This window comes from Oncorhynchus clarkii, chromosome 20 (assembly GCF_045791955.1).
Source record: "Oncorhynchus clarkii lewisi isolate Uvic-CL-2024 chromosome 20, UVic_Ocla_1.0, whole genome shotgun sequence".
NCBI lineage: Eukaryota > Metazoa > Chordata > Actinopteri > Salmoniformes > Salmonidae > Oncorhynchus > Oncorhynchus clarkii.
In genome coordinates, this window is record NC_092166.1 from 63,040,512 (window position 1) to 63,184,690 (window position 144,179).

Consider the following 144,179-nt stretch of genomic DNA (forward strand, 5'->3'; position numbering starts at 1 on the left):
TCACAGGGAAGTGGAGACTGATCCCTCGTCTGTGTGAAAAGACATCCATCAGAACAAATTTTACATTCTCCCAGACTGAGAAGAGGTCAAAGAGTGGACACAGAGCCAGCTGAATTTTTCTCTCTCTCTCTCTTTCTTAATCTTTCACCTCTTCTCGCTTCTCCAAATCCCTCCACCCCTCTCTCTCTCTCTCCCTCCCTCCCTCCATCTTACCCCTCATTCATAGTGTGCCTGGAGCTCAGCCAGTAAAAACAGCTTGAGCAAACCTGCTTTCCCCTGGGCTCTCTATGTGTGTGTGTGTGTGTTCACTCAGATGACCATATCCAGGACACTGTGCCATAGGGTCAGCACGTACATCCTTTCTGTCTACTCAAACAAGGTCTGCCAGTCATGCACAATACCCTAATGTCTGGCTGTTCTTTCCGTTTGGGTCCTGCAGCAAGGACTATTCTTTGGAAGACTACACTGAGTGTACAAAACATTAGAAACACCTGCTCTTTCCATGACATAGACTGACCAGGTGAATCCAGGTGAAAGCTATGATCCCTTATTGATGTCACCTGTAAAATCCACTTCAATGAGTGTAGATGAAGGGGAGGAGACAGGTTAAAGAAGGATTTTGAAGCCTTGAGACGTAAATTGTGTATGTCTGCCATTCAGAGGGTAGTACGTGCCAGGTACCGGTTTGAGTGTGTCAAGAACTGCAACGCTGCTGGGATTTTCACACTCAACAGTTTCCTGTGTATATCAAGAATGGTCCACCAGCCAAAGCACATCAATCCAACTTAACACAACTGTGGGAAGCATTGGAGTCAACATGGGCCAGCATCCCTGTGGAATGGTTTCATTCCATTCCCCTGCGAATTTAGGCTATTCTCCAGAGATGTTAGATTGGGTTCAAGTTCGGGCTTTGGCTGGGCCACTCAAGGACATTCAGAGACTTGTCCCGAAGCCACTCCTGCGTTGTCTTGGCTGTGTGCTTAGGGTCGTTGTCCTGTTGGATGGTGAACCTTCGCTCCAGTCGGAGGTCCTGAGCGTTCTGGAGCAGGTTTTCATCAAGGATCTCTCTGTACTTTGCTCCGTTCATCTTTCCCTCGATCCTGAATTGTCTCCCAGTCCCTGCAGCTGACAAACATCCCCAATCCCTTGACCTCAACCCAATTGAGATGGTTTGGGATCAGTTGGACCGCAGAGGGAAGGAAAAGCAGCCAACAAGTGCTCAGCATTTGTGGGATCTCCTTCAAGACTATTGGAAAAGCATTGCTCATGAAGCTGGTTGAGAGAAGAAGAAAAAATACTTCACCTTTATTTAACCAGGCAGGCTAGTTGAGAACAAGTTCTAATTTACAACTACGACCTGGCCAAGATAAAGCAAAGCAGTTCGACACATACAACAACACAGAGTTACACATGGAATAAACAAACATACAATCAAAAATACAGTAGAAAAATCTATATACAGCATGTGCAAATGAGGTAGGATAAGAGAGGTAAGGCTATAAATAGGCCATGGTGGCAAAGTAATTACAATATAGCAATTAAACACTTGAATGGTAGGATGTACAGAAGATGAATGTGCAAGTAGAGATACTGGTGTGCAAAGGAGCAAGATAAATAAATAAATACAGTATGGGGATGAAGTTGATTGGATGGGTTAATTACAGATGAGCTACCTGTTTTGTTATACCCCAAATCATCTATTTTTGTAGGCTTTCCTGTACAATAGGAAGTAACGAAATGCACCCAAATTTAAAAAATGTCCTGTGTGTGTGTGCATACACGTGTGTGTGTGTGAGAGAGATAGAGAGAATTCATATTTTATTTGCCCCTGAGAAAGGAGGAAAAAACAAACAGGAGAAAGTGTTCCATGGGACAGGCCAAGACTCCGGTCAGGAACGATTCCCCTTTTAAAACAGAAGAATTTAGCTTCAAAGAACTGAACTGTCTGTGAAGCTCACTACAAATGTGTTGCATCAATATGCTGCCACCTGATAAATGACACTGCTTGGTTTAAATGGCAGCGCAAAATGAATGTGCTTTTCCCACATTCATAAATACAACTATTAGATCATTGTCTGGTAGTGTTCATACTGAAGATAAATCCAAGTAACTCCACCATTTGGTGAGATTAGATTAGATCACCCCAACACCAAATGCTCAACCCCTTCAAACGTGTCACTGCTAAAATATCTGTTAGTCAACATACAGTATATATGTTGAATTAAAGGTGGCATTATGAAATGAATATGGCTTTGATATTATTGTCTCGTGGCATTAAAATAGAGGAAGATCTATGCACACACTCCTGTGTTCTGATCGCTATAAAACTCTCTGATGTATACTAACTCATCAAGGGGGTCAGACCTGCATCTGCGGCACCGACTGAGACAGATTGCTGCCATTAATGTGAAGAACAGATACTAATGCACCAACGTCACTGTCAAGCTGTTTAAAAAACACCTCCGACAGACATGAGTCACTGCCTCCGCTGAAAGATGGAAATGTGTCTCAACTAGATCTGACATGGCTAGATCTGACAAGGCATCCTATTCCCTATACTGTGCACTGCTTTAGACTGGAGCAATCTATTATTACAGGGTGTTATACTATGAAAGACAGACAACGTCATCATTGTCTTCCAGTCGGAGTATTTCTTCAGTGAACTGGGAGATGATGTTTTATTATGCAAGTGGGTCTCCAGCTTCCAGCAGCCTGTGATTATAAACTGCTTATTCACAATTCAACCGTGTGTTTGTATAGCTGCATCAGTGAGCGTGAACCCAGATGTTTAATTGGGTTCAGTCACTGGAGCTGTTGTTGATTTCAACGGACCTGCCTTCCACAAGACCAGTTGTCTCGGAAAAGAGACACAATTGTTATTTTCTATAGAAATATGTTTTCAAATGTGCGTGTGTTTGTGTGCGAATGCTAATGCATGTGTATATGTGTGTGTGTATGCAAGTGTGTGTGTGCATAGGTGCATACTGTCTGAGTGTACCATAGGATAGTGTGCCTGCTGGGTCCTTCTCCAGTTTCCAGTCTCTGCTCAGTTTCTGCCTATTTCAAAGCTGCCTAATTAATCATGCATTATTAAGACAGAGCTGAGCTGGGGAGCGTAATAGCCTTCACTGCAGTCCCAGCACAACACAGGCACACACAGGTCCTAATGACTGCTCTGTGTGTGTGTCGGTGTGTCGGTGTGTCGGTGTGTGTGTGTCGGTGTATGTGTGTTGGTGTGTGTGCGTGCGTGCGTGCGTGCGCATGACTTGAAGGGCATCAGCGGTCAGAGAGATAACTTGTAGCAGTACTTGTTACTGCTCTCAGGGGTGATGTGCTTGAAACCTGCGGTACTTCTCAATGAGCCTCAAATCCATTTTAAATTGCACCATCTGTTATTGGATACACCAGGACACGACCTTAGCTCATCTTTACATTGGTCTCATCATTAGGATTATATATCTCTGTCAACTGAAAAGCAAGGGACATTTGCATATTGAGTGTTCAATTAGGTTTCTCTACACTCTTCTATTCTATTCCAAACCTAACAACAGTGGTTCTAAAGCAGAATATAATAAAGAGAGGTAAAAATAAGGTAATATTTGTGGTTGTATGGCCTGTCGGTGTGTGTCCATCTCTGACCTGGCTTCTCTCCCCTGACCCAGATGCCAGGGTTAGGGTTGAACCAGGATGTGGACATGAAGCTAGGGTTAGGTTTAGGTTTAAGAGGGTTTCTGTTTGTATCAAACCTTGGGTTGCACGGGCCTATTGCAACTTCCTGCTATGTTTGCGTATGTATATGACCGGTCAGTCTGGTCTGGAGAGGGTGGGGGAACATGGGCTGGTTGTTTGCCTGAGGCGTCAATGGAGGCCGAGAGCTCAGAGGGGTCACCTGCGATGGTTCAATGAGAGAAAGACAAGGGTTGATTAAGTGTTGAGGGTAAACAAGTAGAACAAATTATAATAATAATGCATGCAAGCTGGAACAGTAAATTCATAGATAAATAATTGAATAAGTAAATAATATAGTAAAACTATATTAAAATAAAGGGATTAAGGGATTAAGTGCTGCAAAAATAAGTGCTTAATATAATAAATAAATAAATATAAAAGACAAAATGTGGAAAACCACTGTTTGGAGCGTTATTCACGCCCCACAACCAGCATTGTAGGCTGCAGCAAGCTAGGCTGCAGGACTCCACCCCCAGATGCCACATGGCCTTGTTAGGCTGCAACGCACCTGAGGAAATCTAAGGGGCTGCTTTAGTTCAGTACAGGGGAGCTCCTGGCTGGATGCCAGAGGCTGACTGCTACAGACATTTGTTTAAAGCCCTGGACATTGTGTTCTTCTGGAAAGAAGGGACTGGACCTCAACGTAAGCTTGGTAGCTGTCCAGCAAATGTTCTTTAAAGTTAAGGCTAACTCTAGGTTAGGTTAAGTAGAGTTGGAGAGTGTTTTGTTTTCAGTTAATGTTTGAGAACCAGCTTTGTGAACTTTTTATTTTGAATAATTATGCCAGCCTAGCCTGGTTTAAGCTGTGCCCCTGTGTGTTGGACTTCTGTTATTGTTCCTCCTCGATGCCTTCCTACCAGCCATACCTAGCGTGTCGTTGCAAAAACTAGAGACAAAACAAGGCAGGGCAAATAAATACATCATTTTTTCCTGAACTTACTCCTGGTGTTGGTGACCCCTCCTCTGACCGACCCCTACAGGTCAAGGTTAGATATTCATATTTATTTCCCATTCAGGCCAAGTGGAGCTAAGGTCTTGAGTTTGGCTTTCCACCTGGATTCGGAAATTCTTCTCTGGGCTATGGTCCGGGAGGCGCTCATCGCCAGACAGGTGATGCTGACAGAGGATGTGGAGTGGATTTGAAAGTTAGGGTTAGGATTTAGGCTCTCTGGCTCTCTCTTCTTCTATTAGCCTACCTACTCATCAGGCAATGTCCGGCCATCTCCTGCCATGTCCCTCTCCTGTTCCTTGTAGAGGCCTTCACGGGTCCAAAAAGTTAGACCCGTTCTGAAATGGATCTAGGGCGTTCCCACCCAGACCTAATAAAGAATTGTTTTAAATATAGCGACCAGTTCCGAATGGACCCGAGGAAAACTAGACTTGTTACGTATAGAGCTGGTCAGAGCTCTATATCAGATCAGAACTAACCGCAATTTTTAAAGCGTGAGGGAGAGGAGGTAGAGAGAGGTCTCTCTAGCAGGGTCCGTGCTGTGTGTGTAGGCTGTGTGTGAGTGTGAACGAGTGACATGGGGAGCAGGGAGGAGGGAGAGGCTTGAGACAGCAACCAACCAAGCAGTGTCTCGACACAATCCTGTCTCGGGGCTCAACGGACAATTCCTTCGACCTCATGGCTTGGTTTTTGCTCTGACATGCACTGTGAATTGTGGGACCTTATATAGACAGGTGTGTACCTTTCCAAATGATGTCCAATCAATTGAATTTAACACAGGTGGACTCCAATCAAGTTGTAGAAACATCTCAAGGATGATCAATGGAAACAGGATGCACCTGAGCTCAATTTCGAGTCTCACAGCAAAGAGTCTGAATACTTATATACATAAGGTATTTCTATTTGCAAATAAATCTAAAAACCTGTTTTCACTTCATCATTACGGGGTATAGTGTGTAGTGTGTAGATTGATGGGTTCTGAATACTTTCCGAATGCACTGTAGGTGTGGTGTTAGTTGGTGCAATGTTTTCCTTCCCCCCTTCCTTTTGATTTTTATATTACAAAATGTAACATGATCGACCACACACATTAGGTGGAAGCATGCACAAACAAAATGTGCCAACATCATGATACCAAAGAAGAAAAAGAAGAAGACGTGGTCCATCAATCCATGTAGCCTATCATGTCTGCCAGTAGCTCTCGAACTCTCTAAGTCGGCATTCTGCCTTCTCCCTACATCTTTCAGCCATTAGCTTAGCCCACGACTACCTCGTGTGAACTACAATCCTGGCGCTGTGTTTTAACGTTTAGAAACCTCAATAACCATCACTTGTGATACAGCTTATCTTTCATCAGCGAGAAAGTCCTTAAATCCTTCAAATAAAAAACATACACTTACTGTAGCAGTTTTGAACAGATCCATACAGTTAAGGTATGGGTGCCTCCATCTGACAAAACTACATTTACGCTACACTTGCCGAGTTACGCTTACACACAGGTGTTTGGACCATGCTAGATAGCTAATTAGCATAGGTAGCCTTTTGTCCTCCGTAAACAAGCCCTGTAACATGGAGATATGGCCGTGTGGGAACATTAACCCTATCAATGTGTGTATCAATTTAACTTTTTGTGTTTTGAAAATGATTTCATGCTGATATAAAAAATAAGCTCCTTATGTTTCCAAAACAGTACCGCAAGAGATGCGTGTTAATGATCAGACCGAACTTCATAAAGCCCCCCCTAAAAAATATACTATCGTCAATAGGCGCTAAAGCAGTTAGCATCTATGAATGGGGTAGTCTGACAAAAACAATGTTGAAAGGAGGATAATGTTAGCTACAGTAACTTCGCTAGGTAGGCCTACGTTGGTTGGAGAGAAAAAAGTACATTAGGTCTTCTTACCCCTATGTTTAGCCAACTGTACAAAGTTTCTATCGGCAAATGCGCCCTTCTGTTTCTTGACTGGCAGAGCCCACAAAGGAGGGGAAATTAACCTAGACCACTATAGTTATTTATTTATTTTAGTCAGGTATAGTTAACTTTTATTTTATTTCAAATGGCCCGAGTTGCTCGCCTCCTAAAAAAACACTCAACCCCTCTGACGTCAGAAATTACATACCAGTATCCCTTTTTTCTTTTCTTTCCAAAACACTTGAGCAACTATCTCGCTCTCTCTCGACCCTAACCAGTCCGGCTTCACAGCGGGTCACCCAACCGAGACTGCTCTTCTCTGTCACAGAGTCTCTACGCACAGCAAAAGCTGACTCTCTCTCCTCTGCTCTCATTCTCTGAGATCTATCCGCTGCCTTCCACATCGTGAACTCATGCTCTGCACATTCTTGGATTGCATCCTACGTGGCAGGCCGCTCTTACCAGGTAACGTGGAGAGGATCTGTGTCTGCATCACGTACTCTCACTACCGGTGTCCCCCAGGGCACAGTTCTAAGTATTCTCCTCTTCTCCATATACACCAAATAACTCGGCTCCATCATATCCTCACATGGTTTCTCCTATCATTACTATGCGGATGACACTCAACTACTTTCTCCTTCCCCTCTTCTGACACCCAGGTGACAACATGCATCTCTGAGTGCCTGGCAGATATCCCAGCTTGGATCTCTACCCTCAAGCTCAACATCAACAAGATGGAGCTGTTCTTCCTCCCGGGGAGGGCCTTCCCGCTTCAAGCTCTTTTCTGTCCTGGCACCCCAATGGTGGAACCAGCTTCCCCCTGAAACTAGAACAGCATAGTCCTTGCCCATCTTCCAAAAACATCTGAAAGCCTACCCTTTCAAAGAGAATCTTAAATAATCCCACAGCACCCCCCACCCCCCAAAAAATGTGCCTTTTGTGAACTAACACCTGTACGTTACTTTTTCTTATCCCCTTACTAGCTCTGACTTTACTGATAGCTACTTTATTGAGGAAAAATGTACTTACTATGACTGTGATATGTGGTTGTCTTAAGATTAATGCACTCAGTGTAAATTGCTCTGGATAAGAGCATCTTCTAAATGACTAAATGTCAATATTACTCAAATATGCAATTAATGGTGGTTAATATTGACCAATATCGAGAGGCTACCCTCACGCATCTGAAATTATATGCTTAATTGATGTTTACCGATCATGAAAAGTTACTTGCTGCATAACTCTGATGGTAGAGCTAAATGTGCACAATTGTTTTTCATGGAATAATTGGACATTTGTAGTTCTGACTATGTGTAATGGGGCCGCATGTAGCCTAGTGGTTAGAGCGTTGGGCCAGTAACCGAAAGGATGCTAGATCGAGTCCCTGAGCTGACAAGGTAAAAATCAGTCGTTCTGAACCTGAACAAGGAAGTTAACCCACTAGGCTGTCATTGTAAATAAGAATTTGTTCTTAACCGACTTGCCTAGTTAATAAAATAAAATAATGTATACACTGAGAGTCAGTAAGCAGGTGCAGAATGTGAGTTTAAGAATAAGGCAGATTAACTAAACAGTAGAACGTTTAGTGTACTGAACGCGACCAAAACCAATACTGCTTGATGGCTGAGGCTACTGAGGGCTAAATAAAGGGAGAGTAATAAAGATGATGAGGTGTACATAACGATGGGGAGCAGGTGTGTGAAATGATGGTTGTCTGGACTGGTGGTTAGTAGACCGGTGATGTTCAACGCTGGAGCGAGTGAGTGACTGGGAGTAGGCATGACACTATGCTCTTCAAGAACAGATGATATCACAACCAAATATATATTTATTTAACAATCCCTTGAAAACGGTACGCAGTTGTCAATGGTTTTAGCGGAGCTAGGGGTCTCCTTGCCCCCCTCCAGCAGGCAAATCAAACTCTTTGCACCTTATTGTGACGTTTTATTGATAACAATCTATTGCCATTTGATGACATTTCTTATTTTATTTATTTAACCTTTATTTAACTGGGCAAGTCAGTTAAGAAGAAATTCTCATTTACAATGATGACATATGATTGGCCAACAACAAGCTACACGCTCCACTCTCGTGAAAAGCAAGAGCAGAAGTATCATACTGTCATGGTTCCTCTGGCACCAGAGGGCGGCAGTGACCGCCCTAGAGACTTTTATTGGACTGTGTATATCTTATTATTTCATGGTTGTGTCCCTGTTAATTAAAAAAGGTGTGTTTTCTGTGGTCCTTTGCAGAAACTTGAATTGTTTACCGTGTGCTTCATTTTTGTGTACTGTGGTGCTGCTGCTACCGTATCTTAGTAAACTATTATGTTTATTCTTAACCACTGATTCCTCATCTGGTCTCTTCTCTGCACCTGGGTCCAACCTTACCACATCACAGCAAGCTTCTGCCACAACATGGACCCAGCAGAGATCACCCAGATCTGGAATGTGGTAGCCCACCAAGGAGCACTGTTAGGATGGCAGCAAGAGCAGCTCTCCCAAATCTCCGGGACCCTTTGGGCACTTACCGAGTCCCTCCAACCACGACACGCCCCAGGAAGAGCCAATGCGCAGGTCTCATCGCCCAGTGCTACAGATGTCACCGTGGTTCCTCCAGGGAAACTGTACCGGGAACCCAAGATCCCAGCCCCTGAGCGGTATGACAGCCACCCGGGAGGATGCAAGGGGTTCCTCACTCAGTGTTCTCTGGTGTTTGAGCTACAGTCCTCCTCGTTCCACACCGATCAGCCATGATCGCCTACATCATCTCTCTACTCTCGGGCAAGGCCCCGGCGTGGGCAACGGCGGTGTGGGAACAGCAGCCACCATCTTGCAGATCCATAGTAGCCTTCACTGACGAGTCTTCGACCACCCAGTTGGCGGACGAGAAGTGGCTAGCCGACTGTTCAACCTCCGCCAAGGGGCCAGACCAGTGCCTGACTTAACCGTTGATTTCCGCACCCTCGCCGCCAAGAGTGGGTGGAATACGGAGGCACTGGTTACTTCTTTCCACCAGGGTCTGTCTAACTCCATCAAAGATGAACTGGCCGCACGGGAACTGAGAGAGGACCTCGAGTCCCTGATAATGCTGGCAATCAGGTTGGACAACCGCATCCAGGAAGGGATGAGACAGCGCTCTTTTGACACCACTCCAGCATTCTGGTTTCCTGGGCACCCCAAGCCCCCGAGCCCAGCATGGAGGATCCCATACAGCTGCGTTGCACATGTCTGAGCACAGAGGAGTGTGCCAGGCAAATGAACGAAGGCTGCTGCCTCTATGGCGGCGGTCTCGGCCTTCTGCTTGCTACCTGCCCAGAGCTGACGGGAAACCCCAGGACTCGCCAGGACAGAAGGACTGACTCTGATGAGCTGTGCAGTTACCTCCCGGCTACCCAGTCACCATCTCTTACTACCCGCAACCCTCCACTGGGACAACCGTCAGCACGAGATTGAAGCCAATGTGGACTCCGGGGCTGCAGATATTTTTATTGATCAATACTTCGCAGGAGAGTTACAGATCCCCTTGCTTGAAATGTCCCATCCCTCTACAGCTTCAAGCTCTCAATTGATGCCCCATTGACTCCGGTCAGGTGGAATATCCGACCAAGCCAATTCTACTGCAGGTTGGGCTGAACCACTCAGAGACTCTTAGTTTTCAGTTGATAGTTTTCTTATCTAGGGTACCCCTGGCTAGCTCTACATAACCCACTAGTTTCCTGGTCCATGGGACACCTACTAGACTGGGGAATGGACTGCCATGTCTAAGACCCCCACCAAGAGCCTCGCCATGTCCTCCTGCATCCCTTGAAGTCCAAGACTTTTCTGCTCTCCCTCCCGAAGACTTCGACCTCCGGGAGGCCTTCAGTAAGAGGCTGGAGGCAGGTTCATTCACCCCTCTACATCCCCTGCTGGTGCAGGCTTCTTATGTTGTGGGTAAGAAGGATGGAGGCCCTGCATCAACTACAGAGGGCTGAACCAGATTACGATTAAGAATCATTACCCCCTACCCCTGAGGTCCAAACTTCGCAACGCTCACGATCTGGTGAGAATCGGGGAGGGAGATGAGTGCCTTTGACATCCCCAGTGGCCACTATGAGTATTTAGTCATGCCCTTCAGATGATCGAACTCACCGGCAGTCTTTCAAGCATTGGTAAATGACACCCTGAGGGATATATTGAATCGTTTCATCTTTGTTTACCTCAACAACATTTTGATCTTCTCCAAGACCCTTCTGGAACACATACTGCACATCCGTCAAGTCCTGAGATGCCTCCTGCAGAGTCAACTATATGTCAAGATAGAGAAGTGTGAGTTCCACGTATCCCAGGTTTCCTTCCTGGGTCACATTACCTCTACCACAGGCATCCAAATGGACCCCGTAAAGATGCGGTTGCTGACTGACCCCGTCCCACCTAACGCAAGCAGGCCCAGCATTTCCTCGGGTTTGCCCATTTTTACAAGCGTTTAATAAGCAACTTTTGTGCGGTGTCAGCGCCTCTCAGGGTCCTAACCTGCAAGTCCCAAACCCGTTTTTGATGGACCCCCGAGGCTGACAGGGCATTCATGGATCTCAAGGGATGTTTCACTTCTGGACCCATCCTTGTTCATCCTGATTCGACTCATGTGATGGATGTGGATGCCTCGTGGATGCCTCGGACACCGGAGCAGGGGAGTTCATTTCACAGCAGAACGAGGAGGACAAGAAACTGAACCCGTGCGCCTTTCTCTCCAAGCGGTTCTCGCCAGCGGAACGCAACTGCGATGTAGGCAACCTGGAGCTCTTGTCAGTTAAGTGGGTTGTTGAGGGGTGGAGACACTGGTTGGAGGGGTCGCCTCATCTTTTCATGATCTGGACGGACCATGAGAACTTGGTCTCCATTCAAGAAGCCAAGAGCTTGAATGCTCGCCAGGCTAGGTAGGCTCTGTTTATTAACAGGTTTGATTTCATACTAGTCTATCACCTGGGATCCAAGATTCAGAAGGCAGATGCCCTGTCCCGCCAACACAATGTCTCTAATGAGGAGAGGGACCCCGAGCCCATCATCCTCAGCTCACACATTGTGGCCCCTGTGATATGGAGTATTGAGACCATGGCCCGACAATCACAGACCCGAGAACCTGATCCCAAGTACTACAATGAGGACACTCCTCTAAATTAACTGGCCGTCCAGGTGGAAATTCTGGTGGACCAACATGATGGAGGATATGAGATCCTTTGTTGCGGCCTTTTCTATCTGTCTTCAAGCAAGTCTTCACGTCAGCGAATGACTGGGTTGCTCCAACCTCTGCCCATCCCAGCCGGCCCTGGTCTCATCTGTCTGTAGACTTTATCACAGGGTTAACTCCATCTCAAGGGCTATCTTGGTGGTTCTCCAAGGCAGCCCCTTTCATCGCCTTACCCAAGTTGTCTTCAGCGAAGGAGACCGCTGATCTAATGATTATCCATGTCTTTCGACTACACAAACTTCCCCAGGAAATTGTCTCAGATTGTGGGCCCCAGTGTGTCGCATGGTATTGGAAGGCATTCTGTTCCCTGTTGGGGGCATCGATGAGTCTCGGGGTTCCACCCTCAGTCGAATGGGCAAACTGAGCAGGCCAACTAGAAGCTGGAGAAGTTCCTCTGCTGCTTCTTTTCCACAGGTCACCAACTGAAGAGGATTCCTCGTCTGGGCGGAGTATGTTCATAACACACTGCCGAACTCGTTCACTGGACTATCACCGTTTGAGTGTCAGTTCGGGTGCCATCAGCCGATGGGGGTGCCATCAGCCGATGCGTTCATTCGACGATGTCGCCACACCTGGATCAGAGCGCTATCCTCCTTCTCTGCTCCTCTGCCCGACACCAACATTAGGCAAACCAGCACCGAAGACCTCTTCGACTCCTCCAACCAGGCCAATGGGTGTGTCTGTCCACCTGTGATATTCCCTTAAAGGTGGACTCATGGAAGCTCACTCCTTGCTACATAGGACCATTCAAGATCCTGAGTCGCATCAACCCGGTCACCTATCATCTTCAGATTCCCAGGTCCATGAGGGTCTGTTCGTCCTTTCATGTCTCCTGTCTCAAGCTGGTAAGGACCAGTCCATTCTTTCCCCCCACACCTGCTCCTCCGCCCCCTCGACTTGTGCCTGACCTACACAGTCCGGCGTCTGTTGGAGGCTTGTCGGGTCCGAGGAACCCAGCCGTACCAGGTGGACTGTGAGGGCTACAGTCCCGAGGAGCGGGTGTGGGTGCCTGCCCGGGACATCCTGGATCCGGGTCTTGTTAGAGACTTCAAACAACAACGTGGTGGTTGGCTGGAGCCACTCCAAACGGGGGGCTGTCATGGTTCCTCCTGGCCCCAGAGGGCGATAGAGACTGCCCTAGAGACTTTTTATTATTTAATGATTGTGTCCCTGTTAAAAGAGGTGTGTTATCTGTGGTCCTTTGCAGAAGCGTGAATTGTTGACAATGTTTACGGTGAATTGTTAGTGTTTGTTGTTTTTTCAAGTGTACTGTGATCCTGGGCTTTCGTATCTTAGTATTATTATGTTTATCCTTACCCACTGATTCCTCGTCTGGTCTCTTCTCTGCACCTGGGTCCAACCTTACCACATCACACATACAATTTCTATCTCTCTCTCTACTGCAGCAGTCACATTCAGATCTGTACAGCTGCTTCCGGACTAGTCAGTTAAAATTACACATACCCGAGACAATCATATCAGATCCAACCCAGTCCCATGACATTATTAATTCTGGATCTGGACCCGCTTGGGTCCCTCGGTATTCGAGTATAGATGGATCTGTGAAGAGCTTAAGTTCATTGCTCCTTCCTCGTAAATGTAAAATGTAAAAAAAAAAGGTCAAATAGGGGGTGCTTATATTTGTATGTAACCTGTACAGTGTAGTGATTTTGAATATCCCACTCCCCCTGAGACACCCTCAGAGAGTGGAGTTACTGCAAACGTACTGAATTTAATGGTGCTATTTCTCCTAATTTTTCACTACCTTATTAGTTTACCCTCCCCCCTTGCCCCACCCAGACCAGAAAAAAGTACCTGTCAGATGTCTTGCTTTCTCTACTGTCTCTGGTATTACTCCCTAAGCTGTATAATAAACATTAATAATGACAAAATTATTATTTTAGATGAGAACTGTTGACCATTCTTATTTTGCAAAAGGATCTTCTATTGCAGGGGTGTTTTTCAGACCTCCGCATATACAGTCTTTTTATAGGCAGGTGGTCTGGAAAATCCTGGCCTCAGCAGGGGTCTACTTGCTGTCCCTGGTCTCTTTAACTGGCAATAGACGTCTAGTGACATGATAAAAAGCTGTTGAACATCAACAAACTCAACCAAGCCTGCAGGAGGCAGGAGCCCATTTTTAGCAAGGCCTCTACACAGAATCATACAAACTTAAATGATAACAATCATCACCAATTTTTGATTTTTCCGACAATTTTCCAGAGAACATTCCTTCCCTCCAGAACCATTTATTGAATGCCCAGGAACACCTTGCTGTATCTCTTCAACATTTCTGTCTGAGTCAATATTTCCTCACTATTTCATCACAATTGATTGCCTGTGACATTTGAGTGAGACAAAGAACAAAGTATGCCTTTTGTGTTTCTTATTTACACAACAACTGAGTATGAACCCTGAGTGAGAGGTTCCTTGCTGAAGAAACAGTCTGTACAGTAAAGTATAGTGATGAATGCTCCAGACCATAATGAGAATATGATTGATCACAGGAAAGGTAATTGAAATGGATTAATAATTTGTGTTTGGAACTTAATCCTCTCAGTCCCTTCGAGTTATTGTGTGTGTGTGTGTGTGTGTGTGTGTGTGTGTGTGTGTGTGTGTGTGTGTGTGTGTGTGTGTGTGTGTGTGTGTGTGTGTGTGTGTGTGTGTGTGTGTGTACGTGTGTGTACATGTGTGTCCGTGTGAGTTATAGAAGTGATAGGGGGCCCAATTGTGAGAGAGAGGTAATAAGATTCTGAATATCAGCCATGCCCCAGGCCCTCTGATCTTGCTGTGATCAATACCACTACAAAGCTCTCCACATCCAATGATTTGATGGGGAAACGTGTTGCTGTCCTACCAATCCACCAACAGATATCTTCAACACATCCCAACACTAAGGAAACATCTGAATTCACACGTTGGTTGTTTTAAATTGTTGTTTGAGTGTCACTTATTTGTGTGTTTTTCCCATCATAGAAACCTGACACATTGCAGAGCATCATGCAGCAGAGTACAGGCCTACCATACCAGAGCTCTAAGGCTTACAGTCCTTCTGTTGCTCCACTTAGCTGTTCTGATATTAGGCAGGCACACGATGCTTTTACCATAAAGATAAATACTTCCCAATTTGGCGGCAGCTGGAGAATCTCTTTAACCTTCAGCTGGTATCATATTTGCTTCAAGAGATGTACAATTTAAGGAGATAGTGGGAGAGTATATGTGTATGCACATGTGTGGGTCCATGCACAAGTGTTAGAGAGTTAAGGTCAGAAATGTATAATAATATATAGATATAATTTCCTCGGTCAGGTCAGTGAGACACAGTGCTTTGTCATCATACATAGACCCCTACAGCATGTTTATCTTACATGTGTCCCCCTGCCCTTTCAAACTCTGTTAACACCAGTGATGTTTTTGAGATGAATATAATGTAACATGACTCACAGAGCATTGAAGCCGCTGTATTATGTGGTTTAAAATATAGTAAACATTATACCGTTTACAGCCTTCTGACCCTTGCCTGTTATTTTATACCCAAAATGTATTGTACTGGTAAGCTCAGTATGGCGTGGAATGTAGAGTATCTAGGATGTTGTCAGAACTAACTGTTGGTAAACAACAGTGCTGTTTCCAAGGCAGTTACAGACCAGTGGAGGCTGCTGAGGGGAGGATGGCTCATGATAATGGCTGGAACGGAGCGAATGGAATGGCATAAAACACATAGAAATCATGTGTTTGATGTATTTGATATCATTCCACTTATTCCACTCCCACCATTACCACAAGCCCGTCCTCCCCAATTAAGGAGCCAACAACCTGCTGTGTTACAGACAGACCACTCTGCTCCGTCAAATATTGATCAACGAGTGGAGTCAGAAATGTGACAACACCATGTTAGGACTTTCGGAATGAGAAATTAAATGCCAACCTGTCTCGATTTCACTTGCTTTTATTCCAACTTGTCCTTCAGATGCTGCTATGATAGAAAGAACGAATGCTGTTCCAGAGATTATTTCACAAAAGACACATTGAGGATTAGATCACAGAGATGTCGGACATATGATCCAACCTACAGATCAGTCTGTAGATGGCGTAGTCGGCAGTGTGATGTGACTCAGTGGCCAGTACCCCACTGACCCAGATGTCCCCAACCTTGCTGACACTGCTTGGCTTTAGAAGTAGGTCATTTTGAGGCCAACAGATGATCCACCTTCAGACCCTGAACCTCCTGAATGACCCCTGACCTTGTGACATGACAGTCACCTAGTGAGAAACCACTATATTTCTGACCTACATATTTAAAAATGGTAAAATGGTCAGCCTGTGCATACATGGGTGTGTGAATGAGTGAGTTTGTTTGTTTACAAAACAACTCTGTGCTGTTAATTGAGCTGTCAGTAGCTGTTTCCCAACAAGCTCTTTCGGACAAGCAAAAATCATTTGCAATTAAGAGGCACCTTACAGCAGGGGTAGGCAACGAGATTCAGCCGCGGGCTGATTTTTGTCACGAGGTCCGGAACATAATTATAATAATTTGTACACTGCAAATGAATCACAACTAAGCCCAAAAATATTTCAGACCTTGAATCACACGATCACATATGTTTCTAGCGAATGGATGTCCTAAATTAAACACATTATTAGCTGAATTCGTGGTGATTTTACAGTCTTTTTTTTACCACCACAAAAAAACATATACAGTGCCTTGTGAAAGTATTCGGCCCCCTTGAACTTTGCGACCTTTTGCCACATTTCAGGCTTCAAACATAAAGATATAAAACTGTATTTTTTTGTGAAGAATCAACAACAAGTGGGACACAATCATGAAGTGGAACGACATTTATTGGATATTTCAAACTTTTTTAACAAATCAAAAACTGAAAAATTGGGCGTGCAAAATTATTCAGCCCCTTTACTTTCAGTGCAGCAAACTCTCTCCAGAAGTTCAGTGAGGATCTCTGAATGATCCAATGTTGACCTAAATGACTAATGATGATAAATACAATCCACCTGTGTGTAATCAAGTCTCCGTATAAATGCACCTGCACTGTGATAGTCTCAGAGGTCCGTTAAAAGCGCAGAGAGCATCATGAAGAACAAGGAAAACACCAGGCAGGTCCGATATACTGTTGTGAAGAAGTTTAAAGCCGGATTTGGATACAAAAAGATTTCCCAAGCTTTAAACATCCCAAGGAGCACTGTGCAAGCGATAATATTGAAATGGAAGGAGTATCAGACCACTGCAAATCTACCAAGACCTGGCCGTCCCTCTAAACTTTCAGCTCATACAAGGAGAAGACTGATCAGAGATGCAGCCAAGAGGCCCATGATCACTCTGGATGAACTGCAGAGATCTACAGCTGAGGTGGGAGACTCTGTCCATAGAACAACAATCAGTCGTATATTGCACGAATCTGGCCTTTATGGAAGAGTGGCAAGAAGAAAGCCATTTCTTAAAGATATCCATAAAAAGTGTAGTTTAAAGTTTGTCACAAGCCACCTGGGAGACACACCAAACATGTGGAAGAAGGTGCTCTGGTCAGATGAAACCAAAATTGAACTTTTTGGCAACAAGTGTCGTTTAAAGTTTGCCACAAGCCACCTGGGAGACACACCAAACATGTGGAAGAAGGTGCTCTGGTCAGATGAAACCAAAATTGAACTTTTTGGCAACAATGCAAAACGTTATGTTTGGGGTAAAAGCAACACAGCTCATCACCCTGAACACACCATCCCCACTGTCAAACATGGTGGTGGCAGCATCATGGTTTGGGCCTGCTTTTCTTCAGCAGGGACAGGGAAGATGGTTAAAATTGATGGGAAGATGGATGGAGCCAAATACAGGACCATTCTGGAAGAAAACATGATGGAGTCTGCAAAAGACCTGAGACTGGGACGGAGATTTGTCTTCCAACAAGACAATGATCCAAAACATAAAGCAAAATCTACAATGGAATGGTTCAAAAATAAACAAATCCAGGTGTTAGAATGGCCAAGTCAAAGTCCAGACCTGAATCCAATCGAGAATCTGTGGAAAGAACTGAAAACTGCTGTTCACAAATGCTCTCCATCCAACCTCACTGAGCTCGAGCTGTTTTGCAAGGAGGAATGGGAAAATATTTCAGTCTCTCGATGTGAAAAACTGATAGTGACATACCCCAAGCGACTTACAGCTGTAATCGCAGCAAAAGGTGGCGCTGCAAAGTATTAACTTAAGGGGGCTGAATAATTTTGCACGTCCAATTTTTCAGTTTTTGATTTGTTAAAAAAGATTTGAAATATCCAATAAATGTCGTTCCACTTCATGATTGTGTCCCACTTGTTGTTGATTCTTCACAAAAAAATAGAGTTTTATATCTTTATGTTTGAAGCCTGAAATGTGGCAAAAGGTCGCAAAGTTCAAGGGGGCCGAATACTTTCGCAAGGCACTGTATATTGATTTTTTGTGGGGTGGGGTGGGGTCAAAACAAATCACTTGTGGTCCTGTGACCGACCCCGGCTGCCACCCTGCCTTACAGGCACAAACATACCCACACCTGTTTTCGTAAACACCCACATCATCAAGGAGGCATTATATGAACTATAAAATACTTACATTATCATATGAATTGAAACCATAAGAGATTAATGAATGCACCATTGTGCTTTCAACCATTTTCCTCTTTTCTTTTCTCTTACATCCGTGAGCTGAAGGACCTCTCAATATCTCCATCTCTTTTTCTCTCTGTGTGTGAGATAAAAGGATGAAAGGATGTGGATGAAGAAAGGGAGCGACTGCTATTTCTGGCCCACTAGAGAAGTCTACGTCTCAATTAAAGACCAGAGACGTGCATCACAGGTGTGTGTCAGTTTAGAGTGTGTGTGTGTGTGTGTGTGTGTGTGTGTGTGTGTGCGTGCGTGCGTGCGTGCGTGCGTGCGTGCGTGCGTGCGTGTGCATGTTTGTAAATGTGAGAGATTTGACTAGTTTTTCTTTTTTTTCTCATCATTAGTATAAGAAGTGCACTGTAATTGAACTAACCTTCCTCTAAGGAAGAAGAGAGAGAGAGAGGGAGAGAGAAGAGAGAGCAGGAGAGAAAGAGGGTGGAGAGAGAGGGATGGAGAGAAAGAGATGGTGAGAGAAAAGAGAGAAGAGAGAGAGCTACAGTAGAGAAAGAGAGTGAGGAAGAGAGAAAAGAGAGAGGCAGGGGAGCGAGGTAAATGCGAACATTAATCATCTGTGAGATATACGGCCTGTAAACAGAATTATCCTCTGAATCTCACCATCAGCAACTTAGCATGGCCAGTGGTCATAGCAATACGATTATGGTGGCTGAGATACTGTACTGTATTAACATCTATCTCTGCTACTGATGACTCCTTAGATTGCCTGATGGAAGACAGAGAGAGGGAGAGGGAGGGAGGAAGAGAGAGAGAGAGAGGGCATTAGTATTGACCTCCAAGTCTGCAGTATTCTAAAAGAGAGAAAGAGGGAAGGAAGAGAGACAAGTCTGAGAGTAGGACAAGTCTGTACAGTATGTACACTGAACAAAAATATAAACGCATCATGCAACAATTTCAAAGATTTGACTGAGTTACAGTTCATATCAGGAAATCTGTCAATTTAAATAGATTCAATAGGCCCCAATCTATAGATTTCATGAGTGGGAATACAGTGTCACAGACACCTTAAAAAAAAGTAGAGGCATGGATCAGAAAACCAGTCAGTATCTGGGTCGGATGACCACCAATTTTGCTTCATGCAGTGCGACACATCTCCTTCACATAGATTTTATCAGGATGTGGAATGTTGTCCTACTCTTCAATGGCTGTACGAAGTTGCTGGATATTGGAGGAAACTGGAACACGCTATTATACATATCGATCCAGAGCATCCAAAACATGCTCAATGGTCAACATGTCTGGTGAGAATGCAGGTCATGGAAGAACTGGGACATTTTCAGCTTCCAGGAATTGTGTACAGATCCTTGCGACATGGGGCCGTGCATTATCATGCTGAAACATGAGGTGATGGCGACGGATGAATGGCACGACAATGGGCAGTTATGCCTGCCCATACCATAACCCCACCTCCACCATGGGGCACTGTTCACAACAGTGACATCAGCAAATCTGCCCGGTACAGTTGACACCAGGATTCATCCATGAAGAAGACACTTCTCCAGCATGCCAGTGGCAAATCAAAGAGGAGCATTCGCCCACTGAAGTCGGTTACAACGCTGATCTGCAGTCAGGTCAGGACCCAAGAGAGGGCAAGAAGCATGCAGATGAGCTTCCCTGAGACGTTTCTGACAGTTTGTGCAGAAATTCTTCCGTTGTGCAAACCCACAGTTTTATCAGCTGTCCGGGTAGCTGGCGTCAGACGATCCCGCAGGTGAAGAAGCCGTATGTGGAGGTCCTGGGCTGGCGTGGTTACACGTGGTCTGCGGTTGTGAGGCCGGTTGGACGTTGGAGGTGGCTTATGGTAGAGAAATTAACATTCAATTATTTGGCAACAGCTCTGGTGGACATTCCTGCAATCATCATGCCAATTGGACACTCCCACAAAACTTGAGACATCTGTGGCATTGTGCTGTGGGACAAAACTAGACACTTTAGAGTGGCCTTTTATTGTCCACAGCACAATGTGCACCTGTGTAATGCTCATGCTGTTTAATCAGCTTTATATGGCACATCTGTCAGGTGGATGGATTATCTTGGCAAAGGAGAAATGCTCACTAATAGGGATATAAACAAATTTGTGCACATTTGAAAATAATATGCTTTTTGTGAGCAAGGAACATTTATTTTATTTCAGCTCTTGTAACATGGGACCAACACTTGACATGTTACGTTTAGATTTTTGTTCAGTGTAAGTATCCTAACTACAGGAATTAAAGTACTGCTGTTAGTGCTTGGAGCAGAGAGAGTAGTGTTATTGTAATCCTCCGGCAAGAAAACATTGCCCAAGGGTTGTGTAAGAGATATAGAAACACACAGACACACACAGTCCGTCATTCAGAGGGACAGCAGGTGGACCAAAGGGCATAGAAAGGTAAGCCAAGGACAGCAGAGCTTGAACCACTGTTAAGGCCAGGATTCAATCAGATCAGCAGTAACCCGCATTAGCCAACATGATGCATAGATTTTCATTGCTTTTGTTAAGGCTGCGAGCGGCTAATGTTGTGGTTATTGTCACAAAATAACACCCCTCTTATATCCCACTGGGGTGAGAAGTTCAGAACACGAAAGTCTTGGCTATATAGAGAAATTATGACCATTTTTTAAAATGTATTATCGTAAACAAAATAATAGTGCTTTATGTCACACTAATCGAGGTGTAAAATACATCACATTCCAGGGTGCGAACTTGTAATGCGGCTGCATGGGATATTTACTGTGACTCGACCAGAAAATGGCCTGCGAATCCTGAGACATTGTAGAGTAGGCTACAAAAAAAAGCAATTGCAATACTTACAGTAGTCACAGTTATAATACTTATGTGTTTTTGTTCTACTTGACTTCAAATATACATGTATATTATAGTACTACTGATATTCATTACTGCATTGTTAGGAAAGAGCAAGAAAAGCATTTCACTGTCGGCCTACTTGTGCAAGTGACAATATCAAATTGAAACATGATACATAGGCCTACTTCAACGTAAGAGATCAGCTGTTAAATTCGACTGTACACTGAGTATACAAAACATTAAGGACACCTGCTCTTTCCATGACATAGACTGACCAGGTGAAAGCTATGATCCCTTGTCGGTGTCACTTGTTAAATCCACCAATCAGTGTAGATGAAGAGGAGGAGACACGTTAAAGAAGGATTTTTAAGCCTTGAGACAATAGAGAGAAGGATTGTGTATGTGAATGGTGAATGGGAAAGATAAATATTTAAGTGCCTTTGAACGGGGTATGATAGTAGGTGCGAGGCGCACCGGTATGAAGAACTGCAACGCTACTGGGTTTTTCACGCTCAACAGGTTCCCGTGTGTATCAAGAATGGTCCACCACCCAAAGGACATCCAGCCAACTTGACATAACAGTGGCAAGTATTGGAGTCAACATGAGCCAGCATCCCTGTGGAACGCTTTTGAACCCTTGTATTTGGTATTTGATTAGGATCCACATTGACTGTTGCTAAAGCAGCAGCTACTCTTCCTGGGGTCCACACAAAACACAGAACATGACATAATACAGAACATTACAAGAACAGCTGAAGGACAGAGCTACATACATTTAAAAACAGAACATATAGTCAACATATCAGTGCATACACACAAAATATCTCGGTCAAATAAGGGAGAGGTGTTGTGCCATGAGACATTGCCTTGTCTCTTTTCTTGAAACCAGGTCTGGTGTTATTTTGAGCATTTGCGATGGAAGTGAGTTCAATGCAATAATGTGTCTATATAATACTGTACGCTTTCTTGAATTTATTCTGGATTTGGGAACTGTGAAAAGACCCCTGGTGGTATGTCTGGTGGGGTAAGTGTGTGTGTCAGAGCTGTGTGTAAGTTGACCTGTAGAGTCCATGCCCCAATTAATTGAGGTTGTTCTGAGGGCAAAATGTTAGGATGCATCTCAATATTAGGAATGTGCTCCTAGTGTTTGGTATTATAATCCACGTTGCCTATGATATTGCAATACTTGAAATACATAGCCTATAGACTATCTATTTAGGCATACTAGACAGGTCTTATTAAATGAGAGATGCGCAATTATAATATTCCTATGTCTAATTGTTTTAGATTTTTTTTTAAATAAAACACAGATTTTCTCTCTTCTCACTAATGGCAAGTCGTTTCTTTCTTGTTAATATGTTTTTAGTTTCTTATGAATCAGCTTTTCATCACATCCCCCATTTGCACAAAATACTTACTTGCCAGCTTGCAATACAATATCTCTACCACTAGCAGATGTGGTCTTAAGTTTGCTGGGAGGTGAGCACATTCTCACTTTAAGTACATTTTTTATAAATGCTAACTTTTGCATGAACTGGCGCATACACATTTGGGGCTATATTTGTAAGTAAGCACAGTTTATTAATGAGGCCACAGGAGCCGCTTGTGGATTTGGCAGCTCTAACACAGTTATACCTCTGACACTGCCTAAACAAAAGCAATGAAAAGCTCTGCGTTTTTATCGACTATCGTGTTAGCACTAATTTGATTGAATCCTGGCCTAACAGTACCTCAGACCAGGGCCAGAGAGGCTCTACCACTATATCACTAGGGTGGTAATGCGCTGAGCCTCTTACACACACACACACACACACACACACACACACACACACACACACACACACACACACACACACACACACACACACACACACACACACACACACACACACACACACACACACACACACACACAGATGAGGTGTCTTCACACTGGGAGCAAAGTCACAGATCTACCCAGAGAACGGTGGAGAGGCACGCACACACACACTCGCACGCAGGAACGCACACACGCACACACACACACACACACACACACACACACACACACACACACACACACACACACACACACACACACTGAGAGGGGAAATGCTTACAGGTTTTCCTGAGGCAGCTGAGATTGGCAGGGTCAGGGGAAAGAAGGTGACGAAAGTGGAGGAGAGAAGAGAAGAGGAGTAGGAGAGGGTGAGGGGTGTCAGGTGGGGGCCTCCATCAAAGGGCAAAGTTGAGAGAGATGTCCCGACTGTGCAACACCCAGCCCAACCCCCACCCTCCGACCACTCCCACCAACAGCTGTGTGTCATAAACAAGCACACAATCTCTCCTGAACCTCTCCACTCCTCTCTCTCCAAGATCAGAGCAAAGGGTGCAGCGCCAAAAACAGGAGGTAATGTACCACATATTTATTTCAAATCTTAATTACAACTGTGCTTTTCCATGAGACTGGACTGTGGGGGTGATTGAACTATGGTAGAACATGATGCGCGTGTGTGTGTTTGTGTGTGTGTGTCAGCTTAGTGCCCTTGTTGTTGTGCAACCATGGTGTCATCCTGGTGTCACAGTGCCCTCCCTGTATGGCCAACATTTCTCAGTGTGCAGAAAGGCACACAACACCGTGGAGGATGCGATGATAGGGGCAGTGACCTCTCAACGTCCTAATGATAGGACCATATGATCATAAAAACTAAGCTCGCATTAACCTTCTGAGATCTGAAGACTGACTTGTGTTAGCTTCTTGAGCTAATGCCTAGGCAGTCTTGAGTTGTGCAACCCAAGTTTGAAAAAGTGACTGGTAACATCTGAGGGTGCAGGTCCTACTTTTAAAATTGGGAAATAATGTGAAGGAGAGATGACAGTATCTGCAGGTAGAAGTCACTAGGTTTGCAACATTCTGGAAACGTTCAATAAATGTCCTGGTTTTTCCAGATATCCCTTTTTTTTGTGCACTTTTCTAAAAAAACAACAACTGAAATATCACATTTACATAAGTATTCAGACCCTTTACTCTGTACTTTGTTGAAGCACCTTTGGCAGCGATTACAGCCTCGAGTCTTCTTGGGTATGACGCTACAAGCTTGGCACACCTGTATTTGGGGGGTTTCTTCCAGTATTTTCTGCAGATCCCCTTAAGCTCTGTCAGGTTGGAAGGGGAGAGTCGCTGCACAGCTATTTTCGGGTCTCTCCAGAGATGTTAGATCGGGTTCATGTCCGGGCTCCGGCTGAGCCACTCAAGGACATTCAGAATCTTGCTGTGTGCTTAGGGTCGTCGTCCTGTTGGAAGGTGAACCATCAAGGGTAACGTAACAAAATGTGGTTAAATGGAAGAGGTGTGAATACTTTCTGAATGCACTGTATAGTATACATTTGTTATATTTGTGTTCGTATTGTCCATTAGTTTCTAGAGATAGTTTAAGAGGAAATAGCCAAATTAATGAAAAAAGCATCTAATGTCACACTCTGATCTGTTTCACCTGTCCTTGTGCTTGTCTCCACTCCCCTCCAGGTGTCGCCCATCTTCCCCACTTATCCCCTGTGTATTTATACCTGTATTTTCTGTCTGTCTGTGCCAGTTAATCTTGTTTGCCAAGTCAACCAGCGGTTTTTCTCTTAGCTCCTGGTTTTTCCAAGTCTCTGTTTTTCTCTTCCTCCTGGTTCTGAACCTTGCCTGTCCTGACTCTGAGCCCACCTGCCTGACCATTCTGACTGCCCTTGACCTCGAGCCTGCCTGCTGCCCTGTACCGTTTTGGACTCTGACCTGGTTATGAACTGAACTCTTGCCTGTCCCTGACTTGCCTTTTTCCTACTCCTTGGATTATAATAAATATCAGAGCTCAAGCCATCTGCCTCCCGTGTCTACATCTGGGTCTCGCCTTGTGTCGTTATATCTAATTTAACAATGACATTCTTTTCAATTAACTCTGCAACTCTTCCAACGAGTGACAGAACATTGACAAAAAATACATATTGGCAGTAAAATAAATAAAAGTATGTAAATACATATATATAAAGGATATTTCATGCTGCTGAAACATTCATATTAAACACTAATGGTTTTCACTAAGTTTCTGGTTTATATTTAAGATGTTTTACAGCTTTGGCATTCTATTTATTGTTAAATAAACACATTTTATTAGTTCATATATTGTACATGTGATTATGCCACACAGAGTGCCAGAGATAAATACAGCCATCTGTGATCATCAGAAGTACCCCAAAGGGCCACTAAAATACATTGTGATGGATTACATCAAATCCTTGAGAATCACCAAAATTCTGGTAGTTTACTGGTAAAATATGAACTTTTCAAGTAATATACCCTCCCTTTTCAACCATAGTTGCTGATGAAGACCGGTCTCTCTCTAAATATCGGCTGGTGAGGCTATAAATCAGTTGTGTTAATGGGTCTGATCAGAGAGAGAGAGAGGAAGACACATAACATACAGTGACATAAGCTTGTTAGTGTAGAGGTTTCCCTTTCTGTATGGGAACATATGGTCCCATTGAGGATCAATGGCATATATAGGCCAGTCTTAGCACAGAGTCTAACAAGGCTAATCGGCTAACTTTCAAAGATGTCCTCGCTGCTACAGGCACGCACACATGCATACACAGAGAATAAATCTGCTACACACACACACACACACACACACACACACACACACACACACACACACACACACACACACACACACACACACACACACACACACACACACACACACACACACACACACACACACACACACACCTATATCAATGGCAGATATAGACCAGTCTTAGCCTAATAGCTAATCTTCTTTCTAAGATGTTCTCTCTGTTACACACACACACACACACACACACACAATATAAACTGACCCCAATCCTCCTGCTCTGGGCCGATGGGTCAGTGAACACTCTAACAGTGTGTAAATTTGTGCATGCGTCTATTTTCACTAATGTCTGGCACATTAGTACAACTATTAATACAGCAGCCAATATTTTCTTCTTGCTGCAAATCCATATGGCCAATATACCACGGCTAAGGGCTGTTTTTATGCACGACGCAAAGCAGAGTGCCTGACTACAGCCCTTAGCCATTGGAGACCTGAGGTGCCTTATTGCATTTCTAAATTGCAACATTGTCTCTTAGGTTGGAAAGGCAGACAGCAAGGTTCATACAAACCTCTTGCTTATTCAGTATTTGTCCAGTATGTTTCCTCAGGAGTGGGTCAAACTCCAGGATCACCTTTCTCTCTCTCTCTCTCTCTCTCTGTCTCTCTCTCTCTCTCACACACACACACACACACACACACACACACACACACACACACACACACACACACACACACACACACACACACACACACACACACACACACACACACACACACACACACACACACACACACCAGGAGACTCCTCTGGATTCTTACCAACACAGGAATGTGGCAGCAGTGACCCTATAGTCAGTCCTAAACTCTTCTTTCAACTACTCTCTTCTCTCTGGCCCCCTGTATTCCTATAGGCCTAATCACTCCCCTCCCTCCCTCAATCCCTCCACAACCTCTCTCCCTCGATTCCTCTACCCCTTCTCTTCTACATTCAACCCTTCACCTTCGTCCCATCTCCTACCTCCCTTTCTCTCTCTGGGCAAGGTGAAGAGAATCTGATCAGGAGAGAGAGTTACTCCTCACTATTCCTTACTCTGCCCACTTGTGGGGGTCAGGACCTCAGGCCTGTTAGAGGGACTAGCAGCCTTTGGCTCGGAAACAGCCATCACTGTCAGCGTTGCTCCTAACCTTGCCTACCTACTCCTATGTGTTTGAATATACAGTCAGTGGTTGATGGTGGTTGGTTGATCACAAGCATCTTATTCACACACACGTATCATTATCAAAAGGTGACCATCTGGCTACTTTTAGGGTTTCAACAGTATTTTTTGGATGGTTTGTATTCTGTTATGAACCATTAACCCCAGCAGTAAACATAGTTTGAAATTCTACTACATATCACCACGAGCGTGCTAAATGCCTCGCTATCTGTGCTCACTGGTTCATTTTAGGAAGTAAACAACTTTCACAACATTGTCTGGGGAAATCCCATGAAGAAAGTTTCAAGGAGTCTTGGTTCACTTCAGGTAAACCTTGGTGTGTTAATAGACTGAATATGTTGTTCTAACTCACTATGGGTTGCATGTTTCCTCACAATACTGTTTTGAACATTCGTTTTAGGACTGAGCATTCTACTCAGTGCATTCTCAATGAGCCCTGATGAAGATTTCATAAAAAGTGCAACACAGTGGCTTGGAAATACAATGACATTTCAAAAGGAGGCAAATAACTGGTAAGAAAACCTTTTGTCATCATTTTGATGTTGCCAGGTTGACTTTAGATGCAGTATAAAGCTCGCTAGCTGGCTAAGATCGAGAGGAGACCACTGGATTTAGCATGGTTAGCTATTTTTGACTAACTTTGCTAGCTAATGACAACATTGCCATTTGTCTAAAGTCAATTTGACCACATGATAAGGATGGCAAAGTTGTTTCTTACTAAATATTTGCCTACTTTAGCAATGTCATGGTTATTCCAGGCCACTATACTGTAAATCAGACGAAACAGTCATTAGCCTGCCTTCACAGAATGACTGGGTTTATCACATAGAGATAGAGGACTCATCTTTATATCTGTGCCGTTATAGCGTCTGTGGCAGCACGGGCATCGCCACTGAGGCTACTACCCATAGGAATCCCCACCCCAGTTGACATCTTTGATTACTTTAAAATGACAGAAGCATAGTGGGAGCCCTCAATGGTGCTGCCCATGCTAAAACTGCCAAGAGGCCTCTATCATTCGAATCAAATCCAACTTTTGTCACATGCGCCGAAAACAACAAGTGTCGACCTTACCATGAAATGCTTACTTTTACAAGCTTTTACTTACAAACAGTGCAGTTCAAGAAAGAGTTAAGAAAATAATGATAAAAAGTGCCAAAATAAAGTAACATTAAAGAGGCTACATACATTCTCTACGGTTATCACGACTTTTGGGCACCACAATGGCAGAGGGCAGCTGGAGAACGTTCATAACAATGGCGTGACGCCACCGAGTGACGGAGGTGCAACCTATGAATATTGACCAATAGAGGATTGCTGATGCTATGTAATGGTCAATGAGAGGCTCTGAAGCCACCGGCTGCCATATTGGTACTCCTCAGAAGAAGCAGTACTCCATAGTAATGAATGGAATATGACATTATTTCAATCAAATGTTTCAATGACAAAATGACATGTTTTTAAGTATGTATTTGTTTTAGTGGGGCAGTAGCGTAGGTACTCTCTACAAAAAAAAATATGTTTTATATATTTTTTGATGTTCAGTTCCCATAATATAATTTAAAAGTATGCATTTAGTGGTAATAGGATATAATTGTCAAAAACGAATGTAGACATTAATAAATTCAACTATATAGCTACCAAAATTGATTGATTTATTGTTTACTATGGAGTAATATCAAAATATACCTATATTGGGTCATTGTGACTCAGCAGCACAAGTGGCAAAACATTCGGAACATTTATCCTCAGCTTTTGAAAGAGCTGTTCTGGAACATTCTCTCCTCAAGCATAATTTTTTTGCTTGGATTAAATTACATGAAATCGAAGCAATTTATCTTCAAGCTTCCTTATCTGATCATTGAATTTATGCAGATTATGTTTTCATGCTAATTTCCCCTAGTCCTATGCTACTGAAAATAGTAGCGGCAAGCACGAAAAACACAAAAACAAACATACCTGAAGTTCTATTATGAATAGTATCTAGCTTATAGTCTCATTCAATGGTCCTTGTGGTACCTAGAGATCTAAACAAATTCTTTCCATGATACTTTTTTTTTTTTTTTGTACAAATCTCTTGGAACATCTTTGAAGTGATTAATCAAAGCCAGCATATTTGACTGTTACAGCTTTCTGCATAGTTACAGGGTCTGAAATTACACCTCCGGTAGCTCCTCCAGCCTCGTGGCTATCTCCTCAGCTACTGTATCAGGGAAAACATCTATTTTTAGAGTTTTAAACTTATTTGCTCAAGGGCAGGGCAGCGTAAAAGACCTTGAAATAAGGACATGACAGCTGAAATTGGACGCTGACTTCAGATGTTAGCATTATCTCAAACCACTGAGTCTGTGCAGCTTTGAGTGGCTTTAGGAGCCTCTTTCACAGATATCTGAGTGTATGGAAGAGCGGGTATTCTATTTCACTAACCCAGCAGAAGCAAATGGCAGGCAAACCAAACCTGAATTTCATCTGTCTATGGCATCCATTTTCAGGTCCAAATTTAGGAGTTGGTCAGCAATTGCTGATTCTCCACTACGGCAGAGGAAGGATGTTTTGGACAATGGATTCCAATCACCTGACCTCTCCTTTCAAAATACCCAGTGTATTCTATTCTGAAATGTCTGTGTGTGGATTCTATTTGATTGTCTACTCTAAAAATCGGTTTTGTTCTCTGCCAGACTATGTCTAAGTCTGAGTGTGTGGTGTGTCTAGGCCGAGGGCGAGCAGCCTGCATTCTGAAGCTCATTCTCCCAGACACCGTCTCTAGTAGACCCTTTGATGTGCTGTGTCAGCGCGCACACACACACACACACACACACACACACACACACACACACACACACACACACACACACACACACACACACACATATCCCCTTTGGTGACAGAGCTGGGGAAGGAACACTCAGACATCACAGGAGGAAGATAAACAGAGAGATGGAGAGAATAAGAAAGAGAGAGACTGCAGCTGTGTGTTTGGGTCCAGTGACACCTATGATCTGAAAGACCCGATGATAACTGTGACACCCAGACACAAACTGCCCTCAGCAGAGGGACAGAGCTAATGATGAATTGATATGGGTCCTACATTATATGTGGAGTATTTTCTGTGAGTATGATAATGACAATGAGTTATACCTTGTGGTAGAAATACACCATTCAACAGATTCAGCACTCACCTCATTGCACCCATCTGTCCCTGCAATGAAACATTTGGGCAGACAACACAGACACGCATGCATGCACTGCAGCCAATGCAGGATTGTTTCAGGCACCTGAGATATTACCCTTTACATAAAATAGAAAGAGTGATCCCCACAGTGTTATTGGTTGGACTGTAGACAGAGAGGCCTGGGCAGCGGGGGATGGTATGTGCCGAAACATTCTAGTCATTTAGCAGACACGCTTATCCAAAGCGACATTTTCATACTGGTCCCCCGTGGGAATCGAACCCAGAACCCTGGCATTGCAAGCGTCATGGGGCCAAGGCCAAGCCAACCTCCCCTAGAGACACCAGCTGGCTCATTACATAACCACTACACCCTGAGAGAGCAGGGAAGCAGGGAGAGGGAGGTGTGTATGATCTGCTGATATGGGTGGTGTAAATGTGTGGGCCAGGGGGCAGCGCAGCAGGCCAGGCACCCCCTCCATGTGTCCTGTCCAATTCACCATCCATCCTCACACCCTAATATGCACTAACAGAAATGTTATGACATCCGTATTGTCTAGCAGGTAAGTGAAACAATTGTGGCTTTTGCGATAGAGGCACCTAATTTCACACATGGCTATAGTGCCATCGCAGATTTTGTACATTATTGGGATGGAATGGAACATTAAATCCATGAAAAGAACAGTTAAAAGCCAATTAGAGCAAAGGGAGAGGTGTTTCAATTGGCTTCAAGTAATGCCCCCTTCCAGATGCCACAAGACTGTGGGGCAACACTGACACCTGGTGGCAAGGAAGAAAAGTGAATGTGTTTTCTTCAGTGAAGGATGATCTCTTTTCAGGAGTTCAAATAGAGCCTGTCCGATTTTTACCTTTATTTAACTAGGCAAGTCAGTTAAGAACAAATTCTTATTTTCAACGACAATCTAGGAACAGTGTGTTAACTGCCTTGTTCAGGGGTAGAACAGATTTTTACCTTGTCAGCTCAGAGATTCTATCTTGCAACCGCTCTAACCACTAGGCTACCTGCCACCCCTCTATTGCAGTAGGCTAGGCTACAGGTGTGATATTATGGTATGATGATATATGTAAAAAGTCAATAGTTAAACACTGCATTGAAATCAAGGTGTTTCATTGATTACAGGCGCTCTGTCTGGCCTTGCAAGGTTATCATCTATCCAGTTAATGTAGACACACATACAGCAGAGATACTATTTCAGGGCAACATGAGACAGAGTTGTGCTAAATGTTGGTTTCTGCCAATCCTAAAGCAATCGATAATGTGACAGAGAATTAGAGAGAAGAGAGGGCAAAATAAAGAGAGAACGAGAGAGGGTGTTTCCAGAGGTATTCCTTGACCTTCACCAGGCAGCGCTCCACAGCCATAAAATAAAAACAACCCTCTATCTCCCTGCAGAGTTAACCTCTGGTCAGTCATTCTCCAGGGTGCTGGCTACTGCTTAACATGGACAGCCATTGTGTTTGGTTTACACATATGTACGCTGAATGTTTTCTTCTCTTTTGAGAGGTTGATTTTAAGTGCACCTCATGTATTGGAAAGAGCCATGTCTGGTAAAGTCATGAGCACCTAGGAATGATTTCAATAAGTTGGAAAAAGCCAAATAACGAGAGGACACAAGAGTTTCCCCCCCCAAAAAAGTCAGTTTAATTGAATGCTAAAAGAATAAGGCTGAGACGCTGTATCAGTACATAGGTGATGCATCACAGCAACAAAACAGTTTTGTTGGGGGGGGGGGTGGGGTGGGGGGGGGACGACGACGACTGTGACCTGTTCATTAACCTCCAGGTTAGAGTAGGAAGAAGCTGATCTTAGGCACTGATGTTTTACACCTTTCACCTTAACCGTAATGTAGGATTTTGTAAGGATAGGCTGTTCCTAGATCACTGCCCAGTGACAACTCCTACCCAGAACACTCAACCTTCCCCTGTGGATGTAGTGCATAGCTCAGTAGTTTCTCTCTAATTCACCCACTCATGTATTGACCATTCCAATAACAATCATTGTCAAAATAATATCTAATGTAAAAAAACAAAATGTCAAATGTTGCTACATAAGACCGAATCAAGTCGTTCGCTCACATATATGTTGATATTTCATATTGTACAAAGTTACATTCTGAACTACAAAGGCTCTTTCATAGAAATAAATACTGAAATGGTTGAACTGCAATATGAGGGGTCTTCTGGAAAGAAACACACACTTTCACCCCTCAGGACAGACACCAGCTAAATCTGTTGATGCACAGACCAGAGACACATGAAACCTTACCCCCTTTCTAGTGCACTACTTTTTCAACTAGCCTGGCCAAAATAGTGTACTAGATGGGGAATCAATGTGTCATTTAAGATGCAACCAGAGTCTAAAAAGACTAAATGTACAAAAAGTTAATAAAAATAGGCTTAGTCTGAAAACGTCAGTATCATAGCAACCTATGGGGGAGCCACCCTGCCCTCTAGTGTACAAAAGGTAGAAGAAAGAAGTTGTTCCTAGACGCTGATCTAAGGTCAGTGTTGAGTTGTTCCCCTTAATGTTTCATGATGGGATTTAGAGAAGATAAACTGATCCTAGATCTGTGCCTATGGGTAACATCTACTCTCAGCGTACAAAAGACTCCAGAAGTGGAGAAGCTGGCTATTATTCACCGACATCTCTGCTCTCGGAGAGTGCTCTTAGTTTATTTGCAGAGATGACAGCTGAAAAATATCTCTATTCTATACACCATGATCATTTTAACAAAGACGGTCTGGCAAAATGTTATTGTATTTACAGAGAGACGGGGCTGAACATGCTACAAGGCCACACATTTACTTTATTTGGTAACCGGCCATGTAACATTCTTTCACATAGGAATAAATAAATCTGTCACACTTAAAGTCCATAATGTAGTTTTCAACATATTTTTTCTCAACTCTCAAACATAAGGCAGCCGTTGATTTTCGTAAAGTGTCTGCAAGCTCTAGCTGGTGGGAGGGAGGGAAGGCGGGAGAGCAGCGGCCCAGAAACTAAAGACGGAAGCCCTGTTCCAACACTCTTGCAATGCAACACTGCCTTCCTTCCGTGAGGTAATAAATTATGAATCTATATGTATCCATCCTATTTAAATCCTGTCAATCATTATCCCTAGAAAGAAAAGGTGCATTTCCAAAGTACTGAAACAAAGCGATTCTCTGCCCCAGCAGCTACGGACATGATTGATCAGAGATCTATTAGGTTAGCCTAAACATAAGCCCAGTCATGGAGGACAACACTGATCCCAGGTCCAGAAAACTCTTACAATTGATTAAAAATGGTCTTTCATACAATCAAGAGCCATGTTCTCACAAAATAAAATATATCACGCAAGAAGAGCACGCCTGTGTCATTCAGGACACACAAGATTGGCTCACTTGCTGGATTGTCCTGTAATCCCTTCTTTCTTATTGGACGATGTGAGACATCATGGGGTTGATTTGGTTTTGCATTTCAAAACACATCATAACCAATAAACCATCATTATTCTCCTGTGAGCAGGTCTCTTATACACTATTGTCTCCTCTCCGTCTATCTGAAAGAAAGCACAGAGGGGAGGCCAAAAACACACCCTGACCCTGCATTGATTCCACCAATCACCACACAGTATTTGGACAGAGGGGTTGGACCCTAAGCATCCAATAGAAAACCAGGTACAAAATATGATTTAAGAAAATTAAATCACCATTTTTTTTGTTTTCACTAATAATCATTATAGTAGTAATAGCGGTAATAATAATAATAATAATAATAATAATAGAAGCACGACGGGCTTGTATCAGATTTCAAATACAATACAATAAGTAAAATAAAACATTTAATTAAAAAAACATAAAACAAAACAAAGATACAAAACCAAAATTTGAAGAAAATAAATAAACAAAAATAAACATGCAAAAGAGTGAATCTGAATGGACAGCTTGTTCCTGCTTTAAATAGGCTCCTCATCGCCGTGGCATGGTCAGAGGTTACAGTTCAGTCCTGGCTGTCCATGACCTGCCAGACGATCAGGTGACTCCTCTCAGCTTTGGCCAGGAACGGCTGCAGCTTCAGAGTGGGCTCGTCCAGTGGCTCTTCAGTCTCATCACCTAAACGCGCACACACACAAAGACACACACACACATTAAGCCACTTCATCTCATACAAATATCTATGTTTTCATGCCATGCCATATACTGACTGTACTTGTCAGTGTGATGTGATGGTCCATGCCAACTCACCCATCCTGAAGTCGATGTATCCCTCTCCTCCACTCATCACCAGAACAGACTTGCCAAACTGCTTTTGAGGGTGCTCCTCTGCTCCGTTGTCACCCCCAGCCTCCGCTGCTCCGCCTGCACCTGACGGGATCACATGACCTGGGGGAGGGGGGACCTTGATCAGTTAAAAGGCAGGACGAGGAGGAGAAGAAGAGAGGGAAGAGAAGTGAAGTTACCTGGGACAGCGGTGAAGAACTTGACTGCGTCTCGGTGACCATGGAAACAGAGCTGAGCGTGCGCCATGGAGCAGAAGGGTACAAAGGTTCCAGCCGTCACCTTGTCACTGTTCTCATCACCATACACACGGATCACTCCGCCAGGTTTACCTGGCCCTGCCATCACCTTATCGTCTAGAGAGAGATTAATCGTTAAATAGAGAGGGTGGATAGATGGAAGGATGGAGAGAGATTTTTCATTAAATAGAGAATGGGAGGGGAGAGAGAAGGATGGAGAGAGATGCATCATTAAATAGAGATTGGGAGGGGAGAGAGAAGGATGGAGAGAGATGCATCATTAAATAGAGATTGGGAGGGGAGAGAGAAGGATGGAGAGAGATGCATCATTAAATAGAGATTGGGAGGGGAGAGAGAAGGATGGAGAGAGATGCATCATTAAATAGAGATTGGGAGGGGAGAGAGAAGGATGGAGAGAGATGCATCATTAAATAGAGATTGGGAGGGGAGAGAGAAGGATGGAGAGAGATGCATCATTAAATAGAGATTGGAGAGAGTAGTGGGCATAGAGAGGGGGATGGAGAGTGGGAGAGAGACATTACTTCCCCTTACCGTCAGTGAGAGGTATAGAGATGATGACTCCATTGCCAGTGCCGACCCAAAGACGGTTACAGGACACCGTGAGAGCTGTGATCCTGACAAAGGAGAAGCCCAGCTTCCCCGTACCTGAGGGAGACCAACATGACACATTAAGAAAAGAGGAATAATGAAGTATGGGTCTGTATTTCCTTAATGTCACTTGGGCTTGCTAATGCTGTGAACCCTTGTCCCATATCAGTCAAAACTAGCTAACAATGAGGACACAAACACCACAATCAAGTTGCTTTAGAAGCATAGAACGTAGAACACACAATACCTACATCAACAGGTGTAAATGGCCTTGGTTCCTCACCCAGCATCTTGCTGACGTAGGGCTCTATGTCAACGTCCTGCAGGTGTTGGTGTGTGTGGGAATGGAACAGTCTCAGAGTAGAGTCCAGTCGGATGGACACCCAGATACCATCTCCTTCCCCCGCCAGCTGTCTCACCTGGCTCTCTTTACGGGGGTGGGCATCAAACGACTTCTACAGTGGAGGAGAGGGGGAGGGATGGAAAAGGAGAGGAGGATTACAACTATAATCTGTGGACTGAGTCTGTGTGAGTCCGTGTGTGTGGGGGGGGGGGGGTTCTTGTGCGTGCGTGCGTCCATGAACGGGTCAGACGTACCTCTATCTTCATGGCTTTGGGCTGGACCACGTAGATCTTGTTCCTGTAGCCACACCAGACCTTGTCGTGAACCACGGTCATACAGCGGACAGAGTGGTGGGGTCTGCCCAGGTCTAGTAGGTGGTAGTTAGTCAGGTCCCACTGACCATCTGGAGAGAGGGAGAGTAAGAGCGGTGAGAGCACCAATGTAGGAATCCTTTAAATGGACACAGTCACACAAGAAACTAAAAAACATATCAGCCTTACCCACTCCTCTGTGGAAGATCGCCAGTGTTCCATCAGCCAGAGACACCAACACTCTCCCCTTCACATGGACGATGCCCAGGACAGAGTCCTTCAGTTTTATAGAGTGGAGACACTTCCTCCACTGGGCCACTGACGAGTGCACGTACACACTGGGAACACACACACATTTGACTGATGAGATCAATATGGGATTGATAAACTGATCTGATTGATTAAATCGATCGGCGTCTCACCATCCGTTCTGTGCCCCAAGCCACATGGTGGGTAAAACACTGCTCATCTTCTGGGCTTCTTCTCTCATCAGGTCCTGCTCCTCTGGGTTAGGGTTGGAGCTAACACCATCCTTTACCAGATCAGACTCCCTGAGAACAGAAACAGGATGTTAGTGTGTATGTGTGTGTGTGGTGTGTATGTGTGGTGTGTGTGCATCCCTGTATCGCATACCTCTGTGTGTAGTTGGCTGGCGTCTCCCCAGGACTAGTGCTCTGTACTCCCAGAGGGTCAGTGAAGACATGTTCCGTGTAGACTCCCCTCTGACTTAAGTCATGCTCCGGGCCTGCAGGACCCGCACTGGCCTCTGTAGCTTCAGTAGCCTCCTCTGCAGCCTTGGCGCCTACACAGAGAGGAGAGAAGGAGATACTGTAGGTGTAAGAGCAGAGTATTCAATAGATAATCACTTTTGACTTAGGGAAGGACAGGAGAAGCAAATATTACTGCTTTTTTTTGCCATAATCACTGATCTGGTCTATGAAAACAGCCTTTTTGTTACACATTTAACCAGAACCACGCAAAATGCACATTCACTAATAAATGGCTAACTTCTGGTAGCAGGCGTTAACAATCTCTCAAGCACAGGCCCACCTGCTAGTGAGTAGCTAATCTTTATATTTAAAGTCTAGCTTTACATGGATCTATTTGCTTGCTAACATGTTAGAACAGTTGATCTGTTATGAATACACCCTCCTGTCCGTCTCCAACTGTTTGAACAACCCAGCCTGTTCACTGAGTTTAGGATGTTGAAATCAAGTGGCCTACCTGGATAAGAAGATGCTTATTTCGCAGAATGAGAACGAGTTGCCAATTCCGTATTTAAATGCGTATTTTTATGCTCTTTGCACATTTATAAAACACAGGCTAGACAGCTAGCATACAGTCTGGATAATATGCAGCAAGCTGTACAAGGTGCGCACACGACAGAAACTGAGCATTCATTTTACACAATCACTTTAATGGATACTCCCATCTTAGTATTGTCTGCTCTGTTCTTGGGAGTCGAGACATAAAAGGGCAAAGGTTACGTTCTCCTCTATTACAGTAAAATGTCTCAATGTGTTTCGGTGTCCATATGAGTTGACTGCTTGTTGTAGGAGGGAGATGAGCTTTCCTCGTTGTTGTGGTGAGTGGCAGGGGGAGGGGCTTGGTGTCTGGAGCGGAGGGGATACGAGACCAAAAAGACAAACACACAACAACAAAAAAAATACGTGTGTGTGTGTGTGTACAGTTGAAGTCAGAAGTTTACATACACTGTAGCCAAATACATTTAAACTCAGTTTCACAATTCCTGACATTTAATCCTAGTAAACATTCCCTGTCTTAGGTCAGTTAGGATCAACACTTTATTTAAAAAATGTGAAATGTCAGAATAATAAGAGAGAATGATCTATTTCAGCTTTTATTTCTTTCATCACATTGCCAGTAGGTCAGAAGTTCACATACACTCAATTGGCATTTGGTAGCATTGCCTTTAAATTGTTTAACATGGGTCAAACATTTCAGGTAGCCTTCCACAAGCTTCCCACTATAAGTTGGGTGAATTCTGGCCCATTCCTCCTGACAGAGCTGGTGTAACGGAGTCAGGTTTGTAGGCCTCCTTGCTCACACACACACTTTCAGTTCTGCCCACAAATGTTCTATAGGATTGAGGTCAGGGCTTTGTGGTGGCCACTCCAATACCTAGACTTTGTCCGTAAGCCATTATGCCACAACTTTGGAGGAATGCTTGGGGTCATTGTCCATTTGGAAGAATGTTTGGGGTCATTGTCCATTTGGAAGACCCATTTGCGTCCAAGCTTTAACTTCCTGACTGACGTCTTGAGATGTTGCTTCAATATATCCACATAATTTTCCTACCGCCATCTATTTTGTGAAGTGCACCAGTCCCTCCTGCAGCAAAGCACCCCCACAACATGATGCTGCCACCCCCGTGCTTCACGGTTGGGATGGTGTTCTTCGGCATGCAAGCATCCCCCTTTTTCCTCCAAACATAACGATGGTCATTAAGGCCAAACAGTTCTATTTTTGTTTCATCTGACAGAGGACATTTTTCCAAAAAGTACGATCTTTGTCCCCATGTGCAGTTGCAAAACGTAGTCTGGCTTTTTAATGGCGGTTTTGGAGCAGTGGCTTCTTCCTTGCTGAGGTGCTATAGGACTCGTTTTACTGTGGATATATAGTGCCTTGCGAAAGTATTCGGCCCCCTTGAACTTTGCGACCTTTTGCCACATTTCAGCCTTCAAACATAAAGATATAAAACTGTATTTTTTTGTGAAGAATCAACAACAAGTGGGACACAATCATGAAGTGGAACGACATTTATTGGATATTTCAAACTTTTTTAACAAATCAAAAACTGAAAAATTGGACGTGCAAAATTATTCAGCCCCTTTACTTTCAGCGCAGCAAACTCTCTCCAGAAGTTCAGTGAGGATCTCTGAATGATCCAATGTTGACCTAAATGACTAATGATGATAAATACAATCCACCTGTGTGTAATCAAGTCTCCGTATAAATGCACCTGCACTGTGATAGTCTCAGAGGTCCGTTAAAAGCGCAGAGAGCATCATGAAGAACAAGGAACACACCAGGCAGGTCCGAGATACTGTTGTGAAGAAGTTTAAAGCCGGATTTGGATACAAAAAGATTTCCCAAGCTTTAAACATCCCAAGGAGCACTGTGCAAGCGATAATATTGAAATGGAAGGAGTATCAGACCACTGCAAATCTACCAAGACCTGGCCGTCCCTCTAAACTTTCAGCTCGTACAAGGAGAAGACTGATCAGAGATGCAGCCAAGAGGCCCATGATCACTCTGGATGAACTGCAGAGATCTACAGCTGAGGTGGGAGACTCTGTCCATAGGACAACAATCAGTCGTATATTGCACAAATCTGGCCTTTATGGAAGAGTGGCAAGAAGAAAGCTATTTCTTAAAGATATCCATAAAAAGTGTCGTTTAAAAGTTTGCCACAAGCCACCTGGGAGACACACCAAACATGTGGAAGAAGGTGCTCTGGTCAGATGAAACCAAAATTGAACTTTTTGGCAACAATGCAAAACGTTATGTTTGGCGTAAAAGCAACACAGCTGAACACACCATCCCCACTGTCAAACATGGTGGTGGCAGCATCATGGTTTGGGCCTGCTTTTCTTCAGCAGGGACAGGGAAGATGGTTAAAATTGATGGGAAGATGGATGGAGCCAAATACAGGACCATTCTGGAAGAAAACCTGATGGAGTCTGCAAAAGACCTGAGACTGGGACGGAGATTTGTCTTCCAACAAGACAATGATCCAAAACATAAAGCAAAATCTACAATGGAATGGTTCAAAAATAAACATATCCAGGTGTTAGAATGGCCAAGTCAAAGTCTAGACCTGAATCCAATCGAGAATCTGTGGAAAGAACTGTAAACTTCTGTTCACAAATGCTCTCCATCCAACCTCACTGAGCTCGAGCTGTTTTGCAAGGAGGAATGGGAAAAATGTTCAGTCTCTCGATGTGCAAAACTGATAGAGACATACCCCAAGTGACTTACAGCTGTAATCGCAGCAAAAGGTGGCGCTACAAAGTATTAACTTAAGGGGGCTGAATAATTTTGCACACCCAATTTTTCAGTTTTTGATTTGTTAAAAAAGTTTGAAATATCCGTAAATGTCGTTCCACTTCATGATTGTGTCCCACTTGTTGTTGATTCTTCACAAAAAAATACAGTTTTATATCTTTATGTTTGAAGGCTGAAATGCGGCAAAAGGTCGCAAAGTTCAAGGGGGCCGAATACTTTCGCAAGGCACTGTAGATACTTTTGTACCCGTTTCCTCCAGCATCTTCACAAGGTCCTTTGCTGTTGTTCTGGGATTGATTTGCACTTTTCACACCAAAGTATGTTAATCTCTAGGAGACAGAACGCGTCTCCTTCCTGAGCGGTATGACGGCTGCATGGTCCCATGGTGTTTATACTTGTGTACTATTGTTTGTACAGATGAACATGGTACCTTCAGGCGTTTGGAAATTGCTCTCAAGGATGAACCAGACTTGTGGAGGACTATATTTTTTTTTCTGAGGTCTTGGCTGATGTCTTTTAATTTTCCCATGATGTCAAGCAAAGAGGCACGGAGTTTGAAGGTAGGCCTTGAAATACATCCACAGGGACACCTCCAACTGACTCAAATGATGTCAATTAGCCTATCAGAATCTTCTAAAGCCATGACACAATTTTCTGGAATTTTCCAAGCTGTTTAACGGCACAACCAACTTAGTGTATGTAAACTTCTGACCCACTGGAATTGCGATACAGTGAATTATAAGGGAAATTATCTGTCTGTAAACAATTGTTGGAAAAATTACTTAAGACATCTACTTCGTGCATGACACAACTAACTTGCCAAAACTATAGTTTGTTAACAAGAAATTTGTGGAGTGGTTGAAAAACGAGTTTTAATGACTCCAACCTAAGTGTATGTAAACTTCCGACTTCAACTGTATGCCTGCGTGGGTGTACTAATCTTACCGGAGTCTGTGTCATTCTCTGCTCCTGCTGTCTGGGGGGTAGCCACTGCCCCCTCTGTAGAGCAGCCAACCACATTGATCCCTGCCAGCACTCCAGCTTCACCCATTGAGCAAATACTGGTTGTGCTGGCTTGCAGAGTCCCGCCCTCAGCACCCGACCCTGCGTCATGGGGCACCTCCTCCCCTGCCGGATAGTCTGTCTCTCTGGCACCTGACACACACATAAACATTTATAAACAAACATGGTATGATTAGCTACAATCAAAACAAAAACATTTAGCCTTGTCTTCAGTTTACATCACACAAACGAACACACGCAGACCTGGCACACTAGCGATGCAGAGAACATGGGAGTTGCAGACAAAGAAATTCTCCAGGACATTCCCAGGCTGGTTGGCGTCGATGACGATGACCTTAGTGGTGGCCTGAGTACTGGTACAGATCCACACAAGAGAAGACAGCTCCTCCTGGTGGAGCAGCTCCTTCTCCTGTTCCTACACACACACACAACGGAAAAGACTGTATGAGTGTGTGTGTGTGTGTGTGTGTTTACTGTACGTACACACGTGTGTCTTATGAGCCTGTCTGTCTGTCTGTTGTATGAGTGCATGTGTGTGCTGTATGACCACGTGACTGTGTGTGATGTATATGTACCTTTAGGTCCTGGTCCAGTTTGTCCAGACTGCTCTGTGATCCTGTCTTCCCGAGAGGACTCTCAGGACCAGGGCTGGTCAGGTCACTGTAGAACACACTGGCACCTACTATAGACCCGCCGTCACGGGTCTTACCCCCCGACAGGTTCACACCTGCAGCACACCACAACTACAGGAGATAAATACACACAGTTAGCAATACGCAACAATACAGTACAGTGCATTCAGAAAGTAGTCAGACCCATTGACTTTTTCCACATTTTGTTACGTTACAACCTTATTCTAAAATTGATTAAATGTTTTTTTCCTCAATCTACACACAATACCCTATAATGACAAAGCAAAAACAGGTTTAGAAATTTTGGCTAATTTATAAAAAATTAAATAAATGAAATATCAAAATGTACATATGTATTCAGACCCTCAACTCAGTACTTTGTTGAAGCACCTTCAGCAGCAATTACAGCCTTGAACCTTCTTGGGTATGACGCTACAAGCTTGGCACACCTGTATTTGGAGAGTTTCTCCCATTAATTTCTGCAGATCCTCTTAAGCCATGTCAGGTTGGATAGGGAACATCGCTGCACAGCTATTTTCAGGTCTCTCCAGAGATGTTCGATCTGGTTCAAGTCCGGGCTCTGGCTGGGACACTCAAGGACATTGAGACTTGTCCCGAAGCCACTCCTGCATTGTCTTGGCTGTGTGCTTAGGGTCGTTGTCCTTTTATAAGGTGAACCTTCGCCCCAGTCTAAGGTTCTGAGCGCTCTGGAGCAGGTTTTCATCAAGGATCTCTCTGTACTTTGCTCCATTCATCTTTCCCTCGATCCTGACTAGTTTCCCATTCATTGCCACTGAAAAACATCCCCACAGCATGATGCTGCCACCACCATGCTTCACTGTAGGGATGGTGCCAGGTTTCCTCCAGACGTGAGGCTTGCCATTCAGGCAAAAGAGTTGAAGCTTGGTTTCATCATACCAGAGAATCTTGTTTCTCATGAGAGTCCTCAGAGTCCTTTAGGTGCCTTTCGGCAAACTCCAAGTGGGCTGTCGTGCATTTTACTGAGGAGTGGCTGTCTGGCCACTCTACCATAAAGGCCTGATTGGTGGAGTGATGCAGAATTGTTGTTCTTCTGGAAGGTCTCCCATCTCCACAGAGGAACTCTGGAGCTCCCTGACCAAGGCCTTTCTCCCGCCGATTGCTCAGTTTGGCCGGGCGGCCAGCTCTAGGAAGAGTCTTGGTGGTTCCAAACTTCTTCCATTTAAGAATGATGTAGGCCACTGTGTTCTTGGGGAACTTCAAAGCTGCAGAAATGTTTTGGTACCCTTCCCCAGATCTGTGCCTCGGCACAATCCTGTCTAGGAGCTCTACGGACAATTCCTTCGACCTCATGGCTTGGTTTTTGCTCTGACATGCACTGTCAACTGTTGGACCTTATATAGACAGGTGTGTGCCTTTCCAAATCATGTCCAATCAATTGAATTTACCACAGGTGGACTCATGAGGTTGGAGAAACATCTCAAGGATGATCAATGGAAACAGGATGCACCTGAGCTCAATTTTGAGTCTCATAGCAAAGGGTCTGAATACTTATGTAAATAAGGTATCTGTTTTATATATGTCAAGGGGTCTGAATACTTTCTGAATGTACTGTATGGAGAGAAATACAAGGTAAGGAAATGTACACACACACCTTCATGGTAGCATCTTTCTCATCCAGTGGTCGGAGGTAGACGGGTACAGGTAGATTCTTCATCTTGTTCTCTAACGTCTGACCACCATTGGCCACCTGTAATATAACACAGTGGTCAGCATACCTGGAGTCACTGAACCTAACTTAATATGCAGCCCTCGTCTAGTATAAAGTCTAGTATAAAATAATACACTAAGACACTTGTCCTACCTTGAATTTCTGGGGCAGGCTCCACCCGTAGGCCTGTACCCTGCCGTCGTCCTCCTTGTGAACGTGGGCTTTCACCTGTCTGTACTGGGCTCTCTTCTGCTCCCTGCGAGACACCATGTTGCCTGACTCAGACCTGAATTGGGGGAGGAAAAAAATATCTAATCTATTCTGGACATACTGTCCAGCGTAGATGGGTAAATTAATTGAAGAATGGATGGTGGCATGGAGGTGGGGCCAAAGGATGATTGAATCCTTGATGTGTGAAAGACTGGTTGGATCATGAGTGAAATGGACAGATGGGTAGACGTCTCCAACACTCACTCCTCATTGAGGAAGTCGAAAGCCTTGCTCTTGTCGCTGGGTAGCTGTTGCAGAGCTGCGCTCCTCTTCTTCACAGAGGGCTGGACTTGCGAGGAGGGGGCGTTGTACTTCACATTCACTGGCGCAGCCTCCGCAGGCTTCTTAGCCGCTCCTCCACTCGAACTGAACAACCGACTGAAACTGGAGGACGGAGGGAGGGAAGGAGGGAGAAGGAAGGAGGTGGAAAGAAATAACACACATACACATATAGAGGGGCAGACAAAGCAGCAGCAGCAGGGTTTAAGGGATAAATAATCAAATGAAGGTTTGATTACGCCCCCCCCCCAAATCACACCTTCAGTACCCATCTCAGTACCCAAATCACAGCAAAAATCAGAACCATACAGAGCTTGGCAAACTTTCAAAAAAAGGTCAGAACAATGTTTGTTGTTCCAGTGCCATGATGCAAAGAGACCTTTCTCAATCAGATTGGTTAGATCAGACTACACCGACCAAAAGCAGTGAGCGAGTCTCCACTCTGATTTTACAGGGGATGGGAGAGCAGGGAATGCATTGGTTAGTACTGTAACACCAACCAGGCAGTTAGCAATTCAACACAGAACACAACACAGTTACAAACTATTGCTGCTTATTCCAGCTCTAGAGACGATGCTTGTTTAGTAACAGAGTGAGATGAAAAGACTAGGTCCATAAATATCAGGATTTTTTCAGTTGAAGATCAAACAGCTACAGATCATCAGGTCAAAACGTATAGATGACTGTATGACCCTCTCCATGTAGCAGAAAGTAGCCTCAAGACTAAACTCAGTGTATCAGTTTAGAAAAATGTCCAACCACATATGCCATTCTGATTACAGTATCTGACTCTAGAATACAACTATCCATTCCACTAGTTATACCCTCTTTCTCCACGCCCATCACCCATCCCAACCACTCCCAACACACCTCCTGCATACAGATAGGACAACAACAACATCAGGAGGATACAACAGAGAGAGGGACCAAAGGAGCAGAGGGCAACAGGAGAGACAAGGGATTTCTTCATAAATAAACATGCATTCAATACACGCAACCCCTCTCCCAACAGCTTAATGCTATATCCCCTGCCCCAAATAAAAATGCATCATTAGTCAGATGCATTACACACCATAACCATTCCTGCTGAAACCCAACAGGGGAGCCTAGATCAGGAAATGGCAATTTACAAGACATTTCGGTAAAATATATGTATAATGTGTACTACGCTGAAGCACACTGATACGCGTGCACGCTCACACACACGCTCACACACACAAACACACTTCTGTCTTCCATTTGTAGGTGAATCGTTTTTGAAACGTTTTAAAGCAGACGAAAAGTGTTGGTTTCCCTTGGGAGATTTCACTCAATTTGAACTCACTCCGACAAAAACAGAATGACACTTCAACTAAAAAGCCATTCCCTGATCAGGCAGACACTCCCTGGTTTGTTGATTTGTTTGTTAAGAACCAAAATCAAAAATGACCCATTAGCCTGTCAAAGGTTTACCTACACACTAGAGATCAAAACATGAAAAGAAAGAAGAAAAAAGAAAGGGGAAATCAGATTAAATGATCATCAACAATCTTAGTGGTTTTAGCTATAAGTGTGGTATGACAGCTCCTAGATGTGGAGTGTAAAGAGAAAAGGAGAGCACGCAAAAAAGGAGAGATGTGTGGTAAAGGGGAAGGATTGCATTGAAGGAGTGACGGTAGGACAGGAGAGACGGTAGGACAGGAGAGACGGTAGGAAAGGACTGACGGTAAAAAAGGAGAGACGGTAGGAGAGACGGTAGGAAAGGAGAGACGGTAGGAAAGGACTGACGGTAGGAAAGGACTGACGGTAGGAAAGGAGAGACGGTAGGAAGGGAGAGACGGTAGGAAGGGAGAGACGGTAGGAAGGGAGAGACGGTAGGAAGGGAGAGACGGTAGGAAGGGAGAGACGGTAGGAAGGGAGAGACGGTAGGAAGGGAGAGACGGTAGGAAGGGAGAGACGGTAGGAAGGGAGAGACGGTAGGAAGGGAGAGACGGTAGGAAAGGAGTGAAGCTTACAACTGCCAGATGCTGGATTTCTTCTTGTCTGCGGTGGCTGGATTCTCTCTCGATGCTCTGAGGGAAAGATTACAACACATTTAATGACTTATCACTATTCAGCTGAGACAAAAACGATCTTGTTACTCAACTAGCTAGAATCGCCCAGGAGAGAAAACACAAAAACAAACTAGAAGGGATACATGTTTATCAGTAAGCACATTGTGTGGTTGGAATACAAAAACTCTTCAATATACAGAATTTTCTTTTGGACGAGCTCAGCTTGTCACATGATTCCTCTCCCTCCTCCTCCCTACCGTATCATCTCTGTCCATCGTACAGCTTCCTGTAGCTCCATCAGTCTCTCCTTGTACTGGTTCCTCTCCATCAGGACTCTGGCCATCTCTACCCTGGTGAACCTCTTCCTCTGGGCCGTGGGAACATCCGCCTGCAAGAAGTGGTATCAGCAACCTCAGACACACACACACACACACACCTCAGCAAACACACACCTACATACAGTTGAAGTCGGAAGTTTACATACACCTTAGCCAAATACATTTAAACTCAGTTTCACAATTCCTGACATTTAATCCTAGTAGAAATAACCCGTTTTAGGTTAGTTAGGATCACCACTTTATTTTAAGAATCGGAAATGTCAGAATAATAGTAGAGAAAATGAATTATTTCAGCTTTATTCCTTTCATCACATTCCCAGTGGGTCAGGAGTTTGCATACACTCAATAAGTATTTGCTAGCATTGCCTTTAAATTGTTTAACTTGGGTAGCCTTCCACAAGCTTCCCACAATAAGTTGTGTGAATTGTGGCCCATTCCTCCTGACAGAGCTGGTGTAACGGAGTCAGGTTTGTAAGCCTCCTTGCTCACACACACTTTTTCAGTTCTGCCCACACATTTTCTATGGGATTGAGGTCAGGGGTTTGTGGTGCCACTCCAATACCTTGACATTGTTGTCCTAAAGCCATTATGCCACAACTTTGGAAGTATGCTTGGGGTCATTGTCCATTTGGAAGACCCATTTGCGTCCAAGCTTTAACTTTCTGACTGATGTCTTGAGATGTTGCTTCAATATATCCACATCATTTTCCTACCTCATGATGCCATCTATTTTGTGAAGTGCACCAGTCCCTCCTGCAGCAACGCACCACCACAACATGATGCTGCCACCCCCGTGCTTCACGGTTGGGATGGTGTTTTTCAGCTTGCAAGCCTCCCCCTTTTTCCTCCAAACATAACGATGGTCATTATGGCCAAACAGATCTATTTTTGTTTCATCAGACCAGAGGACATTTCTCCAAAAAGAACGATCTTTGTCCCCATGTGCAGTGTCAAACTGTAGTCTGGCTTTTTATGGCGGTTTTGGAGCAGTGGCTTCTTCCTTGCTGAGCGGCCTTTCAGGTTATGTCGATATAGGACTCGTTTTACTGTGGATATACAGTGCCTTGCGAAAGTATTCGGCCCCCTTGAACTTTGCGACCTTTTGCCACATTTCAGGCTTCAAACATAAAGATATAAAACTGTATTTTTTTGTGAAGAATCAACAACAAGTGGGACACAATAAACGACATTTATTGGATATTTCAAACTTTTTTAACAAATCAAAAACTGAAAAATTGGGCGTGCAAAATTATTCAGCCCCCTTAAGTTAATACTTTGTAGCGCCACCTTTTGCTGTGATTACAGCTGTAAGTCGCTCGGGGTATGTCTCTATCAGTTTTGCACATCGAGAGACTGACATTTTTTCCCATTCCTCCTTGCAAAACAGCTCGAGCTCAGTGAGGTTGGATGGAGAGCATTTGTGAACAGCAGTTTTCAGTTCTTTCCACAGATTCTCGATTGGATTCAGGTCTGGACTTTGACTTGGCCATTCTAACACCTGGATATGTTTATTTTTGAACCATTCCATTGTAGATTTTGCTTTATGTTTTGGATCATTGTCTTGTTGGAAGACAAATCTCCGTCCCAGTCTCAGGTCTTTTGCAGACTCCATCAGGTTTTCTTCCAGAATGGTCCTGTATTTGGCTCCATCCATCTTCCCATCAATTTTAGCCATCTTCCCTGTCCCTGCTGAAGAAAAGCAGACCCAAACCATGATGCTGCCACCACCATGTTTGACAGTGGAGATGGTGTGTTCAGGGTGATGAGCTGTGTTGCTTTTACGCCAAACATAACGTTTTGCATTGTTGCCAAAAAGTTCAATTTTGGTTTCATCTGACCAGAGCACCTTCTTCCACATGTTTGGTGTGTCTCCCAGGTGGCTTGTGGCAAACTTTAAACTACACTTTTTATGGATATCTTTAAGAAATGGCTTTCTTCTTGCCACTCTTCCATAAAGGCCAGATTTGTGCAATATACGACTGATTGTTGTCCTATGGACAGAGTCTCCCACCTCAGCTGTAGATCTCTGCAGTTCATCCAGAGTGATCATGGGCCTCTTGGCTGCATCTCTGATCAGTCTTCTCCTTGTATGAGCTGAAAGTTTAGAGGGACGGCCAGGTCTTGGTAGATTTGCAGTGGTCTGATACTCCTTCCATTTCAATATTATCGCTTGCACAGTGCTCCTTGGGATGTTTAAAGCTTGGGAAATCTTTTTGTATCCAAATCCAGCTTTAAACTTCTTCACAACAATATCTCGGACCTGCCTGGTGTGTTTCTTGTTCTTCATGATGCTCTCTGCGCTTTTAACGGACCTCTGAGACTATCACAGTGCAGGTGCATTTATACGGAGACTTACACACAGGTGGATTGTATTTATCATCATTAGTCATTTAGGTCAACATTGGATCATTCCGAGATCCTCACTGAACTTCTGGAGAGAGTTTGCTGCACTGAAAGGGGCTGAATAATTTTGCACGCCCAATTTTTCAGTTTTGGATTTGTTAAAAAAGTTTGAAATATCCAATAAATGTCGTTCCACTTCATGATTGTGTCCCACTTGTTGTTGATTCTTCACAAAAAAATACAGTTTTATATCTTTATTTTTGAAGCCTGAAATGTGGCAAAAGGTCGCAAAGTTCAAGGGGGCCGAATACTTTCGCAAGGCACTGTAGCTACTTTGTACCCGTTTCCTCCAGCATCTTCACAAGGTCCTTTGCTGTTGTTCTGGGATTGATTTGCACTTTTCGCACCAAAGTACGTTCATCTCTAGGAGACAGAATGCGTCTCCTTCCTGAGCGGTATGACAGCTGCATGGTCCCATGGTGTTTATAATTGCGTACTATTGTTTGTACAGATGAATGTGGTACCTTCAGGCATTTGGAAATTTCTCCCAAGGATGAACCAGACTTGTGGAGGTCTACAATTTTTTTTCTGAGGTCTTGGCTGATTTCTTTTTATTTTCCCATGATGTCAAGCAAAGAGGCACTAAGTTTGAAAGGTAAGCCAAGACATCATTTTCTGGAATTTTCCAAGCTGTTTAAAGGCACAGTCAAATTAGTGTATGTAAACTTCTGACCCACTGGAATTGTGATACAGTGAATTATAAATGAAATAATCTGTCTGTAAAAAATTGTGTATGTAGATGTCCTAACTGACTTGCCAAAACTATAGTTTTAACAAGAAATTTGTGGAGTGGTTGAAAAATTAGTTCATGTGTATGTAAACTTACGACTTCAACTGTATATCTCAGCAAACACATGCACACACGCACAGAACTCACATCTTCCTCATTGTTCTCACTCTTCGTCTTGGTTTTGGCCTCCTCCGCCTCAGCCCGAACCCTACGAGAGGAACACACACACACTAGAGATGAACACACACTGAAGATGCCTGGGGACCCTATATTCATCTAAACAGGGAAAGAAAACAGACAGAGAAAGGTAGGGTAGAGTGGAGACTGACTTCTTGAGTTCCTCCTCCAGTTCCTTGCTCTTCTCCTCCAGTCTGGTCTTGGCCTGAGTCACAGCCTCCAGCTCTCCCTGCAGCACCTCCTTCTCACACGACAGCTCATCCACACGCGCCATCAGGTCATTCTTCACCAGGTTCAATGCATTTCTGACGAGACGGAGGACAAAGATTGGACGACATGATCATTAGGCCCTACACTTCCTCTGGGATCTGGGTGAACTCTCTCTAATGGAAGCTAAATCCCTCCGTGAACAACAGGTGGCAGTAGTGTGCTGTCTACTGCACAACATGGAACATTGTTGCGCTTGATAAATTCATGTTTCGTTGATTTCGGGAGCATGGACGCAGGTGATTTGAAAACACAACTTACTTGGTCTCCAGCAGCTGAGTGTTCTCGTGGATGAGATGCTCCACTTCACGGCCCATACCTTAGGAGGAGAAAGGAGGGATGAAAAGGAAAAAAAAAAGAGAAGAAATGGAAATTCATCCTGTCTAAAATGGAATGATATAAACCGCATGATACACACACTCCTTCAGTCTTACCCAGGAAGTTAAGGTCTGAGACCCATGCTGGCAATGCGAGGTGGAAAACAAAACAGATTATCTTGAGGATCACCTAACAGCACATGACTCTACGGGGACTCCAACAGGTCTATACGCAGCCTAAAGAACACTGAACCTACAACCTCATCAAGAGGGAGATCCCACTGTATATTTTAGACATCATTTGGGAGTTAAAAGGGGAGAACTAGAAGGAGGGTGGGAGTGTCTTACCCAGCAGGTCAGCCCCCTCGTCCATGTCTGCTATATCTATTTCCATGTCGGGTCCTGCAGAGGACAACTCCGCAAACAGAGACTCAGTATTCCTGTCGAACGCCATGTTTTCTATTCCTACTCCTTTAGTAGGAGTACTGGAGAGGGATGTGAGGAGGGAGAAAGGGATGGGGGGAGATGGATGGAGGGAGGGAGAGAGGTCATCTGAGTGAACCCAGCTACAATACATTCCATCATAAAATACAATTTGTATAGATTTGTTTTATATATCCGGCTCAAAAGGACCAAGCTGGAAGGGATTTTCTGTACAGTTTGACACATAAATGGAGATTGAGTGTTCAGGATAGAGATGCAGAGAACGAGATAGAAATACTACTTCCAGTTGACCCTACCTGGCGTCTCTGTAGCCGCTAAGGTCCATGTCCAGTTCAGGAGTGGACTCTATGATGGCCTGCACCTCCAACGACTCACTGTTATCATCAGCTGCGTGTGGAGAGGAAAGAGAATAACATGTTAGATTACTGTTCTTGTGGGACAGTGGTGAATGGTGACATGGTGAATACATTAGTGAGGCAAATGTGATGCCAAACACATTTTTGGTAGGTTTTACAATACAACAAATCCAAGTCCCCAACATAGCCAATCCCCATGTTATCACAGTTTATGCCCTGGAGCTGCAGTACTGACCTGTGCGAGGTCCTGACCCTCCTCTCAGTTCTAAGTTCTGTCTTTCTGGACCATCCTGACCCTCTGGTACTGTGGTGTTCTTACTGCTGATGTTCTCTGGCTTCCTGTTGCTTCTGTCCAGGTTCCTGTTCAGACCCTTGCCCACTTTCTCAAACTCTTCCTGGAGTGGCGTGCTCACCGATACCATGGCAACGTCAGACTCGGAAGTAGACATGGGACTGGCCGAAATAGACCCGCCCCCTTGAGAAGACCATGGAATGACCAAATTAGAGCCACCGTTTTGCGTGGACAATGGGGTAAGCGACTTTGAGTCCCCTCCTTGAGATGACATGGGGGTGCCTGATTTAGAGCCACCTTGTTGTGAGGACATTTTGGAACCTCCTTGAGCAGGAGCCCCAAATGAGGTCCCCGACTTGGAGCCCCCTTTAGGAGACATGGGCATGTTGGACTTGGAGCCTCCACGGTTCGCATTAGACATCTCATCCTACAGAAGCGAAAGAAGAGGAAGAAGAATATAAATGAGATCCTGACAGATGGTCAAGGACACAAGGGCCATATTTCCTATAGTCTTCGCTTCTTTCCCTCAAAAAGGAATAAGGATGTTTGAAAAAAGGTTAGCCAATCCAACACAACCATTAATACCCAGTCAAAATCATCCCTGAATACTCAAACATTCACAAGGCAATGGTATAAAGTGCACAAAACAAAATCAACAAAAACACAAAGTCCCCCCAAACGCAGTAAATAAAACATCTTCCACTGAAACAAAAGGCAAAGTGAAAACCACCTCAATTCACAACAAAGTTGTTAGAGCACACAACAAATCAACAAATCAGTTTTAGTCAATTCTACAGCTAAGGCTAGTTGATTAGGTTGCAGTAGAGAGAACGCTCTATGCTCTAGTAATCCTAGCAAGCCGACTAACCCTGAAAGTCTGGGTTGCATCTGAAATGGAACCCTACTCCCTATATAGTGCACTACTTTAGGTCAGAGCCCCACAGGGCCGAAAGTAATGCACTTACATAGGGAATAGGGATCATTTAAGATTCAGCCCCACAGTCACACCAATGGCGTCCAGGTGAGTAAGCAGCTTGGGTGGCATACAGCTGGCAGTGGACTGTGTTCTAATGGTGGCACAAAGGCTAGATGAAGCTTTTATGGAGACTACAAGGTCAACAACACAGCAACTACAGGCTATAACAACAACGCGGTAGTTTGGACCTGGTTCTGTTCAGCCTGCTGATTGGCCGAAAGCCTCTGCCCTCTGCTCTGGGAGTCTGGTGCCCCCAACTGGTTTAGAGAAAAATTACAGTGAAGGCCCATTTTAGAGCAGTGATCACAACTGGAAAGGGGGAGGGGGAGGGAGGGGGGGAGCAGCAGATTTATGTTGAAAAAGATTATTGCAAATCATGAATTAAGTTTAAAGACAGTGGATCAAGTGAAAGGGCCGATGGAGTCCGACGTGTTGGACTGAAGGTGACAAACGGGTTAGACGTTCTGATGAGCAGCCACTTCCAGAGGTTGTCTACCCAGGCTTTCTACTGCAGTCAATCCTTCAACTGATTGCATTACATACTTTATATGGCTTTTAAGAATAGCCTCGGAAAAGACCATTGGCAAAACACTGGCTGACATCCACTACACCAGAGTTTCTCATGTTCTGTCCTTCACTCTCCCCACCTCTCTTTTCCCTTCTACCTTTTCCTCTACCCTTGGGTGGACTCCCCCCACTTTCCCCTCGCTGGCGTCATCCTCTCTGCCGTTGCCATAGTATCACATGTCAGCCTATCAGAGCCTAGCTTCTCTTCTGTCCATCAGACTGATAAAGCTGATGCTTTTCCATGACAAAAAACCCTAAGCTCTGCTGACACAGTGTGTGTCTGTATACAAACCTGAGATAGAGAGATATAATTGGCGGGGGTGAGAGAGAAAGAGAGAAAGTGGGAGGGGGGACTGTAACCAAAAACTATAAATCTTTGGGAAATGTCGAGTCAGAGGCTGTAACAAAGGGGCCTCTGTGAGTCTGAACTGTGGCAGTGTGTGTGGCAGTGTGTGTGGCAGTGTGTGTGTTTAAAAGTCAGCTTAAGAGATCCACCATGAAAGTGAGAAAGGGATGGTTTAGTGGGATATGGGACAGAGAAAGAAAAGAGGTTTGATAGAGAGGAGGATTAAGTAAAAAGATGATTTAGTAGCAGCCAGGGCTGAGCTGAAACATCGGCAGTTGAGTTTCATCTACTGGTCTCGTATCTTATGTCAAATGTTGTCTTGTAACTTCTGACATGAAGCCCCCTTCCTGGTATCTGAATCATTTCTATCTGGCCACGAGGAGTAAAATATCACAACAAATGAATACTTAATCAGCCGATCATTCATTAATATTCATGACGGAACCTTGCTCGCGGCAACCATGGTGAGGTTCTCGTGTGGCCCCAGCAGAAAGCGTCCCTTTGGTCTGCTCAGACACTCTGTCCTGTTCCTCTGTTCTCTCCTCTGTTCCCCTCCTCCCGGCCCCGAATGGTACCACTTCCATGGGCCCTCAGACACAGCCCCCCTGCCCTCCCTCGATGCCTTCTTAGGCATTCCGGCCACACTGATCCAAGTTTACCTCTCAATGGTGCTTTGGTACACACTGTATCAAACTTCCTTTTCAATAAGCCTTCCCCTCCTCTGGCAGAGTGAACGGTTGAAAGTGTCTGCTTCCACACAAACTATCTACTCTGGGCCAAATTACACATCTTATGTCACCCTTCCGATTCCTGGGAAAAGCTAAGAGGAGACATGGGGGGGTGGGGTCCAGAATCAAACCACCGAGTTCACTTTGTACTCACACAGTGAATTCCTGAAAAGTATATCCAAAACAGTCAGCGAATGTTAGAATAACTTCTGCATCAGTTTAAAGTGACTGGCAGGTGAGGAGTATATTGATACCTTGAGGCTGGTGTTGGAGCGAGGGTGGCTCAGGTCCTTACATCTCCAGGCTTCAGACGGTGTTTCAACAGCTTCCCTCTGCGAGTCACTGGTCAAATCATATCCTGGTAATGGGAATAACCCCATTGAGATGGGACGCTCCTTCCTGGATTCAGAGAGATAAGAGGAGGGTGAGGTGAAATCCACAGAGAAAGGTGTGACAGTGTTGGATAGTGTAAGAGTGTGAGGTGTGCCCTGTAATAAAGGATTTCATAATGGAGTCACTGAGCTGATTTATAAGCCTCACAGAGGCTGGTCAGTGTGTTGTGATTAAAAACACAAGTCAATACTCCTGCTGCAGGCATGAAAGCTAGCGAACATCATGAAGAAAAACAAGACATTAATCATTTGAGACTTTGCAAGGAGGCACTACAGCGGTTTCTATTGGGTGCTTTAGTACGAGGGGTGACATCACTCTGATACATCGGTCTCTCAGTAACCTCTGCGTCTCTACAACAGGCCAGTGACTGAAGAGCTGTTAGATTCCCACTGTGGTGGTTCTTCTTTTCCACACATTGCGTCCTTTCTCTAGCTCCCCTCTAATGACAAAACTAATCCTTCATGCACAGCGTACACACTCACCTGCTAGCTTCCACACTTCCATGCTCTCTCTCAGCACCCACAGTTCTCTGATGACCCAATACATCACACTTTCAAGGATTTTCATTGTCACATGTTCCATAGACCCTATAGATCTCTGAAGTGAACAAATATTCCTTTGCTTTAAGCATCAAACATTATCAGCCTCTGAACATCAATGGAAGTGGAGCACAATATCAACCCACCCACATCAATGAGGAGCTATCAAAAAGGTACAGTAGGCAGAAACAAAGGCTTCCATGTTGAAAAGAGCAGGCTGTATGGAATGGTAGCAGTCCATAGACAATACACACCACTACAGGCTGATTCCTAAAGAGAGAGAATCAGAGAGTTTCCCATGCCAATAAAGCCCCTTAAATTGAACTGAGAGAAAGAGAGAATAACATTTTTGTTTATTTCACTTTTGTTTATTATCTACTTCACTTGCTTTGGCAATGTTAACATATGTGTCCCATGCCAATAAAGCCCCTTGAATTGAAATTGAGGGACAGACAGAGAGCGAGTGAGGGACAGACAGAGAGCCAGAGACAGACAGAGAGCGAGAGACAGAGGGCGCGAGAGACAGAGGGCGCGAGAGACAGAGGGCGCGAGAGACAGAGGGCGCGAGAGACAGAGGGCGCGAGAGACAGAGGGCGCGAGAGACAGAAGGCGCGAGAGACAGAAGGCGCGAGAGACAGAAGGCGCGAGAGACAGAAGGCGCGAGAGACAGAAGGCGCGAGAGACAGAAGGCGCGAGAGACAGAAGGCGCGAGAGACAGAAGGCGCGAGAGACAGAAGGCGCGAGAGAGCGCGGGACAGAGAGCGCGCGCACAAGAGCGAGCGCGCGGGACAGAGAGCGCGGCACAGAGAGCGAGAGCGCGGCACAGGGCGCGGGACAGGGAGCGCGAGACAGAGAGAGAGCGCGAGTGTGGGACCACGGGACAGAGCGCGGGACAGAGCGCGAGAGCACGGGACAGAGCGCGAGAGCACAGGACAGAGCACGAGACAGAGCGCGAGAGCGCGGGACAGAGCGCGAGAGCGCGGGACAGAGCGCGAGAGCACGGGACAAAGAGCGCGGGACAGAGAGCGCAGCACAGAGAGCGAGAGTGCGGCACAGAGAGCGAGAGTGCAGCACAGAGAGCGAGAGTGCGGCACAGAGAGCGAGAGTGCGGCACAGAGAGCGAGAGTGCGGCACAGAGAGAAAGACAGAGCGCAGGACAGAGCGCGGGACAGAGAGCGACAGACAGACCAAGTGAGCGAGTGAGAGCAACAGAGGGACAGAGAGAGAGACTTAGGGCAACAAAGTTCACCATCAATGCCTGCCATTTTGACATAAATTGGATGGTAACAAAATGTTCCAACTCTCAAAGAAATATCCAAAATAACCAAAAATAACAAAGCTTTGACCCTCCGGTATAGGACATGTTTTCCCCTCAATAGGAACAACTGCATAAATAAAGGATAAATGAAAGCAAGTAAAATGTCATGTTATCATGGATATGAGTATTGCTGTGATTTACTGGCTGAGAAGGCGCTTTCTCCTGACCTACTTTCAGCCTGCAGAAACATACTGCCTGGCTGTTTGTCTCCAACACAGCAACAGCATGGTAACCATATGTTAAAAGCATGGCAACTGGGCTTTACCCTAAGGCAAGTAAACAAGCAAGGGGAAGAGGGATGAGACGGAGTCAATCGGAGGGGTAAGCAACCCTATAAAATAACAAGTGATTGAAGCAGAGATTGGAAAGAGTGAAGAAAGGAGGAAATGAGAGACGTAGGAGAAGAGAGAGAAAAGACGAGGACATGTAGAAGAGAGAAAGGAGGTAAACAAACACACCCATCCCTTTCACAGAGAGTTACCTGCAGGAGTGGGGGTGACTTACAGTAGGCTGTGTTTCATTCTCACACACACACACACACACACACACACTACCTGCTGGGTCGTGGCAGGGTGGGCAGGGCAGGGAGGCCAGTGGAGACAGAGTAGTGCACCAGCAGCAGGACAGACAGAGAGACCAGCACGGCAGAGTTAATAACAACGGCCCCCCCAACGAAGCCAAAGACAAACAGCAGCATACACCTCGGGCTCATGACCCCCCCCTGAACATGGCCCAGCGCCTCTCACTGCCGGGACCAGGGGAAGGGGGCGACCGCCAGGGGGCTAAAACACACGCCTCTGGGGCTTTTACAAACTGTCCCTTGGATGACGACGCAAACTACAGTATACTCCTTCTCCCTCTGTCGACAAAGTACTCCTCACATACACACTCTGTTGCAGTGTGTTGAAGAGAAGAATGCTCAGGTACAGGAGATCTGGAACTCGGGCTGGAGAGTAGAGTGTGTGGCGTGGTGTGTGTTCAGACCAGCGGGCCAACGAGCGACGGCCACAGAAACAACAGCAGCAGTAATCCCATGAGCAGCAGCAGCAGAGGCAGAGAGAGACAGAGCAGCAGCTGCTACTGTAGAGTGATGCCGGCTTCAGTTCAACACTGCTGTGACATCATCCAGAGAGACAGAGGGTGGACACTCCTCGCCTCACTTTTCTTGATGTATTGTATCCTCTTTCTGGCAGACGATGCTCTTTCTTTCCTAAACTGCGACACTGATGTCGCTGAGCAGTCTAGAATTGTCGCCGTCACTTTCACCCTCCCTTTCTCTCCCCTCCCCCTCTCGGATGCTGAGGCAGCATCAGAGCTGGTAACATATGCCTCCCCTCAGCTCGATGCTGATTGGCTGAGCCATGGAGAGACTGGGAGGAGGAAAACCCTGTGGGAACTGACAGCGTCTGCTGCTACTGAGAGACTGTAGAGGGCTGCTGACACACACACACACACACACACACACACACACACACAAACACACACACACACAAAAGCTAATAAATGTACCACACTTCTGTTAGGAAAACCATAGAAATCACAAATGAGTTCCCTGTGAACACAAACACAAATGCTGTTTAAATCTAAAAAGCTACACAAACTGCTTTGATCTGATGTACTAGTCAAACTAACACCACTCTCTGGACTGTTCAAAATGAAGGTTTGCCCAGTAGGAGACCACATGACCTCTTTTTACTGCTGTTTCACTAATCTGATCAGCTGACTAAAACACGACAGCTCTGAATCACTCATCTCCATCACACTGTGGGATTACTGCAGCTGACCACTGCCAAACCTCTGATTTATATACCGCTGATTCCATGGCATAATCCCACTCAATATCTATCCCAATCTCCTCTTTATCCTCCTCCCCCCACTTCAACACATATCCTCCTCCCCCCACACACACACATATCCCCCTCCTACCACCGTCCCCTCTTTTTTCCATCCCTTTTGCCTCCTCTCCTCCCATCCCCTCCTCCCCCCTTTCCCTTACTTCTGCCCAGCCCCTCATGCCTACCTCACATCTCTCATCTTCTGTCAGGTTCTGACCTAAAAGGAAATCGTGCCCATGGAGAGCAGAGAGCGCAGGAGTGGCTCCTGCAGTGATGAAGCACTTCACATCAACGTACTCTCTCACAAACACACTGAACCAGGGTGAGGAGCCAACTAAGCCAATGACACCTACACAGTACCCAGGATGAACTGGCCATGAGCCACTATTAATACACCATTAAGGAAGCACTGTTATATGAGAGTGTTTGTGTACAACTTCAGATACTGTCCACGCAGTGATCTCCGTATGGGACTTGATTAGTTGTATGACCTTACCGTGATCTGCTTGTGCTTGTGTCTGTAGGCGCCTCCTGCACCGCCGCGTGCTGCTGGTGTTTGGCACGTTCCAAGTGCTCCATGTAGCTGTGGATCATCTGCATGGGACATACCACATAGGGAGATCCGGGAGGGGTTAGCGTGGACAGGGAGTGGTCCTATTCAAATAATTATTTGAACATGGCCACGATGCCTGTTGTTTCTTAGATGAGTTTTTTTGTGTGGATGTACAGCTGGAACAGACAGCCTCCCGGCCTGTGGGGTATTCAGCTGTCCCCATGCGTTTGTGTGAGCTTCTAAAATCACGTTTCTGTCCATATTTAAAACGTCATGGTCTCTTCGCAGGCTTGTTTGTTATGGCGTCTGGGCCAATGTGTTAGTAATAGATTAGAGAACAGACTTTAGGCAGACTGAGTTGAGGCAACTTGACAACATACTTAATACTGGGAAAATTGCTCCAATCTCCTTAAACTGACCCAATTCTAACTCCCTCCTTCTCCTTCGCGCTCTCCTGCGTCTTGCATTCTCCATCCCTCACCATCCTCATCCCTCCCTCCCCCCGTCCTCTGTTGTAGTGTGAATTCCCTGAATGTAAGCTGGAAATAGCAACTTGTCTTGGTTCGCTGTCGGTCAAACATCAATGGGATCCACTAGTCTGCCAACCTATGTCCAAACCATATTATACATACATTCTAGCCATTTAGTAGACCCAACCCTCTTAACCGCTGGGCTACCTGCTGCCCAGGCAGCCTGCCATCCAGGCGCGTTTGTGTGTGTGTGTCTTCAAATCCATGTTCACCCACGAATGTGTGGCAGCACATGACTCCAACAGCATCATTATGTTTGACAGACACTTACCAATACTAGAGTTTCCCTTGCCTTTTTTTTTTACCTCCAATTTTGTGATATCCAATTGAGATCTTGTCTCATCGCTGCAATTCTCCAACGGGCTCGGGAAATTCATTAGGGCCTAATCTATGGATTTCACATGTCTGGGCAGGGGCACAAGTGCAGAAGCTGGATGTGGAGGTCCTGGGCTGGCGTGGATACACGTGGTCTGCGGTTGTGAGGGCGGTTGGACCTACTGTCAAATTCTCTAAAACAACGTTGGAGGCGGCTTATAATAGAGTAATTAACATTAAATTATCTGTCAACAGCTGTGGTGGACATTGATGCAGTTAGCATGCCAATTGCACTCTCCCTCAAAACATCTGTGGTGTTGTGTGACAACACAGCACACTTTAGAGTGGCCTTTTATTGTCCCCAGCACAAGTTACACCTGTGTAATGTTCATGCCGTTTAATCAGCTTCTTGATATGCCACACCTGTCAGGAGGATGGATTATCTTTGCAAAGGAGAAATGATCACTAACAGGATTGTAAACAAATTTGTGCCCAAAATTTGATAAAAAAAAATAAGCTTTTTGTGCTTATGGAACATTTCTGGGATTTTTGTTTCAGCTCATGAAACCAACACTTTACATGTTGCGTTTATATTTTTGTTCAGTATAGTTTGCCCAGTAGACCTACAAAATGAACAGTCCCAACATAAAACACTCTTCCCCCCCAATACCTCTGTGTGTCTCTGGTGGAGGGCATGGTACTCCTTCTTCAGCTCGGCTTCTCGTTCCTCCAATCTGCCAACTGAGAGAGAAAACAGGTGTGTGATCTCAGTCAAACAGAACTACATGGTTAATGAGGGAAAATAACCCTAAAACAACTGTTATAGGGTCATTCCAAGGGTTGCAAAGCAACCGGTAATTTGCGGAAGTTACAGGAACCTTCAGTAATTTGGGTAATAAAACAGAAAATCTATGGCAATCTATTGTAACTTAGGTAATTTATACTTTGAATAACTTAAAAAATGCATTTTATTTTTTCTCTATGTCCACGAATTTCTAGAAGATAGACTATATGGTTCAAGAGAAAATTGCCTAATTAATTAACGAAAAGCATCAAATCAACAATGGCATTATTTTCAATCACCTCAACTCATCCAACTATTGCATTTTGTTTCCACAACTGCCACTTGTTTGATGCCAAAACATCGACAACAAATACATAGACATAGTAAAATAAATTGTAATTTTGGTGGGGGAAATGTGATATTTCATGCTGAAAACCCTCATTAAAACACCAATTGGTATTCACTAGGTTTATAGTTTATATTTAGGAGAATGTTTTACAGCTTTGTCATTCAACTGTTTTTATTTTTAAATAATCTTATTTAATGATTTCAGATATTTTAAAATGTGGTAAGGCCACAGAGGGCCAGAGAATTGCAGACACCTGTGATAATCTGAAGTACCCAAATTTGGGTAGTTTACTGGTAAAATTTCCAGTAATATACCCTCCCTTTGCAACCCTAGTCATTCCATTTAATTTCAACCACTTTTTGACCACACCCATTTTGATTTGAACAAATACTTTCCATACATACAGTGCCTTCAGAAAGTGGAGGCAGGTAGCCTAGCAGTTAAAACCCCCTATGGTCGATGTCTGTGCCCCAGCATAAATCTAATTAGCATCATTTTTAAAAAATCTGTCAGTTTATTTTATTTTTTCAATTGGATGCATCTCAATCCACCGCATCCGCCTATGCAACACTTCCGCATCTGAGGTGAAAGGTAACAAAGCTAGAGCGATGTTTGTCAGACCATGAGACATCTGCGGTGAAAGGTGACAGAGCTAGAGCTGGGTTTGTCAGACCATGAGACATCCCGAAAATCAGTCTTCTCACAAAATCGTCTTTAGCGTCTGAACGGCTTGGCCTACAAACGATGATGACCACTCTGGACAGATGAGCCTCACGAACACGCAGGTGTTCTCAGACTCCCACAGGCTTCTGTCTGTAGCCTTCTGTGTAAAGGTGAGACTCACAAACATGTTGGTTGTTTTGCTCTAGGAATGCTCACAGGCCTCACAAGACTCGTCTGAAGGTCCCCAGTCAATTTGTTTCACGGAAGCATGTACAGTGGGGAGAACAAGTATTTGATAACCTGCCAAATCGGCAGTGTTTCCTACTTACAAAGCATGTAGAGGTCTGTAATTTTTTATCATAGGTACACTTCAACTGTGAAAGACAAAAATCCAGAAAATCACATTGTATGATTTTTCGGTAATTAATTAGCATTTTATTGCATCACATAAGTATTTAATACATCAGAAAAGCATAACTTAATATTTGGTACAGAAACCTTTATTTGCAATTACAGAGATCATACGTTTCCTGTAGTTCTTGACCAGGTTTGCACACACTGCAGCAGGGATTTTGGCCCACTCCTCCATACAGACCTTCTCCAGATCCTTCAGGTTTCGGGGCTGTCGCTGGGCAATACGGACGTTCAGCTCCCTCCAAAGATGTTCTATTGGGTTCAGGTCTAGAGACTGGCTAGGCCACTCCAGGACCTTGAGATGCTTCTTACGGAGCCACTCGTTTGTTGCCCTGGCTGTGCGTTTCGGGTTGTTGTCATGCTGGAAGACGCAGCCACGACCCATCTTCAATGCTCTTACTGAGGGAAGGAGGTTGTTGGCCAAGATCTCGCGATACATGGCCCCATCCATCCTCCCCTCAATACGGTGCAGTCGTCCTGTCCCCTTTGCAGAAAAGCATCCCCAAAGAATGATGTTTCCACTTCCATGCTTCACGGTTGGGATGGTGTTCTTGGGGTTGTACTTATCCTTCTTCCTCCTCCAAACACAGCGAGTGGAGTTTAGACCAAAAAGCTCTATTGTCGTCTCATCAGACCACATGACCTTCTCCCATTCCTCCTCTGGATCATCCAGATGGTCATTGGCAAACTTCAGACGGGCCTGGACATGCCCTGGCTTGAGCACGGGGACCTTGCTTACGCTGCAGGATTTTAATTCATGACGGCGTAGTGTGTTACTAATGGTTTTCTTTGAGACTGTAGTCCCAGCTCTCTTCAGGTCATTGACCAGGTCCTGCCGTGTAGTTCTGGGCTGATACCGCACCTTCCTCATGATCATTGATTCCCCACGAGGTGAGATCTTGCATGGAGCCCCAGACCGAGGGTGGTTGACCGTCATCTTGATCTTCTTCCATTTTCTAATAATTGTGCCAACAGTTGTTGCCTTCTCACCAAGCTGCTTGCTATTGTCCTGTAGCCCATCCCAGCCTTGTAAGGACATCAGGGATAAAATTGTAGACCTGCACACAGCTCTCTGGTCTTGGCCATTGTGGCGAAGTTGGAGTCTGTTTGATTGAGTGTGTGGACAGGTGTCTTTTATACAGGTAACGAGTGGAGAACAGGGGGCTTCTTAAAGAAAAACTAACAGGTCTGTGAGAGCCGGAATTCTTACTGGTTGGTAGGTGATCAAATACTTATGTCATGCAATAAAATGCAAATTAATTATTTAAAAATTATTTTTTTGTTTAAGATTCCGTCTCTCACAGTTGAAGTGTACCTATGATAAAAAATTACAGACCTCTACATGCTTTGTAAGTAAGAAAACCTGCAAAATCGGCAGTGTATCAAATACTTGTTCTCCCCACTGTATATGGAGACTGTTTAGTGACAAAAATAAGGTGTTTAATACAAGTTTTTTTTAAATGAGCATCTCAAATATAGGATAGAATCTTCAGAACAAACAAACAGATTTTCAGGATCTGTTGTTCCATGTAGTGAATCTGTTATTCAATGTGTTTGTATGGGCTAATAGCAGTAAGGCCAAATATATATTTTTTTATACTTCAAGAGTCTTAAAATTCCAAATCATCTGACTCTGGGGAAGTAGATAAAGGGCTTCATTGCCAAAATCCTGAAGTAATCCTTTAATGCAATCTGGGGACATTAGTCATATCTGTCAGTGACCAGGTTTCAAGTTCTATGTCATATGTACGGGATACATCGTACAACGAAATGCTTACTTGCAGGTTCCTTTGACAAAGCAATAAGAATACGAACAAAGCAAATAGCTCAGTAGAATATATATTTTTAGCATAACTAACACAGGATGGCACAATTTATAGGCCAATATGTATTTACAAGTGTATTGGGGAAGGGGGGGGGTGGGAGACAGTGTATAAAAACTGAGCAGTATAATAAGAGTCTGGCAGCAGCAGTTGTGGTGTGTGTAGCATGAATGTATACGTGTGTGTGTGTGTGTGTGTGTGTGTGTGCGCTCTAATGTGCGGAGAATCAGAGAATCAGTCCAGTTCAACTGTTCAGCAGTCTGATGGCTTGTAGATAGAAATGGTCACTGAGCCTGTTGGTATCAGACCTCATGCTCTGATAATGTCTGCCCGACGGTAAGGGAGAGAACAGCTCATGGCTGGGGTGTGTGGGGTCCTTGATGCTGCGTTCCTTCCTCAGGCACCGTTTCGAATAGATGTCCTGGATGGGTGGGAGCACGGTTCAATTACTGGATGCCAATCTGTCCCAAACCAGGGCCATGTTTAACAGGACACAACATTGGCCAACGTTCAGATAGAAATGTATGATGTAGAACAGATATACCTCTTTGGTATTTGGAATAAGGAATCATGTCAGCTCTATTTTTAACAGTTGGAATTTCTTGCTTTGAATATTGAGGTTTCAAAGGGTCTCTCTATAACTGTGATTGTCTGTTATAGACCCCCCTCTGCTCTTGGTGATGCATTGTCTTATCTGATGCACCTTACATCTAAACTTCTTTACAGTGAAATTATCTTGATTGGTGATCTCAACTGGTGTTGGTTAAAGCCGGTGTCTAATGATTTAAAAATGTTTTGTAATTCTATGAATCTTACCCAGTTGATTAACTAACCCACTTGCCCAAATCTCAAATGTCCAGAGGAACCTACTCTGATTGATTTGATATTGACAAATATCCACATAAATCATTACAAAAAAAACAACAACGGCAGAATATTTAAGTGACCATTGTGCTGTTGTCGCTGTTAGAAATACTAAGACAAACCCACGCTTTACTCGTAAGAGAAATTTGAAGAGTTTTGATGAGCAGGCTCTCTTTCATCATTTGTTTTATTTTGACTGGAGCTAGATTGAGCTTATTCCTGATGTGGAAACTGCCTGGAAATTCTTTCATTATGTTTTTTTCCAAATAGTAAACAAACATGCCCCATTCCGCAGATTCAGAGTTAAAGGGCGGGATAATCCACAGTTTTCTTCTGAGCTGTCTTGTATTATTCACAACTGTAATCTAGCCTGGGCTAAAGCAAGGAAATCATGTTCTGATGCCGTTTGGCTTATTTTTAGGCAGTTACGAAACAAGTGTTATTTTCTTCTCAGGAAGGCCAAGTCTGAATATTTTATTTCTGTTACGACTGAACCTAAATGACCCTAGAAAGATTTAGAAGGATATTAAGTTTATATCTGGAAACAATAATGTTAATGAATTACCGTCATCTGTATTGAAGGACTTTGTTGATATATGACAAAACTGAAATGCTGAATTGTTTCATTGAGCACTTTGTATCATCTGATAGGCTGTTTGATTCAGTGTCCTCTGTCTCTGTACAACCCTGTGTGGATGAAGCAGTGAGAGCTGGTCAAACATTTAGCTTTTTGCCATTCTCAGTGCAGGTGGTACATAAAGCCCTGGAATCCTTAGATCAGAGAAAGCCTGCAGGTCCTGATTTTCTTGATCCCTGCTTTTTAAATCAGGCAGCTGATTTTATAGCTGAACCACTTACATATCTGTTCAATCTAACCCTGGAATGTAATGAAATTCCAAAGATCTAGAATTCAGCATTTTCCTACCACTTTAAAAAATAATTATAGGTACATCTCAAAGTTGTCACCCCTGGTGAAAATAATTGAAACCCTTGAGTGTACAGCTAAAAAGAAAGAAGTTATATACCAACTCTATTTTATCAATGTACTAAATCGGGCTTCAGGAAGAAGCATACAACAATTACAGCAGCCATGAAGGTTTTAAATGAGATCACTGAAGCCCTTGACAAAAAACAGCACTGTCTCACTTTTTATTGATCTCGCTAAGGATTTTGATACAGTTGATTATGCTATACTGGAAGCAGAGATTGTTGAGTGTAGGTCTTTCCGAGCATGCAGTTGCATGGTTTGCTAACTATCTGTCTCATAGAACTCTTAACACTCAATTTGATGGGCTCATGTCTGTTACATTGTCTGTCTGTAATGGTATACCCCAGGGCTCTGTACTTGGTCCCCTCTTATTCACTCTTTATATAAAAAATGTAGACAAAAATGTGCAAAATGCACAACTTCACTTTTGTGCTGATGATACTGTTATTTATACCTCGTCTCTCACAAAAGCTTTCCAGAACTTGCAAACTGCGTTTTATACTGTTCAACATACCTTGTCAATTGAAGCTTATCCTCAACACTGACAAAACTAAACTAATGGTGTTTTCTAAAGCAAGAAATAGACCTCTGAACCTTACACCTATTACTACCTGTCAGGGTAATGAGATTGAGACTAACCTCAAATCTTGGAATTTTAATTGATGACGGCCTCTCTTAAATTGCATATTCAATAACTTACAAAAAAATCGATTTTATTTTAGGAATAATGCCTGTTTTTCTTTTGAAGCCAGGAGGCTCAGATACATTTATGCCTTTACTAGACTATGGGGATATTTTATATATGAATGCTTCAGCTCAGTGTTGAAGATCAATTGACACCCTTTACCATGGCGCATGGAGAATTATTATAAACTGCAAAACCCTTACGCACCACTTCACTTTTATATACCAGGAATGGCTGGCCTTCTCTAGTCACTCGTAGGCTCAGTCACTGGTACACTTTTATTTACAAAGCCATTTTGGGTTTACTACCATTTTATTTAGGTATTTTTATTGTTCAGAAATGTGGTTGGTACTCTCTTCGTTCGCAGGACTTTATTCTGCTAACTGCTCCATATGTCCGAACTGAATTTGGTAAAAAAAAGCTTTTATGTTCTCTGTGCCATCGGCTTGGAATGCCTGTCCCGGTTGGTGTTTTTAAATCACCGATGAAGGATTTTGAGACTGATTCCCTGACCTGTCAATGTTTTTAATTTGCTGTTTTATGATTTTGTTATACTCTTGTGAATCCTATGGTTTTTACTAGATTACTTGTAGTTTTTCATGTTGTCTGTCTGAAATTGTGTAACGACTTGGTGCTCTTTAAAAAAAGAGGTTTAAAATCTTAATGAGCCCTTCCTGGTTAAATAAAGGTTAAATTAAAAGAAAAGCTCTAGTCATGGTATTTCTATCCACAACATTCAACGTTTTCGAACTGAACATGGCCTAGGCTTCAGATGAGAAACCAAGTACGGTTTTAAACTGCTGTCAGTTGTAGTAGCAACACATGACCACCAGGTGTCATTAGCACACTAGTAAAATACACTGTCTGGCTCAAACACTCAAATATTTTGGGTTATGGGTCAGAGTAGCCATAATCCTATGGAAAACATTAGGAATTCTAAGCCATTCTGTCCAGTCATCACACACACACACGCCATGTTTAAACTTTAAGATTAAAAAGCACAAGCAGGGAACCCAAACACACGAGAAACAGACTTTAGAATCCACTCTATTTGAGTAAAGGATAGGTCTTGAGCCCTGTTACTTATTCCACTTTGTTGGCAACTTGGCTGGCATGGACTGTTTATAGTGAAAACACCCTGACAACGTTCTGTGTGTACGCGATGATGATTGCCCAGCCTAACAATATCCTCTCACAAAGGCAGTGTGTGTGAGACTGAGACACTAACCCAAGCAGGACTACCATCTGCTCATTGACAATGACCCTCCCAACACAGCATCAGGAGTTAATGTCACTAACTGCCAACACAGTTATCTAATATAATCTGCTACCTCCACACATCTCTATGGTAGCCTGGCTAACACCCGACTGTCGTCATTGGATTTTTGGAGTTGGCTTTTAGTGGAATGAGACATACGGCAGGGATTTGATTCAGAACAACAGAAAAGAGACTCGTTAGGGCAGGCTTTTAACGCAGACCGTCATAGGTGGTTTAGAGAATGCCTAGGAAATAGCTCAGATGGCTGTGTGATTTTCAAGTTATTTGTTACCATGACTAATGACTATCAGTAGACAATGAGGAACCAACTAGAGAATGTACAGACAGAAATAACCCTTTAGGAAACCGCCTGGTGTGTGGGGGTGGGCTTTTATTACTATCCTCATTGGTACTATGCTAGAAAATGCTCCCTCGTGGGGACCCTTCCCATGTCCTCATGAGGACAAAGGTTATTTTTAGCTTAGGGAAAAAATGATTCTGAATGGAAATCAATTTTAGGTCCCCACAAGGATAGTAAAACATGTGTGTATTGGGAAGTGGAAGTACTGCATGTTTACGGCTTGCGGTCTATTATAACTGTTCGGTTCATCAGCTACAGTCTACACACATCTGCTGACTATGAGCTAGCCTGGATTTCACATCAAAATGACTCAAGAGAATTACTGCTCTGTCTCTCCCTATCTAGTTTAAGGAGAGAGAAGACCGAGAGTGAAAACTGTTCAAGTATTAAAGAACTGAAAGTGGAAAAAAAAGAAGACGTAGTGACAGTGGAAGAGAGAAAAACTGAATAGGAAAGAACAAGAACTGTGGACTTGGCTGTGAGCACTAGTGAATATCAAGTCAGGTGACGCGTGCATGTACTCAGCTGACAGACACCCATAAAGTAGCTACTTAACCCAATCAGTCCTGATAGTTCACAGTCAAACACCAACTCAGCAGATCAGAATAAACTGAGTTTGAGGTGTGATGCAAGGATTGAAAAAGGAAATTAAAATCTCCATTCAAGACTCCCTTAGACTCCCCTTACAGACACCTCCAAACGGTCCCCTCTAGAGTTTATTCCTTATGTAATGACCTTCCCACGGTTCGTGAGGGTGTGTTTGGCAGCATCGTGTGGGTTGTTTGTTTCTATGGCCTGCAGATACAGTATAACCCAGTAAATATATTGGTCTTCCAGCCCCAAGTTATGCACACAATCCTGAGCCCTTCACTTATAATGTCTTTCTCAGTATTCCTTCCATTAGGGTTCACCCCTCCAGTCCTAGAAGACATAATGATTGACTCACTCTGGTCCGAGTAGTTCCTGGTCTTGAGCTCCATTTGACGTGTTTGTGACTCCAGCAGGACCAGTCGACTCTGAAGGTCCTTCTTCTCCGTCTCCTGACTGTCCTCAAACACCATGTACCTCTACAGAGACAGAAACAGAAAGATATTAAAACACTGAATAACACAACGGCATGTGTCTGTATGCGTTCAAGGCCCAGTGCTGTCAAAAACGTGATTGTCCTGTGATTCATGTATAGGTAACTGCCAAAATAAATGGAAACACTTGAGGGATGAGGGTAAATGAGGGATACAAAGTATATTGAAAGCAGGTGCTTTCACACAGGTGTGGTTCCTGAGCTAATTAAAAAAATCACATCCCATCATGTGTCATGTATAAAAATACTGGTCAGCCCATTATTGACTACCATAAGATGACAATACCCCACCATCCACAGGGTACAAGTGGTCAATGAATGGTTTGATGAGAATTAAAACAAACTATATGGCATGGCCGTCTTAGTCACCAGACCTCAACCCAATTCAACACTTATGGGAGATTCTGGAACGGCTCCTGAGACAGCATTTTCCACCACCATCAACAAAACCAGATGATAGTCTCACTAAGCGCAAACCAGATGGGATGGCGTATCGCTGCAGAATGCGGTGGCAACCATACTGTTAGTTAAGTGTGCCTTGAATTCTAAATAAATCCCTGAGTGTCACCAGCAAAGCACCCCTACACCATCACACCTTCTCCATGCTTCACGGTGGGAACGCCACATGGAGAGATCATCCGTTCACCTACTCTGCATGTCACAAAGACACGGTGGTTGGAAGCAAACATCTGAACTTTGGACTCAGAGCAAAAGACTGATTTCCACCGGTCTAATGTCCATTGCTTGTGTTCCTTTGCCCAAGCAAGTGTCTTCTTATTGGTGTCCTTTAGTAGTGGTTTCTTTGCAGGAATTCAACCACGAAGGCCTGATTCACGCAGTCTCCTCTGAACAGTTGATGTTGAGACATGTCTGTTACTTGAACTCTGAGGTGCAATCTGAGGTGCAGTTAATTGCCGATATCTGAGGCTGGTAACCAATGAAATGATCCTCTTCAACAGTGGTAAATCTGAGTCTTTCTTTCCTGTGGCAGTCCTCATGAGAGCCAGTTTCATCATAGCGCATGATGGTTTTAGCGACTGCACTTGAAGAAACTTTCAAAGTTCTTGAAACTTGTCCCGATTGGTGTTTTTAAATCACTGATGAATGATCTTGAGACTGATTCCCTGACATGTCAATGTTTTTAATTTGCTGTTTTTGATTTTGTTATACTCTTGTTTTTCATGTTGTTTGTCTGTAATTTTTGTAATGACTTGGTGCTGCCCATCTTGGCCAGGACGCTCTTGAAAAATAGATTTTCAATCTCAATGGGCCCTTCCTGGTTAAATAAAGGTTAAATAAATAAAAATAAATCAGTCAGAAAGTTAAAGCTTGGTCGCAAATGGGTCTTCCAAATGGACAATGACCCCAAGCATACTTCCAAAGTTGTGGCAAAATGGCTTAAGGACAACAAAGTCAAGGTATTAGAGTGGCCATCACAAAGCCCTAACCTCAATCACATAGAAAATTTGTGGGCAGAACTGAAAAAAAGTGTGTGCGAGCAAGGAGGCCTACAAACCTGACTCAGTTACACCAGCTCTGTCAGGAGGAATGGGCCAAAATTCACCCAACTTATTGTGGGAAGCTTGTGGAAGGCTACCCAAAACATTTGAACCAAGTTAAGCAATTTAAAGGCAATGCTACCAAATACTAATTGAGTATGTAAACTTCTGACCCACTGGGAATGTGATGAAAGAAAGAAATGCTGAAATAAATAATTATACTGACATTTCACATTCTTAAAATAAAAGTGGTGATCCTAACTGACCTAAGACAGGGAATTTTTACTACGATTGAATGTCGGGAATTGTGAAAAACTGAGTTTAAATGCATTTGGCTAAGGTGTATGTAAAATTATGAATTCTACTGTACACACACACACACACACACACCTTTCAAAAGTTTGGGATCACTTAGAAATGTCCTCGTTTCTGAATGCACAGGTTTTGCCAATTAAAATAACAAATTGGTCAGAAATACAGTGGTATACATTGTTAATATTGTAAATTACTATTGTAGCTGGAAATTACATGTTTTTATGGACTATCTACACAGGCCCATTATCAGCAACCATCACTCCTGTGTTCCAATGGCACGTTGTGTTAGCTAATCCAAGTTTATCATTTTAAAAAGGCTAATTGATCATTAGAAAACCATTTTGCAATTATGTTAGCACAACTGAAACTGTTGGTCTGGTTAAAGAAGCAATAAAACTGGCCTTTAGACTGGTTGAGTATCTGGAGCATCAGCATTTGTGGGTTCGATTACAGGCTCAAAACAGCCAGAATCAAAGCACTTTCTTCTGAAACTCGTCAGTCTATTCTTGTTCTGAGAAATGCAGGCTATTCCATGCAAGAAAATGCCAACAAACTGAAGATCTCGTACAGTGCACTACTCCCTTCACAGAACAGCGCAAACTGGCTCTAACCAGAATAGAAAGAGGAGTGGGAGGCCCCGGTGCACAACTCTGCCATTTCCAGCTACAATAGTCATTTACAACATTAACAATGTCTACACTATTTCTGATTCATTTTATTTTAACAGACAAATAAATTAGCTTTTCTTTCAAAAACAAGGACATTTTTAAGTGACCACAAACTTTTGAACGGTAGTGTGTGTGTATTATATATATATAAATATATATATATTCCGAATTCTACTGCACACACACACACACACACACACACACACACACACACACACACACATATATATATATATACAGTGCCTTGCGAAAGTATTCGGCCCCCTTGAGCTTTGCGACCTTTTGCCACATTTCAGGCTTCAAACATAAAGATATGAAACTGTATTTTTTTGTGAAGAAACAACAACAAGTGGGGCACAATCATGAAGTGGAACGACATTTATTGGATATTTCAAACTTTTTTAACAAATCAAAAACTGAAAAATTGGGCGTGCAAAATTATTCAGCCCCCTTAAGTTAATACTTTGTAGCGCCACCTTTTGCTGCGATTACAGCTGTAAGTCGCTTGGGGTATGTCTCTATCAGTTTTGCACATCGAGAGACTGACATTTTTTCCCATTCCTCCTTGCAAAACAGCTCGAGCTCAGTGAGGTTGGATGGAGAGCATTTGTGAACAGCAGTTTTCAGTTCTTTCCACAGATTCTCGATTGGATTCAGGTCTGGACTTTGACTTGGCCATTCTAACACCTGGATATGTTTATTTTTGAACCATTCCATTGTAGATTTTGCTTTATGTTTTGGATCATTGTCTTGTTGGAAGACAAATCTCCTTCCCAGTCTTTTGCAGACTCCATCAGGTTCTCTTCCAGAATGGTCCTGTATTTGGCTCCATCCATCTTCCCATCAATTTTAACCATCTTCCCTGTCCCTGCTGAAGAAAAGCAGGCCCAAACCATGATGCTGCCACCACCATGTTTGACAGTGGGGATGGTGTGTTCTTTTACGCCAAACATAACGTTTTGCATTGTTACCAAAAAGTTCAATTTTGATTTCATCTGACCAGAGCACCTTCTTCCACATGTTTGGTGTGTCTCCCAGGTGGCTTGTGGCAAACTTTAAACGACACTTTTTATGGATATCTTTAAGAAATGGCTTTCTTCTTGCCACTCTTCCATAAAGGCCAGATTTGTGCAATATACGACTGATTGTTGTCCTATGGACAGAGTCTCCCACCTCAGCTGTAGATCTCTGCAGTTCATCCAGAGTGATCATGGGCCTCTTGGCTGCATCTCTGATCAGTCTTCTCCTTGTATGAGCTGAAAGTTTAGAGGGACGGCCAGGTCTTGGTAGATTTGCAGTGGTCTGATACTCCTTCCATTTCAATATTATCGCTTGCACAGTGCTCCTTGGGATGTTTAAAGCTTGGGAAACCTTTTTGTATCCAAATCCGGCTTTAAACTTCTTCACAAGAGTATCTCGGACCTGCCTGGTGTGTTCCTTGTTCTTCATGATGCTCTCTGCGCTTTTAACGGACCTCTGAGACTATCACAGTGCAGGTGCATTTATACGGAGACTTGATTACACACAGGTGGATTGTATTTATCATCATTAGTCATTTAGGTCAACATTGGATCATTCAGAGATCCTCACTGAACTTCTGGAGAGAGTTTGCTGCACTGAAAGTAAAGGGGCTGAATAATTTTGAACGCCCAATTTTTCAGTTTTTGATTTGTTAAAAAAGTTTGAAATATCCAATAAATGTTGTTCCACTTCATGATTGTGTCCCACTTGTTGTTGATTCTTCACAAAAAAATACAGTTTTATATCTTTATGCTTGAAGCCTGAAATGTGGCAAAAGGTCGCAAAGTTCAAGGGGGCCGAATACTTTTGCAAGGCACTGTATATATATTACATACTATATGTTGCGGTTGCCTTTATTTAGGCAGTTACTTGTATATTTCCACACTATGAGGTTGGAATAATACTGTGAAATTGTAAAATTATGATAATGTCCTTTTTGTGAAAGAGCCGTTTGAAAATACCGCCTGAAATGTCAGTGTTTTTGGTGGGATGGTGTTTTGGCCTGCCTGGTGACATCACCAGGTGGTAAATGAGTTAATAGACCAATTAGAAAGCGTTCCAAACATCTCTCCCAATACCAGCTAGTTTTCACCTCACCACTGAGACAGTCCTAGCAAAATTCTTCCTTGATTTTTGACCATTTTAATTGAAAATGGTCACAGTAAGGTACTTGTAACCCAGAAATGATTCGATATCGAGATTAAAAGAGCTGCATTGGACCTTTAAGTACTTGTAAGAAAGATCATTGACCTCTAGCCAACAGACAGGAGGGTGAGCTGTATGCATCATGTTCATGTGAGATTCTTCCTGTCACAACTTCCTGTGATCCTTAGTGTCACTCACTACTACACAGTGAAAGAGGGAGAGGAGAGACTCTAGGGACAGCTCTAAGGTCTCACTAACTCATAAATATGGACTGAGATCAATGGGACAAAACCCACCCGTCTGCCTGTGTGGCTTTCTGCAGCGCCATTGAGCGTGTGTGTATCAGGTCTGAGATCATCATGACGAGTCAGTCCGTCTTCAGTTCCATTCACTGGGTGTCAGACAACAGGTGCAGAGCGCTAACCCCTTGGCGCACATGTGCACGCAGCCACAGCTTTTGAGTGTGTTTATGCGTTGTACCGACATATCAGTGTCAAGCAGTGAGTCTTATCCTAGTTGTCTGTTAGATCTCAGTAACTTCTTTCAGATCAAAACTCAACAATTTTCCATGGGAATGAGAAACACACACACAATCACCTAGCTTATTAGAAACATACAGTAAGGGCTGAACCAGCCTGTGACTGTTAATACAGACCTGTTAGAGCAGTGTTGCAGGCTTTCGTCCTAGCACGGCACTAACACATCTGACACTAGACCGAGTTGAATCTTGTGTTATAACACTAGGCTGGAACTAAAGTTTGCGCTCATTAGCCCGACACACGCAAAACAGTCTTGAGATCATGGAGCTCAGCCAGCCCATCGGCTGGGATGAGCAGTCATCTGCTGGTGGAGACTATCACCAGAGACCCTTGCTCTGCCGGAGGCCTACTGGAACTAATCGGCTCTTCTCTACATGAACGCCACTTTCTATGTGTCAAAGAGCAGATGTAAGCTAGGCCAAAGGCGCTCTGAGAATGTCTATGTGACCTGCTTAATTGCCTACACTGATATAAAGCAAAACGTTTTGGCTGTAGGCGTAGTCAAGGCCCTGTTCAAATGGTTGTGTGTGTGTGTGTGTGTGTGAGAGAGTGAGAGTGAGAGAGAGAGAAAAAACTGTGGGAACGTGGAAAGGTATGAGAAAGGGTTTGAAAGGCAGTAAAGGCACAGACTTCACAGTAAATCTAATAAGAGCATTAGGCTACATGAAGCCTGGACTGAACAAGGGGGCTGGGAGAGGAGGAAGGGGAGAGGGTATTGGGACTTAATCTGTAAACAGCACTAAACACAAGGCTGCAAGTCACACACAGAAATTACTATCATAAAAGCATAATGCCTAACATCCCTCCCTAGAACCTAACCGCCTTCTCCTATTGACTGACACACACACTTTCTCCGTGCTGCTGATCATATGACCCATAGTTGGGTGTTCATACGATAACGAGTAGAACTCTTTCTCTGGTGTGCTATCTGCCTCTTCCCTCTCTCCTCCTGAACACGCATAATGCTCCCTTTGTCCCTTCACACACACAGTGCCCCAGTGTATGAACATTCTATTGACAGGGAGTTTTATTAAGTGCACTGCGTCTTCTTTGGGTCTCGCCTGGGTATAACTGGGCGGCTGGGATAGCAAGACGGTTCTGACAAAAAAGGTAGGAGATTGATTGGCCAAGAGATACTGAAAGTCACTAAAAAGGGCCATGCATTTGTGGTTAGCAAGATCGTAAGGTTGTCAGTCAGGGTTAGATTTCAAATCAAATGTTATTTGTCACGGGCCGAATACAACATGTGTAGACTTTACCGTGAAAAGCTTACTTACAAGCCCTTAACCAACAATGCAGTTCAATAAATAAAGTAACGTTTTTTTTTTTTATCTAATCAATACATTTCCGAGGCTATATACAGGGGGTACCGGTACCAAGTGAATGTTCGGGGGTACAGGTTAATCAAGGTAATTGGTAAAGTGACAATGCATAGATAAGTGCCAGGACAACAACCTTTCCCTCAACGTCCACAAGACAAAGGAGCTGATCCTGGACTACAGGAAATGGAGGGCCGAGCACACCCACATCATCAACGTAGCTGTAGAGGAGCGGGTCGAGAGCTTCAAGTTCCTCAGTATCCACATCACTAAGGAATTTTAATAGCCCCCCCCCCCCACACACACACACACACACGTGAAGAGGGTATGACAATGCCTCTTCTCCCTCAGGAGGCTGAAAATATTTTCCAATGGCCCGCAGATCCTCAAAAGGTTCTACAGCTGCACCATTGAGAGCATGTTGACTGCCTGCATCACCACTTGGTATGGCAAATGCTTGGCAGCCAACTGCAAGGTGCTGCAGACATTAATATGTGCACCCCAGTACGTCACTGGGGCCAATCTCTGTGCCATCCAGGACCTCTGTGCCAGGTGGTGTCAGAGGAAGGCCCTAAAAATTATCAAAGACTTGAGCCACCAAAATCAGACTGTTCGCGCTGCTACTGCAGGGCAAGCGTTGCTACTACAACAAGCCTGAAGTCTGGAACCAACAGGACCCTGAACAGCTTCTACCCCCAAGCCATAAGACTGCTAAATAGTTAGTTAAACAGTTAACTACCAGCTACCCGGACTATGTGCATTGACCCTTTTTGCACTAACTTTTTACTCATCACATACGCTGCAGTTACTGTTTATTAGGGATGCACGATATATCAGAAAACGGATGATATTAGCTCAAAATGCCAACGTCGGCTCTATGTATAGTTTAAACACCGATGTGCAAAACCGACGGCATACCTGAATAATGTAGGTAGATGACGCAATGACGCCACGAAAAATACAGCGCTACACGTGCAACACAGCATTCCTAACCTAGCCCACAATGTCTGCTGTGTGGATCTATTTTGACGTTTCAAATGAAGATAACAGATAACAGAAAGGCCATTAGTGCTGCTATTATTTCCAGAGGGGAGAAAGTGAAATATTTCAATACCACAAACCCGATTAGTCATTTGAAAGTTCTTCACCCCATGACGTTCAGCGACTAACACTAAGCTCACACTTCCAACAACTAAACAAGTTCAAGTCGAGCAGTCATTGGAAAGAGTAAGACCATTTCAGCGAGACAGCTCAAAAGGCAGAATCCATTAACGGCAAGATAATAGAATTCATTGCCCTTGACAATCAACCGTTCTTTGTCGTGGATGATGTTGGCTTTTGCCGACTGGTCGAGCACCTCAAGCCCCGGCACACACTACCAAGTAGGCGCTATTTTTCAGATGTTGCCCTACCGGAGTTACACAGTATTGTTAAAACCACATCCATGAGCTACTTGCTATGGGCTTCACTGCTATTAGCTTCACGACTGACATTTGGACCAGCGATGTCAGCCCCACGAGCATGCGGAGTCTGACAACACAGTGGGTCGACGAGGATTTCGTACTGAGGAAAGATGTATTGCATGCTCAAGAATGTGCTGGTTGTCATACTGCTGCTGCCATTTCAATGGCATTTGAGAACATGTTTGAAACTTGGAAAATCCCCAAGAACAAAGTACACGCTGTGCTACGTGATAATCCACGGAACATGACAAATGCTTTGGAAGAATGCGGAGTCGCCAGTTTGCCATGCAAGGCACACACGCTGCAACTGGCTGTGAACGAAGGTGTTTTGACCCAACGCAGCATATCTGACACAGTGGCAACAGGTAGGAAGATACTGTGTAATTTTAAACACTCACAGCTAGCATACAGCCGCCTGCAAGCAATACAGGAGCAGCTTGGAGTGAAAACAGAAAGGCTTAAGCTAGACGTTTCCACCAGATGAAACAGTACTTTCTACATGATGGAGAGCCAGCTGGAACAAAAACGAGTGCTTGGCGAGTACGCAACCGACTATGAGTTACCTGCAACAATCAATACAAATCAATGGACTCATTGAAAACATGAACAGATATGCTTAGCTCTGTTTGAACAACTGACTGGAGAAATAAGCTCATCAACTGCGTCTGCAGCAGACGTCATACCCTCTGTCATGGCATTGAAAAGCCTGCTCAACAAAACTGCAGACAGACCGTGGGGTTAAAACTTACAAAAGTACTCTACTAGAGGCTGTGAACAAGCGATTCGGTGGCCTTCCCTCTGAGCCTCTTTACGGTGTCGCCATCATGCTCAATGCTAGGTACAAGGACCGCTACTTCGATGCAGACAAGAAACAGGATTTATGTGAGATCTTAGACACAGCTGGACAAGACGGAAATGGACACAGCGACAGTGCGCACCGAGGAAGAGAACCCACGACAGAAAAGGCCACAGACAGAGCTGAAACGTCACTGCTTGACATGTATGATGAAAACCTGGTTGAGAATGTAACGACTGAACAAATGAACAACGAAACAGCACAGCAATGAGTGAAAGAAATTATGAGGTTTTCAGAGGTTTTGATTATGTTTTACTGGTAATGGGGACATACGTAAATGCCAACAAAATAACTTTTGTCAGTGTGTGTGTGTGTCAACTATTTAACTGTACTAGAATGCTTAAAAGGCCTCTAAAATTGTAAACATCGGTCATCGGTATTGGGATTTTGTTTGGCAAGGAAAATATCAGTATCGGCCAAAAATGTCATATCGGTGCATCCCTACTGTTTATTATCCATCCTGTTGCCTAGTCACTTTATCCCTACATATGGACATATCTACTGCAGTGACCTTGTTTACCTACACATTGAGCCGGTACTGGTACCACATGTACACAGACAAGATATGCTTACTCATTGTTTATTTAGTCCTTCTGTTATTATTTTTCTAATTATTTGTCTTTGCATTGTTAGGAAAGGCCCGAATGTAACCATTTCACTGTTAGTCTACACCTGTTGTTTACGAAGCATGTGACAAATAAACATTTCATTGATTTAATATTAAATCATAACTTAGATCAACATCAAACATCCGGGTAAATTGTCCAAATCAACAAACCCTACAAATGGTCTGGGCCGTGACATCCAATTGTGGGGCTAACAGGTTCAGTCTTGATTTAAAATAATAAACCGGGTTCAATAAAGGGCTGTGATAATACCAGTATCGCAGACTGTACTCTTTGTTCCTTTAAAAACCTGCTGTATGTAAAATAGTGTGATATAGCTTGAAAAATAAATCAAGATCCACGTCGCGTTTTGTTTTCTGGGAGAAGGAATGGGGATGTAGCCTATTACAGTTGACTCTTGAACCATGCACTTTAGATAAACACCCCCGACCTCTGTTTTCCAGCCCCAATTCAATGACATGCTTTAAAGCTTTCAAATTGCTCCTGATAAATGCTGTGTGATAACAGATACCTGGCACAGGAAACAGGGGCTTTTTGGTTAGAGCCTGACTGACATTGGCAGGAATGACACGACTCTCTGACATCACCCTGTGACATTATCATTCTGAACCGTGACCCTTTGATGTCAGGGGGAATGGGTGCGAGGAGCATCCTGGCCGCAGAGAGGAACTCACTAAGTCTTGTTTTCCCAGCAATTTCCTGCCTGGCCCTGCCCTCTTCCTCTCCCTGTCTATAGTGTAGAGTCACAGTCCGTCTAAGAAGAGTTACACTGGGCTCAGCTCTGGGAGAGATCAGTGTTACACTGGACTTACTAGGACTGTTTGTCTGGCAGTTGAGTCACAACAGCATTTAATGGGTTGTCCCAAGAAGTACTTGGGGCGTCTGTCTGCAGTGTTGTTTACTGGCTGAGAACCATATTGTCTTTACTTATAGTCTAGTAGGCAGGTGTTTGGGTTTTTACAGCCATGAGCATGTGGATTGGATGGTTTTCTAGAGCCTAATGACCAACATGACTGATGTCATTGAGTTAGCCAGGCATGTGTAAAGTCAATTAAGCATACAGTGTTTTTTAACCTCAAAGTAAACACCTAGGCCTAACACTGGTGAAGAATCTAACACGGGACAACTGGTTTCTCAACTCTTTTCAACTGTAGAGTGTAAAAAATCATTGTACCATCTAAACCGCTGTGAAATATATTTTCCAGAATCGAAAACCTAGTATTTTCAGCTGTTTGAAGTTGGTGTACAATTTTTTTTTTAAATAAACTTAATAACGGGAAGCATAGAAAAAGTGCATATAGAACAGATCTACCGCTTCTTGAACTTATTTTCAATGAGAATGACAGATCTAACACATTTGTGAATTTTGTCAGGTCATCTAAAAAGTTACATATAGATTGCAACTTTAACTACTTATGAAGCTTTATGACCAGACTCTGAGCTTGTCTTTCCACACTCCACTGAACTGCAGCTCTGAGGAGAAAGTCAAGCCTGTGCAGTGCAAAGCAAATTACCTCAGGAAGACACAAACGCATTAATCAGTCCCCACCCAGCCCCACCCTAGATTTCAAATCATGACATGTCGAATCAAAACTAGGCCTTGTACTCAATGTACTAGATAAGCTCCCATTTTGGTGGCAAGAAAAGCAGTCTGCGCTAGCAATGCCCTTTGACAGGACAAAGTGAAGGATCAGACAGATTTGTAACATTACCACTGTGACCTTCAATTGTTGTCTAAGTTGTGTTATAATGTACTAGTTAACACTAATCCATTATTTTTGTAAATGCACACCTTGCTGATGTGAAGGAAGTTGAAAGGGCAGAGCACCTGACACACACAAGCCATAACCAACACTACAACAGAGGTCTCCTAAGCCGTGTTCATGTACAGTATTGTCTGGCAGGCTGAGAGAAAGCTAAACATGGCTAAATTACAACAGCACTGCTGCTGCCAACAAAGGATCACTTGACCTGTTAACCCATCTTTAGGAGAGGATAGGAGCTTTCACTTTGGCAGTTATGGGAATAAAGAGATTAATGACATGGGGGGGCGGGGGGGGGGTTGAATCACAACAGCACTAGAACAGTGTGATGAGACAGAGAGACAGACATGCAGATAGCCTAGTGCAGCCAAACTCAACGGGCGGAAAGTGGGTCAATACGGACCGGACATCGCATGTTGTTATATAAAAAAAGTCTATAAATTATTTTTGGACAGCTTTATAAAAAAGAAATTCAACCGAGGGCCGCGGCCTCTAACTCGGCAACCTCTCTCTCTCTCGAAGCAACGCCCAAATTTACTAGTGCCACGTCTAATCCAAACATGTGGTTATATACAAATACAAGAGGCCACGTCTTACCCAATCACATCAATCCAAATATCCTCTGCAGAAGCTTGGGACAAGCAAGCAGAAAGAAACAGAAAGATTTGTGTCCACAGCCCTCATGAAAAGTGTCAATGTTAAGCGCCATTATGACAGCAGGCATAGTAATTTTGATCAGACGTATTCCCTGAACACGGAGGGGAGAACAAACAAGATTAACTTACTCAAATTCCAATATGACAGCCCAACAACGTGCAACGAGTGTTCACTGAGGATAGCTTGGGTTTTGGGAAAAAAATTCAGACGCGGAGATGGTAAAATAAGATTTGTGAAGGTGCTGACACCTTGCTTGAAGGTAAACAAAAAGATGAGCTCTGGGAAAAGATCAAACAGATCCCACTGTCAGATTCCACAGCAATGAGGAGAAGTGAAATATTAGCTGAAGATGTAACTTCACAACTTCCAGGCCATTCAGAAATTCAGCATGCATTTCATTAGCTGTGGATGAACAGATATAACTGACAATACCCAGCTTCTGGTGTTTGTCAGATTTTATAACAAAACAAAGAAGGAATTATGTGAGGAGCTGTTGGGCTTAACACATCTAGAAGCACCAACAGGGGAGAGGATACCCATGAGGCCATCAAAGGGATAATGACAAAAAGGAGGATAGCTCTGAAGTCAGTGGTCTCCATCACCACAGATGGAGCTCCAGCCATGATAGGAAGAGGGAGGAGACTGGTTGCACATTTGAAAGAGGACCACCCTGACATCATAACACTGCATTATCCATCAATCTGTCCTGTGTGCCAGTCTGGGAAAAGAGTATTTGGAAGTCATGACAACGATGATGAAACTGATCAACTTTTTGAGAGCAACAGCATCCCTACCAAACCGCCTGGTACGAGGCATTCTGAGAGGCCAATACCAGTTGATGACTTACTACTGCACAACAATGTCAAATGGCTCAGCAAAGGCAGGGTTTTGGAATGCTTTTGAGCCATTCGGTTGGGAATCAAAACTTTCTTATCAGAGCAAAAGAGTGACAGTATTTGGAAGATGAGGAGAAGACAAAAACAGTTCCATTTTTGACAGACATTACATCACTCCTTAATCAACTGAATGTTAAGCTGCAGGGACGGGACAACACCGTGTGTGATATGATAACAGCAGTCCGGGCTTTGCAGAAGAAATTAGCTTTTCAAGAATGATCTCTAGGGAAAATTTGTCCACTTCCCAATCTTCTCATATAAATGCAGGGAGACAAAGACGTTCCCAACCATGTTGATTTCATCCAGAAGCTGATGGATAACTTCAAGGCTCGCTTTGATGACATCACTGTTGGACAAGAGCTGCTGCTCATCCACAGAACCCTTTATTGGTCACAAATGTGACAAAGTTGTCAGAAGAAACAAAAACAGATCTTTAGATGGGTAGATGCTGCATCACTGCAAAGGGAGTTGATTGAGCTGCAAGAAAATGTGTCTTTGAAGGAGTAGGCTGGTGATTGTGACCCTGTCCCTTTCTGGGAAAGGATGGTTCCTGCAGCCGATCTCCCTGTTCTCAAGAAACTGGCACTATACATCCTGACCATGTTTGGCTCCACATACAGCTGTGAATCAGCCTTCTCCACATTTGTTTTAATTTAACTAGGCAAGTCAGTTAATAAGAACAAATTATTATTTACAACGACGGCCTACCCCGGCCCTAACGATGCTGGGCCAATTGTGCGCTGCCCTATGGGACACCCAATAACGGCCGGTTGTGATACCGCCTGGAATCAAAGCAGGGTCTGTAGTGACACCTCTAGCACTGAGATGCAGGGCCTTAGACCGCTATGCCTAACTTTTTGAACTTTATTAAAAACAAATACCGCACCAGGCTCACCAATGAACACCTGCACCAGTGTCTCAGAGTTGCTTTCACACCATTTGTGGCAAGGTTCAAAGTATTGGCAGGAAACAAAGTGTAATTTCTCTCATTGATGCAAGGCCCAGAGTGACACACATTAACATTGCATGGCCCACAGTGACATTCTGTGCATTAAGATTATTATTTTTGGTTCAACTCTCCTTTGTTCTCCAGAAAACATGCACTTTATTTAATTTATATATATTTTTTATTCAAGGCCCATGTGCAAGTTGCAATTAATTCAAATTCTTAGTCTCATTTAATGTACACTTTATATAACAACATGTTTGCTAAGTCGTAGACGACTAGGTTTGTTACTACGTCGTAACACAGTGCTGATAATGGATGAAATCCAGCCGGGCTTTTGCCACCTAGGAAATATATGTCACTGGACCTTCTCAAATAGTAGTTGAGTACCCTTGGCCTAGTGGGTGAAAGGCAGGGGGATGGGGGAGAAAGAGAGAGGGGGGAGCGAGAGAGAGAGGGAACGAAAGAGAGGGACAGAATGTGAGTAGTCTCATTGTCTGGAGTGACTGCAGTGTGGGGTGGCAGAACAAACAGGAGAGAAAGAAAAGAGACAAGGTGGCGCTCAAACTTCCAATGACACTCCTGTTTTGGATTTGGATGGAATGATCAAATCTCATTTGGCAACTGCTCTTATGGTCGATCTGACTCTACCAAGTCAAGCAGACAAATGTTTTTAGCCAGAAAGCTGTACGGCTATGTTCAAACTATCTAGAGCAGTGACCTAAAGGGAGTCAGCCGCGACCCACCACTGGGTCCTGACCCATTATTTGAGAAACACTGACAGGTTTGGAATATACTGTCAGAGTAATTCCCTTTGGGTGTAGCTCCATTTGTATGCTGACTAATGCATGTCTGCAGGAGTTTGCATCCAGTTTGGACAGCAGGCATGAAATTAAGCAAGTAAGTCTCAAAAAAAAAAAAGTGCATCCAAAACCACCCATGAAGCAAATTACTTAAGTAATGTCACCAGCCAAAATATTAGCAACAGTGTCAAATGAGTAATATGTAACCTTGTCATCAGCTGTTGCAACCAGATGACATATCCTGCTAGCTTCAGAATGCTATAGCTTTATAAGATTAGCCTGTGCAGTTTACCAACATTGACTTTCAGGGTTTAAAGCGAGCAAGCAATCTAGTCCATGCATAATTGTTTGCAAGTTCTCACAGGCAATAGGCCCTGCTATGTGCAAATTAACCCTATGGGAATAGTAGCTACATTATTGGGTACAGTCTGTGCTTGTTGTTGAACATTACTTGCGCTTGAACTGTCAAAGCTAGCTTGAGTGGCCTAGCAGTAGCAAGCAGTTTTTCGATCAGTTTCGTGGTCTGTCTGCGAAAGTTGTCTTACTCTCCCCCTTTCTTTGACAGTCGAGGACTCAAACCCACCTCTTCTGCAGATTTTCTGAGCGATTTCTCCCGTTCATACTGGGTAACAAGTTGTTCGTTGTCTTCTTTTAGGAGCTCCAACTCGACTTCGTGCTCCTGGTTCTCCGCGAACACCGCGTCCAAGTTCTCCAACACCGCGACGACGAGCGGCATGAGTTCTTTCACAACGTTCTCGTCGTACTGACCGATCAACCGTTCAAACTCCCGGTAAATGGAGCTCGCCAGACCCGACACCCGTTCGGACATCATCGCCGAACTACCAGAGTCGTCCTGGTAGAGTACTCCATCGTCCAACTCCATTTTCTTGCCTCCTTTTCTTCTCGCAAACTAAGGTTAGCAGGTTAGCCGAGGAAAAAGCTACTTGAGAAAGCCTGCCAGCAGCAACCTGCCTTATCCTTATTTGTGAAGCGAGACCAAATAGTGTCCCTTAAATATAGCTAACTGAGCTACCGTTAGCTACTTTCTTTATTTTAAAGAGAAAAACAAACGACAAACAAGTTGCGACCCCTTTCTCCTATGGACGGTTGACTTATAAGGAGGGCTAAATAGAAAAGTCTCTACTTGGCTCCGGGTTTTCAGTTAGTTCTCCTCCCGACTTCCCAACAGATGAGCTTCTGTGTTCTTGTTGATGACTGGCCCGTCACAGTGACGTCACACGCTATAAGAGGGCTGGGAGGGATCTAGGGGAGAAAATGTACCGCTAATCCGTTTTAAGTGTTTTTCATTCAATAGCACTGTCCACATCAATATTGTTCATATCTCTAATTTGCCAACTTTGTTCAATGTGCCTCAGCACTGTACTGTTGCTTTAACTCAACAGGTAGTCTCTAAAAATAGCTTGGGGACTTTTCAAATGTTTAGTAAATAAGGTACACTACCGATCAAACGTTTTAGGACACCTACTCATTCAAGGTTTTTTTAATTTTTTTTTACCATTTTCTACATTGTAGAATAATAGTGAAGACATTTAAACTATGAAATAACACATATGGAATCATGTAATAACCAAAAGTGTTAAACAAATCAAAATCTATTTTAGATTTGAGATTCTTCAAATAGCCACCCTTTGCCTTGATGACAGCTTTGCACACTCTTGGCATTCTTAACCAGCTTCATGAGGTAGTCACCTGGAATGCAATTCAATTAACAGGTGTGCCTTCTTAAAAGTTAATTTGTGGAATTTCTTTCCTTAATGCGTTTGAGCCAATCAGTTGTGTTGTGACAAGGCAGGGGTGGTATACAGAAGATAGGGCTATTTGGTAAAAGACCAAGTCCATATTATGGCAAGAACAACTCAAATAAGCAATGAGAAACGACAGTCCATCATAACTTTAAGACATGAAGGTCAGTCAATATGGAAAATTAAGAACTTTGAAAGTTTCTTCAAGTGCAGTCGCAAAAACCATCAAGCGCAATGATGAAACTGGCTCTGATGAGGCCCGCCACAGGAATGGAAGACCCAGTTACCTTCGTTTTACCAGCCTCAGAAATTGCAGCCCAAATAAATGCTTCACTGAGTTCAAGTAACAAGCACATCTCAACATCAACTGTTCAAAGGAGACTGTGTGAATCAGGCCTTCATTTTTCCCCCCCTTTATTTAACTAGGCAAGTCAGTTAAGAACAAATTCTTATTTTCAATGACAGCCTAGGAACAGTGGGTTAACTGCCTGTTCAGGGGCAGAACGACAGATTTGGATTTGAATTTGCAACCTTTCGGTTACTAGTCCAACGCTCTAACCACTAGGCTACTCTGTAGCCTCTTCATGGTTGAATTGTTGCAAAGAAACCACTACTAAAAGGACACCTATAACAATATACTTGCTTGGACCAAGAAACACAAGCAATGGACATTAGACCGGTGGAAATTTGTCCTTTGATCTGATGATTCCAAATTTTAGATTTTTGGCTCTAACCGCTGTGTCTTTGTGAGACGCTGTGTGGGTGAAGATCTCCGTATGTGTATTTCCCACTGTAAAGCGTGGAGGGGGAGGTGTTATGGTGCGGGGGTGCTTTGCTGGTGATACTGTCAGCATGGCTACCACAGCATTCTGCAGCGATACGCCATCTCATCTGGTTTTTGGGCTTAGTGGGACTATCATTTGTTTTTCAACAGGACAATGACCCAACAAACCTCCGGACTGTGTAAGGGCTATTTGTCCAATGAGAGTGATGGTGTGCTGCATCAGATGACCTGTCCTCCACAAGAGAGAAGAAAAAGCAGCCAAGAAGTGGTCAGCATATGTGGGAACTCCTTCAAAACTGTTGGAAAAGCATTCCAGGTGAAGCTGGTTGAGAGAATGCCAAGAGTGCAAAGCTGTCATCAAGGCAAAGGGTGGCTATTTGAAGAATATCAAATATAAAATATATTTAGATTTGTTTAACACTTTTTGGTTTCAACATGATTCCATGTGTTATTCCATAGTGGTCTTCACTATTATTCTACAATGTGGAAAATAGTAAAAATAAAGAAAAACCCTTGAATGAGTAGGTGTGTACAAACTTTTGACTGGTAGTGTAAGTAAACCAGCCTCCAAATACAAAAATAACTGCAGTGACTAATGACAAGTTTATTTGTATGATAAGTCCATCATCACAAATACACGATTCAAGATGTAAACCATTACTTTGACTTTCATTTTTCAATATTTAATTACCTTATAAAGTATGTATATGGCATGTTAACAGAACATGTGTCATGAAACTGGAGTCATTTAGGCTACCACATATCACCTAGAAGTTGTTTTCATGCCAATTAACTCATTTGTTTCATACACTACTCATTTAGCATATATGGGGCAAAACAAACTGGTCAAGCATTGGGAGTATTGGTGAGACTTGTTGATCTGCAATGCATAGGGCCGTGATTTTTTGAGTAGGTAGAAATGTCCTCTTAAGACTGATGCAAGGTCAGATATTGCTCTTCACCCTTATGGTTAGGGTAAAGAGAGGGGGAGGGGGGGGGTCATCTGATCTTAGATCTGTGGTCCAGGACAAATTCTACCTCAAGCAATTTTCTAAGTCTTAGACATTCCACACAAACAAAGCATAGTTACATAATCAAAAAATAATCTCAAAATCAGCAGCCTAAATAAAAAAAATATACAAAATAAAATAAAATCTGAATGTACACTTTTGGAATTACAGTAACACTGCAATCTAGGTATGTACACAGAGCACAATGGATGATAAGGACACAATGACAGTTCATGGAATTACTCAGAAGATAGCAAAAACCAATGAAATGGTAACAAATGTTTACTACATAAATAAATAATCAAATGACAACACCCTTTCCAAAGGCCTAATGAGAAAGACAATCCTGCACAGTCCTTTAATCGAGAAGTCCAATTGTCTTGTCCCTTTGTATTCGCTGTTGAGTATCCTGGTCATGGAGTAGGGACAAAACAGGGACAGAAACTGGGGGACTTGAGATGGGGCGGGAAGAGATGAAACTAGAACCAAAGGACTGGGGACAGCCTTGCAACAGACAGTCAGGCTCGCCCTGTCCAGGTGTGTGTACGTGTGTAGCAGTGTGACTCAGATGACGTTGAGGTGGCTGTTGCTAAGCGACGAGGGGCAGAGGTTGAAGGGTCTGTCCTGCGTCATACTGTGGAGAGATCGGAGTACAGCATCAGGCATGTGGTCGGCGATCATCCTAGGACTGATGAGAACACTCCGGAATGCTGTCTCACTGGACCACTCCGCCCGGTAACGCACCTGGGAAAAACAGGACCTGGAGAAGCGATGAAGGAGGGAAGGAAGGGAAAGAAAAAGTAGAGGACAAAAACTTTGGTCAATGACAAAGGCAGACATGGGTGTAATGTATTTTGTGTGTGTGTTTGTGCCATACACACCTCCGCGATGGGCCGTCCTCTGTAATGTGCAGTATACGTCCCGGTAAATAAAGTGGCAGGTGGGCGCAGTGTACCGGCGAGTCCTCGGAAGCCAGGCTTTGATAGGATGAGGAGCCACGAATCAGCAGTGTCTCCTCCCCCAGGAGCGGCTGGCTAAGTTCCTCCTCCCGCCTGTCCATCTCAGTAGGGAAGTCATCAGGATCTCCCCCAAACAACTCATACCAACAGCCCTGGAGTAGGATACGGTACTGAGGGAGAGGGAAAAGGAGAGGGGTAGAGAGAGAAGTCATCAGAAATCATAAGGGTCCCTCTCCAAAGTTAGGATTCTGCCCAACTTATTTGATTCATTTACTAAATTTTGGATTAGAATTTTAATGTTCTACCTTGGGCTTATTGCAATTAGAAACCATTTTTAATATTCTCCTTTTCAAGTCCTCCATGTTGGGATAACTCAACCTGAGAGAGATGGAAGTGGAGGAGAGAGGAAAAATGAATTAAATCCGTGCTTTCACCAAAACACAGAACAAGCACTTGAACTCTAACTCAGAGAGGAGAGCGAGAGGGAGAGAGAAAAGAGAGTGAGAGGGCGGGAGAGTTGCTCTCATTTTCTGTGTGCCTGTAATAAGGGGGCAGATCCTAAATATAGCGTCTCCATCGTTCAGAGTCAGGAATAGCCTCTACACCACAGCACTTTCACATTCAGACTCAGAAACCAGGACTTTCCACTTGAGTTGACACACTGACACATGAATTAAACAAGAGTTTCCGAATCCCTATCCTGGTCCACTGTGTGTACTAGTATAATAACGTGCGATACTGAGAAACTCATTAATAGAACAGTTTGTTTCAGGGTACCCTTTTGTCTGAGATAAACATGGGAGTACAGAGCACATGACAGGAGGAGGGGGGGCATCTCAGTCTAAAGTGGCTCCTCTCCTCACCTTGGCACCAAGTCCTTCCCCAACACAACAGACACCACAAAGTCTTTGGAATATTCCGCCAGGGCTTTACTGCAGAGGGAGCACAAAGGGAAATTCATCTCAATAATACTATGTACATTACATAAACTTAAATCCTCACTTGACATAATGCTAAGCATTAATTATTTGAATGCGTGTTGGTACCTCATGAGTCCCCCTGGTGGAGAGAAGGCGTAACACTGTAGGGTGGGGAAGGAGCTACGTAATAGAATGGCCAGGAGAGAGGCTGTACCCCCTCCAAGACTGTGGCCTGTGATGACTAGCTTGTACTCCTGAAAACACACACAGTTAGGGCTTCTAAGGTTACAACGAATGTACTTTTTCAGAGAGAGGACAGGTAAGGAGACTTACAGGCGCGATGGTGAAAGCCTGGTTTAGAATGCCATCGTTGAGGAGTTTCTTATAGATGTAGCCGGCTGCCTGAGACATGCCCTGTGAAACACAGAGATTACAGCTCCTATCTACAAATAAAGAATGTTCTGATAGAAATACATAGACATGTAAATTCAATAGATTAAGTAATGTGATTATTCTATCCACCTTGTGAGCATAGCATGTTCCTGACACTCCCTCTACTGGGAGGTTCTCACAGTCTGCAGACAGGTCAGTCAGCAAATCCTACACAGAAATGTACATGAACGAGTGAGTGAGAGATAGAGATCGATAGATAGATAAGTGGAACGGAGTGATGGAGGAGTCTCACCCGGAGTGACAGTGTTCCTCTGATAGCCACCAGTACTGCCTCTCTCTTATGGTCCAGAGCCACAAAGAATGGAATTTCATAGATCTGGAACACACAGGGTTACATTTCATCAGTAGAGAATTCAGTACTGGCCAAAGGTTGCAAACTAATGGGGAATAGGATCTCACTTGAGATTGGCCCTGAGTCGAAGTACCTGGTTGTGAAAGCTAACGTAGATGAAGTCTCTGTACTGTAGGCCGGTGCTGTGGAGGATGGAGGAGAAATGGCAGCCCATGTTGTCTCCTCCGACAATGTCATACTCAGCAGACTGGGTCTTACAGCTGAAACACACAGTAGACGGGCATATAAGTATTTACAGTCAAATCAAATCAAATTTTATTTGTCACATACACATGGTTAGCAGATGTTAATGCGAGTGTAGCGAAATGCTTGTGCTTCTAGTTCCGACAATGCAGTAATAACCAACAAGTAATCTAACAATTCCAAAACTACTGTCTTATACACAGTGTAAGGGGATAAAGAATATGTACATAGAGATATATGGATGAGTGATGGTACAGAGCAGCATAGGCAAGATACAGTAGATGGTATTGAGTACAGTATATACATATGAGATGAGTATGTAAACAAAGTGGCATAGTTAAAGTGGCTAGTGATACATGTATTACATAAGGATGCAGTAGATGATATAGAGTACAGTATATACGTATACATATGAGATGAAAAATGTAGGGTATGTAAACATTATATTAGGTAGCATTGTTTAAAGTGGCTAGTGATATATTTTACATAATTTCCCATCAATTCCCATTATTAAAGTGGCTGGAGTTGAGTCAGTGTGTTGGCAGCAGCCACTCAATGTTAGTGGTGGCTGTTTAACAGTCTGATAGTCTGACAGTCTGATCAGTCTGACAGTCTGATTGAGATAGAAGCTGTTTTTCAGTCTCTCGGTCCCAGCTTTGATGCACCTGTACTGACCTCGCCTTCTGGATGATAGCGGGGTGAACAGGCAGTGGCTCGGGTGGTTGTTGTCCTTGATGATCTTTATGGCCTTCCTGTAACATCGGGTGGTGTAGGTGTCCTGGAGGGCAGGTAGTTTGCCCCCGGTGATGCGTTGTGCAGACCTCACTACCCTCTGGAGAGCCTTACGGTTGAGGGCGGTGCAGTTGCCATACCAGGCGGTGATACAGCCCGCCAGGATGCTCTCGATTGTGCATCTGTAGAAGTTTGTGAGTGCTTTTGGTGACAAGCCAAATTTCTTCAGCCTCCTGAGGTTGAAGAGGCGCTGCTGCGCCTTCTTCACAATGCTGTCTGTGTGAGTGGACCAATTCAGTTTGTCTGTGATGTGTATGCCGAGGAACTTAAAACTTACTACCCTCTCCACTACTGTTCCATCGATGTGGATAGGGGGGTGTTCCCTCTGCTGTTTCCTGAAGTCCACAATCATCTCCTTAGTTTTGTTGACGTTGAGTGTGAGGTTATTTTCCTGACACCACACTCTGAGGGCCCTCACCTCCTCCCTGTAGGCCGTCTCGTCGTTGTTGGTAATCAAGCCTACCACTGTTGTATCGTCCGCAAACTTGATGATTGAGTTGGAGGCGTGCGTGGCCACGCAGTCGTGGGTGAACAGGGAGTACAGGAGAGGGCTCAGAACGCACCCTTGTGGGGCCCCAGTGTTGAGGATCAGCGGGGTGGAGATGTTGTTGCCTACCGTCACCACCTGCGGGCGGCCCGCCAGGAAGTCCAGTACCCAGTTGCACAGGGCGGGGTCGAGACCCAGGGTCTCGAGCTTGATGACGAGCTTGGAGGGTACTATGGTGTTGAATGCCGAGCTGTAGTCGATGAACAGCATTCTCACATAGGTATTCCTCTTGTCCAGATGGGTTAGGGCAGTGTGCAGTGTGGTTGAGATTGCATCGTCTGTGGACCTATTTGGGCGGTAAGCAAATTGGAGTGGGTCTAGGGTGTCAGGTAGGGTGGAGGTGATATGGTCCTTGACTAGTCTCTCAAAGCACTTCATGATGACGGAAGCGAGTGCTCGTTTAGCTCAGTTACCTTAGCTTTCTTGGGAACAGGAACAATGGTGGCCCTCTTGAAGCATGTGGGAACAGCAGACTGGTATAGGGATTGATTGAATATGTCCGTAAACACACCGGCCAGCTGGTATGCGCATGCTCTGAGGGCGCGGCTGGGGATGCCGTCTGGGCCTGCAGCCTTGCGAGGGTTAACATGTTTAAATGTTTTACTCACCTCGGCTGCAGTGAAGGAGAGTCCGCATGTTTTCGTTGCAGGCCGTGTCAGTGGCACTGTATTGTCCTCAAAGCGGGCAAAAAAGTTATTTAGTCTGCCTGGGAGCAAGACATCCTGGTCCGTGACTGGGCTGGTTTTCTTCTTGTAGTCCGTGATTGACTGTAGACCCTGCCACATACCTCTTGTGTCTGAGCCGTTGAATTGAGATTCTACTTTGTCTCTATACTGACGCTTAGCTTGTTTGATAGCCTTGCGGAGGGAATAGCTACACTGTTTGTATTCGGTCATGTTACCAGTCACCTTGCCCTGATTAAAAGCAGTGGTTCGCGCTTTCAGTTTCACGCGAATGCTGCCATCAATCCACGGTTTCTGGTTAGGGAATGTTTTAATCGTTGCTATGGGAACGACATCTTCAACGCACGTTCTAATGAACTCGCACACCGAATCAGCGTATTCGTCAATGTTGTTATCTGACGCAATACGAAACATATCCCAGTCCACGTGATGGAAGCAGTCTTGGAGTGTGGAATCAGCTTGTTCAGACCAGCATTGGACAGACCTCAGCGTGGGAGCTTCTTGTTTTAGTTTCTGTCTGTAGGCAGGGATCAGCAAAATGGAGTCATGGTCAGCTTTTCCGAAAGGAGGGCGGGGCAGGGCCTTATATGCGTCGCGGAAGTTAGAATAACAATGATCCAAGGTTTTTCCAGCCCTGGTTGCGCAATCGATATGCTGATACAATTTAGGGAGTCTTGTTTTCAGACTAGCCTTGTTAAAATCCCCAGCTACAATGAATGCAGCCTCAGGATGTATGGATTCCAGTTTGCAAAGAGTCAAATAAAGTTTGTTCAGAGCCATCGATGTGTCTGCTTGGGGGGGGAATATATACGGCTGTGATTATAATCGAAGAGAATTCTCTTGGTAGATAATGCGGTCGACATTTGATTGTGAGGAATTCTAAATCAGGTGAACAGAAGGATTTGAGTTCCTGTATGTTTCTGTGATCACACCACGTCTCGTTAGCCATAAGGCATACGCCCCCGCCCCTCTTCTTACCAGAAAGATGTTCGTTTCTGTCAGCGTGATGCGTGGAGAAACCCGCTGGCTGCACCGCCTCCGATAGCGTCTCTCCAGTGAGCCAAGTTTCCGTGAAGCAAAGAATGTCCCTCTGGAATGCTACCCTTGCTCGGATTTCATCAACCTTGTTGTCAAGAGACTGGACATTGGCGAGAAGAATGCTAGGGAGTGGTGCACAATGTGCCCGTCTCCGGAGTCTGACCAGAAGACCGCCTCGTTTCCCTCTTTTACGGAGTCGTTTTTTTGGGTCGCCGGCTGGGATCCATTCCGTTGTCCTGGTTGAAAGGCAGAACACAGAATCCGCTTCGCGAAAATCATATTCTTGGTTGTACTGATGGTGAGTTGACGCTGATCTTATATTCAGTAGTTCTTCTCGACTGTATGTAATGAAACCTAAGATGACCTGGGCTACTAATGTAAGAAATAACACGTAAAAAAACAAAAAACTGCATAGTTTCCTAGGGAACATGAAGCGAGGCGGCCATCTCTGTCGGCGCCATGGCAACCAAGTTCTATTCAGTGCATATGTAGGAATGCTTGTGTTTTTGTTTATGTAGTTATGTAATACACTGGTGTCCCCTCCTCTAGATATTGCTGTTAACAAAGTGGCCAAATGACTTTCACACCCCGGCTCAAAAATCGAGAAGGATGAGCACGTTAAATTAGAGGTGTAACAGTCTTACCAGTCCCCGCTGAGTTTGCAGGCTCCAGTGAGTGGGTTGGAGTAGACATACATGGGCCAACCATACGCTGCTATAGCAAATTGCATACAGTGGGCTGCCTTCTCCAGCTCTGCCTCAAGATCCTCCGCCTGCAGAGCAAACACACACAAATTGTAATTTATTAATTTAATGGACGCACTGAATATTTTTGGATGGATTGACAGACTTATTGACTGACTCCAGTACTTACGATAGGTGATGAGGGGCTGTGAGGCAGGACTTCGTCTGGATCCCTACACTGCTCCTTCTTATCCTGCTCCTGATGTAGCAGAGCCAGACCCACTGCGATGTCACTGGGAACCAGGTCTGTATCCTAACACACAATGAAAACATGATTCGTTTTTAAAAAAGTCTCACACTGACCAACAAGATGTACACAGACACACCATGTTTCCCTTACTCACCGAGAAGAATCCGCTGACAAGCTGAGCTATGCTGGAGAAGGCAGCTCTGTGGCTCTCATCCTGAGGCAGGCAGCAGCAGAGCAGCCTTAGCCTGCTCTCCCACACCCTGACAGCCACGGAGCGGGCGGTGGACAGGAGCTGGGAGCCCTCACTGCTCTCCAGGTCCCTTACCCCTAGCTGCTCCTGGGACGGAGGCCCAGGAAGGCGGCTGCCCAGTGGGTCGAACACAAACAGCACTCCCACCCCTGTGGACAGCAGCAGGATCCAACTGCCAGGGAGGGAGATGAATGTAAACACAATGTAAACTGCCAATGTACTGTATATTCAGGTAGGATGTAGGCCTATATGGGCGATACCTCACAAAACTAGAACAAAACAGGACCGTGGAGTTTTGGATTTTCAATAAATGTAATCTATAGAAGGGTCCTTTGGAGGAAGGATTGTTGACATACACTGAGTGTTCTTTCCATGACAAAGACTGACCAGGTGAATCCAGGTGAAAGCTATGCTTGTAGTCCATGCCCGGACGAATTGAGACTGTTCTGGCGGGCAAAAGGCCATGCACCTAAATATTAGGAAGTGTATTAGAGAGGCGCACAATTGGCTCAGCATCGGTTTGGCCGGGGTAGGCCGTCATTCTAAAAGAATTATTTGTTCTTAACTGACTTGCCTTATTAAATAAAATGTTAAGTAAATCAAATATTTAGAGAAGTCAAATGAATGGGCTGCTGCACAGTCACTATGGGAGCTCTTTCTAGGGTGCCAGGTTAAGTTGTTCATAAGATACTTTTTTAAATCTCTAAATGGTTCAATTAGTAAGAAATCTGATTATTGAACAAATCTGTGAGTTCTCATTTGAATTATCTTGCCATATCTAATTCATGTATACAATGCTACTTTCCATGCTGTGTTACTATACTGAACAAAATGTATAAACAACCATTTCAAATATTTTACTGAGTTACAGTTCATTTAAGGAAATCAGTCAATTGAAATCAATTCATTAGGCCCTAATTTATGGCTTTCACATGACTGGGAATACAGATGTGCATCTGTTGGTCACAGACACCTTAAAAAAAAGGTAGGGGCGTGGATCAGAAAACCAGTCAGTATCTGGTGTGACCACCATTTGTCTCATGCAGCGCGACATCTCCTTCACATAGAGTTTATCAGGCTGTTGATTGTGGCCTGTGGAATGTTGTTCCATTCCTCCTCAATGGCTGTGAGAAGTTGCTGGATATTTGTGGAAACTGGAATACGCCGTCATACACGTCAATTCAGAGCATCCCAAACATGCTCAATGAGTGACATGTCTGGTGAGTATGCAGGCCACGGAAGAACAGACTTGTTCAGCTTACAGGAATTGTGTACAGATCCTTCCAACATGGGGCCCGTGCATTATAATGCTGAAACATGAGGTGATGGCCGCGGATGAATGGCACGACAATGGGCATTCGAATTGCCATTGATAAAATGCAATTGTGTTCGTTGTACATAGCTTATACCTGCCTATACCATAACCCCATCGCCACCATGGGTCACTCTGTTCACAACCTTTGACATCAGCAAAGCGCTCGCCCCCACACGACACAATACATGTGGTCTGCGGTTGTGAGGTCAGTTGGACGTACTGCCAAATTCTCAAAAACCTTGTGTTGTGTGACAAAACTGCACATTTTAAAGTGATCTTTTATTGTCCCCAGCAGTAGGTGCACCTGTGTAATGTTCATGCTGTTTAATCAGCTCATTGATATGCCACACCTGTCAGGTAGATGGATTATCTTGCAAAGGAGAAATGCTCACTAACAGGGATATAAACAATTTTGTGCACAATATTTGAGAGAAATACACTTTTTGTTTGTATGGAAAATGTCAGGGATCTTTTATTTCAGCTCATGAAACATGGGACCAACACTTTACATGATGCGTTTTGTTCAGTGTACACAAGCTGACGTTTTGATCACATTGAATTGTGGCGAATTACACATCCCATTTACCTCAGATTGGTGATGTTAGTGTAAAAGTTTATAGTCAACATGGTGACACATTGATCTGTTTTAAGCAATCGATCTTATCTTTGGTTTTGTACTGTTGATTTTGTCATATGCACTGGGGGCGGTGGGGGTTCGCAGGATATAGAACGCAGATATCAATTTCTTTCTCAAACGATACAAATAATTCTGGGTGGTCTCTTTATAAAAAGCTGCTGGTCACACACACCAATAAACAAATTTGACAGTCCAACTATCCCTTAAATAACAGCAAACCGTTGTCACTGTTGATATCCTATGGCGGGTCGTGATTCGTTGAAGTTAACACAAGTTAACTTTTCAGTGATGGCAGCCTCCCGAAATCAACATCCTCCATTCCAAAATATAAATAGAAGCCTTCTACAAATTCTCATCTAACCAAACATGTATAGGTTACTCCGTGTGGCCTTTGAATAGTGTTAGCTTAAACAGCGCTACACCAAACGTTTGCCTGTTCTATTGATTTCAGAGTGATATTGATGGAAGTGATTTTTTTAAAATGTAAGTTACACCAAAAATTATCCTCTAACCAGTGACGTACAAATTATTCCCAGATTCTGTGTTTGTTTTTTTAGCTCTGTTAGTTAACAGGATGTGCAACCTCATATCCCCCCTCTCGCACAATTGATTTCAAAGTGATAATCGATAGGATTAAGTGACAAAACAGTGTTGTGTTTCCCTTTCTGTTTTGGTGACCCTGTATCCAAAGGTGGAATTTATTTATTTAACTAGGCAAGTCAGTTAAGAACAAATTCTTATTTACAATGACGGCCTAGGAACAGTGGGTTAACTGCCTTGTTCAAGAGCAGAACGACAGATTTTAACCTTGTCAGCTTGGGGATTCAATCTAGCAACCTTTCGGTTACTGGCCCAACGCTCAAACCAAAAGTAGAAAGAGTACCCAATTGTCATACTTGAGTAAAAGTAAAGATAGCTTAATAAAAAAATTACTCAAGTAAAAGTGAAAGTCACCCAGTAAAATACTACTTCAGTAAAAGTCTGAAAGTATTTGGTTTTAAATATACTTAAGTACCAAAAGTAAATGTAATTGCTAAAATATACTTAAAGTAAAAGTATATATATAACTTCCAATTCCCTATATTAAGCAAACCTGACGGCACCATTTTCTTATTTTTTAATGTACGGAGAGCTAGGGGTACAACACAATTTACAAATGAAGCATTTGCGTTCAGTGAGTCCGCCAGATCAAAGGCAGTAGGGATGACCAGTGATGTTCTCTTGATAAGTGTGTGAATTGAACCATTTTCCTGTCCTGCTAGCCACTCAAAATGTAACAAGAACTTTTGGGTGTCAGGGAAAATGTATGGAGTAAAAAGTTTATTATTTTCTTTTAGAATGTATTGAAGTAAAAGTTGTAAAAAATATAAATAGTAAAGTAAAGTACAGATACCCCCAAAAAACTACTTAAGTAGTACTTTAAAGTATTTTTACACCACTTCCCGTATCAAAATGCAACATTTCAAAATGTAACTGACTGTTCTGCAGGTTGTCCTCTCACTAGTGATGTATTTTTAATTTTTTTGTTCGTTGTGGTAGTTTCAACAGCGCATGCCCGCTAATTGATGAGTGATTTTTGCCATTTGTCAAAACAAAATGATTGTGTCCAGTTTATATGCTGCTCGTTAGAAAAAAATACAAGCAATATGATTACATGTGTAGATAGAATACTTTAGGTTTTCAATATAGCACAAACTCTTTCTGAATATCGTTTATTGATTTGGACACTAAAACTGTGTTTTGACATTGGGCTATTATCAATATGTCTTGTTAACAGGAAGCAGCAAAAGCATAATTTTCAACTGAATATAAATAGAACTTTCAACATACATTTCCAATGGTATTGTACTTAATCTGGTAAAAACTGCTGAATGAGTAAAAACGTCCTGTGATTGATTTATTTTTATGATATACCATAAAAATCGCCAAAACAGGTTTTTCCTTGCCTAAAATATTTGAAGTTTGTATCTTAAAGCATTATTGAGAAATAATGAATTTAATTTACCCAGGCCTCCTTAAGACATAATAGCATAATGTTTCATCTGTATGTGCTACAAAGCAAAAATGTGTGTCATGAAGCTTTAACGCTTGCTCTGTAATATGAGTAGTATTTTGATTTCGATTTTAAAAAATGAATATTGAAGAATATTCCATTCTTAGATTGGCACATTTTTAAATATATTGTTTAACATAACATACTCTACAGGCATATAAAAGTTCCAGAGTGGGATCTCTACTAGATGTAGAGTTATCCAATTTATAAACGTTACCATAGCCAATTTTTTTATTTAAAATAAACAAATAACTTCCGGGGTGGATCAGCTTTAAAATTGCGGATAGATTGTTGCTTCCATCAATGTAATTGTCCGCATCAATTCCAATGCCCCATATATTTTGGGGGTAAATATATAAACTACCGTACACTTAGAAATGTCCTTGTTTTTGAAAGAACAGCACATTTTTTGTCCATTAAAATAACATCAAATTAATTAGAAATACAGTGTAGACATGGTTAATGTTGTAAATTACTATTGTAGCTTGAAACGGCTGATTTTTGAAAATTGAATATCTACATAGGGGTACAGAGGCCAATCAGCAACCATCACTCCTGTGTTCCAACGGCACATTGAGTTAGCTAACTCAAGTTGATCATTTTAAAAGGCTGATTGATAATTAGAAAACCCTTTTGCAATTATGTTAGCACAGCTGAAAACTGCTGATTAAAGAAACAATAAAACTGCCCTTCTTTAGACTAGTTGAGTAACTGGAGCGTCAGCATTTCTGGGTTCAATTACAGGCTCAAAATGGCCAGAAACAAAGAACGCTCCTTCTGAAACTTGTCAGTGTATTCTTGTTCTGAGAAATGAAGGCTATTCCATGCAAGAAATTGCCAAGAAACTGAAGATCTAGTACAACGCTGTGACCTACTCCCTTCACAGAACAGCGCAAACTGGCTCTAACCAGAATAGAAAGAGTGGGAGACCCCGGTGCACAACTGAGCAAGAGGACAAGTTCATTAGTGTGTCTAGTTTGAGAAACAGCCGCCTCACAAGTCCTCAACTGGCAGCTTCATTAAATTGTACCCGCAAAACACCAGACTCCATTTTGCTCCTGCCTTCCTATAGGCAGAAACTCAAACAGGATGTAGCCGGGATAAGGACTATTCAACGCTGGTCTGACCAATCGGAATCCACACTTCAAGATTGTTTTGATCAAGCGGACTGGGACATGTTCCGGGTAGCTTCAGAGAATAATATCGACATATTCACCGATTCGGTGGGTGAGTTTATAAGGAAGTACACAGGAGATGTTGTACCCACTGACAATTACAACCTACCTTAACCAGAAATTGTGGATATACGGCAGCATACGGGCAAAATTGAAAGCGTGAACCACCGCATTTAAATATGGAAAGGTGACTGGGAATATGGTGAATACAGAACAGCGTAGTTATTCCCTCCGCAAGGCAATCAAACAAGCAAAATGTCAGTATAGAGGCAAAGTGGAGTCGCAATTCAACGGCTCAGACACAAGACGTATGTGGCAGGGTCTACAGACAATCACGGACACGACGTCTTGCTTCCAGAAAAAACTAAGCACCTTCTTTGCCCGCTTTGAGGATAATATAGTGCCACCGACGCTGCCCGCTACCAAGGACTGTGGGCTCTCCTAGTCCGTGGCCGACGTAAGACATTTAAACGTGTTAACCCTCGCAAGGCCGCCCCCAGGTGGTGAGGGTAGGAAACATCTCCACTTCGCTGATCCTCAACACTGGGGCCCCACAAGGGTGCACGCTCAGCCCCCTCCTGTACTCCCTGTTCACCCATGACTGCGTGACCATGCACGTCTCCAACTCAAGTTTGCAGACGACACTACAGTGGTAGGCTTGATTACCAACAACGACGAGAAAGCCTTCAGGGAGGTGGCGAGGGCCCTCAGAGTGTGGTGTCAGGAAAACAACCTCTCACTCAACGTCAACAAAACAAAGGAGATGATCATGGACTTCAGGAAACAGCAGAGGGAGCAGCCCCCTATCTACATCAACGGGACAGTAGTGGAGAAGGTGAAAAGTTCCTCGGCGTAAACACCACAGACAAACTGAAATGGTTCACCGACACAGACAGTGTGGTGAAGAAGGCGCAACAGCTGAGCACTCACCCTTGTGGGGCCCCAGTGTTGAGGATCAGCAAAGTGAAGATGTTTCCTACCATCATAGGGCGGCGCACAGGGTTTGGCCGGGGTAGGCCATCATTGTCAATGAGAATTTGTTCTTAACTGACTTGCCAAGTTAAAGGTTAAATCATTTTTTATTTTTTATAATTCAACCTCAGGAGGCTGAAGAAATGTGTCTTGTCACTTAACTTTTTGGTGACAGGGGGCAGTATTTTCACATCCGGATGAAATGCATGCCCAAATTCAACTGCCTTCTACTTATCCCCAGAAGATTAGATATGCATATTATTAGTAGATTTGGATAGAAAACACTCTGAAGTTTGAATCATGTCTGTGAGTATTACAGAACTTATTTAGCAGGCAAAACCCCAAGGACAAACCATTCAGAATTTTTTTTTAGGTCACTCTTTTCAATGGGTTCTCATTGGGAATCCAGATTTCTAAGGGACCTTCTTGCAGTTCTTATCGCTTCCACTGGATGTCAACAGTCTTTAGAAATTGGTTGAGGTTATTCCTTTGTGTAATGAAGAAGTACGGCCATCTTGAACTAGGGTCACTTGAAGTGTACTGTTAGATAGAGGCGAGTGACCAGAAAGCATGCTACAGTTTGTTTTCTTCCTGTATTGAACACAGATCATCCAGTCTTCAATTTTATTGATTATTTATGTTAAAAAATACCTAAAGTTGTATTACAAAAGTAGTTTGAAATGTTTTGGCAAAGTTTACAGGTAACTTTTGAGATATTTTGTAGTCACGTTGCTCAAGTTGGAACCGGTGTTTTTCTGGATCAAACGCGCCAAATACATGGACATTTTGGATATATATCAACGGAATTAATCGAACAAAAGGGTCATTTGTGATGTTTATGGGACATAATGGAGTGTCAACAAAAGAAGATCGTCAAAGGTAAGGCATTAATTATATTTTTATTTCTGCGTTTTGTGCCGCACCTGCAGGGTTGAAATATGCTCTCTCTCTTGTTTACGGAGGTGCTATCCTCAGATAATAGTCTAATCGTTTCCTTCCTCCGAAAAGCCTTTTTGAAATCTGATATATTGCCTGGATTCACAACAAGTGTAGCTTTAATTTGCTATCTTGCATGTGTGATTTAATGAAAGTTTAATTTTTATAGTAATTTATTTGAATTTGGCGCTCTGCATTTTCCCTGGCTTTTCAACCTCCCAGAGAGGTTAAAAACCCTCAAACTTATACAGATGGACAATTGAGAGCATGTCAGGCTGTATCACCGACTGGTATGGCAACTTCAACAACCACAACCGCAGGGCTCTCCAGAGGGTGGTGCGGTCTGCAGAGCGCATCACCGGGAGCAAATTACCTGCCCTCCAGGACACCTACAGCACCCAATGTCACAGGAAGTCTAAAAAGATCATTAAGGACAACCACCCGAACCACTGCCTGTTCACCCCGCTACCATACAGAAGGCGAGGTCAGTCCAGGTGCATCAAAGTTGGGACCGAGAGACTGAAAAAAAGCTTCCATCTCATGAGACTGTTAAACAGCCACCACTAACAGAGAGGCCTAGATAGACTTGAAATCATTGACCACTTTAATAACGTTAACATACAGTTGAAGTCAGAAGTTTACATACACCTTAACCAAATACAAATACATCAGTATTTCACAATTCCTGACATTTAATCCTAGTACAAATTCCATGTCTTAGGTCAGTTAGGATCACCACTTTATTTTAAGAATGTGAAATGTCAGAATAATAAGAGAGAATCATTTATTTCAGCTTTTATTTCTTTCATCACATTCCCAGTGGGTCAGAAATGTACATATACTTAATTAGTATTTGGTAGCATTGCCTTTAAATAGTTTCTTTGGTCAAACATTTTGGGTAGCTTTCCTCCTGACAGAGCTGGCCCATTCCTCCTGACAGAGCTGGTGTAACTGAGTCAGGTTTGTAGGCTTGCTCGCACATGCTTTTTCAGTTCTGCCCATACATTTTCCGTGGTATTGAGGTCAGGGCTATGTGATGACCACTCCAATACCTTGACTTTGTTGTCCTTAAGCCATTTTGCCACAACTTTGGAAGTATGCTTGGGGTCATTGTCCATTTGGAAGACCCATTTGCAACCAAGCTTTAATTTCCTGACTGACGTCTTGAGATGTTGCTTCAATATATCTACAATTTTCCTACCTCATGATGCCATCTATTTTGTGAAGTGCACCAGTCCCTCCTGCAGCAAAGCACCCACCCAACATGATGCTGCCACACCCGTGCTTCACAGTTGGGATGGTGTTCTTCGGCTTGCAGGCCTCCCCCTTTTCCCTCCAAACATAACGATGGGCTTTACAGCCAAACAGATCTATTTTTGTTTCATCAGACCAGAGGACATCTCTCCAAAAAGTACAATCTTTGTCCCCATGTGCAGTTGCAAACCATAGTCTGGCTTTTTTATGGCCGTTTTGGAGCAGTGGCTTCTTCCTTGCAGAGCGGCCTTTCAGGTTATTTCGATATAGGACTCGTTTTACTGTGGATATATATATTTTTGAACCTGTTTCTTCACAAGGGCCTTTGCTGTTGTTCTGGAATGGATTTGCACTTTTCACACCAAAGTACATTCATCTCTAGGAGACAGAATGTGTCGCCTTCCTGAGCGGTATGACGATTGCGTGGTCCCATGGAGTTTATACTTGCGTACTATTGTTTGTACAAATGAACGTGCTCCCTTCAGGCGTTTGGAAATTGCTCCCAAGGAGGAACAAGTCTTGAAGGTCTACAATTTTTTTCCTGAGGTCTTTGCTGATTTCTTTAGATTTTCCCATGATGTCAAGCAAAGAGGCACTGAGTTTGAAGGTAGGCCTTGAAATACATCCACAGGTACACCTCCAACTGACTCAAATGATGTCAATTAGCCTATCAGAAGCGTCTAACGCCATACCATAATTTTCTGGAATTTTCCAAGCTGTTTAAAGGCACAGTCATCTTAGTGTATGTACACTTCTGACCCACTGGAATTGTGATACAGTGAATTATAAGTGAAATAATCTGTCTGTAAACAATTGTTGGAAAAATTACTTGTGTCACGCAAAGCAGATGTCCTAACTGACATCCCAAAACTATAGTTAGTTAACAAGAAATTTGTGGAGTGGTTGAAAAATGAGTTTTAATGACTCCAACCTAAGTGTATGTAAACTTCCGACTTCAACTATCTTGCATTACTCATCTCATATGTATATACTGTATTTTATACCATCTACTGCATCTTATGAGCCTATGCTGCTCAGTCATTGGCTCATCCATACATGTATAAACTCAGCAAAAAAAGAAACATCCTCTGTCAACTGCGTTTATTTTCAGCAAACTTAACATGTGTAAATATTTTAATGAACATTAGACTCAACAACTGAGCCAAACTGAACAAGTTCCAAGGACATGTGACTAACAGAAATGGAATAATGTGTTCCTGAACAAAGGGGGGGTCAAAATCAAAAGTCAGTCAGTATTTGGTGTGGCCACCAGCTGCATTAAGTACTGCAGTGCATCTCCTCCTCATGGACTGCACCAGATTTGCCAGGTCTTGCTGTGAGATGTTACCCCACTCTACCACCAAGATTTCTGGGAGGAATGGCCCTAGCCCTCAATCTCCGATCCAACAGGTCCCAGACGTGCTCAATGGGATTAAGATCCGGCTCTTTGCTGGCCATGGCAGAACACTGACATTCCTGTCTTGCAGGAAATCAGGCACAGAACGAGCAGTATGGCTGGTGGCATTTTTATGCTGGATGGTTATGTCAGGATGAGCCTGCAGGAAGGGTACCACATGAGGGAGGAGGATGTCTTCCCTGTAACGCACAGCGTGGAGATTGCCTGCAATGACAACAAGCTCAGCCCGATGATGCTGTGACACACCGCCCCAGACCATGACGGATCCTCCACCTTAAAAAAATAAAAAATTGATCCCGCTCCAGAGTACAGGCCTCGGTGTAACACTCATTCCTTCGACAATAAACGCGAATACGACGATCAACACTGGTGAGACAAAACCGCGACTTGTCAGTGAAGAGCACTTTTTGCCAGTCCTGTCTGGTCCAGTGACGGTGGGTTTGTGCCCATAGGCGATGTTGTTGCCGGTGATGTCTGGTGAGGACCTGCCTTACAACAGGCCTACAAGCCCTCAGTCCAGCCTCTCTCAGCCTATTGCAAACAGTCTGAGCACTGATGAGGGATTGTGCGTTCCTGGTTTAACTCAGGCAGTTGTTGTTGCCATCCTGTACCTGTCCCGCAGGTGTGATGTTCGAATGTACCGATCCTGTGCAGGTGTTGTTACACGTGGTCTGCCACTGCGAGGATGATCAGCTGTCCTTCCTGTCTCCCTGTAGCGCTGTCTTAGGCATCTCACAGTACAGACATTGCAATTTATTGCCCTGGCTACATCTGCAGTCCTCATGCCTCCTTGCAGCATGCCTAAGTCACGTACACGCAGATGAGCAGGGACCCTGGGCATCTTTCTTTTGGTGTTTTTCAGAGTCGGTAGAAAGGCCTCTTTAGTGTCCTAAGTTTTCATAACTGTGACCTTAATTGCCTACCGTCTGTAAGCTGTTAGTGTCTTAACGACCGTTCCACAGGTGCATGTTTATTAATTGTTTATGGTTCATTGAACAAGCATGGGAAACAGTGTTTAAACCCTTTACAATGAAGATCTGTGAAGGTATTTTGGATTTTTACAAATTATCTTTGAAAGACAGGGTCCTGAAAATGGGGCATTTCTTTTTTGCTGAGTTTATGTTTATATTCTTATTCCATTCTTTAGATGTATGTATTAGGTAGTTGTTGTGGAATTGTTAGATTACTTGTTAGATATTGCTTCCCTGTTGGAACTAGAAGCACAAGCATTTCGCAACACTCGCAATAACATCTGTTAACCATGTGTTGGTGACCAATGAAAATATGATTTGATACATGTAAAAGGAGGGCTGTGATTGCCTACTATACAAATGTCTCTGTATAAAAATGCACCATAAAAACTAGCAGAAATCGCACTTTGATATGCTCGTGTATATTATGTTCAACAATATGAAATGTCAAAATCTGTATATTTTCAATATTTATGTTTAGATTTTTCAATATCCATATATTAATGTAAGGACATTGTTATTGAAATTAAAATATTTCTCATAATACAGAGAAAGTGGTAAAGCTTCATATGACACCAATTTTCTTTGTAGCACATAGATGAAACATTATGGAGTCAAAAAAGGTCCCTTCTATGGATTAAATTTCATGAAAATCCTAAAAATCATACCACAGTATACGTACAGGAAAAAACATTCTTCCCACCCACCTGGCGACCACTGCAGCAATGACGGCCCCCACCTCAGCAGGCTCACAGCCCCGGCTGTCATCAGACACCCAGATGGCCCCCAGGATGGCCCAGATCAGCTCAGGGACGTACAGCATCGCCCGCACATACACCAGCACCGGGATGGAGCGTCGCGGGCCCGGGTTAGTGATGGTCCCTGGGGAAACAAAGACAATCAGAGATGTTGACAACGTAAAACTCTGAGTCATGGTGAAGAGGAGGATTATGTCATAATTTTATGATTACCAGACCTGTTTATTGCACTGAATATATTACTAAAAGTGCAAAAAAATAATTGTATACATCACACCAATTCTAAACCAAGTGTATAATACAGTAAATTCATGTAAATTCCTTTCATCATGTCATAACAGTAAAAGTGTGCAAGGTTCACCTTGAGCGCTGACGTAGACGATGGCACATAAAGACAGGATGATGAAAGCCAACAGGACCAGTAAAACCACCAGGTAGCTGTGTAGAACTCTCCCACCAGAACAGTCAAACTTCCCCTTATGGAGAGTGTACAGAGCCAGCGTCCAGATCCACCTGTAGGGCAGTGAAGAGATACAGCATGATTGATTAGATTTTTTTTAGATCATTAAAACATATCAAAGCAATACCAGGGGTGTAAATCATTAGTCCAAACACTTGCAAAACAGAAGAAGTTTCTATTGGACAAATTCCGTTGGTACCCTCCCGTTTCTCTCCTTTTGCTTTTGTTTAACGTTTTGCAACATATTCGGCATAATGAATACACCCCAATAGAGGTCAGTGCAGCAACCTTTACCAGGTTGTGGGTTGGGCACAGCAGGGAGGATGAAAGTGAAATACAAACAATGAGAGAATACAACAAGGTGCTACTGAGTGTGGGATCTATGTAGCTACGACTACTGACAGCTACGTTTACAGCTGTCATTTACTGCATGTGGTACGATATGACAAAAAGTTTTGCATCATCCCTCCCTTTGCTTTGAATATCGTTCCATTAATGTTGAGTTCACTTACCATAGAACCCTGACGAACAGCTCAAAAGAGCCGGAAAATACCAGGTCGTCGCTTGCGATGCCCCATCGCCGACCAAACGCTATCATTCCAGGCATGACAAATAGCTACACTACAATCACTGTCAGGAACGAGATAAATAACGTTACCTAGCTAGCTAACTTGACAACGTTCTGATTTGTTATCTTTCGGAGAAGCAATACTACTTTTTTAAGATGGCCATTTCGCAACACCTTCGATCGGGAAATTACGGTTATTGATGTAAAAGGGAAGGTCGTTACTGTGTTGCCATTTGCTTTCGTAGAATTTAGGCTAACGCGCTTTGCTAGCTATTAGCTAGAACCTCTTGGCTAGCTAGCATGTCCCCTCAATACGAGCCAGTGTATAGCTAAATGACCGCACACTTGTTCACAGTCTAATTGTAATGTCACGGATTTGTAAAAATAAAAATAAAGCTAGATTATTTTGCTTCGTTGAATTTGATGTGCTACGTTAGCTAGCAAGAAGTGGGCTAACGATATCATTGTTATTGCGCACAATCTTCACCCGTCATTTAATTCCTGGTAAATTCCTGGAAGCCATCGTCAACAACATTGGTTTACATATATATCTGAGGAAAAACTCCCCAAAATAATGAATATAGGTAGCAGGCTGCCAGTACAGAAGCAAACAAAGCTGCTCGAAATGTTTTGTTTTCTTCTAGTGATTGTGTCTATTAAAAAAAACCTGTCGAACGACGTGCTGTGAAAATAAAGTTCCGCTTCTCGTTTCGTTATCAGTTGCTTCCACTGTTTTGTGGTCTAGGCCAAGACAATTAAAAATACTTGATTGTAACATTACTATTGTTAAAAAATATATATATAATATAGAATCAGATCATTGAATATGTTGATTAATCCCATGTTGATTAATCCCTGTATGTGGAAAAATTCCAATCGTTTTTTTCGCCTGCACATACACCAGCACCGGGATGGAGCGCTGGGCCCGGATTATTGATGGTCCCTGAGGAAATGAAGACAATCAGAGATGAGTTACATGTTGACGATGTAAAACTCTTTAAATGCATGATGAAGAAGAGGGTTGTTATTATGTTATGATAACCATACCTTTTTAATCGCATTGAATATATTACTATGAGTAGGGGTGCAACTTTCACTGGGAACATGTGAAATTGCATTTGTCTCCCCCCCCTACACCATGTTGTGATACAAAACAACGAGGCAACGATGTGCTTTAGGACCATGCAGACGCCTCCGAGTGGTCAGGTAGGCTGTTTGGAGTGTTTATCCGATGGAATAAAAAAAAGATATAATAATGTATGCCCCCCTCCCCCCACCACTTCTAAAACCAAAGTTGCACCCCTGACTATGAGTGGTAAAACAACAAAATGTGGTAAATGATTTTAGAGCCAATGCAGATGCCAAACAGCTCTCTGTCCTTGTACTCGTCTTTAAGTGATGTATTCAACACTGTTAACCATGATGTCCTTCTGGACAGTTTGGAGAGGTGGGTTGGCCTCTCCAGTCCAGTTCTAAATTGGTTTAGGAACTATTTAACCAGTTGAGATTTTGTCAACCTTGGTGAACACAACTCAAACAAAATACATATCACAGGTGGCATTCCACAAGGTTAGATTTTTGGTCTGGTACTGTTCAGTTTATACATGTTACCCCTTGGCAGCGTTATCAGAAAGCCCAGCATTGATTTTCACTGCTATGTAGACAATACACAACTTTTCATTTCTGTGTCACCAGAGGATTTTATCTCCACATATAAATAAGACTGTATTAGTGATTTAAATACTTGGATTGCTCACAACTTCCTCCAGCTAAATCAAGACAAGATAAAAGGTACTTATTGTTGGAGCCAATGCACAGGGAGAGAATCTGTGTGACTTTGTGTGAGCAGAACTGCATTGCCACATGCAGTAAATTAATGAAAACATAGATTTTTGTTTTCCTAAAGAAATACTTACATGTCAAGACTCAGAAATGACTGCAAATTTAAAAACACCATGTGTAACAGTATAAATTTAGACCGTCCACTCGGCCATACCCGGGCGCGAACCAGGGACCTTCTGCACACATCAACAACAGTCACCCACGAAGCATCGTTACACATCGCTCCACAAAAGCCGCGGCCCTTGCAGAGCAAGGGGAACAACTACTTCAAGGTCTCAGAGCAAGTGACGTCACTGATTGAAACGCTATTTAGCGCACACCGCTAACTAAGCTAGCCGTTTCACATCCGTTACACATGCACACACTGATGTCTTTTCTCCCTCTCACACCAATTAACCAGTTTGGTCTCCAAAATCCATTTGCTCTCGCAACCGCTTACTCTAATTTTATAATAGGGGAAATTCTAGCCAAAGAACATGGCCTGTAGCAGTTGTTATATAAATATTCATACACATAGCTCATATAAACAAAGACATTCCATCGCAAGAACACATACACCCAGCCATAAGACTGACCCACTCTGTTCTCTTCTTTCACGACCCCCTCTGCTCTCCGGTATCAGATTTCCAGACACACAAATATCTCCTTGTATAAACACACATCTCATCCCCCTCTACTGGTCGGTTCCCAAGAGCAAAGGACTTTTGCTGTGCACCAATGGGGCCCGCTCTGGCTAGAGCAAGGCCCGCCTCCAACCCTCCGACCAGTCAGAAGACCGAAACGACAAGACTCCACCTACTTTATTCTATGTATAAAAATGAATGTAACCTTTGTATAAGCTCTCTTTTTCACCTGACTCCTTGCCGAGTTATGTGAACTAGGTCCGTGCACGTAAAACTGCGGGACAAGATATCTTTGACTCATTAAAACTGTATTTTGTTACAACTGAAATCCACTGTCCAGCGTCCGTGATTTGGTCTCAACTCTCCAGTATTTAAACACTAACACAGTCTACTATAACACAATTGGCTAGGTTTTTGGACAAATCACAGCTTCACTGCTCTCTAACCAGATTTTTTACCAGAGAGATGAAAGAGTACAGTGAAAGGTGAACAATGGCTGATAATAAAGAAGTCAGCCTAATTTTGATAGTTTTTCAGTAGAGAAACTAGCTTACCAACTAGCTAGCTAATCAACTATGATTTCAATATTAAAATAGGTAGTTATTTGAACTTTTGCTATTAAAGCCGCTATTGATGGGGCAATATAGGTTAATATCAGCTCACAAGAAAGCTAACGTTAGCAAGCTAACTAACCACAGAGTTTTTGTACTGTCTTTGAAACTAACTTTAGCTAGTTAGCTAATGTTTAACCAAAGCCAATGTGGTTTTGTTTTCTATACGATCTCTGGTTTAACTAAGAACATTGTAGTGAAGTCAAGGATGCCAGGGTTTAGTAAAGGAGTAGGACTTTGAAGACCAGCATGACTGAGTGGCAGAAGAGGGTGAGAACAGACAGGAAAGGGGGGTCAGTGATGGTCTATGACTAGGGTGGCTGGAGTCTTGACAATTTTTAGGGCCTTCGTCTGACACCGCCTGGTATATTGCCTGTCAAACGACCACCCCTCATCACTGTCAAACGCTCCCTAAAACACTTCTGCGAGCAGGCCTTTCTAATCGACCTGGCCCGGGTATCCTGGAAGGATGTTGACCTCATCTCGTCAGTTGAGCATGTCTGGTCATTCTTTAGAAGTAACTTCCTCACATCTTAGATAAGCATGCTCCGTTCAAAAAATGCAGAACTAAGAACAGATATAGCCCTTGGTTCACTCCAGACCTGACTGCCCTCGACCAGCACAAAAAACTTCCTGTGGCGGACTGCAATAGCATCGAATAGTCCCCGCAATATGCAACTGTTCAGGGAAGTCAGGAACCAATACACACAGTCAGTCAGGAAAGCAAAGGCCAGCTTTTTCAAGCAGAAATTTGCATCCTGTAGCTCTAACTCCAAAAAGTTTAGGGACACTGTAAAGTCCATGGAGAACAAGAGCACCTCCTCCCAGCTGCCCACTGCACTGAGGCTAGGTAACACGGTCACCACCGATAAATCCATGATAATCGAAAAAATAAGACTGTATTATCGAAAACTTCAACAAGCATTTTTCAACAGCTGGCCATGCCTTCCTCCTGGCTACTCCAACCTCGGCCAACAGCCCCCCCCCCCCCCCCCCCCCCCCCCCCCCCGCAGCTACTCGCCCAAGCCTCCCCAGCTTCTCCTCTACCCAAATCCAGATAGCAGATGTTCTGAAAGAGCTGCAAAACCTGGACCCGTACAAATCAGCTGGGCTTGACAATCTGGACCCTCTATTTCTGAAACTATCCGCCGCCATTGTCGCAACCCCTATTACCAGCCTGTTCAACCTCTCTTTTATATCGTCTGAGATCCCCAAGGATTGGAAAGCTGCCACAGTCATCCCCCTCTTCAAAGGGGGAGACACCCTGGACCCAAACTGTTACAGACCTATATCCATCCTGCCCTGCCTATCTAAGGTATTCGAAAGCCAAGTCAACAAACAGATCACTGACCATCTCGAATCCCACCATACCTTCTCCGCTGTGCAATCTGGTTTCCGAGCCGGTCACGGATGCACCTCAGTCACGCTCAAGGTACTAAACGATATCATAACCGCCATCGATAAAAGACAGTACTGTGCAGCCGTCTTCATCGACCTGGCCAACGCTTTCGACTCTGTCAATCACCATATTCTTATCGGCAGACTCAGTAGCCTCAGTTTTTCTAATGACTGCCTTGCCTGGTTCACCAACTACTTTGCAGACAGAGTTCAGTGTGTCAAATCGGAGGGCATGTTGTCCGGTCCTCTGGCAGTCTCTATGGGGGTACCACAGGGTTCAATTCTCGGGCCGACTCTTTTCTCTGTATATATCAATGATGTTGCTCTTGCTGCGGGCGATTCCCTGATCCACCTCTACGCAGACGACACCATTCTGTATACTTCTGGCCCTTCCTTGGACACTGTGCTGTCTAACCAAACGAGCTTCAATGCCATACAACACTCCTTCCGTGGCCTCCAACTGCTCTTAAACGCTAGTAAAACCAAATGCATGCTTTTCAACCGTTCGCTGCCTGCACCCGCACGCCCGACTAGCATCACCCCCCTGGATGGTTCCGACCTAGAATATGTGGACATCTATAAGTACCTAGGAGTCTGGCTAGACTGTAAACTCTCCTTCCAGACTCATATCAAACATCTCCAATCTAAAATCAAATCTAGAGTCTGCTTTCTATTCCACAACAAAGCCTCCTTCACTCACGCCGCCAAACTTACGCTAGTAAAACTGACTACAAAATAGCTTCCAATACTCTACTCAGCAAACTGGATGCAGTTGATCACAGTGCCATCCGTTTTGTTACTAAAGCACCTTATACCACCCACCACTGCGACCTGTATGCTCTAATCGGCTGGCGCTCGCAACATATTCGTCGCCAGACCCACTGGCTCCAGGTCATCTACAAGTCCATGCTAGGTAAAGCTCCGCCTTATCTCAGTTCACTGGTCACGATGGCAACACCCACCCGTAGCACGCGCTCCAGCAGGTGTATCTCACTGATCATTCCTAAAGCCAACACCTAATTTGGCCGCCTTTCCTTCCAGTTCTCTGCTGCCTGTGACTGGAACTAATTTTTAAAAAAATCGCTGAACTTGGAGACTTTCATCTCCCTCACCAACTTTAAAAACATCTAACCGATTGCTGCAGCTGTACATAGTCCATCGGTATATAGCCCACCCAATTTACCTACCTCATCCCCATACTATTTTTATTTATTTACTTTTCTGCTATTTTGCACAACAGTATCTCTACCTGCACATTACCATCTGATCATTTATCACTCCAGTGTTAATCTGCTTAATTGTAATCATTTGCCTACCTCCTCATGCCTTTTGCACACAATGTATATACTCTTTTTTTTTCTTTTTCTACTGTGTTATTGACTTATTGTTTACTCCATGTGTAACTCTGTGTTGTTGTCTGTTCACACTGCTATGCTTTATCTTGGCCAGGTCGCAGTTGTAAATGAGAACTTGTTCTCAACTAGCCTACCTGGTTAAATAAAGGTGGATGGCAGGAAGCTTGGCCCCAGTGACGTACTGGGCCGTACACATTACCCTCTGTAGTGCTTTGCGGTCGGAGGCCAAGCAGTTACCATACCAGGCAGTGATGCAACCAGTCAGGATGCTCTCGGTGGTGCAGTTGTAGAACTTTGAGGATCTGAGGGCCCATGAGGAACTTGAAGCTCTCGACCTGCTCCACTACAGCCCTGCCGATGATACAGGCCCTCCTTTTCCTGTAGTCCACAATCATCTCCTTTGTCTTGATCACGTTGAGGGAGAGGTTGTTGTCCTGGCACCACACGGCCAGGTCTCGGACCTCCTCCCTATAGGCTGTCTCATCATTGTCGGTGATCAGGCCTACCACTGTTGAGTCATCGGCAAATTTAATGATGGTGTTGGAGTCATGCTTGGCCATGCAGTCATGAGTGAACAGGGAGTACAGGAGGGGACTGAGCACGCACCCCTGAGGTGCCCTCGTGTTGAGGATTAGAATGGCGGATGTGTTACCTACCTTACCACCTGAGGGCGGCCCATCAGGAAGTCCAGGATCCAGTTACAGAGGGAGGTGTTTTGTCCCAGGGTCCTTAGCTTAGTGATGAGCTTTGGGGGGCAATATGGTGTCGAACGCTAAGTTGTAGTCAATGAACAGCATTCTCACATTTGGTGTTCCTTTTGTCCAGGTAGGAAAGGGCAGTGTGGAGTGCAATAGAGATTGTACCATCTGTGGATCTGTTGGGGCATTATGCACATTGGAGTGGGTCTAGGGTTTCTTGGATAATGGTGTTGCTGTGGGCCATGACCAGCCTTTAAAAGCACTTCATGGCTACAGAAGTGAGTGCTACAGGGCAGTAGTCATTTAGGCAGGATACCTTAGTCCCTGTGCCCAAGAACACTATGATGGTCTGCTTGAAACATGTTGGTATTACAGACTGGGACAGGGAGAGGTTGAAAATGTCAGTGAAGACACTTTCCAGTTGGTCAACGCATGCTCAGAGTACACATCCTGGTAATCCGTCTGGCCCTGTGGCCTTGTGAATGTTGACCTGTTTGAAGGTCTTACATCGGCTGCGGAGAGCGTGAGCACAGTCATCCAGAACAGCTGATGCTCTCATGCATTTTTCAGTGTTACTTGCCTCAAAGCAAACATATAAGTAATTTAGCTCGTCTGGTAGGCCCGTGTCACCAGGCAGCTCATGGCTGTGCTTCCATTTGTGGTCTATAGTTTGCATGCCCTGTCACATCCAGTGTTAGAGTCGGTGTAGTACAATTTGATCTTAGTCCTGTTTTGACGCTTTGCCTGTTAGATGGTTCGTCGGAGGGAATAGCGAGATTTCTTATAAGCCTCCAGGTTAGAGTCCCACTCCTTGAAAGCGGCAGCTCTAGCCTTTAGCTCAGTGCAGATGTCTGTAATCCATGGCTTCTGGTTGAGGTACAGTGCCTTGCGAAAGTATTCGGCCCCCTTGAACTTTGCGACCTTTTGCCACATTTCAGGCTTCAAACATAAAGATATAAAACTGTATTTTTTTGTGAAGAATCAACAACAAGTGGGACACAATCATGAAGTGGAACGACATTTATTGGATATTTCAAACTTTTTTAACAAATCAAAAACTGAAAAATTGGGCGTGCAAAATTATTCAGCCCCCTTAAGTTAATACTTTGTAGCGCCACCTTTTGCTGCGATTACAGCTGTAAGTCGCTTGGGGTATGTCTCTATCAGTTTTGCACATCGAGAGACTGACATTTTTTTCCCATTCCTCCTTGCAAAACAGCTCGAGCTCAGTGAGGTTGGATGGAGAGCATTTGTGAACAGCAGTTTTCAGTTCTTTCCACAGATTCTCGATTGAATTCAGGTCTGGACTTTGACTTGGCCATTCTAACACCTGGATATGTTTATTTTTGAACCATTCCATTGTAGATTTTGCTTTATGTTTTGGATCATTGTCTTGTTGGAAGACAAATCTCCGTCCCAGTCTCAGGTCTTTTGCAGACTCCATCAGGTTCTCTTCCAGAATGGTCCTGTATTTGGCTCCATCCATCTTCCCATCAATTTTTACCATCTTCCCTGTCCCTGCTGAAGAAAAGCAGACCCAAACCATGATGCTGCCACCACCATGTTTGACAGTGGGGATGGTGTGTTCAGGGTGATGAGCTGTGTTGCTTTTACGCCAAACATAACGTTTTGCATTGTTGCATTGTTGTTTGGTTTCATCTGACCAGAGCACCTTCTTCCACATGTTTGGTGTGTCTCCCAGGTGGCTTGTGGCAAACTTTAAACAACACTTTTTATGGATATCTTTAAGAAATGGCTTTCTTCTTGCCACTCTTCCATAAAGGCCAGATTTGTGCAATATACGACTGATTGTTGTCCTATGGACAGAATCTCCCACCTCAGCTGTAGATCTTTGCAGTTCATCCAGAGTGATCATGGGCCTCTTGGCTGCATCTCTGATCAGTCTTCTCCTTGTATGAGCTGAAAGTTTAGAGGGACGGCCAGGTCTTGGTAGATTTGCAGTGGTCTGATACTCCTTCCATTTCAATATTATCGCTTGCACAGTGCTCCTTGGGATGTTTAAAGCTTGGGAAATATTTTTGTATCCAAATCCGGCTTTAAACTTCTTCACAACAGTATCTCGGACCTGCCTGGTGTGTTCCTTGTTCTTCATGATGCTCTCTGCGCTTTTAACGGACCTCTGAGACTATCACAGTGCAGGTGCATTTATACGGAGACTTGATTACACACAGGTGGATTGTATTTATTATCATTAGTCATTTAGGTCAACATTGGATCATTCAGAGATCCTCACTGAACTTCTGGAGAGAGTTTGCTGCACTGAAAGTAAAGGGGCTGAATAATTTTGCACGCCCAATTTTTCAGTTTTTGATTTGTTAAAAAAGTTTGAAATATCCAATAAATGTCGTTCCACTTCATGATTGTGTCCCACTTGTTGATTCTTCACAAAAAAATACAGTTTTATATCTTTATGTTTGAAGCCTGAAATGTGGCAAAAGGTCGCAAAGTTCAAGGGGGCCGAATACTTTCGCAAGGCACTGTATGTACGTACGGTCACTGTGGGACGATGTCATCAATACACTTTTTGATGAAGTCAGTGACTGATGTGGTGTACTCCTCAATGCCACCGGAAGAATCCCGGAACATATTCGAGTCTGTGCTAGCAAAACAGTCCTGTAGCTTAGCATCTGCTTCATCTGACCACTTTTTTATTGACTGAGTCACTAGTGCTTCCTGCTTTAGTTTTTGCTTGTAAGCGGGAATCATGAGGATAGAATTATAGTCAGATTTGCCAAAATGGAGGGCGAGGGAGAGCTTTGTATGCGTCTCTGTGTGTAGAGTAAAGGTGGTTGAGTTTTTTTCACCCCCTCTGGTTGCACATTTAACATGCTGGTAGAAATGAGGTAAAACACCTCTGGATGAGCGTTTTCCTGTTTGCTTACAGGCGTATACAAGTCATTGAGTGTGGTCTTAATACCAGCATCGATTAGTGGTGGTAAATAGACAGCTATGAAGAGTATAGATGAAAACTCTAGGTAAATATTTGGTCTACAACTTATGAGATACTCTACCTCAGGCGAGCAAAACCTCAAGACTTCCTTAGATATCGTGCACCAGCTGTTGTTTACAAATATACATAGACCGCCACTCTTTGTTCTATCCTGCCGATACAGTGTATAACCCACCAGCTGTATGTTATTCATGTCGTCATTCAGCTATGACTCGGTGAAACATAAGATACTACAGCTAATGTCCCGTTGGTAGGATATACGTGCTTGTAGTTCGTCCATTTTACTATCCAATTATTGCACGTTGGCAATAGTATAACGACACAAGAGTGAGAGACAGATGCAGACACCGGAGGCAGATGGTTCGAGCCTCTGCTATTTATTGAAAAACTAAGTGCGAGCAAGAGGGCAGGTCAAGGACAGGCAGAAGTTCATAAACCAGGTCAGAATCCAGAACGTACAGAGTGCACAAGACAGGTGAAATAGATCAGGGTGTGACAATTAGGACCAATGGTAAAGGAAAATTATCCACTCGCTGCCAGATCCTTACAAGGCATCCCGACCTTTGTCCTCGATATCTCCGTCTTTTTCTCCTGTGAATGACGGCCAGCATCTCGGAGTCACTTCTAAACTGTTGACGTTGAGACTGGTGTTTTGCGGGTACTATTTAATGAGTACTTGTGAGGTGTCTGTTTCTCAAACTAGACACTCCTCTTTCTATTCTGGTTAGAGCCCGTTTGCGCTGTTCTGAAGGGAGTAGTACACCGGGTTGTACAAGATCTTCAGTTTCTTGGACATTTCTCGCATGGAATAGCCTTCATTTCTTAGAAGAATAGATAGACGTGTTTCAAAAGAAAGGTCTTTGTTTCTGGCCATTTTGAGCCTGTAATCGAACCCCCAAATGCTGATGCTACAGATACTCAACTAGTCTAAAGGCCAGTTGTATTGCTTCTTTAAATCAGTACAACAGTTTTTAGCTGTGCTAACATAATTACAAAAGAGTTTTCTGATGATCAATTAGCCTTTTAAAAATGATAAACTTGGATTAGCTAACAACGCGCCATTGGAAAATAGGAGTGATGGTTGCTGATAATGGGCATCTGTACGCCTATGTAGATATTTCATTAAAAAAAAAAAAAAAATCGGCCATTTCCAGCTACAATAGTCATATACAACATTCTACACTGTATTTCTGATAAATTTGATGTTATTTTAATGTACTTTTTTTTCTTCTTTCAAAAACAAGGACATTTCTCAATGACCCCAAACTTTTGAACGGTAGTATACATTTTCTCAACAAGGTTATGGTCAATAATATCAAAAGGGTGCACTGAAATCTAACAGTGCAGCTCCCACATTCTTTTTATTATCAATTTTTCAACCAAGCCAGTCATTTGTGTCAGTGCAGTACCTCACAGGCTACTTTGACACAGAATCTGAGCTCAATTAAAAACAACCTTGACTTGACTCCATCAATAGCCTAGGCCTTGCTGTGTGGCAACACGCATTGTAGGATACAATGAGGAAATTATAATCCTAAAAATGCTTGTTTCACTGACTCAAATGTGCAGCTCACTCTCCAGTGATGGCCGATGCATTCATGCCAAAAGCCTCTTCCTCGGTTGTTTTACTTTGTATCAGAGCAGAGAGATCATTAAAATTATTTCTGTGAGAGATACAGGGGTTGTTTGACAGATTTTAAATCAAATAAAAAATCTGAGCATCAGCATCTCTGTTTTTCATGGAATTGCCCTGAAGCTCAGCTCAATCCAGTCCCACCGTGAGTTATCATTTATTTGGCTAAATTATTATCCATAGCGGTCTTGGACTGTTACCTTGAATGCACATTAAGGTGTTAAAACATGTAAACTCCAATTGAACTCTGACATTTCCTGACATTTTGTTTTCCTCCCACTCACTCAAGTTGTTTTCAGGAGACCGGTCATTGTGTTGAGAGAACAATGCTTGACAAGGTGGAGTCAGGCTTCTACTTCATCACCCTGGACCACAACACCAATGAGGCAGAGAACACCAAGTTTGGACCAGTGAGTCACCAACTCATCTTATGCCTTACACAACTCAGCACATACTGCATGTATTGCTCCACCTTCCTCAAACTCCAGTGCCCTACTTTTGTTGACCTTTTGACCAAGATCTATGGATTGTACAAGTACTCTAAATTTGGATTTCAACTCCATTTAAATCTAATTCCATCTCCTGTATTGTTCTGACCTCTATAGATTATGCGGATGCCCCACTTGAAGAACCTGGAGATCTTCACTGGATCTGAGGGATGGGGTTGGAGAAATGTAACCACTCAAATTCAGAGCTATGGATACAAGGACTGACCATTGCGTTTCCTTCTAAAACCCCATTGGAGACGACCCTAGGTTCCTCGCCTCAGATCTCCTCCAATGAGTTTTGAGGAGGATGTGAGTAGTGAGGAGTTGAGCAGAGATTCATTGGGACAGTGCTCATGTCATTGTTTTAGGTGGAATTTAACTTTTTTGTTGTTGATCTGTGACGATGTTCTGCTCGCTCAGCCACACTGCAAGCTCTCAAGTTCAATTTACACTCCCGACTGGCTTGCGCACTCTGTGAGGTTCTGTGTTATGCACTATAGCCCGTTACCATATGTGATTGAATATTATTTGTTAACAGTTTCAGGACCATGGGCCTTTCTCATGATGGAAAAATACAGAATGACATGAAGACAGGAACTGTGCAATGAGTTGGGGGGAACACATTCAGAACGTAGTGTTGCAAGAACAGTCTTTTGTTAGATAACAGGAGCCAGGTGCCTGATAACTGTATATTCTACACAACTACAACAACTGACCGCTGAAGCGCTTAGGGGGCTGGGACCACCCTCTGCGCCAACAATCAACGATAGGCTGGGTGAGTCTCAACCACGCCCAGTCTCTAATCGGACAGGCCGGCTCGGAAGCAGGAACTACCACTGTCAGAGTATATTTATAATATCTTTGTCAGGAACAAGTCAGTTCTGTTTGTCCTGCGAGGTGGAACAGAGAGCCCGTATATGAAAATTGCATTTACCACTTATTGCTTAGCTAATAAAAATACATAGTATACAATCGGTGACTCAATGTCATATTTATCCTGATACCAGATTCGAATTGACGCAACCCTAACAACTCGCAGGACACCTCTGCTCGCTTGATCATATTTCTTCTCTCTCGATGGTCGGGCAATGAGGTTTCATCTTGCTCACACCCCATTTTGTGCGTGTTCAACTTTTTAATTGGATTTGACACCATACATGTGATTACTACAAACCTAGACAGGGATGTGTGCGCATATGTAGCCATAGACGGGTTGGTTGTTTAGCAACAAGACCAACTCGTGCGCAACTATTGTGAAAAACAATAATGTTGACATGCAATCTACATTTCATCTCCAATGTTTATTGAAAACATTTGCACAATAAGCACTTCTCTCATATCACTACAGTTGTTGATTAGCTAGCTAGCTAAATTTAGCCACATTAGCATTGATATGAAATCAGTCAAAACAAGACATGGTATCAATAACAAGATGAAACGAGCCACTTACGATACCCCACCCCACATGGCAGTTTGTCATTCTTGCTAGCCATCCAGAATCACAACACGCTGACTTCTGCACCATGGAAGCACGCACATGGTTTAGGTAACATCATCACGAAAACAATCTATAGTCCAAAGGCCAGCAGATAGAGATTTTGAGTAGTTTTCTCTTATAATCCAAAGGGAATTTATGCAGCCGGTACACTCATATCCTGTGGGCTGGTTTGTACATAAAACATTCTCCATTCAGGCTGCAACGGTATGGATTTCCTCATTTACTCGATCTAATGGCGAGAAGGTGAAAAAAATATTACGAATCTACTTGCATAGATTCCTTTTGGACGGTAAGATGAAACAACTCAATATCGGCATTTGCCAGCCTTTCGGCAACAGTAGCCGATGTGAAATGGCTAACCAGGTTGAGACAAGGAGAGGAACTGAAAGAACAGTGTTATACATACACAAAACCATAACCCCAAGTATTTTATTCTACTTTTATTTAGTTTCAATTATACTTTTCTCGCATAACTGTAGTTATTTGAAAAGGGGAAACATTGACTGGCCACAACAACAAAAAATACAAAAATAAAGTGGGAAATGCACTCAGGCCACAATCTTATCAAATGTACATCTTGTTACATTAAAGCACAATTGGGGGGAAGGAGGGATTAACATTTCAATAATGATGTACATGATCGTTTATGTACATTCAGCAGAGTTTTACGTTCGAAAGCTTTTCCACAGTCCAAGCATTTATAAGGCTTCTCGTTTGAGTGTGTAGACATGTGTCTCTTCAAGGAGTCATGGTAGTTAAAGCTTTTGTCACAGACGGAACATGAATACGGCTTTTCCCCTGTATGAGTCCTGTAGTGCGTAGTGAGATAATTGGCTTGAACAAAGCCCTTTCCACAGACGTTGCACTTGAACGGCCGTTCTCCAGTATGGTATCTTGTGTGTATCCTCAGTTCAGCTCTCGACCTGAAAGCCTTATCACAACTCTTATGGTTGCATTTAAAAGGTCTCTCCCCCGTGTGAATCAGATCATGCCTTTTCAATGCATTTGCACAAACAAACTGCTTGCCACAGTACGTACACGGGTAGCGCACCCCACCATGCTTAGTCTTCTCATGGTTCGCACGGGAATTACTAAGCCTGAAGGGTTTCCCACAATGGCGACACGGGAAACGACACTCTGTGGATTTTTCACCGTGGCTATTCTGCATGTGTTGTTTCAGGTCAATGTTGGTACAGAAGGCCTTGCCACACTCCCAGCAGAGACAAGGCCTGTCGTCAGAGTGCCTTTTCTCGTGTTCAACTAGGTCGTAATTGTAGATGAATCTCTTTGGACACTGGGAGCACTGTAAGGGGAGGTTCCCGGTGTGAACCATCTCGTGTTTGATGAGGGAATGGAACTTCTTGTAGCTTTTTGGACAGTGGGTGCAGACGAACGGTCCGCTGAACTTATGGACATCCAGATAGTGTGTTCTGAGGTTTGTGAGCATGAAGCTCTCCTCACACATGCTGCACTGAACGGGCCTGTGCCAAAGCTTGTGTCTGGTTAAAGTTTCTAAGTCAGGCAATACCTTCCTGCACCCTGTGCAGTAGAGCGGGCCGTGGATAAGTTTGTGTTTCCTCAGTTTTGATTGGATCGTGAATGTCTTCTCACATTTGTCACACTCAAAACGGATGTTGAAGCTGTCGAGCTCAACAGCGTCAACTGTCCGAACCTTGCAATAGCGTCTGAGATGGACCCGCAAACCTCCGCTGTGTATGAACTTCATCCCACACTGAGGATGAGGGCAGGAGAAAGGGCGCTCGCCTGAGTGAGTTCTCATGTGATACTCAAAGGCTCCAGCAGTCACGTATTTACCACAAATACGGCACATATGTTTTGGTTTTTGGAAGGTTTTTCGGTTTGACTTCTTTGCTGTGCTGGAGCACTTTGGTCTTTTGATCTGGCTGAGTTCTGGGTTGTAAGATGGGTCCTGGGGAGTACTGGTGGAGGATGAGTCACTGTCCTCAGGTGTTGCCTCAAGAGTAACACCACTGGACGGCTCGGTGTCTTCTCCCTCAGGTGATGCTTTCTGGACTGCTTTCGCTTCTCCGAGTGAATAGTGACGATTTGCAGAGTGAATCTTCATGTGGGTACTCAAGTATCCAATGCGATGCACAATCTTGCCGCACACCTTGCATGTTCTACGGTCTATTGAGGATTGTGCGAATTCTGCCTCACACATAGTAAACGGAACACAGCTGCCCTCTACAGAGGGAATCTCCTCTTGTTGCCCAGTTCCAAATAGACATGACTTTCTGTGAGTTTGCAAAGTGTACAAGTGCTTGAAAGTCTTCTGACAATTGCGACACTGATAGGTGCGACCGTTCTTATGGGTTTGCATGTGCTTTTTCATGTCTGAAAAGCGGGATAAGACACGTCCACACACTGTGCACATATTGGGGTTTTGGGGTGTTTTAACCCTCTTGCAGACACGTTTTTTCTGTTCTGAAAATTCAGTTTTGGTTTGCTTCAATTCTCGTGCTAGCAATGTCTTCATCTTACGACCCCTGTTTCTTCTCACTGGTTCTAAGGGCAACGTCAGGTTAGCGGTGTCAATCCTTTGTAGCTCCACTGAGGGCTTGTGAAGCATGGACGATATGATCGTATCAGACAGGTCTACGCTTTTCATTTGTGGAGGGCTAGGTGTTCGGTGTTTTTTTCCATCAGGCATGCCACTGGTGTCATTTCTGTCTCTTTTGAGCCCTTTGTGTTTATTGGTTTTGACTAAAGGTGCCATCTTCCCATCTTCCACTAAAACCAAGACTGGTTCCACCTCTTCAGTCTCAGCAAACTCTGAATTATCCTCTTCTTCGTCATTAATAACTGAGGATGCTTTTTCCTTTCTCTTACATTCCACCCTATCCTCTGCTATTACGTCCATATTTGTCCCGGGTTCCATCTCTGTGTACTTTGCCAGTGTTGCAGAGTCCACCTCCAACTCTTTGGTGAATGTATCCATAAAGACGTTCAAGGATGATACGTGTGTTTCTGAATCTGTCTGTTCAGTTGCAATCACCACCCGTTCTACTGGAGGGAGACAGAGAGCTGAGAGAATGCAGTCCCCATCGGAAGAAGACAGATTATCTAGAAAGGGAAGAGGATAAATGAAAGAAACTGAGTAGTGAAAATGTTTTTGTCCCTACAGAAGAAAAGCCAACATCTATATGGGTCCTGTGAAAATGCCTACCATGGTTGTCCAGCTGGCCAAGGTCTCTGTGGTACTGAAGCAGGGTTTTCAGCTGCTGAGGGTGAGACACAGACTGAACACATTCCTCCAGAACAGAGGGGGAGTCGCTGAGCAGCAAGGCAGCCTGACACAATGAGGAATACAGAGTTAGAAGGAATATAGGTAGAATTCACAATATTGCGTAAGTGTCAAGCCCATGGTTCCTCTATATAATTGTATTTCTACTAGTACCTGTTGGAAGTTTGACACAGGAAGTAGCTTCTCCAGTCTCGAAAGGAATTGCCACATGAGTTTCTGTATGGCTGCATCATAACTGGAACCAAATTCTACAGGAAAAACATCCTAAAACAGAGTTTTTTAAATTGTATTATTTCACCAGGTAGGCCAGTTGAGAACAAGTTCTCATTTACAACTGCGACCTGGTCAAGATAAAGCAAAGCAGTGCAACAAAAAGAACAGAGTAACACATGGGATGAACAAACGTACTGTCAATAACACAATAGAAAAGTATATATACAGGCAATAAATAGGCCATAGAAATAATTACAATTTAGCAATTAAACACTGGAGTGATAGATGTGCAAGTAGAGATACTGGGGTGCAAAGGAGCAAAAAATAAATAACACGGGGATGGGGTAGTTGGGTGGGCTCTTTACAGATTTGCTGTGTACAGGTGCAATGATCGGTACGCTGCTCTGACAGCTGATGCTTAAAGTTAGTGAGGGAGATATGGGTCTCCAGCTTCCGTGATATTTGCAATTGGCAGCAGAGAACTGGAAATAAAGGTGGCCAAAGGAGAAGTTGGCTTTGGGGATGACCAGTGAAATATACCTGCTGGAGCGCGTGCTGCTATGGTGACCAGTGAGCTGAGATAAGGCAGGGCTTTACCTTGCAAAGACTTATAGATGACCTGGAGCCAGTGGGTTTGGCGACGAATATGAAGCGAGGGCCAGCCAACGAGAGCATAGGTCGCAGTGGTAGGTAGTATATGGGGCTTTGGTGACAAAACGGATTGCACTGTGATAGCAAATTGGATGTAGTCTGAGTAGAGATTTGGAGACTATTTTGTTAATGACATCACCAAAGTCAAGGATTGGTAGGACAGTCAGATTTTCAAGGGTATGTTTGGCAGCATGAGTGAAGGATGCTTTGTTGTGAAATAGGAAGCCGATTCTAGATTTAATTTTGGATTGGAGATGCTTAATGCGAGTCTGGAAGGAGAGTTTACAGTCTAACAAGACACCTAGGTTTTGTAGTTGTCCACATGTTCTAAGTCAGAACCATCCAGAGAAGTGATGCTAGACGGGCGAGTAGCTATCGGTTGAAGAGCATGCATTTAGTTTTACTTGCATTTAAAAGCAGTTGGAAGCTATGGAAGGAGAGTTATGGCATTCAAGCTCATCTGGAAGTTAGTTAACACAGTGTCTAAAGAAGGGCAAGAAGTATACAGAATGGTGTCGTCTGCGTAGAGTTGGAACAGAGAATCACCAGCAGTAAGAGCGACATCATTGATGTATACAGAGAAAAGAGTCGGCCCAAGAATTGAACCCTGTGGCACCCCCATAGAGACTGCCAGAGGTCCGGACAACAGGCCCTCCGATTTGGCACACTGAACTCTGAGGAGCAGTTGGTGAACCAGGCGAGGCAGTCATTTGAGAAACCAAGGCTGTTGAGTCTGCCGATAAGAATGCGGTGAGTGACCGAGTCGAAAGCCTTGGTCAGGTCGATGAATACAGCTGCACAATATTGTCTCTTATCGATGGCGGTTATGATATTGATTAGGACCTTGAGCATGGTTGAGCAGCACCCATAACCAGTTCGGCAACCAGATTGCATAGCGGAGAAGGTACGGTGGGATTCGAAATGGTCGGTGATCTGTTTGTTAACTTGGCTTTTGAAGACTTAAGGCAGGGCAGGATGGATATAGGTCTAACAGTTTGGGTCAAGAGTGTCTCCCCCTTTGAAGAGGGGAATGACCGCGGCAGCTTTCCAATCTTTAGGGACCTCAGACGATATGAAATAGAGGTTGAACAGGCTAGTAATAGGGGTTGCAACAATTGCAGCAGATAATTTTAGAAAGAGAAGGTCCAGATTGTCTAGCCCAGCTGATTTGTAGGGGTACAGATTTTGCAGCTCTTTCACAACATCAGCTATCTGGATTTGGGTGAAGGTGAAATGGGGGAGCCAGGTGGAAAGCATGGCCAGCCGTAGAAAAATGCTTATTGAAATTCTCGATTATCGTAGATTTATCAGTGGTGGCTGTGTTTCCTAGCCTCAGTGCAGTGGGAAGCTGGGAGGAGGTGCTCTTATTCTCAATGGACTTTACAGTGTCCGAGAACTTTTTGGAGTTTGTGCTACAGGATGCAAATTTGTTTGAAAAAGCTAGCCTTTGCTTTCCTAACTGCCTGTGTATATTGGTTCCTAACTTCCCTGAAAAGTTGCATATCGCGGTGGCTGTTTGATGCTAATGCAGTATGCCACAGGATGTTTTTGTGCTGGTCAAGAGCAAGGACTATATATGTTCTTAGTTCTACATTTTTTTGAACGGGGCATGCTTATTTAAGATGGTGAGGAAAGCACTTTTAAAAGAACAACCAGGCATCCTCTACTGACGGGATGAGGTCAATATCCTTCCAGGATACCCGGACCAAGTCGATTAAAAAGGCCTGCTCGCTGAAGTGTTTTAGGGAGCATTTGACAGTGATGAGGGGTGGTTGTTTGACCGCGGACCCATTACGGACGCAGGCAATGAGGCAGTGATCGCTGAGATCCTGGTTGAAGACAGCAGAGGTGTATTTAGAAGGCAGGTTGGTCAGGATGATATTTTTACTCATATTCCTATGAGTAAAGGAATATAAACCATCTATTAAATAATCTCCTGGGATTTTTCATTTGTGGAAACATACAGCAGTCACATGGAACTGACAACTATTCCATACCCACTGACCTGGAAGAAATGTTCCCTCTCATCTGGGTCTTTCAGAAGGGTTTGAACCAGCCCCAGGAAGCTGGATTCAGATAATCCCACCTCTGCATCAGCCTTAAACACAGAATATAAATGTTGCCTTAAATCAGGACATCCTAAATGATAGCTTTTCATGTATGCTGCATATGTTTGACCTAATGGATCAGTCATATCAGAAATATTTATGACCGACAGACATTAGCGGATTCTCTGCCCGTGAGGAGCTCACCTGTGTCCCCCAGAGAGGTGTAAGGGTCTTTATCCTGTCCAGGTGTGGCTGAATGGTCTGGAGGTCTGTGAACGGCTTCGAGCGACACAACTCCAGGACCAGCTGAAAGCAGAGCATCCAAGTCAGAAAATGTAGAGGGGAAGACATGCATGACTAAATATGTTAATCTCATCTTTCCGCACAAGAGCACTAGTTCCGTCCCTCCCTCTCACCCGTGCTCGAAGACCCAGAATAAGTTGGGCCCTCTGACTGTCATTCAGAAGTTCTGGAACCACATCTGTGACCATGGTAACAAACTCCTCCAGCATCCCATAATCCATCACGTGACTCTGCTGGATCGTTTGCCAGATGGCTGCTGAGACCAGCCGCAGTGGTGGGACCATGAGGCGCAGAGCGGGGAGAGGAAGAGGGGGAACTGAAATAGAGCATTTGGTTTTAATGAGGACAGCAATGCCTTTTGTTGCAATTGATTCAGTTACAGTCAGGGTTGAACAATGCAAAAATGGGTGCTAGTGGTAAAAAGAAAATGTGTTTGAGCCAATACTAGCCAGACCGTTCTGACCTGAGATTCAGGCAGTAAATACAAAAACTTTCATGTCAGAACGCACGGCTGCCAAAATGAGGGAAGTGTGGAGCCGGTGCAGGATATGGCTGAGAAAACGTACCTCATCCAGAGATGGAAGATGTCGCCATACTCCTATTTATCCCATTATCCAAAATGACATCAAGAAGATTAATTAAAAACTAACAGTATTTCAAAGTGCCTTTGTCCTCAAGCTAGGTAGCAGAAGCCACAGCAGCTATTTTAGAATGGCACGTTGCGTTGAGCAACAAAGGATAGTCAGACAATCAGGCTCCTTTGTTGTTCAGCACAAAGTTATATGGGCTATCCCAAAATGGCCTTTGCTACCTAGCATGAGGATGAAAAAGGCAGTTTAATTACAAACTAGCAGTATTTCAATCTTCAATTTAGGATAATTAGAAGGACAGTGACATCTTCCATCTCTGGACTGAGGTAAGTTTTCCCTGCCATATCCCGCCCTGCACTGTCCACCTTAACCCTGAGACCCAACATTGGAAAAACAAGTTTCCTAAATGGCATCCTGTATAGGCCCTAAACAAAACAAAAGTCAAACATTACATAGTGTATCTCCTTAGACCCAGGTGTATCCATTAATAGTATTTGTTGTGTGTCAGTATATTTGTGGCATCAATAGCCTCAAACATTAGAAACATGTCCACTCGGTGAATCCTTACAGCTTTAACAATACACATCAGTCCCCGATGCAAATGTCTGAGAGTACTGCGTCGGTCCACGGACCCCAAACCGATCCAAATTTAGCATGCGTCAGTCAGAAAAATGTGTTATAGCGTTGCAAATCACCAATTCACTCAAATGTTTTGCTGACGTAAGTTTCCTACCTACCTACCAAAAATACGAAATATTTTGTGACAACTCATGCATCCTTTCCTTCAGTGTCAGACTCAGCATAGAACGGTGTTGATACTCAGTGATCTACATATCATTTTGCATGCCGAACAACCCTAGGGAATATCAGTAACATAGTCAAACTGCGCACTATGCCCAACGCAATGCAGGCAGCCTGATCATCTGCATGGCACCTTCAGCACTCAAATGTGACAATGGCTTGCATTATATTAGGTTTTATTAGTTGACTGACCCATGTCGTTGTCTAGATTTTGGGGTGCTTTCAAGACAAATGGCAACTCGGGAAAAATACAAGGTCAAATCATGTTGGTAATCTTCCGGTCGGAATGTCCGATCTCTAGAAATATACCAGAGTTGACTTGGAATTTCGAGTTGAATGACCAACGATTTTACCCCAGTCGGAGCTATTCCCCCCCAGAGTTGAGTTGTTTTGAAAGCTGCAATTGTTATCTTGGTGCTTTCGAAAATTGTGTTTTACCAGAGACATATCCTACCTGCTGAAAAGGAGCTTACAATAGATTTGATTTCGACTGTTCAGGTTCACCATCGACAAGTTTAGCTTTATACAAAGTGTATATGGTCATTTTTAGATAAACAGGGTAAAGTTGATCATTTCATGACGAGGAATCACTTTTTCAAGGCACACTGCATGGCCAAAGCGGGAGGTGAAAAGAAGCTCAACTTCCAAACTTCCATTTGATTTCAAGATGGGGAGGTGAAATCCAAAGTTGTACTGAATTTTTTTGGGGGGGGGGGGGGGGGGGGGGGTCAGATCAGCTTAAATAGCACAGATACAGTGCCTTGCGAAAGTATTCGGCCCCCTTGAACTTTGCGACCGTTTGCCACATTTCAGGCTTCAAACATAAAGATATAAAACTGTATATTTTTGTGAAGAATCAACAACAAGTGGGACACAATCATGAAGTGGAACGACATTTATTGGATATTTCAAACTCTTTTAACAAATCAAAAACTGAAAAATTGGGCGTGCAAAATTATTCAGCCCCTTTACTTTCAGTGCAGCAAACTCTCTCCAGAAGTTCAGTGAGGATCTCTGAATGATCCAATGTTGACCTAAATGACTAATGATAATAAATACAATCCACCTGTGTGTAATCAAGTCTCCGTATAAATGCACCTGCACTGTGATAGTCTCAGAGGTCCGTTAAAAGCGCAGAGAGCATCATGAAGAACAAGGAACACACCAGGCAGGTCCGAGATACTGTTGTGAAGAAGTTTAAAGCCGGATTTGGATACAAAAATATTTCCCAAGCTTTAAACATCCCAAGGAGCACTGTGCAAGCGATAATATTGAAATGGAAGGAGTATCAGACCACTGCAAATCTACCAAGACCTGGCCGTCCCTCTAAACTTTCAGCTCATACAAGGAGAAGACTGATCAGAGATGCAGCCAAGAGGCCCATGATCACTCTGGATGAACTGCAAAGATCTACAGCTGAGGTGGGAGATTCTGTCCATAGGACAACAATCAGTCGTATATTGCACAAATCTGGCCTTTATGGAAGAGTGGCAAGAAGAAAGCCATTTCTTAAAGATATCCATAAAAAGTGTTGTTTAAAGTTTGCCACAAGCCACCTGGGAGACACACCAAACATGTGGAAGAAGGTGCTCTGGTCAGATGAAACCAAAATTGAACTTTTTGGCAACAATGCAAAACGTTATGTTTGGCGTAAAAGCAACACAGCTGAACACACCATCCCCACTGTCAAACATGGTGGTGGCAGCATCATGGTTTGGGCCTGCTTTTCTTCAGCAGGGACAGGGAAGATGGTTAAAATTGATGGGAAGATGGATGGAGCCAAATACAGGACCATTCTGGAAGAAAACCTGATGGAGTCTGCAAAAGACCTGAGACTGGGACGGAGATTTGTCTTCCAACAAGACAATGATCCAAAACATAAAGCAAAATCTACAATGGAATGGTTTTAAAAATAAACATATCCAGGTGTTAGAATGGCCAAGTCAAAGTCCAGACCTGAATCCAATCGAGAATCTGTGGAAAGAACTGAAAACTGCTGTTCACAAATGCTCTCCATCCAACCTCACTGAGCTCGAGCTGTTTTGCAAGGAGGAATGGGAAAAAAATTCAGTCTCTCGATGTGCAAAACTGATAGAGACATACCCCAAGCGACTTACAGCTGTAATCGCAGCAAAAGGTGGCGCTACAAAGTATTAACTTAAGGGGGCTGAATAATTTTGCACGCCCAATTTTTCAGTTTTTGATTTGTTAAAAAAGTTTGAAATATCCAATAAATGTCGTTCCACTTCATGATTGTGTCCCACTTGTTGATTCTTCACAAAAAAATACAGTTTTATATCTTTGTTTGAAGCCTGAAATGTGGCAAAAGGTCGCAAAGTTCAAGGGGGCCGAATACTTTCGCAAGGCACTATAGATTGTAGCTTCCATCAATGTAATTGCATCATTTCCAATCCCCAATATATTTTGTTATAATATACACACACACAGTACAGTCGTACGTTTGGACACACCTACTCATCCAAGGTTTTTTTTAAACATTTTTTTTTTACAATTTTCTACATTGTAGAATAATAGTGAAGACAAACTATGTAGTAACCAAAACAGTGTTCCACAAATAAAAATATATTTTATTTGAGATTCTTCAAAAGTAGCCACCCTTTGCCTTGACATCTTTGCCATCTCTTGGCATTCTCTCAACCAGCTTCACCTGGAATGCTTTTCCAACTGTTTTGAAGGAGTTCCCACATATACTGAGCACTTGCTGACTGCTTTTCCGTCACTCTTCGGTCCAACCAATCCCAAACCATCTCAATTGGGTTGAGGTCGGGTGATTATGGAGGCCAGGTCATCTGATGCAGCACTCCATCACTCTACTTCTTGGTCAAATAGCCCTTACACGGCCTGGAAGTGTGTTTTGGGCCATTGTCCTGTTGAAAAACAAATGATAGTCCCACTAAGCCCAAACCAGATGGCATGGCATATCGCTGCAGAATGCTGTGGTAGCCATACTGGTTAAGTGTGCCTTGAATTCTAAATAAATCACAGACAGCATCACCACAAAGAACCCACACACCATAACACCACCTCCTCCATGCTTCACGGTGGGAACCACACATGCAGAGATCATCCGTTAACCTAGTCTGCATCACACAAACACATGGCGGTTGGAACCAAAAATCGCAAATTTGGACTCAGACCAAAAGGACAAAATTCCACCGGTCCTAAGTCCATTGCTCATGTTTCTTGGCCCAAGCAAGTCTCTTCTTATTGGTGTCTTTTAGTAGTAGTTTCTTTGCAGCAAATCAACCATGAAGGTCTGATTCACACAGTCTCCTTTGAACAGTTAATGTTGAGATGTCTGTTAATTGAACTCTGAAGCATTTATTTGGGCTGCAATTTCTGAGGCTGGTAACTCTAATGAACTTATCCTCTTTCCTATTTTGCAATTTATATGGCACAGCTGCCAATTTTTTGGTCCTTAAATGAAGCCGGTATACTTTATAAAAAAATTAAAAAATAGAAACCAATTTTGGTCTTTAATGCAGGGCCGACAGACAACTTCTTTACTTTCTTCCCCTTCTACTTGCCGCTTCCATTTTTGCGGGAATGCTGCAATTAGTTGGTTGTAATTTTGGTAAACATGTCCATATATTTTTTATTAGCTGCATGTGTCACAACGCCACCAGTCCTATTTATGATATCCCTTACAAAGATGACTGTTTTTTTTTTGTTTTTTTTTAACATTTTATAATATAAATTAGTATATTTGAGTTTAACCACAATATTTGTTGTATTATTTGTTCTGTCTTTTCTGGTTAAACTGAAATTGCAACAAACTTTCTATGGCTTGTTTTAAAAAGAGATATTTTGAAAGATTATTTCCTTTTCAAATAACTGAAAGTGAGAGGTTGTAATCTGAATAAAAGGAAAAAGGCCATTCTTGAACATAGTAATGTCTCACCCTAATTTGCTAGGAGAACCAGTTCGGATTTAAGAATAACTTTTGTATGACTGAAACCTTCAGTGAAAGGTCTAATGCTTTAATATTTAATAATTTCTGCCCACCGAATTCACATTAATTATATAAAATGCCCAGTTGAAATTGTCTGGCCTGCCATTCCAAGTAAGTGAGTATTCTTTGCTCATAAAATAATTTAAAAAACAAGTCGTTATATGTAGGCAAGACCATAAGCAAATAGGTCAACTGGGATATGACTATAGAGTGAATCAGGGTGATTTTTCCACAAATACAGGTATTTTCCTTTTCATGGTAGCAAAATCTGACCTGTTTGTTGTAAGATCATTTATTGTAGTAAGATCATTTCTTTCAGGATATGTAGAATACCAATAAAATGGTCTGATTAACTACACAGTAATGTAAACATTTTATTTTTTGGTGATCCGATGCATATCATAATTTGGTTGTAAAAAGTATCTAGATCCTCTATTAGAGAGCTGTGGAGGGATCCAAATTGTGGATTTTAAAAAAAGCATGAATCAGCATACAATGACCTTTGTTTTTAAGCCCTTAGCTATTAAAATCAGAACCAACCATTAATATCAACATTGATGGCCATACTAAATAGATATGCTGATAGTGAACAAACTTGTTTTGCTCCTCTTGACAGTTTAATACTTTAAGTAGCCATTAATTACTATTTTACACCTAGGGTTACTAGACGTATGTTTGTTGTTGAATGCTGAAACCTGAACTAAGACACCTAGGTTTAAAAGCTGGAAGTGTTTTTATATACTTTTATTTTGAATCCTGCGTCTGTTGGGCTAAATTGCTGTGAGCACTGCTATCGGTCCCGGGATCCTGCCAGATTCCATATAGGGGGAGAGGCGCGAAAGCCCAGCTAGCCTAGCTGGCTCGGCTGTCTCAAACAGTGGCCACTATGGAACGTTTCCAACGTTGCAGGAGCTGCGTTTACTTTGTTTTGTTCCAAGACAATGTGGCCTGCGTTGACTTTCAATGTAGCAACTCCTTGCAGAGGACGACAGGAGCGAAGTAGCTACTCTTAGCAAGCAAGTAGCAAACCTACATAAGCTACTGGGGAACTCACGCCCACCTACTGGGGAACCCACGCCCACCTACTGGGGAACCCACGCCCACCTACTGGGGAACCCACGCCCACCTACCTCGGGAACCCACGCCCACCTACTGGGGAACCCACGCCCACCTACTGGGGAACCCACGCCCACCTACTGGGGAACCCACGCCCACCTACTGGGGAACCCACGCCCACCTACTGGGGAACCCACGCCCACCTACTGGGGAACCCACGCCCACCTACTGGGGAACTCACACCCACCTACTTTTTCTTCCACCCCAGTTTATTGAATCAGATGGCTCATTCATCACAAAGCCCACTGATATTGCAAACTACTTTAATGACTTTTTCATTGGCAAGATAAGCAAACATAGGGATGACATGCCAGCAACAAAACACTGACACTACACATCCAAGTATATCGGACCAAATTATGAAAAGACAAGAATTGTACTTTTGAATTCCGTAAAGTTAGTGTGGAAGAGGTGGGAAAAAAATGTTGTCTATCAAGAATGACAAGCCACCAGGGTCTGACAATCTAGATGGAAAATTACTGAGGATAATAGCAAAATAAATGCAAAAAACTGACTGATTAGGATTAATAATATCCAACAATAGCCTCCATTTTTTTCAAATGGACTAGATCTTTATAATTACAATTATCTTCAGTTGGTGGAGACGGGGACATATGAAAAAAAAAGTGCTTTAAGTACTTTGCCTCAAAATACATTTGGTGAACCATGGGCGACTACATTGGTAACAAGTTTCAGTAAATTCTTTTTGGCAGTATTTCTAGGTTGATGGAAAAAATTACAACGTTATTCCTTGCAACAAATTTCGAAAATAACTTGCAGCTCTTTGTTAAGTGTTGCAGTCATTTCAGTCGCTGTAGTAGCTGACGTGTATAGTGTTGAGTCATCCGCATACATAGACACACTGGCCTTACTCAAAGCCAGTGGCATGTCGTTAGAGTTAAACAGCTACCCTGGGGAATTCCTGATTCTACCTGGATTATGTTGTAGAGGACTCCATTAAAGAACAACCTCAGTGTTCTGTTAGACAAGTAACTCTTTATAGCAGGGGGTGTAAAGCCACAACACGTACATTTTTCCAGCAGCAGACTATGATCAAAAATGTCAAAAGCTACACTGAAGTCTAACAAAACAGCCCCCACCAAACATTTTATCTATTTCTCTCAGCCAATCAGTCATTTTTGTAAGTGCTGTGCTTGTCGAGTGTCCTTCCCTATACGCGTGCTGAAAGTCTTAATTTCTTTACTATGAAATAGCATTGTATCTGGTCAAACACCATTTTTTCCAGAAGTTTACAAAGGGTTGGTAACAGGCTGATTGGTCAGCTATTCGAGTCAGTAAAGGGGGCTTTACTATTCTTTGGTAGCAGAATGACTATAGCTTCCCCCCAGGCCTGAGGGCACACACATTATTGTAGGCTTCAATTGAACATATGGCAAAAAGGAGTGGCAATATCATCCACTATTAATGAGCCATATCTGTTCATGGTTCAATAACATACTTAAATCATCCATCTACTTTGCAGATCTGTTTGGACAATTTGCACACTCAGATCAAAATTGCTAATAGTCATTCCTTTCGATTTTTAAGCCTCGAGACAATTGAGACATGGATTGTGCATATTTAAATGCCTTTGAACAAAGTATGGTAGTAGGTGCCATGCACACCGGTTTAAGTGCGTCAAGAACTGCAATGCTGCGGGGTCTTTCCACACTCAGTTTCCTGTGTATGAAGAATGGTCCACGACCCAAAAGGCATCCAGCCAACTTGACAACTGTGTAAAGCATATAGTCATCAGGTACTAGCATCCCTGTGTAACACTTGACACCTTGTAGAATCCATGCCAACAATTTATTTATTTAACTAGGCAAGTCAGTTAAGAGCTAATTCTTATTTACAATGACGGCCTAGGAACAGTGGGTTAACTGCCTTGTTCAGCGGCAGACCGAGAGATTTTTACCTTGTTAGCTCGGGGATTCGATCTAACAACCTTTCAGTTACAGGCCCAACGCTCTAACCAGTAGGTTACCTGCCACCCCCAATTGAGGCCGTTTTGTGGGCAAATGGGGGTGCAACTCAATATTAGGATGGTGTCCCTAACGTTTTGTACACTCCGTGTATAGGCATTAGCTATATCATAGCTAATTTGTATAGGATAAATATCTGCAAAAGTGCCAAGTTAATTAGTGGGTGATGGTGATTTCAGAACCAAAGTAAAGGGGACAAAAAATAAAAAAATTAAAAATAAAGCCTATATTGCCCCCCTAATCTGACAGTGGTAGTGGAGTGGTAGATGCCTAATCTCCTTTACGGCTCCGATAAACTGCCTACATAGTATGCCTAGGTCATTCATTTAGCCCATTCTAACATTCCACCGAACAGTAACTGAATGCCCCTGTCTGCATGATTTATAAATGACTCACTGTCTATAGGAACTAACCATTTTCATGAACGGGGTGGTGTATCTAATAGAAGTTTACAAATTAAAAAATATATATATATATATATATATATATATTTTTTTTAAAACTTTTTGGTGACAGGGGGCAGTATTTTCACATCCGGATGAAATGCATGCCCAAATTCAACTGCCTGCTACCCATCCCCAGAATATAAGATATGCATATTAGTAGATTTGGATAGAAAACACTCTGAAGTTTCTAAAACTGTTTGAATCATGTCTGAGTATAACAGAACTTATTTAGCAGAAAAAAACCAGAGGACAAACCATTCAGATTTTTGTTTTGATTATTGAGGTCACTCTTTTCAATGGGTTTTCATTGGGAATCCAGATTTCGAAGGGACCTTCTTGCAGTTCATATCGCTTCCACTGGATGTCAACAGTCTTTAGAAATTGGTTAAGGTTATTCCTTTGTGTAATGAAGAAGTACGGCCATCTTGAACGAGGGTCACTTGAAGTGTACTGTTAGATAGAGGCGCATGACCAGAAAGCATGCTTCAGTTTGTTTTCTTCCTGTATTGAACACAGATCATCCCGTCTTCAATTTAATCGATTATTTACGTTAAAAAATACCTAAAGTTTTATTACAAAATTAGTTTGAAATGTTTTGGCAAAGTTTACAGGTAACTTTTGAGATATTTTGTAGTCACGTTGCTCAAGTTGGAACCGGTGTTTTTCTGGATCAATCAAATGCGCCAAATAAATTGACATTTTGGATATATAGACGGAATTAAATCGAACAAAAGGACCATTTGTGATGTTTATGGGACATATTGGAGTGCCAACAAAAGCAGCTCGTCAAAGGTAAGGCATGAATTATATTTTTATTTCTGCGTTGTGTCGTACCTGCAGGGTTAAAATATGCTTTCTCTTTTGTTTACGGAGGTGCTATCCTCAGATAATAGCATTGTTTGCTTCCGCCGAAAAGCCTTTTTGAAATCTGACATGTTGGCTGGATTCACAATAAGTGTAGCTTTAATTTGCTATCTTGCATTTGTGATTTAATGAAAGTTTCATTTTTATAGTAATTTATTTGAATTTGGCGCTCTGCATTTTCCCTGGCTTTTGGCCAGGTGGGACGCAAGTGTCCCACATATCCCAGAGGTTAAACTTGCCACTGAGCGTACATCATTTACACACGTAGAAGTAGGGCTGGGAGATTAATTATTGATTTGAGGGAATTACTTCCCTCAATAACAATATAAAAACATTAATATTAATTTGATAATGTTGATATAGAATAATTAGGTACAGCAGTCCATTTCACCTCTGAAGCAGCAGGAACGTGCAGAGAAGTGACAACATGCACGTGGAAAGGTATACATACGCCCACTAAAAACCACTTAGCACCTTGAGTGATGGAGTAGCCACTTAAGCACAAAAAATGAATGATGTAGGCAAAAACAGCAGCACTGAGCCATGGAGAAGGAGCAGCTTCCAACAAAGAAATTAATAAAAAGGGTTAAACTGTTTCAGTTATTTGGAAGTGATTTGGCTTTTTGAAGTCCGACAAAGAGCAGAGCAATGTTGGGTGCAAATTGTGCCGTAGACAGGTGGCTACCAAGTCTGGTATTACAACAAACCTTTTCCACAATCTGAAGCAAAATCACTCTCCATAACATGCAGAAAGTTTGAGACACGGTATTGAGAAAACCAAGCGACAGCCAATCTAGGGATGTTCCCCCGAAGCAGTCAACGCTGACAGCGTTTATGCCTTACGAGCAAACTTCGAAAAGACATCACAAATGCTATTATGCATTGCATTGCTAAGGACATGCTACCAATTAGCAGTCAAAGGTTTCAAGAGGTTCATCAATTTAATTGACCCCGGGTACATGCTCCCTGGCCACAAACATTTCCCTCACACTGCACTGCCTAAACTCAAATAGTGTAGAGAAATAGTTAAGGAAAAGCTCAAGACAGGTGACGTATTTTGCTACTACTACCAATCTGTGGTCTAGTCGCACATCAGAGCCTTATATTATCCTTACTATACACTATATTGACAAAGAGTGGAATCTTCGAAATAAATGCCTTCAAACATCACACTTTCCTGACAACCACACGGGTGAAGCTATAGCAGAGGAGCTCATTGACGCTCTCGCCTCCTGGGGACTCAGTCAAACCTGATGATGGTGAAACAGAGCTCACCCAAACCATCAAAACGTTGGTCATAGACTATCTGCAAGAGAAATATGATGACCTAGCCACAGATGACCTCCTGGACAAAGGCTCGTTGGTCGACCCTCTGTTTAAAACACATTACATCAAAGAGAAGGTGGGCCACATAAAAGCAAAGCTGTCTCAGAGATAGTCAATGAGGGACATGAAAACCCAAGCCCAGCACAGGGAGACCATTAGTTGATTAATTGATGTGCCATTAGTTATAATGCATATTGACTTGCACTATTATTTTATTTATTGTTCATAACTTGTAAGGCTTTATAGCTTTAAAAAAAAAAAGTTATACTTCTGACAATGAATAAGAAACATGAAAGCCTTCGGTTTATTCAGGCAGGCTTGAGTCTTTAGCGGAAATTAACCTTTTAAACATTTGATTAAAATAGTGATAATTATCATTAAAGCTAGAGACAGTAGACAGACTTGTCATTCTTGCTTGTAAGACAACTACCCCAACAAACTGATGTGCCATTAGTCTAACAGTTTTAATGCATATTGAATTGCACTATTTTTATTTTTTTTCTTGCTCATGATTTAAGGGTTTACCTTTTAAACATTTGATTAATATCGTGATGATTATTGTTATCTAATGAAAAAAATATAGAAATCGCCCAGCCCTACACAGAAGTCAAGCTCAGATAGATCCAGCACAGAGGCCCAGCTCATGAGCTCCACCAGTAGCAGATTGTAAAACTATAAATGGAAAATGAATGTGTTCATGCAACAAATGTTAGAACAAATCAATGCGGTTCAATGCACGAATCAGCTTTTTGTTAACCCGCACCCAATTGCTAATAGCCCATCTATATAAGTAAGTGAAAAACTGAGGCCCCCACCAAACCCTAACCCACAAATATAGGAAATGCGCTGTAGGCTACAGCCAGAGCTGGAACAATCAGTGATTTTTCTTTTGCCTAATTTAGATACATTTCTGCTTATAATTTCAACAATTGAGTTATTGACAGACCATTGACCAAAACAAGGCTACCCCCAAGTCATGTTAATACATTCAAAACAATAAGACAAATTGCTGAAAACAGAGTTCAGAACATGAAAGCCAATTATCTCAATCATCTTTTTGCAGATAGAACCTTTGTTCCAAGCTCTCAATTTGTTAGTCAACTGTCTATAATTAGATACATGCAGCTTCTCTTCTGTCATTACAGGTTGCCCTAAAAGACTAAATAAATCCTTGCTCACCAGGAATAATGTTTTAAATCTATAGAACGAATGTGTCAATCTAGTTGACGTCGGTAAAGTTGTCATCTCAGCTTCTTTCGCAGAGCAAAGATGTTTAGGCACCGGGAGAGAACGCAATACAAAAAATAAAAAGTATTTCCAAAATTACATCAGTTTGACCCGTTGTAAGGAAATAGAAATCTGTGAAAATGACCCAACATGTTTCTGATAAATATTAAATATCAGCTTATCATATTAAGTTCAACGCTGATAAAGATAGGGACCGTCGGTAGAGGTACCGACTGCTAATTCGCATTCTCTCAATATGCGGAAAGAACACTCCACTCCTGTTCCAGTGAAAATGTACACTGAACAAAAATATAAAAACGCTTGGTACCAAGCGTTGGTCCCATGTTTCATGAGCCAAAATAAAATAGCCCAGACATTTTCCATGCAAAGGTTATTTCTCAAATGTAGTGCACAAACTTGTTTACATCCCTGTTAGTGAGCATTTCTCCTTTGCCAAGATAATCCATCCACCTGACAGAAGTGCCATATAAAGCTGATTAAACAGCATGATCATTACACAGGTGCACCTTGTGCTGGGGACAATAAAAGGCCACTAAAATGTGCAGTTTTGTCACACAACACCACAGACGTCTCATGTTTTGAGTGAGCGTGCAATTGGCATGCTGACTGCAGGAATGTCCACCAGAGCTATTGCCAGAAAATGTCATGTTAATTTCTCTACCATAAGCCACCTCCGACATCGTCTTACAGAATTTGGCAGTACCTCCAGCTGGCCTCACAACTGCAGACAACGCCAGCCCAGAACCTCCACATCCGCCTTCTTCACCTGTGGGATAATCCAAAATCAGCCACCTGTACAGCTGTGGGTTTGCACAACTGAAGAATCTCTGCACAAACTGTCAGAAACCGTCTCAGGGAAGCTCATTTGCGTCCTCACCAGGGTCTTGACCTGACTGCAGTTCACCATCATAAGACTTCAGTTGAATTTGTATAGTGCCTCACAATCACACATAACCAGCACTGCTATCATCCTCTACCACTTCACCAAATATTTCCCAAACATTACATTTCTGGCCATCTAGTCTTTCTACTCTCTACTTCGCAGCTTTTCTCTTATTGAAAGAAACGCTGACATGTCCTTTTAGCCTCTGAGGATCGACTAACTTCTTAAACCCATTCCCAAAAGCATTTGGCTTGTAGGCTATTTGGCGCTTACAGATAAGCCCTAACGCTTACTCACTAATGTCAGATAGACTAAAAAGAATGAAAGAAAAACCTTAGAATGATCAATTTCAGCATGCGCATCACTACTAGATACTTATCAAAACATCTTGAAAGGGAAAGATGCACATTCCTACCACTCGTCTGACATCACTGGTCCCCTATACAAGCATAGGTTGTTGAACATCCATGCCAAGTACATGTTAAATATGTTTCCTTTCTTCTTGAAGATGTAATGATTATATAGAAAAATATAAATTGAAGAACAAACATTATAAGCTAGAGGTAGTTTGTAGGTGTTGCAAAAACACAACATTGGTATTAAAGGGATGTTAAAACAGACAGGGCCACATTCATATATTTATAGGCAAGTTAGATTGTGTCGCTTCCAAATTCTACAAATATGGACAAGCAAACACTTACAGCAACATTGATGCCCCCGCTACATACACATCAAAAGAACATAAGTATATATTTTTTAAACAAAATGAGTGGCTTATGAGCTCAGAGTACTGCCATTGACAACCTAACTTCACCACTTTCATGTTGAAGTGGTAAGATCGAAGGTTCTCTCCAAATTAAGACAGAAAAGACAACCCAAATATTACTAGATGTAAGATAGGTGTCCTCCATAAATAGAAAATTCACAAAATAGTTGATCCTTTCAAAAAATATGTTTTTGATTGCAAAATACAAATTAGTTTCTCATTAGAATTTGTATATTTTTATTGGAATACAAAAATTGGGATTGGTCAAGTTGATCAATTTGGCTATCAGATCAAATGTGACTTGATTTCAGATATAAATACCATTACCATTTCCATCACATGTAAATGCTTTGGATCCATTTGTATGTGATTTTAATAGTATTTCAGGTTCTTAGCACACATTTTCCTACCATTAAAGCCCAAAGTTGCATTTTTGCAACATTTCCAGAAAATTGTTCTACAAACCTAATCAGAAGCCTATTACATGCATTTCTAAAGGGAAATAAATAACAAAAATACAAGATTAATACTGCTGTTCATAACCAAGTGGGAAGTCCTAAATACCAGTCGGTTGCAGGGCTCCCGAGTGGCGCAGCGGTCTAAGGCACTGCATCTCAGTGCAAGAGGCTTCACTACAGACCAGGCTGTATCACAACAGGCAGTGATTCGGAGTCCCATAGGTGGTGCACAATTGGCCCAGTGTCGTCCCGGTGAGGGTTTGGCCGGGGTAGGCAGTCATTGTAAATAAAAATCTGTTCTTAACTGACTTACCTAGTTAAATAAAATTAATAAATGCAAGTGCTTGGAACTCATTGAGAAACACTATTTGGCTAATGACCAACAAGCTGCGTCAACCATAAACTAAAAGTACTGCTATCATGTTGGTAAACAAATTATAGTGTTCAAAAACATATATTTTTATATATGTTTTGTTGTTGCATTTAACTGCTGAAAATGTAAGGTAATTTCCTTAATAGGTGAAGTCAAAGGACACCATGTGGGAGAAGTCAGAGCTCAGGAATGATAATTAGTAGTAATTACCAGCTCGAGGGGGTTCAGGTGGATTTTTCCCTGTTTGTGTTAAATACCTCCTTACCACTTCACTAGAACTTTAAACCTGCGTTCATAACCAAGGTTAAATAAATAACATTTAAGAAGGTATGTTTCCCTGTTCAGGCATTACATGCGTCAACCAATGGTAGCATGCAACGTCATCGACTGCGCAGTCTGGCAACAGATTGCTATAACATAATGGTTAGCTGATAAGTAAGATACCATTACGGGCGTTGTAAGAGCTGGCATACGTCCGCAACGCCTGGCAAAGGATCGCGGCCTAACTCTGAGGTTCAGATGTATTTGCTGCCTAAATCAGGTCGGAACAGTCTGGTTCAGCCAATAGTATAATATTGCCAATACATGACTTGCTAGCTGTATTTATTTGGTAAGAGAATACGCTGATAAAAAAAGCCATTTGACCCGCACTGTTCCCTAAACTTAGCAAATAGAAAAGGAAGTGAACTTAACTGATAACGTTAGCTAAATAGCTACTAAAGCTAACGTTAGCTTGTCTGTACTAACTAGCTAGGATCAGAATGATTACAAATTGTACTGCATTTTACCATTTTTTACTGAAACGTGTCCTCTCATCGTGCGGTCCAAGCTGCAGTCACGTCTATACTTAGCAACTGGGGGTGACGTTGTAAGGTTTATCAAAGTTCTTGAATGTGAAGCGCCAAATATTTTTCTCTTCCTCCTTGGAAGCGGGTCGTTGCTAGAAGGGATACAATTTATGTCGAAGTGATGTCAAATTCCCGCGAGAGTTTGAAACTTGCCTGCCAAAATTGGGACTTCGAAATGTTCAGAATTATTCGGTATACTGTATACTAAACAAAAATACAAACGTAACATGTAAAGTGTTGGTTTCATGAGCTGAAATAGAATATCCCAGACATTTTACATACGCACAAAAAGCATATTTTCTCTCAAATTCTATGCACAAATGTGTTTACATCCCTGCTAGTGAGCATTTCTCCTTTGCCAAAATAATCCATCCACCAAGAAGCCGATTTAAAGAGCGTGATCATTACACAGGTACATCTTGTGCTGGGGACAAAAAGGCCACTCTAAAATGTGCAACACAATGACACAGATGTCTGTGCCCAATAACGTTTGTACCCTGTTTTGTGTTGCTACCATGTTGTCTTGTTACCATGCTGTGTTGTCATGTGTTGCTGCCATGCTATGTTGTTGTTAGGTCTCTCATTATGTGCTGTTGTATGTTTTGTCCTATATTTTTATTTCGTTTATTTGTATTTTTAATCCCAGCACCCATCCCCGCAGGAGGTCTTTTACCTTTTGGTAGGCCATCATTGTAAATAAGAATTTGTTCTTAACTGACTTGCCTAGTGAAATAAAGGTTAAATAAATAAAGATGTCTCAAGTTGAGGGAGTGTGCAATTGGCATGCTGACTGCAGGAATGTCTACCAGAGCTGTTGCCAGATCTTTGAATGTTAATTTCTCTACCATTAGCTGCCTCCAACATCGTTTTAGAGAACTTGGCAGTAAGTCCAACTGGCCTCACAACCGCAGACTGCGTATATTTCTGTCTGTAATAAAACCCTTTTGTGGGGAAAAACTCATTCTGATTGGCTGGGCTTCCAGGCTGTACAAACTGCTGCCGCATGGCCATAAATGTTGCACCTGAAACAGCGCAGTGGATTTTGCACAAAAGCTCTAACAGGATGATATATCCTAACATGACTGTCTGGTAAAGACTCTGACTCAAAACTCAAAAGGACTGTTAGTGACTCCTCTGTTTCGCCACGCTCAACACCGGGTCTGCGTTACACCAAACGGCAGGCATCACAAACACCAGGAATCTTCCACTTCAATTAATCCACCTCCGCACTTAACACTACCCCAGAAAACAATCATTTTAATGGTTCACTGTTCCTAAGAGCAAAGCAAGAAACCGATATTAACCCAAGTTGCGTAACACGGAGCACCTGTTCCCTCTGGTCAGAAGAAAAACAAAACAAATACAGTATCATAACAGGTTACCTTCACTGATTAATCTGCACCCAAGTCCTTTCCCACCCACGCTGAAACCACAAATGGATCCGCCAAAAGGCAAGGATACGCTTTGTCCAAAAATCCTACTGGACCAGATTTTTCTATAGCATGTCCATTGATGCCAGGCTCAGGTTCTAAACTCTTCACCACACCTTCACTTAACTCGCCTTCATTCACTTCCATTTCACCTCCAGAACTCGGTCTGGTGCACAGCCCACTCTGTTTGCACTGGACACCAATTTTCTTCATACGGTCTTCCTCAAATTCAAATCCAACCTCTGCTTTCCTCATTCTCTTTGACCTCTTTTCCCCTCCATTCTTCCTCAGAAATCCACCTTTCTTTGTTCCTGTCCCAATACTCCTTTTCTCCCGACTTTGCTTGCGGCCCGGTTGCATCCTAACGGAACTTAATCTCATAATCGTCTTCCTCACTTCGAAAACGTGTTTCCTCCAGGCCCCAACATTTTGAGAGCATGAGCAGTGGCCACACAGAAAAACGAGGCCCAAACTCAACTCTGTTCTACGCCTATCGCTGCGGAAAACCTTTAGCTCTCCCCAGTGGGATGCTACCGAGAGGTTCCCGAGTTATGCCAGAGACAATTAGGACCCAACCAAATTTCATCAGAGAACCAAAGACAGACTTTCATGGTGAAAATCACTACAGTCACGGTTGTCCACAACCATCTGATGTTCTGGTTTTCAGGGGAAATGGAAAGAAAGCCTGTGAAAGATCTTCCTCGTTTGGACGTTAACAAGGGATAAGGACACGCCTGACGCTCAAAACGATATTTCATTTCAGAATTTAGTCAAATTATGTAAGGGTTAGGGTAAAGGGTTTGGTTAAAGTTAGGGTTTAGGTAAGGGTCAGTTTTAGGTTTTGGCTAGGCGATTTAAGCTTCAGCTGTGTCCTTAGTGTCTCCGTTAACAAGGCAACGCTCCATCTTAACTCCTCCTCCATATTTACTGGATTGGTTGAACAGTGCAGAAGAGAACATCCTCCAACATTTTATTTTCTTCTTGTCAAGACCAATTTGTAGGGGATCTAGTTTGAGGCGTTTCTTTTATGCGTTAAGGTTACCCAGGCTCAGGTTCTGAGTTTCACCACACTGGCTACACTAGCTAACGTTA

At 43.3% G+C, this 144,179-nt stretch overlaps 3 protein-coding genes across 7 annotated transcripts; all 3 read right to left on the minus strand.

The window, feature by feature from the left end:
* Window positions 1-33,059: 33,059 nt before the first annotated feature.
* LOC139376677 (C-Jun-amino-terminal kinase-interacting protein 4-like) lies at window positions 33,060-84,417 on the minus strand. 2 transcript variants are annotated; one of them, XM_071119525.1, is made up of 29 exons: window positions 83,784-84,411; window positions 68,550-68,670; window positions 60,085-60,155; window positions 58,513-58,610; window positions 54,186-54,330; window positions 52,479-52,547; window positions 51,258-51,741; window positions 50,963-51,053; window positions 50,571-50,707; window positions 50,167-50,224; window positions 49,791-49,943; window positions 49,609-49,669; window positions 46,248-46,378; window positions 45,952-46,008; window positions 43,883-44,062; window positions 43,562-43,694; window positions 43,352-43,447; window positions 41,662-41,829; window positions 41,330-41,501; window positions 41,009-41,218; window positions 36,668-36,836; window positions 36,457-36,585; window positions 36,224-36,372; window positions 35,978-36,126; window positions 35,664-35,835; window positions 35,324-35,437; window positions 34,715-34,888; window positions 34,500-34,637; window positions 34,047-34,367 (listed from the first exon to the last, which is right to left on the minus strand). In XM_071119525.1, the coding sequence occupies exons 1-29, from the start codon at window positions 84,081-84,083 to the stop codon at window positions 34,255-34,257; spliced, it is 4,242 nt and encodes a 1,413-aa protein (XP_070975626.1). In that variant the 5' UTR covers window positions 84,084-84,411; the 3' UTR covers window positions 34,047-34,254. The 2 variants fall into 2 exon arrangements, with proteins under 2 accessions (XP_070975627.1, XP_070975626.1); XM_071119526.1 differs by lacking the exon at window positions 52,479-52,547 and having other exon boundaries at window positions 33,060-34,367; window positions 83,784-84,417.
* Window positions 84,418-86,408: 1,991 nt separating this feature from the next.
* LOC139376686 (diacylglycerol lipase, beta) lies at window positions 86,409-108,903 on the minus strand. Its single transcript, XM_071119538.1, has 16 exons — window positions 108,801-108,903; window positions 106,328-107,326; window positions 105,717-105,868; window positions 105,305-105,479; window positions 93,772-94,039; window positions 93,558-93,680; window positions 93,329-93,456; window positions 89,515-89,641; window positions 89,322-89,405; window positions 89,159-89,236; window positions 88,970-89,050; window positions 88,763-88,890; window positions 88,580-88,648; window positions 88,022-88,094; window positions 87,639-87,886; window positions 86,409-87,517 (listed from the first exon to the last, which is right to left on the minus strand). The coding sequence occupies exons 2-16, from the start codon at window positions 106,420-106,422 to the stop codon at window positions 87,322-87,324; spliced, it is 2,025 nt and encodes a 674-aa protein (XP_070975639.1). The 5' UTR covers window positions 106,423-107,326; window positions 108,801-108,903; the 3' UTR covers window positions 86,409-87,321.
* A 10,214-nt stretch (window positions 108,904-119,117) lies between these two features.
* Window positions 119,118-141,765, minus strand: LOC139376687 (zinc finger protein 709-like). 4 transcript variants are annotated; one of them, XM_071119539.1, is made up of 8 exons: window positions 141,598-141,754; window positions 139,018-139,095; window positions 126,094-126,296; window positions 125,882-125,983; window positions 125,635-125,727; window positions 122,919-123,029; window positions 122,688-122,811; window positions 119,272-122,584 (listed from the first exon to the last, which is right to left on the minus strand). In XM_071119539.1, the coding sequence occupies exons 1-8, from the start codon at window positions 141,623-141,625 to the stop codon at window positions 120,114-120,116; spliced, it is 3,210 nt and encodes a 1,069-aa protein (XP_070975640.1). In that variant the 5' UTR covers window positions 141,626-141,754; the 3' UTR covers window positions 119,272-120,113. The 4 variants fall into 4 exon arrangements, with proteins under 4 accessions (XP_070975643.1, XP_070975640.1, XP_070975641.1 ...); XM_071119540.1 differs by having other exon boundaries at window positions 139,033-139,095; window positions 141,598-141,745; XM_071119541.1 differs by lacking the exon at window positions 139,018-139,095 and adding an exon at window positions 130,040-130,259 and having other exon boundaries at window positions 141,598-141,731.
* Window positions 141,766-144,179: the final 2,414 nt, after the last annotated feature.

Excerpts from the sequence above, each read along its gene's own strand:
- LOC139376677 (XM_071119525.1), bottom strand. The coding sequence starts at position 84,083 with ATGGAGTTGGACGATGGAGTACTCTACCAGGACGACTCTGGTAGTTCG. Across the intron at positions 68,671-83,783 it reads TCAGAAAATCTGCAGAAGAG|AGGTACATGGTGTTTGAGGA; the intron begins GTGGGTTTGAGT and ends CTGTCTCTGTAG. Across the intron at positions 35,438-35,663 it reads CTACGTCAGCAAGATGCTGG|GTACGGGGAAGCTGGGCTTC; the intron begins GTGAGGAACCAA and ends GGTCTCCCTCAG.
- LOC139376686 (XM_071119538.1), bottom strand. The coding sequence starts at position 106,422 with ATGCCTGGAATGATAGCGTTTGGTCGGCGATGGGGCATCGCAAGCGAC. Across the intron at positions 89,237-89,321 it reads GAGGAACACTGTCACTCCGG|GATTTGCTGACTGACCTGTC; the intron begins GTGAGACTCCTC and ends ATTTCTGTGTAG. Across the intron at positions 87,518-87,638 it reads GAGGACGGCCCATCGCGGAG|GTCCTGTTTTTCCCAGGTGC; the intron begins GTGTGTATGGCA and ends TCGCTTCTCCAG.
- LOC139376687 (XM_071119539.1), bottom strand. The coding sequence starts at position 141,625 with ATGAGAGGACACGTTTCAGTAAAAAATG. Across the intron at positions 139,096-141,597 it reads ACACGTTTCAGTAAAAAATG|GTGAAGAAGGCGGATGTGGA; the intron begins GTAAAATGCAGT and ends ATTATCCCACAG. Across the intron at positions 123,030-125,634 it reads AGAGGGAACATTTCTTCCAG|GATGTTTTTCCTGTAGAATT; the intron begins GTCAGTGGGTAT and ends ACTCTGTTTTAG.